Below are 121896 nucleotides of genomic sequence, written 5' to 3' on the forward strand. Positions count from 1 at the left end.
CTACCTATCTACTGTATTTCTCTCACTCTTTCTATTCTCTCTATCGCTCTCTCTCCCCCTCTACCTACCTACTTACACACACACTCCCTCTCTCCCTACCTATCTACTGTATTTCTCTCTCTCTATCCCTCTACCTACCAACCTACCAGGGGTGGGTTTCTCGCCCCGTTCCAACCGGATCAGTGGAACGAGGCCGGCGGCGTCCTCATGCACGCACGTGGCATGCGCGCGCGCGGGGCGCACGCATGCGTACTAGCGTCTGCGCGATGCTCCAGCTGCTCCTGGAGGATCGCGCAGGCGTTCTGCGCATGCATGGAAAGCGCGAATTCGAAAAAACCGGGTAAGGAGCGGGCGCGGGTGTGCGGGCGTGCGCAGGCGCGGGGGGGGGGCTTCGCCGTTCCCGGAAGTTACTTACTTCCGGGTTCGGCGACCAACCGGATCGCAGGGACCGGTGCGAACCGGTTGAAACCCAGCCCTGCAACCTACCTACCCTCTCTTTCTCCCTACCTATCTACTGTATTTCTCTCACTCTTTCTATTTCTATCGCTCTCTCTCTCCCTCTACCTACCTACTTACACACACACTCTCCCTACCTACCTATTATATTTCTCTCTCTCTATTTCTCTCTCTCTATCCCTCTACCCACCTACCTACCTATACTCTGTCTCTCCCTCCCTACCTATCTACTGTATTTCTCTCTATATATATATATTTCTCTCTCTCTATCCCTCTACCTACCTACACACACTCTCTCTCCCTACCTACCTACTGTATTTCTCTCTCTCTCTCTCTCTCTCTCCCTCTCTCTCTCCCTCTACCTACCAATCTACCTACCCTCTCTCCCTCCCTACCTATCTACTGTATTTCTCTCACTCTTTCTATTTCTCTCTCTCTATCCCTCTCCCTACCTACCTATACTGTCTCTCTCTCCCTACCTACCTACTGTATTTCTCTCTCTCTCTCTCTCTCTCTCCCTCTCTCTCTCCCTCTACCTACCAATCTACCTACCCTCTCTCCCTCCCTACCTATCTACTGTATTTCTCTCACTCTTTCTATTTCTCTCTCTCTATCCCTCTCCCTCCCTACCTATACTGTCTCTCTCTCCCTACCTACCTACTGTATTTCTCTCTCTCTCTCTCTCTCTCTCTCTCTGTCTCTCTCTCTCCCTCTACCTACCAATCTACCTACCCTCTCTCCCTCCCTATCTATCTACTGTATTTCTCTCACTCTTTCTATTTCTCTCTCTCTATCCCTCTCCCTCCCTACCTATACTGTCTCTCTCTCCCTACCTACCTACTGTATTTCTCTCTCTCTCTCCCTCTCTCTCTCCCTCTACCTACCAATCTACCTACCCTCTCTCCCTCCCTATCTATCTACTGTATTTCTCTCACTCTTTCTATTTCTCTCTCTCTATCCCTTCTCCCCTAACCTATACTGTCTCTCTCTCCCTACCTACCTACTGTATTCTCTGTCTCTGTCTCTCTCTCTGTCTCTCTCTCTCTCCCTCTACCTACCAATCTACCTACCCTCTCTCCCTCCCTATCTATCTACTGTATATTCTCTCACTCTTTCTATTTCTCTCTCTCTATCCCTCTCCCTACCTACCTATACTGTCTCTCTCTCCCTACCTACCTACTGTATTTCTCTCTCTCTCTCTCTCTCTCTCTCCCTCTCTCTCTCCCTCTACCTACCAATCTACCTACCCTCTCTCCCTCCCTACCTATCTACTGTATTTCTCTCACTCTTTCTATTTCTCTCTCTCTATCCCTCTCCCTCCCTACCTATACTGTCTCTCTCTCCCTACCTACCTACTGTATTTCTCTCTCTCTCTCTCTCTCTCCCTCTCTCTCTCCCTCTACCTACCAATCTACCTACCCTCTCTCCCTCCCTATCTATCTACTGTATTTCTTCTCACTCTTTCTATTTCTCTCTCTCTATCCCTCTCCCTCCCTACCTATACTGTCTCTCTCTCCCTACCTACCTACTGTATTTCTCTCTCTCTCTCTCTCTCTCTCCCTCTCTCTCTCCCTCTACCTACCAATCTACCTACCCTCTCTCCCTCCCTATCTATCTACTGTATTTCTCTCACTCTTTCTATTTCTCTCTCTCTATCCCTCTCCCTCCCTACCTATACTGTCTCTCTCTCCCTACCTACCTACTGTATTTCTCTGTCTCTCTCTCTCTCTCTGTCTCTCTCTCTCCCTCTACCTACCAATCTACCTACCCTCTCTCCCTCCCTATCTATCCTACTGTATTTCTCTCACTCTTTCTATTCTCTCTCTCTATCCCTCTCCCTCCCTACCTATACTGTCTCTCTCTCCCTACCTACCTACTGTATTTCTCTCTCTCTCTCTCTCTCTCTCTCTCTCTCTCTGTCTCTCTCTCTCCCTCTACCTACCATCTACCTACCCTCTCTCCCTCCCTATCTATCTACTGTATTTCTCTCACTCTTTCTATTTCTCTCTCTCTATCCCTCTCCCTCCCTACCTATACTGTCTCTCTCTCCCTACCTACCTACTGTATTTCTCTCTCTCTCTCCCTCTCTCTCTCCCTCTACCTACCAATCTACCTACCCTCTCTCCCTCCCTATCTATCTACTGTATTTCTCTCACTCTTTCTATTTCTCTCTCTCTATCCCTCTCCCTCCCTACCTATACTGTCCTCTCTCTCCCTACCTACCTACTGTATTTCTCTGTCTCTGTCTCTCTCTCTGTCTCTCTCTCTCTCCCTCTAACCTACCAATCTACCTACCCTCTCTCCCTCCCTATCTATCTACTGTATTTCTCTCACTCTTTCTATTTCTCTCTCTCTATCCCTCTCCCTCCCTACCTATACTGTCTCTCTCTCCCTACCTACCTACTGTATTTCTCTGTCTCTCTCTCTCTCTCTGTCTCTCTCTTCCCTCTACCTACCAATCTACCTACCCTCTCTCCCTCCCTACCTATCTACTGTATTTCTCTCACTCTTTCTATTTCTCTCTCTCTATCCCTCTCCCTACCTACCTATACTGTCTCTCTCTCCCTACCTACCTACTGTATTTCTCTCTCTCTCTCTCTCTCTCCCTCTCTCTCTCCCTCTACCTACCAACCTACCTACCCCCGCTCTCTCTCTCCCTACCTACTGTATTTCTCTCTCTTTCTTCCTCTCCCTCTCTATGCCTCTATCTACCTACCTACTTTTTAAAAAATTTGCCTCTTCAAATTTTATTTGATGCGTCTTATACTCTGAAAAATACATTTCTTTTTCCCCCTCAACGGATGAGAACTCAGCAACACGAAGCGGAGAGGGTATGAATAATAGATTTCTCCCCCCCCCCCCCCAGGGATTTGATCAGAAAAAGTTGAGACGATCGCACAATGGCACAGACTCACATAGCCACCACAAAAAATAAAAAGCTAACATATTTCCTAGCAACATCCCAGCAACTTCACAGGTCCATTTTTGTGGTTGCTTCTAGGCAACGACCCTGCTAAGACTTTGGACAAGGCGAAGGACTATTTAATAATACCCTTAGCAACTGCAAAAAGACTCAGTTGGGGAAATCAGATGTTTGTGCAATACCCAGCAGTCAATTTGGAGTAAAGAGATGACGGTAACCTTTGCAATGCCAACGGGGAAAAGAAGGGAATTTCGTTCTGGTTATGTTTGTCCCACCATTTTCTATGCAGATGTCACAAAGCCACACTCCCTGGCCAAATATACGGGGCAGGGAGTCCTCGGCGTACGACGGCAATTGAGGCCAAAATTTCTGCTTGCTAAGTGAGACGTTTGTTACGGGAGGCTTTTTTGCACTGCAGTTGTGAAGTTAGCCGTTGTGGCACGCCCAGCGGCCAACGAAGCTGGCAGCAGATTCAGACAGTGAGGAGGTTGGGAGGAAGATGGCCAGTCCTGGAGTCTGGGAAGGCTCTGATGAGGGCTCTGCGTCGGAGGCAGAGAGGGGCCAGGGCCGTCCGACAGTTATCAGCTGCTTTCGGAGTCAGACATCAGTGAGGCAGAAGAACAGCTGGAGCCTGTTACCAGTGTGTCCATATGCAGAGTTGCCAGAGGAAGGGAAGAGCTAAAGAACAGGGGTCAACTTGGAAGTAAGGCCACAGGTGAATGGTGAATGGCCCCTCCCAGAGGAGATAAAGAGGAGCGAAAGGGGAGTGGAGTTTGCAGGAGACAATTAGTTCACTTAATTGGTTCGTGACTCTCCGAGACTCCTTGCCAAGTTCTGCAGATATCGGCATGGCAGCTCTCCAAGCCAGAGAAGGTCTGGGAACCGTAAATCCTCCCTTGAAAGACTTTGCTGGATGTGAAGGAGCGGACTTCACAGTCCGTTAATAAAAAGGGTTTTTGTTGGGACAAGGAGTTCACTTCATGGTCTCGGGAATGCTAGGTCAGAACAACTCCAAGGTACTCTGTCGAATGTGAATCCAGTGGCAGGAAGTTCCAGAGATGTTTTCAGTCCACACACTTACAATTTCTCTTCTCTCTCTCTTTTTCACTTCTATCTGCAATCTTTCTCTCTCTCTCTCTCTCTCTCTCTCCTCTGTACATTGTCTATCATGTCTCTCTCACTTGCTCAAGAGCCATGGGGGCGGTTAGAATGCAGTATTTGCAGGCTAATTTTGCCCACTGCCAGCAGTTCGAGTCTTATTGGTTGATTCAGCCTTCTGAGGTCGATAAAATGAGGACCCAGATTGTTGGGGGGGGTCAATAGGCTGATTCTGCAAACTGCTGAGAGAGGGGCTGGAAAGCACCGTGAAACGGTATATAAGTCTAAGAGCTATTGCTATTAATTGCAATTAATCGAAAATAAATAGCAATTTTCAGAGGGGCTCCCTGGCTCTAAGATTTTAGCGATTAGAGGCCAAATCTCTTCCCCGCAGCGCACATCGTATCTGTTTCCTTCCCTCCTTCCTGTCAACAAGAGACGATTAAAGAAAGTGATGAGTTTGCGATTTGATGTCACCGGTGGAGGAAATCGTGTGAGGAGACAATGTCTCTTATCGAAAACAGGCCGTGTGAAAATGAAGAGCATCACACCGAGCTCGGTTTCTAGGAAGACAAGTGAAATGAGTCATTCTGCCTTTTGAAAGCAGCTCGTAATGCCAATTGTAGAGCCAGGCAATTTATCGGCAGCCCTCAACTTACGACCGTTCGTTTAGCGACCGCTCAAAGTTAGAACGGCACCGGAAGAAGTAAAATGATGATCGGTTCTCATGCTTTCAACATAGCAGTTGCCCTGGCAAGCATGGGTTCAAAATTCATATGCTTGGAAATTGGCATGTATTTATGATAGTGAGTTCTAGTGCCGCGTTAGGCATGAAAGCCAGCTGGGTGAGTTTGGCCCAATCACCAGGAGATTGGGTGTTCTAGTCCCGCCTTAGGCATGAAAGCTGGCTGGGTGACTTTGGCCCAATCACCAGGAGGCTGGGTGTTCTAGTCCCGCCTTAGGCATGAAGCCAGCTGGGTGACTTTGGCCCAATCACCAGGAGATTGGGTGTTCTAGTCCCACCTTACATATGAAACCTGGCTGGGTGACTTTGGCCCAATCACCAGGAGATTGGGTGTTCTAGTCCCGCCTTAGGCATGAAAGCCAGCTGGGTGACTTTGGCCCAATCACCAGGAGACTGGGCGTTCTAGTCCCGCCTTAGGCATGAAAGTTAGCTGGGTGACTTTGGCCCAATCACCAGGAGGCTGGGTGTTCTAGTCCCGCCTTTGGCATGAAAGCTCGCTGGGAGACTTTGGCCCAATCACCAGGAGTTTGGGTGTTCTAGTCCCGCCTTAGGCATGAAACCTGGCTGGGTGACTTTGGCCCAATCACCAGGAGGCTGGGTGTTCTAGTCCCGCCTTTGCATGAAAGCTCGCTGGGAGACTTTGGCCCAATCACCAGGAGTTTGGGTGTTCTAGTCCTGCCTTAGGCATGAAACCTGGCTGGGTGACTTTGGCCCAATCACCAGGAGTTTGGGGTGTTTCTAGTCCCGCCTTAGGCATGAAAGTCAGCTGGGTGACTTTGGCCCATCACCAGGAGACTGGATGTTCTAGTCCCGCCTTTGGCATGAACCTGGCTGGGTGACTTTGCCAATCACCAGGAGTTTGGATGTTCTAGGACCGCCTTAGGCATGAAAGCCAGCTGGGTGATTTTTGTCCAATCACCAGGAGACTGGATGTTCTAGGTCCTGCCTTAGGCATGAAAGCCAGCTGGGTGAGTTTGGCCCAATCACCAGGAGGCTGGGTGTTCTAGTCCCACCTTAGGCATGAAAGCCAGCTGGGTGACTTTGGCCCAATCACCAGGAGACTGGATGTTCTAGTCCCGCCTTTGGCATTGAACCTGGCTGGGTGACTTGGCCCAATCACCAGGAGTTTGGATGTTCTAGGACCGCCTTAGGCATGAAAGCTGGCTGGGTGACTTTGGCCCAATCACCAGGAGGCTGGGTGTTCTAGTCCCGCCTTACGCATGAACCTGGCTGGGTGACTTTGCCCAATAACCAGGAGATTGGGTGTTCTAGTCCCGCCTTAGGCATGAAAGCCAGCTGGGTGACTTTGGCCCAATCACCAGGAGACTGGCGTTCTAGTCCCGCCTTAGGCATGAGAAGCCAGCTGGGTGAGTTTGGCCCAATCACCAGGAGCCTGGGTGTTCTAGTCCCGCCTTTGGCATGAAACCTGGGCTGGGTGACTTTGGCCCCAATCACCAGGAGATTGGGTGTTCTAGTCCTGCCTTAGGCATTGAAACCTGGCTGGGTGACTTGGCTCAATCACCAGGAGATTGGGCGTTCTAGTCCCGCCTTAGGCATGAAAGCCAGCTGGGTGAGTTTGGCCCAATCACCAGGAGACTGGGCGTTCTAGTCCCGCCTTTGGCATGAACCTGGCTGGGTGACTTTGGCCCAATCACCAGGAGATTGGGTGTTCTAGTCCTGCCTTAGGCATGAAACCTGGCTGGGTGACTTTGGCTCAATCACCAGGAGTTTGGGTGTTCTAGTCCCGCCTTAGGCATGAAGTCAGCTGGGTGACTTGGCCCAATCACCAGGAGACTGGATGTTCTAGTCCCGCCTTTGGCATGAAAGCCAGCTGGGAGACTTTGGCCCAATCACCAGGAGATGGTGAGTTCTAGTCCCTGTTTTTGATGAAAACCAACTGGGCCAGTGATCCTCTCAGCCCAATCCACTTCGCAGGGTTGTTGTGCAGAAAGCTTAAATGGACTCCAGAGGATGAGAGAAGACAGGGAGGCCTGGAGGAATGGTTGTCCATGAGGTCGCAATAGGTTGGACACAACTTCACAACTAACAACAACAAGCCAGTGCCAGTGCCAACTGCAGAGATTCACGTAACCGATGCGACAAGCAAGGTCGTAAAATGAGGCAAAACTCACTGAACAACTTTCTCACTTAGGAACAGGAAATTCACTGGGGTCGTAAATCGAGGACTGCCTGCACTTCTGAAGATGGCCGGGGGGGGGGGGGAAAGAAAGGTCCAGATTGAATTCACAAAGGTTAAACTAAATCTTGATTATGGTGTGATGAAACCTCAACCGATGTGGTTAGTTTAGGGGGCGAGCTAATCCAGGTCTGGATTAACTTGGATCAAATCCAGGCAACTGAAGTTATTCCGGGTGTGCAAACGCTGGCCTGGCTTCCGTGGCGAGGAACCGCAAGTGACTCACAACTCTGATGCTGGCTAATCCCTTTTTTAAAAAAAACCTCATTTCCAATTTTCGTAGTCACAACCTCTATGGCAGGGGTCTCCAATATTTGGTGACTTTTAAGACTTGAGGACTTCAACTCCTAGAATTCCTCAGCCAGCTTGGCTGGCTGAGGAATTCTGGGAGTTGAAGTCCCAAGTCTTAAAGTTGCCAAGGTGGAAACCCTGCTCTACAGCACAGGTAGGCCAAGATGGCTCCTTCGTGACTTGTGGGCTACAACCCCCAGAATTCCTCAGCCAGCCATTAAGTGGCCTACCCTGTGAGAATGAGGGAAGGAAGGAAGGAAGGAAGGAAGGAAGGAAGGAAGGAAGGAAGGAAGGAAGGAAGGAAGGAAGGAAGGACGGACTTTTGAGTACCCGTGTCTTTAGATATAACCTCATTGTTTTAAGCCTGTGTATACAATGAAAACGATCAAGGAGATTTGAACCCTTCTCTTTTTAATTATTCATTAACATGGCTGCCCAACTCACATGTGGTGAACTGTATGAGAGGCACACAGAAGAAAGAGAAAGAAAGAAAGAAAGAAAGAAAGAAAGAAAGAAAGAAAGAAAGAAAGAAAGAAAGAAAGAAAGAAGCAGGGAGGAAGAAAGAAGGAAGGAAGGAGAAGAAAGAGGGAAGGAGAAAGAAAGGAAAGGAAGAAAGAAAGAAGGAATTAAGGAAGGAAAGGAAGGAGGGAGGGAAGAAGGAAGGAAAGAAGGAAGGAGAGAGAGAGAAAGAAGGAAGGAGAAAGAAAAGAAGGAGGGAGGGAGGGAAGAAAGAAGGAATTAAGGAAGGAAGGCATGAATGAAGGAAGGAAGGAAGGAAGAATGGAAGGAAGGAAGGAAGGAAGGAAGGAAGGAAGGAAGGAAGGAAGGAAAGAAAGATGCAATGTTTGACACAAGAGGGCTGGCAGATAGATAGATAGATAGATAGATAGATAGATAGATAGATAGATAGATAGATAGATAGATAGATAGATAGATAGATAGATAGATAGATAGATAGATAGATAGAGATAGATAGATAGAGACAGACAGACAGACAGACAGACAGACAGACAGACAGACAGACAGACAGACAGACAGACAGAAATGCAATCCTCCTGCCCTCTTCACAGGGAATGTAACTCCAATCAAGCCACCATTGTAAACCGAAGTCACAATCTCTTTGCTGCCTCGGAAGCAACATCCACGGGTTATGAAAGCAATCGCCCTGGCCTAGATCCTCACTGACTGAGTCAACAAGAGCAGATGTAACACCTACACAACAGCTACCTGTGGTGGACAGACTGAGGCGCGGTATATGTGGACACAGCCGATGTCTACACAAGAACACCAACTTAATCAACACTGTGACTCATTCCAACAGATAAGCCAGATCCACGTCTCACCCATGTTATGCAAACCTGTTCCTCTCATTGACCAATATACTAGATAAATCCAATATACTAGATAAATCCTCTAAACATAAAACAAATCAGCGCCTCTTTCTCAAAAGCAGAATATATTTTCATTGAAAAAAAGCAGGAGTGCGACATTTTCTGCGAACTGAGCGCTCTGGGAAATATTCCATATTTGTGATGGCTGCCAAAAAAGCCAACACAGTTCTAGGCTGCATCAACAGAGGGATAGAATCAAGATCACGTGAAGGGTTAATACCACTTTATAAGGCCTTGGTAAGGCCACACTTGGAATACGGCATCCAGTTTTGGTCGCCACGATGTAGAAAAGATGTTGAGACTCCGGAAAGAGTGCAGAGAAGAGCAATAAAGATGATTAGAGGATTGGAGGCTAAAACCTATGAAGAACGGTTGCAGGAACTGGGAATGTTTAGTTTAAGAGAAAGAAGGACTAGGGGAGACATGATAGCAGTCTTCCAATATCTCAGGGGCTGCCACAAAGAAGAGGGAGTCAAACTATTCTCCAAGGCACCTGAGGGCAGAACAAGAAGCAATGGGTGGAAACTAATCAAGGAGAGAAGCAACTTAGAACTGAGGAGGAATTTCCTGACAGTGAGGACAATTAATCAGTGGAACAGAAGTTGCCTCCAGAAGTTGTGAATGCCCCAACACTGGAAGTCTTTAAGAAGATGTTGGATAGCCATTTGTCTGAAATGGTATAGGGTTTCCTGCCTGAGCATGGGGATGGACTAAAAGACCTCCAAGGTCCCTTCCAACTGTTATTCTATTCTATTCCTATTCTATTCCTTTGTATTCCATTCCATTCCTATTCTATTCCTAATCTATTCCGTGACCCGTCAAAAGCGCGGACGGCAAAAGCGCGATCGACAAAATCGCGCCTTTGACGTCATCACAGCGCGACGAAAAAGATCGAAAAATTCAAATTAAAATTAATAAAAATTAAATTAAAGCAAGCCGATTCACATAAAGGTAAGGGTTAGGGTTAGGGTTAGGGTTAGGGTTAGGTTAAGGGTTAGGGTTAGCTTTAGAGCGTTAGCGTTAGCGTTAGGGTTAGGGTTAGCGTTACGTTTTTCGTTACTTTAACGGTTAGGTTTAGGGTTAGGTTTAGGGTTAGGTTAAGAGTTAGGGTTAGGTTTAGGGTTAGGTTTGGGGGGGTTAGGGGAAGGTTTTAGCTTTATTTTTACATTTTTTCGATCTTTTTCGTCGCGCTGTGATGACGTCACAGCGCGCTTTTGTCGAGCGCGATTTTGTCCTACGCGCTTTTGTGGTGGAACCATCTATTCTATTCTATTCCTATTGCTATTCCTATTCTATTCCATTCTATTCTATTCCTATTCTATTCCAATTCCTATTCTATTCCTATTCCTATTCCAATTCCTATTCTATTCCTATTCCTATTCCAATTCCTATTCTATTCCTATTCTATTCCAATTCCTATTCTATTCTTATTCTATTCCAATTCCTATTCTATTCCTAATCTATTCTATTCTATTCCTATTGCTATTCCTATTCTATTCCATTCTATTCTATTCCTATTCTATTCCAATTCCTATTCTATTCCTATTCCTATTCCTATTCTATTCCTATTCTATTCCTATTCTATTCCAATTCCTATTCTATTCTTATTCTATTCCAATTCCTATTCGATTCCAATTCTATTCCAATTCCTATTCTATTCCTATTCTATTCCAATTCCTATTCTATTCTATTCTTATTCTATTCCAATTCCTATTCTATTCCAATTCCTATTCTATTCTTATTCCTATTCTATTCCTATTCCTATTCCATTTCCAATTCTATTCTTTCATATTCCTGTTCCTATTCCATTTCCGTTCCTATTCTATTTCTATTCTATTCCATGCCACGTCATCGGACTTAACAAATTTCCTGAAAAGGCCCAGAGCTTAAACCCAATGCACCCAGAGGCTGGAACCCAATCAAGGCTAGATTTGCAAATCTGCCAGATGAGGTCGTGGTCAAACAGCCGGTTCCTGCTTTAACCAGCATTTCCTCAAGTGTTGCAATTGACCTCACTGGGACCTCCAAAAGAAGGAACATTCTTGCCTCCCCCGGCCGCACATGATTGGATTTATTGATTTGCAAGCAATTGGGACATTTGCAAATCTCTTCCGGGGTGGTTTTCCAGTTCGGAAAAAATCTTGGCATCTTTTCTATCTAAGCGATCCGGACGGTGAGCAAACTGTCCTTGCTTTAGTCTTTTCAGAAAAGTTACTGGAGGGAGAGTTCTACAGGTAACAGACCCTGGAGAGAGATCAGCAGAATCCAGAAAAAGTTTTAGCCAATGTCAGATTCCTTCCTTCCTTCTTTCTTTCTTTCTTTCTTTCTTTCTTTCTTTCTTTCTTTCTTTCTTTCTCTTCCTTCCCTCCCTTTCCTTTCCCCTCTGTCCCCTCCCTTCCTTCCTGCCTGTCTTCCTCCTTCCCTCCCTCCCATCCTTTCTTCCTCCCATCCTCCCCCTCTTCCTTCCTACCTGCCTCTCTCCCATCCTTTCCTTCCTTCCTCCTCCCCTCTCTCCCTTACTTTAATTTTCTTCCTCCCCTTTCTTCCTGCCTGCCTGTCTTCCTCCTTCCCTCCCTCCCTCCCATCCTTCCTTTCTTCCTCCCATCATCCTCTTCCTTCCTTCCTCCCTCTCATCCTTTCCTTCCTGCGTCCTGCGCTCCTTCCCACCCTTCCTTTCCTTCCTGCCTCCCATCCTCCCCTCTTCCTTCTTTCCTGCCTCCTTCCCTCCCTTCTATCCTTTCCTTCCTTCCTCCCATATTTCCTGCCTGCCTGCCATCCTTTCTTTCCTTCCTTCCTTCCTTCCCTTCCATTCTTTCCCTCCTTCCTTCTTTCCTGCCTCCTTCCCTCCCTCCCTCTCTTCCTCCCATCATCCCCTCTTCCTTCCTTCCTGCCTGCCTCTTGCACTCCCTCCCAGGCTTCCTTTCCTTCCTTCCTCCCCTCTACCTTCTTTCCTGCCTGCCTCCCATCCTTTTTTTCCTCCCATCCTCCCGTAATATTTCTCCCTTGCCTGCCATCTTTTCCTTCCTTCCTCCTTCCCTCCCTCCTATCCTTCCTTCCTTCCTGTCTTCCTCCTTCCTTCCCATTCTTCCTTTCCCTTCCTTCCTTCCCTTATCATCCATCCATCCATCCATCCATCTTGTTCTCCTTTTCCACCAGCTGGACAAGGCTGCTGATTCACCGCAGAGAGTCCTCAGCTTACAACCCGTTCATATAGTGACCATTCGAAGTTACAGCAGCACTGAGAAAAAAAGTGACCGGTGCGGGTCACATGATCAAAATTCAGGCGCTCGGCAACCGACTCCTATTGAGGACGGTCGCCTGTGTCCCTCTCAGTCCCACCTCGCAGGGACGTTGCGGTATTGCCCCCCCTCCCAAAAAAAAACCACACACACACACGGAAGGAGGGAACGTTATGCGTCTGCTTCTTTAGAGCTCTCTCGCACAAGGCAGGATGTAACTCAAGCAAATAAATAACTCCCACCCGGATGATTCCTCACCACATTTGACTGATTTCAGCATTTTTCCCCTGGCCCAGCCCTGACGCTGGGAAGGAGCCGGGCCAATTTTCAATCTGGGAAGGATTCAGGATGCAGTTTTGCAGACTCAGTAAAAAGATCTGCCTGTTTGCCAGTTCGCTGAAAAACCATTCCATATTTATATATATATATGTGCGAGTTTTTAAACTGAGTTTCCATCCGTTGGTTCTTCTCCTGCCTTCAGATGCTCTGAAGCAGCAGTCACAAACTGGTGGTCTGCTATTAAATTTTGGTGGTCCGCAGAATAATTATTTGCATTTTTTTTAATATTGCACTAAATCAGGGGGTCCTCAAACTTCGGCCCCTGGGACGGATACGTGCAATGAACGCTTGTGTTGCTGCAGAGAGTCTCCCCCTTCGGGGTCTTTTTGTGGGGGTCGGAGGGGGGGGCAGAAATTCTGACTTGGGGTCTGCTTCAGCCTCCTGGTGGGGGGCTTTGGGCGAAGGCTGGAGGGAAGCACCGCTGGTGGCAAAGAGCCGGAGGGCCTCGTTCCAGTGGGGCTGCATCATGGCCTGGAACTGGCTGACCATCTCAGCCCAGTGAGCCTCCAGGCGCCGGAACTTGGCCTTGCACTCCCACAGGTCTTCCCTCTGCTTGGAAAGCCCATGCTCCTAGTCCTCAGTGAGGTGCTTCTGCTGAGCCTCCTTCTCGGTCAGATCCAATTCGAACCGAGCCGTTTTGCCAACTCTTCCTCCTGGTGGCTGCTTAGCTCCAAGCAACTGCTTCCTATTGGGGCTTCTAAGGAGCCCGGGCAGGCAGGCGAGGAGTGGCTGGGAGGGGAGGGGCGAGTAGAGGCCGGCGAGGCGCCCACTGATGTGATTGACATTGAGTTGGCCACACCTACACAGTCACATGATCACATTGCCACGCCCCACCCAGCCGGTCATTAGACAGATCGTATTAGTGGTCCACGGGATTTAAAATTATGAATTTAGTGGTTCCTGAAGTCGAAAGGGCTGTTAATCCTCTGTTGATACAACCTAGGATGGGGTTGGCTTTTTTGGCTGCTGCCGTACACACCTGGCTCGTATTTAAGAGATTGCCAGGTCCCTCTCGCTGTGACTGCTGTTGTTAAGTGGATGACACAGTTGTAAGGTGAATCTGACTAAAGTGAAAGAGTGGGCCCTCTCCAACAACACACAATTCAATGCGGAGAAAAGCAAGCATTTCATTTGAACGTATGTCGATTAGTGTACATTCAAAGTGAGAAGAAAGTTATTCTAAGTTCTCAGGTTTTACACCTGGGCAGGAAAAAAACAAAAAGGCACAAGGACAGATTAGGTGAAACCTGGTTCGAAAACAGTCATTGCGAGATGGACCTTGGAGTCCCAGTGAACGATTCCTAATATGATCCTTGGTTGCCTGTAAGAGAGGCATAGAATCAAAATCACACCAAGTATTACTACTGCTTTAGAGAGCCGAGGTGGCGCAGTGGTTAGAGTGCAGCACTGCAGGCTACTTCAGCTGACTGCAGTTCTGCAGTTCGGCTGTTCAAATCTCACCGGCTCAGGGTTGACTCAGCCTTCCATCCTTCCGAGGTGGGTAAAATAAGGACCCGGATTGTTGTTGGGGGCGATATGCTGACTCTGTAAACTGCTTAGAGAGGGCTGGAAGCCCTATGAAGCGGTATATAAGTCTAACTGCTATTGCTATTGCTTTATAAAGCCTTAGTAGGGCCACACCTGGAATCCTGCATCCAGTTTTGGTCACTGCAAGATGGTTGCAACTTTGGAAAAAGTGAAAAGAGCAGCAGCTAACGATGATTAGAGGCCTGGAGAATAAAACACGGGAAGAACGGTTGCACGGGAAGAACGGCATGGCCGGTCTAGAGAAAAGAAGGATTAGGGGGGAGACATGAGAGTAGTATTCCAAGATTTGAGGGGCTACCACAAAGAGGAGGGGGAAGGGGTGTCAACCTATTCACCAAAGCACCAGGAGGCAGGACAAGAAGCAATGGAGGGACACTAATGGAGGAGAGAATCCAACCTGGAATTAAGGAGAAACTTCCTAACAGTGAGGACTATTCACCAGTGGAACTACCTGCCTCCAGAGATTGTGGGTGCTTCATTACTGGACAGCCAGTTGACTGAAATGGCATAGGGCAGGGGTGTCAAACTGAAGGACTCTGGGCCAGATCCGGCCCATGATGTGGTTGGATCTGGCCCGCATGGCTATCCTGGAAATAGTAAGGGGCCGTCCCACATCGCTTCAGTCAGGCCCGCCCAATCCCAGCGTGCATGCGTGCACCCAGGAGGTGGCCGGAATGGCGGGGGGGGGGGGGACAGGGCCTGCATGTGCCTGCGCCCGCCGACTCCTCCCCCCCCCCGCTACCGAATGACAACTAGAATGCTGATCTGGCCCGCAAAGAAATAGAATTTGACACCCCTGGTATAGGGTCTCCTGCTTTAGCAGGGGTGGGGGTGGGTGGGATTGGACTAGAAGACCTCCAAGGTCCTTTCCGGCTCTATTCTGATTGCTATTGACTTCCCCGCCGATTTGTCAGAAGGTCGCAAAAGGGATCACATGATCCGGGGACACCGCAACTGTCATAAATACACATCAATTAACAAGCATCTCAATTTTGACCGTGGGGATGCTGCAACAGTGGTAAATGTGACCAAATGGTCCCCCTTTTTTCAGGCCATTGTCACTTCGAACCGTCACTCAACAATTGGTTGTAAGTCAAGGACTACCTGCAATTCGGCGGATGAAGTCCTTGTAAGGCGATACCCTCCCCCATTCATAAATCTTATTAAGTCGATGCCGCTGGCTCAGGAATTCTGGGAGTTGAAGTCCACAAGTCATAAAATGGCCCTAGTTCCCCCATGTTGGCTCAGGAATTCTGGGAGTTATAGTCCACAAGTCATAAAGCGGCCATAGTTCCCCTCATGCTGGCTGAGGAATTCTGGGAGTTGAAGTCCACAAGTCATAAAGCGGCCATAGTTCCCCTCATGCTGGCTGAGGAATTCTGGGAGTTGAAGTCTACAAGTCATAAAACGACCATAGTTCCCCTCATGCTGGCTGAGGAATTCTGGGAGTTGAAGTCTACAAGTCATAAAACGACCATAGTTCCCCTCATACTGGCTGAGGAATTCTGGGAGTTGAAGTCTACAAGTCATAAAACGGCCATAGTTCCCCTCATGCTGGCTCAGAAATTCTGGGAGTTGAAGTCCACAAGTCATAAAATGGCCCTAGTTCCCCCATGTTGGCTCAGGAATTCTGGGAGTTGAAGTCCACAAGTCATAAGGCGGCCATAGTTCCCCTCATGCTGGCTGAGGAATTCTGGGAGTTGAAGTCCACAAGTCATAAAGCAGCCATAGTTCCATGTTGGCTCAGGAATTCTGGGAGTTGAAGTCTAAGTTGAAGTCATAAAAGGACCATGGTTCTTTTTCAAGATCTTGTCAAGATCCAGAAGGAGACAGCTGAGGAGAAAGCAATGTTTTGCTTCCAGTCTGATGGCTGAGGAACGGAGGAATCTTACAAAACCTGTCAAGGAGTTCCAACTTTATGGCGAAACACACAATTATGCACCTTTTTCTGGTTGGGACACTCAACAGGAAGACCTAACAGGCTCTGGAACACCTGAAAAGGTGATGCAGACTGAAGCTGGTTCAGCTTGTTTAAAGGGTTGGGATGCCTTTAAACACAACAGTCTTCCTACTTCAATAACAGTTTTCTCTCCTTTTTCCCAACAGGCAGTCAGGCCTTGACTTACAACAGTTCGCTTAGCGACCACTCAAGGCACTGAAAATAGTGACTTACGACAGTGTTTCGCACTTACGGCCCTTGTGGCATCCCCCCCCCACGGTCACGTGATCGGAGTTCAGCCGCTGGGCCACGGGCTCGTATTTATGACGGTGGCAGTGTCCCGGGGTCAAGTGATTTCCCCATTGGCGACCTTCTGACAAGCAGAATCGACGGAGAAGACCCGGATTCGCTTAACTACCGTGTGACTCACTTAGCGACTGCGGCGATTCGCTTAACCACCCTGGCAAGAAAGACCATAAGACGGGGCAAAGCTCCCTTCGCCACTGTCTCGCTTAGCAAGAGAAGTTTTTAGATACGAGCCGATGGAATTCGAGGGAGGTTGGATTTAATTCGCTTGCGGCTAGGTAGGGATTCTGGGGTGGATCCCTCTCTTGACTCCGACCCCAGATTCTGCCACTCCTTTTCCTCTATATATGGGCAACGTTTCGGAAATGCCACCTCCTGGCATTGCTGCAAATACAGGCAGCTCACTTGATAACCGGGTTGGTTCGCTTAACAACCACTGCAAAAAAGAAAAGGTCGCAAAATTGGGCACGGGAACGTGACGACCTGCTTTATAACGCCGTTGCTCAATGGCGGTCCGAAGTCGAGGACTTCCTGTTGACTGTTTCAGAACGGATTGCTGCCTTGCTCTGTGTGGATTGGCCAAGCCAGTTTGGGAATCCTCTGCCAAAAGTGGCCTTCACACACTGTGCTAGCCTTGGCCTGGTTTGTTTCGCACGCCGTGCTCCGAACAGGAAACGGGGCCCCATCCCAGGAAGTGCCACTTATCCTACTTGAACCTTGCTCCGTAGGCATTTTTCAGTCAAACAAAAACATTGGAGGGGACAAATGTTCATAGAGCAGTGTTTCTCAACCTTGGCCACTTGAAGATGTCTGGACTTCAACTCCCAGAATTCCCCAGCCAGCGAATGCTGGCTGGGGAATTCTGGGAGTTGAAGTCCAGACATCTTCAAGTGGCCAAGGTTGAGAAACACTGTCATAGAGATTCTTAGTCATCCAGGTCATGGCTGTCCCAAAGATGTTTTTTTCTTTTTCAAGAGGAAATTAGACTTTCTGGTTTTTCTCTGAAGACGTTTCGCTTCTCATCCAAGAAGCTTCTTCGGCTCTGACTGGATGGTGGGGAACGGAAGGATTTATATTCCTTTCAGATAGCTGGTCATTTGCATCCTTTTAGCAGAATGTTTGGGAGATACAATACAATAGCAGAGTTGGAAGGGACCTCTGAGGTCTTCTAGTCCAACCCCCTGCCTAGACTGCTATCATGTCTCCCCTGGTCCTTCTTTTCATTAAACTAGACATACCCAGTTCCTGCAACCGTTCTTCATATGTTTTAGTCTCCAGTCCCCTAATCATCTTTATTGCTCTTTCAATACAATAGCAGAGTTGGAAGGGACCTTGGAGGTCTTCTAGTCCAACCCCCTGCCTAGGCATGAAACCTTATACCGTTTCAGACAAATGGCTCTCCAACATCTTCTTAAAGACTTCCAGTGTTGGGGCATTCACAACTTCTGGAGGCAACTTCTGTTCCACTGGTTAATTGTTCTAACTGTCAGGAAATTCCTCCTCGGTTCTAAGTTGCTTCTCTCCTTGATTAGTTTCCATCCATTGCTTCTTGTTCTACCCTCAGATTTTAGATAAATCTCCAGGTGAACTTAACGACCTGCTGAAAGAAAGCAAACGACCAGCTGCCTGCAAGGAGTATCAATCCATAGAGCCGTTGAGGCCTCTTGGAGAACCCTCAACAGAGGAGGAGGGATTCAGCATCATCTACCTCCAGTTTACAACACAGTCCTTTCAGCAGTTCCAAGAAGGCTCCACACCCATTTGCATCACTCAGACGACCCTGAGGACACAGACAAACCTCCAAGCCGCCTCAACGACTCTCTCAAAGGATGTAAATGACCAGCTTTGTCTGCAAGGTGTATAAATCCTTCCGTTCCCCACCATCCAGTCAGAAGTGAAGAAGCTTCCTGGATGAGAAGCGAAACCTCTTCAAAGAAAAACAAGGAAGACCAGTTGCTTCCTGAAAAAGCACCTTTGGGACAACCAGGACCTTGGATGACTGAGAATCTCTACAGACTTTTAGCAGTGCAATTTGGGATGATCACCCTTTGAACGGTGTGGGAGAAGGAATGGATTTCCAGGGGAAATTGCAGACTATAGGAACCAGCACCACCACTCAGGTGACCCCGAGGGACACAGACAAACCTCCAAATGGCCTCAACGACTCTCTCAAAGGATGCAAATGACCAGCTTTGTCTGCAAGGTGTATAAATCCTTCCATTCTCCACCATCCAGTCAGAACTGAAGAAACTTCCTGGATGAGAAGTGAAACCTCTTCCAAGAAAAACCAAGAAAGTCCCGTTGCCTCTTGAAAAAAAGAATACCTTTGGGGGCATTTAAGAGGACAAAAAAATAATAATTTAACATAATAATTTAAAACTGGGAATTGAGGAAGGGGGTGTAGGAAGTTAGCACCCACCTCTCTTCCTAGGAAAATGAAATATTCTAGGAAACATTCAAAAAGGCAGAATATTATATTTTCACTAAAGGAGAAACATGTTTTTAAAGATAGGCTAAGCTCCCTGCACCCCCAGCAGATATTTTGGTTCCCACCGATCTACAAGACAAAGGCTGGGCCAGTTTATCTACAAGACAAAAGACAAGGCCCTTAGGACATGACAGGATTAGCCCTCACTCAAACCAGGACAAAACCATTAAGCCCTAATAGGAATTGGTCAAAGCACCTTCATTACATCATCACCTAGCAAGATTCAAGATTCAAGATTGGGGCATTCACAACTTCTGGAGGCAACTTCTGTTCCACTGAGATTCATTGTTCTCACTGTCAGGAAATTTACTCCTCAGTTCTAAGTTGCTTCTCTCCTTGATTAGTTTCCACCCATTGCTTCTTGTTCTACACTCAGGTGCCTTGGAAAATAATTTGACTCCCTCTTCTTTGTGGCAACCCCTGAGATATTGGAAGGCTGCTATCATGTCTCCCCTAGTCCTTCTTTTCATTAAACTGGACACACCCAGTTCCTGCAACCGTTCTTCATATGTTTTAGCCTCCAGTCCCCTAGTCCTCTTTGTTGCTCTTCTCTGCACTCTTTCTAGAGTCCCCACATCTTTTTTACATCGTGGCGACCAAAACTGGATGCCGTATTCCAAGTGTGGCCTTACCAAGGCCTTATAAAGTGGTATTAAGACGTCACGTGATCTTGATTCTCTCCCTCTCAGTTTGACTCCCTCTTCTTTGTGGCAGCCCCTGAGATACTTCAACTCCCACAATTCCCCAACCAGCCACGCTAGTTTTTGCAGCCTTGACAAACTGGATTTCTTTCAGGGTGGAATCTAGTTTTCCGTGGCTTCCCCAGCCTCAAACGAATCTGCTTTTCCTTTGTTTTTTTCTTTTCTTTTCTGTTTACAAAGAGATCAATCGCTCACCTTCCCTCCCTTGCCAATCTATCATTTCGGATCTAATAAAAGTCAAGAGAGCGACTGCTTGGAAAATATTTACAAGGGTTTTCTTTGGTCAGGTGCCAGGAACCATCCTTGCTGGCTGCAAGCAAGTGGAATTGGCAAGCCTGTTGTAACATCAAACTATAAACCGTATCCGATTTGTAATGGGGGTGTAACAGGTACATCAGCCCCCGGTGCTCAAGATTGCATGCACACCCTATTTCACACTGACAAGCTTGGCTTCCACAACCCTGGCTAGAAATAGCCAGGTTCACATAAAGTTAGCCCTTCACTTAAACGATAAAATAAAAGAGGAGCGAAAGGGGAGTGGAGTTTGCAGGAGAGACAAGTAGTTCCCTTAATTGGTTCCTGACTCTCCGAGACTCCTGGCCAAGTTCTGCAGATCTCGGCCTGGCAGCTCTCCAAGCCAGATAAGGTCTGTGACCGGAAATCCTCCCTTGAAAGACTTTGCTGGATGTGAAGGAGCAGAATTCACAGTCAATTAACAAAAGGGGCTTTTGTCAGGAGGAGGATTCTGCCTCATGCTCTTGGGAAGCCTGGATCAGAACATTTTCTTCTCATCCTTCCTATTACCGATCTCCTCCCACTTATGACTATAACCTTGTTGCTAGTGTCCTTACAATTTATATTGTTTTATTTAGTATCCTAGTATGATTTTGATTGCTTATTTAGTATCCTATTGTGGGAAGTTATCACCCAGCCCTCTTCCAGAAAAAATGAAATATCCTAGGAAATATTGAAAAGACAGAATATTTCTCTGGATGTGAAAAGGAAGAAACATGTTTTAAAGGACAGAATAGCTGCCTGTAGCTTCCTGCCCATCCCCACTTTGTCAATGGGCCATTAAGAAGGCCAAGCTAGTCCACTTTACATAATAAAGAGTTCTCCCCTTCAGCTCCAGGGGGATGGGATTAAGGCATGATAATATTGGCCCTTTACCCAACTCGCCACATGGCATCTGAGAAGTCAACCAAACTTGGGATTCAAAACGCAGCCTAGAGAGTTGCCCCTGCATGGGCCCATGGGAGTCTGACAACCAATCAGAACACAAGCTCAAGATCAAAGGCCAGAGAAGGCATAAAACCAGGGACTCAGCTTCCCTTCTCTTCTTCTCCACCAACATTAAAGCCTGTGATCCCCTTTTCTGTTCAGGGCTCAAGCCATGTGGTCCTGTCCACCATTAAAACCATCTTTCCAAGCAGCCTCCATGTCTCCTGTGTCTTTTCCCCCACTTGGAGCCGAATCCAGAAGGACATTTCTTCCAACACTATGACTATCACTAAGTGTTGGATCTAACAATTCATGATGATGAATGTATTTCTTTTATGTACACTGAGAGCTTATGCACAGAAGACAAATCCCTTGTGTGTCCAATCACACTTGGCCAATAAAAGAATTCATTTCCCTCTCTCTTCTTTGTGGCAACCCCTGAGATATTGGAACATTGCTATCATGTCTCCCCTAGTCTTTCTATTGTGTCTTTGTAAGGCGCCTTTAAGTCTCCATGTGCAAGCAGGCAGCGATATAAATTTTCTCAACAGATAAAAAGCAAAATAAATAAATAAACGTCCCTGAGACTGAGAAATGCTGCCCTAAATGAAAACAAACTTAGGTTAAGGATTAGGGCAGAGTCCAGATCTAGCCCACCACCGGCCCTTGAAAACTGATTTTCTCAGATTTAAGTTCTAATTGCTTCAATTCCATTACAATCCCTTGCCCTCTGCAAGAGATCTTACTTGTCTCTCTCTGTGTGTATGTTTTTTTTTAAATCAGATCTGGTTTATTTGATAAGGAAATTCCCCCCTACGCACACACACACTCTGTTTCATCAATACTTCAAACAGAGTCCAGGAAGAAAGGGGACGGAAATCTTGGCCATTGCGTAACTGATTTTCAAAAGTACACCAATGGCAAGCATGGAAAAAATAAAAATAAAAATGTGATCAGGGATCTTTACAGCAAGGGGTTTAAACATCCTGGCTGCCTTCAGAGACTGCAAAAAATAATAATAACTAATTAATTCCGGGCAGGGATGTAAACGATTACAACAAACTCCGCATTGGCAAAGCTTCCACTTTCCGTAATATCATATAGAAAGGTAAAAAAAAAATTGCAGCAAAGACACACAACGCCAAGCGGGCCGCAGTTACGCAAAGCTTGAAAAACCCGTTTCGTCTTTCTGGTATTTGTAAACAGCCGCTTGGAGATTTTCGTTCCTCCTTGCAAAACCGTTCGTTTGATTAAAATCCAGGGAGGGATCCTCGCCGTTGACCTGTTGCAGTCGTGGCTCACCTGTTTGTCGCCGCGTGCCGAAAGCGCATGGCCCCCCCGCGCACATAATGCAATGTGTGCGCGACATGCCCCCCCCGCACATGTGACACCTCCCCGCACTCCGCCGTGGATGTGCCCTGCGCCTCCCCCCCCACTTGGCCTGGAAGGCCTCCTGCACCAACCTGGAAGCTAAAACGGGCCGCGGGGATGCTGTGCGAGGCCCCAAAACGCAACGCGAGCATCCCCGCGTATGCGCCCCGCCTCCCCGCGGGTCGGCAAAGAGGGCTGTGCGTGCCACCGGAGGCACGCGTGCCATAGGTTCGGCATCATGGAGCGATTGAAAATAATTTGCTTTCTGTTCTCGCCGATTCCTTGCCTGTTAGGTTTCATTCTGGCAACGGGAATAGAGGTAAGGCAACGGCGGCAGGGGGGGGATAAAAGAGCTGCCCCCTCTTTAAAGGAGAGACGGGAAGTTGGAATTTCACAGCAAGATGGATGGCCCTAATCTTTAAAGGTAAAGGTTGCCCTCGCGCATAAGAAGAAGAGAAGAACAGAGTGGGAAGGGGCCTTGGAGGTCTTCTAGTCCAACCCCCTGCTCAAATGCTTGTTTAATCTCTTCTTAAAAACCCACACGTTGGAGGCACGTTGTTCCACTGTCTGTCAGGAAATTTCTCGTTTAGTTCTAGGTTGCTTCTCTCCTTCATTAGTTTCCACCCGTTGCTTCTTGTCCTGCCCCCAGGTGCTTTGGAGAATAGGTTGACCCCCTCCTCTCTGTGGCAACCCCTCAAATATTAGATGACTACTATCATGTCATCCCTAGTCCTTCTTTTCATTAAACTAGGTAAAGGTTCCCCTCGCACATGTGTGCAAATCGTTCCTGACTCTAGGGGGCGGTGCTCCTCTCCGTTTCAAAGCCAAAGAGCCAGCGCTGTCCGAAGACGTTCTCCGTGGTCATGTGGCCACTATGACTCAACGCCAAAGGCGCACGGAACGCTGTTCCCTTCCCACCAAAGGTGGTTCCTATTTTTCTACTTGCATTTTTTACATGCTTTTGAACTGCTAGGTCGGCAGAAGCTGGGACAAGTAACGGGAGCTCACTCCACTACGCGGCGCTAGGGATTCGAACCGCCAAACTGCCGACATTTCTGATCGACAAGCTCGGAATCTTAGTCACTGAGCCATCGCGTCCCTTTACAAACAAAAAAAAGGAGGGATACACACACACACACACACATATGTATTGTGTCACAACCCCTGGTATGCCCAAATATGGGAAGGAGCATACTGCTTCCCTTTTCTGTCTATCGGCTCACTCTGGGAGCCATCCAGGCAGAAAGCCATTTTTTTTATGTTGCCTTGTTACATTTCTGTTACATTTGTGCTGATAAACAGGTTCGATTCCCAGTAAGGGTATGGCTAGCTGATGAGAGTTAAATAGCTTGAAATAGATCTATACTAGTCTCCCTTTATCAGCACAATTGCAACACAAATGTAACAAGGCAACATTAAAAAAAATGGCTTTCTGCCTGGATGGCTCCCAGAGTGAGCCGATAGACAGAAAAGGGAAGCAGTATGCTCCCTCCCATATTTGGGCATACCAGGGGTTGTGACACAATTCATACCTATTTCCCTGGCTTAGCTGATAAAGGAGGAGAGCCTGTGGCTTAGTGGCTAATATAACTGCCTAATATGTAATACAGGCCAGGTTCGATTCCCAGTAAGGGTGTGGCTAGCTGATGAGAGTTAAATAGCTTGAAATAGATCTATAGTAGTCTCCCTTTATTTATTTATCAGCACAATTGCAACACACACACACACACACACACACACATCATACATATACACACACACACATAGCAATCTTCTCTTGCACGTGGACTTGGTACCCTGGTTTTTAACAAGGCTTTGCAAGAATCACCAGCCTAACCGACCGGTTTGTTAACTTAAAATATTGTTGCTTAACCAACCAATTTCCCAGGAATTTGGGACAGCGTGTAAAATGTTTCCTTTTCCTTATTGCCAGATTAAAATTCAGAAACGGGAGCCACCCGCCTTTCCTTCCAAAGCGCTTTCTGGTGCTGCCTAGGTCCATGGGTTACGTTCGGTAAGTAAGTCCAAAATAAAGCGCAGGTAATCCCCAAATTACGACCCTTCGCTTAGTGACCGTCCGAAGTTACAATGGCACTGAGAAAAGCGACGTAGGAGGACCTGTTTCCACACTTACAACCGCTGGAGCATCCCTGGGGGTCACAGGATCAACATTCGGACGCTTGGCATCTGGCTCGTATTTACGACGGTCGCAGTATCCCCGGGGGGGGGGGGGTAACGTGATCCCCTTTTGCGACCTTCTGACCAGCGGAGTCAACGGGGAGTCAAATTCGCTGCGTCACGTGACTGGGACGCCGCACACGGGTGTAAATGCCGCCGTGACAGAAGTGTGCGAGGGGGACCATGAGAACTTTGAAACCCAAGTCCTAAATAGCCCCAAGGTAGGTCCGTCGTAACGTTGAGTGTTCACTAAGCGCCCAGTAAAAGTCAAGGGCCGCCTGTACCAGGTGCAACCAAAGGAAGTGCCTAGGACAGGGGTGTGAAACTCGAGGCCTGTGAGCTGCATCCGGCCTGCAGGATGCTTAAGATTTGGCCCAGCGTACCGGTTGGAACAGGATCGGGAACCCACTCTGCTGGCCAAAACAGGGCTTGGGAGGGGGGCAGACACAAACGCGCATCACCCTCATGGCCCATTTTTGCCGTCAGAGTGCCGCTGGAGGCCAAAGAACGGGACGTGGGGGGGGGGGTTGCGTGCGTTCGTTCCGCCTCCCTCCCATCCTTGCCCCTCTCCTCGCCCCGCCCCCTGCTGCCCCATCGAGAACTACAATGCTGATCCGGCCCTCGGAGAAATCCCGTTTGACACCCCTGGTCTAGGTAGAACCGTGGCACGACAAAACCGCGCTCGACTAAAGCGCGCCCGATTAAACCGCGTCGCTGACGTCATCAACAGGGCAACAACAGCGAGCGCGGAGAAAGAAGGGCGCTTTAAATAGCGCTTTGAAAGGAAACCGATTCAAGTTAAGGTAAGGGTTAGGTTTAGGGTTAGGTTTAGGGTTAGGGTTAGGATTACGATTAGGTTTAGGGTTAGGTTAAAGGTTAGGTTTAGGATTAGGTTTAGGGGGGTTAGGTTTAGGTTTAGGGGTTAATTTTAGGTTTAGCGTTTACAGCGTGCTTCTGTCTCCGCGCTGTTGTCACCCTGTGATGACGTCAGCTACACGGTTTCGTCGAGCACCCTTTAGTCGAACGCGGTTTTGTGGTGGAACCGGTAAAACTAGAGCTATTGTAGGTCAACCTAAGGCCGTGATAGCGAGCCTTTTCAGCACCGTGCCAAAAAGGCTGCATGCGCATGCGCCCGCGCTCATTGGGGGACGCAACCCGGAAGAGGAGCTACTCAGGGAGCATGCGTGCACCGGGGAATGAACTTTCGGTCGTCAGCACGCAGAGTCCTGGTTTCCATTGCACGTGCGATGACCAGCTGGACGGCACATGCGCGCGCACACACTAGAAAACGACCAGCTTTTTTGGTTTCTGCCACTGCCGCACGCACGAAGGCCAACTGATCGTCGATGGGCGACACCGCGCGTGACATGGCTCTGCGTGCCACTTCAGGCAGGCGTGAATCGTAAGATACAACACTTAATGACAGTCACGGGGTACAAATAAGCAATCAGGGAACAATCCATATCGATATGGGGGGCAAGGATAGTTGATGCGCAAAATATACATTGCAACGCTTATTGCAAAGCCTCTCAACTATCAAGCGACAACCCGGCCTTCACGTGGTGCCCCCCGTTCTCACCAATCGGGCTCTGTCGACCCTTGGGACTGGCGTCCCCTTGGGTATATCCAGCCGAAACAGCTTCCATGGATCGCCGTATCCATTCCTTTTTAGGGCTAAACAATATCGGTTGCCTCAATGTGCAAACATTGCTACAAACAGGGAAGCAGGCCCTTCTCGCTAAAAGTATTTACGATAGCGACTGGCTGCACCACCTGACAACCCTAGCCCAGGACCGAAAACAGTGGCGTCAAATTTCCATGGAAGTCGCCTATACCCATGATGGGTGAAGAGGCGTCAAGTACAAGTACAAGTACCATATCGATATAAATCGTAAGGATTCAAGCAACAAAACAGCCATAATTGTATGTATGTCTCTTGCCCAAGCTTCCTCAGTTTCCAAACCGGTGATCAGACGTTCCCAGCAGATAGAAAGGACAGATGGTTTCAGTCCGCGCGCGCAGACACCCACCCCTAGCAGAGCTGAGAGTCACGCGGAGAGGAGGAGGAGGATCACGGCAAGTAAACAATTGGGAGCCATCTGCTCCAACGGCGGCCCACTCTTCAAATCCAGGCAGCAGAAGCAAAAGATGGGAAATCAGATTTGGGGAAGAGCTACGGGATGACGGATGGGGAGCATCTGTCATCCCAAGACTCAAGCCAACGGCCGTCCTCTACAAAGAGGAGGGGGTCAAGCTACTCTCCAAAGCCCCCGAAGGCAGGAAAAGAAACAGCGGATGGAAACTCGTGAAGGAGAAAAGCAACCTGGAATTAAGGAGAAACTCTCTAACAGGGAGGACGATTAACCAGTGGAACCGCTTGCCACCAGAAATTGTGGGTGCTCCATCACTGGAGTTTTTCAAGAAGAGATTGGTTGTCCAATCTTTTGGCTTGCCTGGGCCACAATGAGTGAAGCGATATTGTCTCGGGCCGCCTATAAAATATAGCGCACAGTTAATGTGTATAAAATTAACAACTTCCTTTAATTTTTAAAATATTTTCTTCTTCTCTTTAATGTCCAGAGCCTCGGGCGGCCCGTGGATTAGACACAACTGACTTAGACACTGTATTGGTTGCAACCCCACCGAGCGGCAGGATGGCCTAGAGGTGAAGACGCTTGCCTCACGCGCAAGAGGCGGAGAGTTCAATCCTAGGCAGCGACAAATGTTTCTCTCTCAGAGCGAGAAAGTATCTGCTGTGAACTCTGCCTAGGCGTCAGGAAGGGCATCTGGCTGGTAAATGCTCAGCTCCATTCAGTCTCTCCGATTCCACCCGATCGAAAGGATCGTAAAAAAAAAAAAAAATGGTTGTAGCCCACCCTGGGGTCAAGGCGTTCCCATTGGCCAAATCCTCTTCTGAACAAGTTTACGGTTCCCAAGATGGGTTAGTCGTGGGAAAGGAAGACGGTGAGGTTTAATATCGAAACCTTGTAGAGCTGAGCCGAAAGGTGGCAAGCGAAGGGTGAGGTTTTCAGTAGAAGCTTAACACTGGCTTATGCAACGACGGATGCAAAGAGAAATACGGCATTGTGCGGCTGGAGAACCAGATGTGTTCTGTGTTTGTGTCGTCAGGAAATCTCAAAAGACGGGGAGCATCAAAACAAAAAATTTCACGAAGGCCAAGCCTGGAAGCATTCAGGAAAGTAATTGCTGTGGTGCCCTTAAAGGGGTGGCTTAATAATGGTTTAAAATCTCCTGAAAATCCCGTGTTTACTCTTGTCTAAGTTGGTGGTCTTTTCTGGTTTGACATCAGCTCTTTTCGGGAGAGGTGCTAGACTTGCAATTCCTTCCCCGTTAAAATTCACTTCCACACCTTGGATAAATCCACCTGAATTCGCTCTCCCACACGTGGGGGGGAGGAAGGCGACTATCTACCCTGTGGGTTGCAGAGTCTTTGCGGTAGAATTTTAGTTGAGTTTGAGTTTAGTTTATTATATTTCTATGCCGCCCTATTCCCCGGAGGGGACTCAGGGCGGCTCCCAATCAAGTCAGGGGGGGGGGGTACAAATAAGAAATTTTTTTAGCCCTCGTTTCTTTGGGAAGTGTGTAAGTAAGAGGAGGTTTCTGTTCAGGTATATAACGAGCTCCAGAATTCTCATGCTCCCACTTTTAACACATGCAAGAATTTAGTGACCGTTCGAAGTCCTGAAAAATGGTCCTGAAAAATCGACTTACCGTATTTTTCGGAGTGTAAGACGCACTCCCCCCCCCAAAAAAAAGAGGGTGAAAATTTGGGTGCGTCTTATGCACTGAATGTAGCCCCATCCACCCACCGGCCCCCACCCTTTGGGCCGAGGTGGCGCAGTGGTTAAATGCAGCACTGCAGGCTGCTTCAGCTGACTGCAGTTCTGCAGTTCGGCTGTTCAAATCTCACCGGCTCAGGGTTGACTCAGCCTTCCATCCTTCCGAGGTGGGTGAAATGAGGACCCGGATTGTTGTTGGGGGCGATATGCTGACTCTGTAAACCGCTTAGAGAGGGCTGAAAGCCCTATGAAGCAGGATATAAGTCTAACTGCTATTGCTACTGCTATTGCTATTGCTCTGCCTCCCAGTAATTTACCTCCTTGCAGCAAATGGGGAAAAATGGGAAGGCAGCAATAGTCTGTGGCAATCCCTGCAGCCTGAAACAGCTGATGATCGGGAGGCCCCTGCTGAGACTGAAATTGAAACGGGCTGTTCGCTGCAAGGAGGCAAATTGCTGGGATTCAGAGGCAGATTTTTTTCCCCTTGTGCTGATCAGGCTAAACCGAAACAGGCTGTTTGCTGTTTGCTGCAAGGAGGTAAGTCACCAACTATAAATGCCGATAGAATGTTCAAATTAGACTTATTTTTTAAAGACTGCTTTATTATTGTTCTAGACAACTTAACAAAACGAAGAAGCTTCTTAAAATAAATGCTTGATCTGAAGAGGCCCAGTGCTATTGTATCTCCTTTTAAATAGCAAAGAATATACTATACTTCCAGAAAGCCATATCAGTTTTAACAGCATCTGTACAAGTATAGTCTGGAATGTAACGCCACAAACAGTGTATATCATCTGTGCTGTTTGCTGTTTGCTGCAAGGAGGCAAATGGCTGGGAGACGGAGGCAGATTTGGCCGGCAGGAGGCATGCGTGCATGTGCGGCAGAGCTGAGATGGGGCAACGGCTCACGTGCCCATAGACAGGGCGCTGTGTGCCACCTTTGGCACACGTGCCACAGGTTCTCCATCACAGACCTATACATACACATAAACATATACACATAACCACATATACACATGTAAACATATATATAAACACACGTATGTATGTATGTATGTATGTATGTATGTATGTATGTATGTATCAGTGGTGGGTTGCAGGTGGTACACTCCGGTACGGGCGAACCGGAGCCTGCCCGGAGCCCCGGGTACCGTTCCAGGACGGTGCTCCGGGGGGCCCACCTGCCCGCCCGAGCTCCTTACCTGTCCTTTAAAAACCTTCTGCGTGAACAGCGCCTGCGTAACGCTCCGCCGAGCAGCTGGAGCATTGCGGAGGTGTCGCTGGAAGGTATGATGCATTGTGTGTTCCGTGCGCATGTGTGTCGCGCGCGTTCACGTGGAGGACGTCGACCCCGGTTACAACAGTACCGGTTGCAACGGGATCCGGAACCCACCACTGGTGTGTAATATGTACTCGTACAGTATTTCACAGAAGTGATTCACATTTTGTAAATATTTAAGTACATCTTGCCAGCAGTTTAGACATTAATGGTTGTGGTGTTGCGTTATTTTGAGGGGACAGCACATTTACACTGTTATGCAAGCTGTATCCTCACTACTTTACATTGTAGCCGAGTGTCAATTCTTCAGTGTGGTCACATGAAAAGACGTACTTAAATATTTACAAAATGTGAGGGGGTGGACTCACTTCCGGGATATACCGTACATATACATATGCCTACCGGTATACAAACAAATACACACGTATTCATGGCAGCATCTTTTGATTCCTGTCATGGCTTCCTGGCTAATTTTTGTTATTTAGCAAAGAAGAGAAAATTAATGTCATTTCAATTCTGCCTCCCACTTTCCTCTGGATTAGCTTTTATATTATATCGTCGCTCTCAACAATTTGCCATCTGCAGTTCCTCTTTTCGGCAACTCCACATCCCCAGCTATTTTCTTTTGAGTCTGATTCATAACAAAAGCCGTCACAGCCCACCCTTTTAATTGAAGTTGTGCCCTAATTGCAGAGATATTAACCCAAGCTCAACTTCTGTTTCCAACCTTGGTTATATTATCCGGGGGCGGCGTCTTACGAGTGATTTTGGGTGTATTTTTACAGGATTGTGTGTATTTGTAATCTTGTTTTTTAAAGGATTTTAGCCGCCCGGAGTCACGTAGCTGAGCTGAGCTTCCTATTCGATCGACTAAGTAAATAAATAAGATTTTGTACGGGGGGAATCCGCAGTGTTTGAATAGGACTTGGGTTTGGCGTAGATTACAACAGCGGCGTTTGTAGGAGCCGAGGTGGCGCAGTGGTTAGAGTGCAGTACTGCAGGCCACTTCAGCTGACTGCTAGTTGCAGTTCGGCGGTTCAAATCTCACCGGCTCAAGGTTGACTCAGCCTTCCATCCTTCCGAGGTGGGTAAAATGAGGACCCGGATTGTTGGGGGCGATATGCTGACTCTGTAAACCGCTTAGAGAGGGCTGAAAGCCCTATGAAGCGGTATAGAAGTCTAACTGCTATTGCTATTGTTAACAACCAAGAAAAATTAGTGGATTGGAATAACCGAGAAAAGGTTAGTGGACTGTACTAACCGAGAAAAATATCAGGTAGTCCCCGATTTACGACCACAATGGAGCCCAAATTTTATGTTGCTAAGTGAGAGACTTGTTAAGTGAGTTTTGTCGCACTTGACAACTTTCCTTGTCGCATTCGTTAACGGAATCGCTGTGGTTGTTAAATTAGTCACACGGTTGTTAAGTGAATGTGGCTTCCCCATTGACTTTGCTTGTCGGAAGGTCGTAAAAGCGGATCACGGGGCCCCATGTGCTCAAGCAGGAGACTCTATACCAGTGTTTCTCAACCTTGGCAACTTGAAGATGTCCAGACTTCAACTCCCAGAATTCCCCAGCCAGCATTCGCTGGCTGGGGAATTCTGGGAGTTGAAGTCCAGACATCTTCAAGTTGCCAAGGTTGAGAAACACTGCCCTATACCATTTCACAACACCCCCTCCAAATCGGGGACCTCAGACCTCTCAATCAGAATAGAGCTGGAAAGGACCTTAGAGATCTTCTAGTCCTACCCCTTGCTCAAGCAGGAGACCCTGTGGGGGAGTCCACAAAATGCAATGTGCCCCCCACGCATGCGCCACGCACATGCGCTGAGCCCTTCCTGCATACACCAAATGCCCCCACGCATGGCACACACATCCCCCACACGTGTGCGGCAGAGACCCAAAGTCCAGCTTTCACACCTAAGGTGTGACTGGAACTCACCTTCCCCTGGTGCTTGGCCCAAAGTTACCCAGCCAGCTTTCAGGACTAGCTTTCTAATCCTAAGGCGGGACTAGAACTCACTGTCTCCTGGTGATCAACAAAAAGTCACCCAGCTGGCTTTCATGCGTGAAGCAGGACTAGAATGCTCTGTCTCCTGGTTTGGTCCAAAGTCACCCATCTGGCATTCCATGCCTAAGGTAGGACTAGAACTCTCTGCCTCCTGGCCCAAAGTCACCCAGCCGGCTTACATTCCTAAGTAGGACTAGAATTCCCCGTCTCGAGGTGATTAATACAAAGTCACCCAGTCTGCATTCATGCCTAAGGTAGGACTAGAACTCTCTGTCTCCTGGCGAAAAGTCACCCACCCTGCCTAAAATGAGAGTAGAACTCTCTGTCTCTTGGTGACTGGCCCAAAGTCACCCAGCCGGCTTTCATGCCTGAGGCGGGACTAGAACTCACCGTCACCTGGTGATTGGCCCAGTCACCGAGCCAGCTTACAGTCCTAAACAGGACTAGAATTTACCGTCTCTGGATAATTGACATAAAAGTCGCCCAATCGGCTTTCATGCCTAAGGCGGGACTAGAACTCACCGTCTCCTGCTGATTGGCCCAAAGTCACCCAGCCACCTTTCATGCCTAAAGTGGTACTACAACTCTCCATTCTCCTGGTTTTGGTGCCTTAATTACTAAACCCAACTGGCTCTCCGCAGCTTTAACTCTGAGCTCAGGATTAGCTGTGCAAAAAAATAAATAAACCCCCAACCAACAACCCAAAGGCACATTAGATATTGTGAAAAGAATTCAGAGACACAAACACACACACTCCGAGGAATTAAGTTAAGAAAGTGCAACGTTGCACCCAGTAAATGGGGTAAAAGTCTTTCCATAGATCGAGGCGTGTAGGGAAAATCTACTTTTTCTATGCGAAGGAAGAGAAACCAGCAAACAGGTTCGCAGACTTTATCCCTTGCCACGTGGACGAGAAGTTTTGCTCCAGCCCAAGAATGCCGTTTTAAGAGACAAAGACACACCCACCCTTTCTGCCTTAGTTCAGACGGTGAGCAAACAAGTTGGAATTGGACTGAGGACCGGCAATCGAAAAGGAAGGAGAGAGCCCCCCCACCCCTCAGCCCAGAAAGTTTTCAAAGAAGGGGAAAAAAAATAGGAGGAAAGAATTCCTTCCAAAAGAAAATACAGTAGAATTAAGGGGAAAGCGGGAGGGAGAGAAAGAGGGAGAATGATAGAGAGAAATGAGAAAAATTGAGAAAGAGAATGAGATGGGCGGGGGGGGGGAGAAAGAGACGAGAGAAAAAGAGAATGAGAGAAGGAGAAAAGAGAGAGAAGGAGAGAATAAGGAAGAGAAAGAATGAGAGACAGAGAGAATGAGTAAGAATAAAAAAGAATAAAGAGAATGTATTTGTATGTCTTATTAAAAAAATGTATAACCAATAAAGATTATTTTTAAAAAAAGAGAGAGGGAGGAAGAGAATAAGGAAGAGAAAGAATGAGAGACAGAGAGAGAATGAGTAAGAATAAAAAAGAATAAAGAGAATGTACTTGTATGTCTTATTAAAAAAATGTATAACCAATAAAGATTATTTTTTAAAAAAGAGAGAGGGAGGAAGAGAATAAGGAAGAGAAAGAATGAGAGACAGAGAGAGAATGAGTAAGAATAAAAAAGAATAAAGAGAATGTATTTGTATGTCTTATTAAAAAATGTATAACCAATAAAGATTATTTTTTTAAAAAGAGAGAGGAAGGAAGAGAATAAGGAAGAGAAAGAATGAGAGACAGAGAGAGAATGAGTAAGAATAAAAAAGAATAAAGAGAATGGGAGAGAGAGAGAGAAAAGAAGGAGAATGGAAGAAAGAGAATGAGAGAGAAAGAGTGAGAGAATGAAAGAGAATGAGAGAAAGAGAGAGAAAATAAGAAAGAGTGAGTGGGAGAATGAGGGACAGAAAGAATGAAGGAATGAGAAAGAATGAGAGAAAGAGAATGAAAGAATGAGGAAGAATGAGACAGAAAGAGAATGAAAGAATGAGACAGAATGAGAGAGAGAGACAGAGAGAATGGAAGAATGAGGGAGAGAAAAAAGAGCTGTTATTAAACAAATAACGAATGAGTGTTTAAAATAAGTTTACAATATTAAATATAACCGAACTTATAACTGCTGTGAAGACTCCTGGAAGCTCCCTCCTTACATCATTCTCCCTCTTTTTTTGGGGGGGGGGGATTTGTTCTGTTTTCTTTCTTTACTATTTCTGTTTCCCCACCCCACCCCGTTTCCAATTCAGGGAGAAACAACAACAACAACAACAACAATCGTTCTTCTTAGCGCTCTTACAACTTTGAATAAGAATTATACGTAAAATATAAAAAACACTCGCCTCGTTTTACAAAAAGCTGTAAAACACTACGGTAAAACTGTTTTTAATTCCTTAACCTTAATTCAATCATTGGTTGCTGGAGATCTCCAGTTCTCTCTCCCTCACCCCCCCTCTCACAAAAACACAAACACACACACTCTAGAGCCACAATAAAAGCTGATAATAAAAGCAGTTCAGCAGATAACTAAAATCCCTGTTCTAAACGGGGTGTTTCTTAAAAACACTTAAAAACACGTTCAAAAGCCAGCGACAGGATATAACACAGCGGGGAGCATTGCTAATCTCGAGGAATTAATCCATTAATCCACCTTGGGGAGCTCCTTCAGACAATTTCAAGGAAAAAGAGAGATTTAGGAAAGCTAGGAGCGGAAGGGGGGGGGGATCTCTAAAGCCATGTAGACTTAAATTGTGCTGGACTTTCAAAAAAAAATTGTCTTTCAACCTTTAAAATGCTGGCAGCCGATATGGACATTTAGTTCCAGTATAAAACAGGCAATCTGGTCTAACGGTTAAGGCCTTCGGCTAGAAAACAGAGAGACTGGGAGTTCTAGTACCACTGAAGGAATGAAAGCCACCTTAGCTGGGCAACTTTGGGCCAATCATCAGGAGACTGGGAGTTCTAGTTTCCCAGTCTTCTAGTCTCACTTTAAGCATGAAAGCCAGCTTTTTGCCAATCACCAGGAGACGGTAAGTTCTAGGCCCGTCTTAAGCATGAAAGCTGGCTGGGTGACTGGTTCAACCATCAGGAGACGGTGAATTCTAGTCCCATCGTAGGCATCAAAAGTCAGTTGGGTGACTTTGGGCCAACCACCGGGAGACTGGGAGTTCTAGTCTGGCCTTATGCATGAAAGCCGGCTAAGTGACTTTGGGCCAGTCACCAAGAGAGGGTGAATTCTAGTCCTGCCTTAGGCGCAAAAGCAGGTTAGGTGACTTTGAGATTAAAGTTTTTTTTATTTTGTCCATGTTCATAACATATAATCCACATGTATGCTATTACATAACCAACATCATATTGTATTATTAAATGTTTACATCAATTCATCTTACTAACAACTCCCCAAAACCAATTATTGGCTCTTCTGCTCTCCATACACCCTATTTGTATCTTATCCATCACTTCCTTCTCCCTCTCTCCTCCTCTTCCCTACCTCCTTTCTTCTCTCGGTCCTTCTCTTTACTTCCCCTCCCTCTTTCCTTCTCCTCCCTCTCCTTACCACTCATCATTTCTCTCCTCCTCTTCCCTTCCTCTTTGCCCTCCCTCCTATCCCTCTCTTCTTCCCTTACTTCTCTCCTCTACTTCCCACTCTTCATCTCATTTACTTGGTGTATTTCAGCTTCCGAGCGAGCTCCATCTTATGTTGATGGTATTTATCATTCTTTTTCAATATGCATATTTAATTTTTCTCCTCTATTTTAGTAAACAAAATGTGATATAACAGAAAAGTATACAGATATAGTCATTGTACTTTTAAACACACACCCCCCCCTAATTTTGGTCAAGCTGTAGACCTGGTTACAATTCCCAGTTATTCTCATCGTTATCTTTATATAGTTATATATCCTTACATGCCCCCAATTTGTGATTCTGTCTTTTTATCACGACGGTTCCCCGTTGTAGGCATATTTCATATTCCCTCTCTTGTTTTTCTATACCTTGGGTAACTTTGGGTGACTTTGGATCAACCACCAGGAGACTTGGGAGTTCTAGTCCCGAATATGCATGAAAGCGGTTGAGTAACTTTGGGCCAATCAAGAAGAGACTGGGAGTTGATATAAATTGTTTAAAGTTAGCCTAGCAAGGAGGAGCTAAGCTCAATGTAAAGATGTTATCAATTTTCTATTCTTTTTTCCAATATATTTTAGACTGTTTTTGTTAAAGATTTATACCGTGTATGGGTTCTGGGAAGTCGGGGGAGGGAAGGCTGGGGGGGGGGTTGGGTGGGAGGGAGGGATGCATATTAGGCTTGACGAGGGGTGTTAAATTTTAATGTATTATGATTGCACATGTATACTGTCTTCTCTTATTCTTTTTTTAAAAACTAAGATATGTTAAGTGTATTGATATGGAAGCATAAATACCATCAACATAGAATGGAGTTTGCTCAGAAGCGGAAATACACCAATGAGAGGAAGAGTGGGAAACAGAGGAGAGAAGAAAGAAAGAAAGAAAGAAAGAAAGAAAGAAAGAAGAGAGAAGAGAAGAAAGAAAGAAAGAGAAGAAAGATAGGAAGAGAGAGATAGGAGAGAGGGTTAGGGGGGAAGATGAGGAGGATAAGGAGGAGTGGAATGAAGAGAGAGGAGAAGGAGAAAGGAAGGGGAAGTAGAGTAGGAAAGGATGACGGAGGGAAGAAAGGAGGTAGGAGAGAGGTAGAAGAAAGAGGTGTATGGAGAGCAGAAGAGCTAATAATGGGTTTTTATCTTTCTGGGCATTGATGACAAGAGGAACTGATGTAATTACTACTTAATACAATAGGATACTGGCTATGTAATAGTATACATGTGATTGTATGTTATGAAAATGGAAAATAAAAAAAGCATTTTTCAAAGAAGAGACTGGGAGTTCTAGCTCCACTTGAGACAGGAAAGCCAGCTGGGTGACATTTTGCCTACCCCCCCCCAGCAGTCAGTGAGTTCTAGTCCGGCCTTAGCCAAGAAAACCTGCTGGGTGACTTTGCCCCAATCGCTCTGTATTTCTCAACTCAAACCCGCCTTATAAGAGGGTTTGTGTTAAGTGTTCCTTTTGCACCTAGAAAACTCCAATTCATGGTCAAACGTTCCTTCTGCCTCCAGAAGACCCCAATCTTTCTGTATAGATTCAATAAACCCCGGCTTTTTCAGAATGTAAGCAAACGCAAGCAAAATTTACAGAGGTTTTAAAATGAAATGGAAAGGGGGCTAACACGCTGAGCTTGTCGACCGGAAAAGTCGGCAGATCGGCGGTTCGAATCCCGGGAGAGGAAATCGTGTTGGATGTGTCCCGTTGTTTTGTTAAAAAACGACAAAGGCAAGACACAGACAACTAAATAAAAAATGAGTGTGGGAGGTGCCCCTCCTTTTTGAAACACTTCCAGAGATCGGCTTAGTTGCTGCGTTTGGTGCCAGCTGAGGTCTCCGCCGGAACGAAGGCGGATTTAGAATATGAGTTACTCCACTACTAAGGAGGTAGTAACCATGGAGGAATCAACTCGGGAGGTTTCCACTGCAAATAGAGACACAGGTCAACACTCCTCTGGCGCCTGGCAATTTTGTGTTGCCATCTCCTGTGGAAGCTATGCCCCTCCGCTGAATAATTGAAGACTCGGGAGAGCCAGCATATCGATCTGGACGTTAAACAGAGCCGCCTGCCAGAAGGAGTTTCCCCAGAGGCGCAGAAGGAAAATATATTTCAGAACAGACAAGGCAGCAACAGAAGAAAAGCTGGCCGGCTTAGTTCAGCCCAGACGCCGCTTATATCCAAGAGGTCCTCGTCTTACGACCGGAACTGGAATTTTCACCGCCAAGCCAGGCAGTTTGTTAAGCGACTCAAGCCCGGTTTTTACGACCGTTTTGCCACATGTGTTATCACTGCGGACATAAAGCGAGTCACGGCTCTCCCCCACCCACCCCAAACTGACTTTGCTTGTCGGCAACCGGCTGAGGAGGTCACAAGTAACAATCCCCACGACCCTGGGATGCCGTAACCGTCATAAGTACGTGCTGGGGTTGCCAAGGGCCCTGAATTCTGATCATGTGACCGTGGAAATGGTGGCAAAGGGGGAGAATCAGTCGCACGGGTCACTTTTTTTCCCAGTGCCGTTGATAAATTAGATCGGTCGTTAAACGGATGGTTGTAAGTTGAGGAGTACCTGTATGAGGAGGAGGGGGAGGAGGAGGATTGTGGAGTCCTTGGTGCTCTCTGGGCTTGGTGGTTTTCTTGCAGACATCTCATGACCCAACTAGGTGACATCATCAGTGCTAGAAGGGAGGGGGATTTCTGGGGAGGAGAAGGAGGAAGAGGAGGAGGAGGAGGAGGAGGAGGAGGAGGAGGAGGAGGAGGAGGAGGAAAAGGACTGTAAGGTCCTTGGTGCTCTCTGAGCTTGATGGTTTTCTTGCAGACATCTCATGACCCAACTAGGTGACATCATCAGTGCTAGAAGGGAGGGGGATTTCTGGGGAGGAGGAGAAGGAGGAGGAGGAGGAGGAGGAAGAAAAGAATGAGGAGGAGAGGAGGAGGAGGAGGAAAAGGACTGTAAGGTCCTTGGTGCTCTCTGAGCTTGATGGTTTTCTTGCAGACGTCTCATGACCCAACTAGGTGACATCATCAGTGCTAGAAGGGAGGGGGATTTCTGGGGAGGAGAAAGAGGAGGAGGAGGAGGAGGAGGAGGAAGAAAAGAATGAGGAGGAGAGGAGGAGGAGGAAAAGGACTGTAAGTTCCTTGGTGCTCTCTGAGCTTGGTGGTTTTCTTGCAGACGTTTCATGACCCAACTAGGTGACATCATCAGTGCTAGAAGGGAGGGGGATTTCTGGGGAGGAGGAGGAGGAGGAGGAGGTGGAGGAGGAGGAGGAGGAGGAGGAGGAGGAGGAGGAGGAGGAGGAGGAGGAGGAGGAGGAAAAGGACTGTAAGGTCCTTGGTGCTCTCTGAGCTTGATGGTTTTTCTTGCAGACGTTTCATGACCCAACTAGGTGACATTATCAGTGCTAGAAGGGAGGGGGATTTCTGAGGAGGAGGAGGAGGAGGAGGAGGAGGAGGAAGAAGAGAATGAGGAGGAGAGGAGGAGGAAAAGGACTGTAAGGTCCTTGGTGCTCTCTGAGCTTGATGGTTTTTCTTGCAGACGTTTCATGACCCAACTAAGGAACATCATCAGTGCTAGAAGGGAGTGGGGTTCGTGGAGAGGAAGAGGAGGAGGAGGAGGGACCCAACATCATCAGTGCTAGAAGGGAGTGGGGTTCATGGAGAGGAGGAGGAAGGAAAGGACTGTAAGGTCCTTGGTGCTCCCTGAACTTAGTTCTTTTCCTCCAGACGTTTTATGACCCAACTAGGGAACATCATCAGTGCTAGAAGGGAGTGGGGTTCGTGGAGAGCAAGAGGAGGAGGAAGAAGAGAAGGAGGAGGAATAGAAGGAGAAGAGGAGAAGGAACCCAACATCATCAGTGCTGGAAGGGGTTCGTGGAGAGGAAGAGGAGGAGGAAGAAGAGAGGGAGGAGGAATAGAAGGAGAAGAGAGGAGAAGGAACCCAACATCATCAGTGCTAGAAGGGGTTCGTGGAGAGGAGGAGGAAGAGAAGGAGAAGGAGAAGAAAGAGAAGAAGAAGAGGAGGAGGAAGAGGAGGGGACAGTTCCCTGGAACTCTTTTCAGTACTTCCTATTTGGGGATGCAAATATGGCAGATCTGCCGTTGCTGACGGCAATTGTGTAAAGAATTGAGGAAAAAAACCCACATCCATTTGGCTTTTTGGCGGTGCTATTCCTAGAATTAGGGATAGTGACTCGTGTTGTATATGCAATGCATGCATTTTGGCATGGTCCATCCAGCCTCTTGTCAGAATAAGCTTTTCCTTCTCCTCTCCGACGCTTTGGAATAATTTGAACACAGGATGGAGGCAGAAGAGGACCGGAAAAAAAATACAGCACCACGTTCTGCCTCAAGGAGCCACAGAAATAAAAAACCAAAGCTTTGGGAAAACACTTTTATCACACACACGCACCTCCCTAAGCACTCAAAATATCCCTGGATATTTTAAAGAAGAGACTAGACAGTCACTTATCTGAAATGGGAGAGGCTCTTCCGCTTGAGCAGGGGGCTGGACTAGAAGACCTCCAAAGTCCCTTCCAGCTCATTCCATTCTATTTTATGCTGCCTTCCAATGATTTGTGGTATCATTTGTGCCAGTGTCCCAATGATTCTTTTTTTTTTATGTCATAGTCAATAGTTCTCAACCTTGCCAAGTTTATGATGAGTGGACTTCAAGTCCCAGAATTCCCTAGCCACTATCTATGGACCAACTCCTAGAATTCTCCAGCCAGCATTCATGGACTTCAACTCCTTTCCAGAATCCTCCAGCATCTGTGGACTTCATTTCCCAGAAATCTCCACTCAACAGGTATGGATTTCAACTCTCAGAATTACCCAGCCAGCAGTTGTAAACTTTATTTCCCAGAATTCTCCACAGCATCTGTGGACTTCAATTCCCAGAATTCTCCACTCAGCATCTGTGGACTTCAACTCCCAGAATTCTCCACTCAGCATCTGTGGACTTCAACTCCCAGAATTCTCCACTCAGCATCTGTGGACTTCAACTCCCAGAATTCTCCACTCAGCATCTGTGGACTTCAACTCCCAGAATTCTCCACTCAGCATCTGTGGACTTCAATTCCCAGAATTCTCCACTCAGCATCTGTGGACTTCAATTCCCAGAATTCTCCACTCAGCATCTGTGGACTTCAACTCCCAGAATTCTCCACTCAGCATCTGTGGACTTCAACTCCCAGAATTCTCCACTCAGCATCTGTGGACTTCAATTCCCAGAATTCTCCACTCAGCATCTGTGGACTTCAACTCCCAGAATTCTCCACTCAGCATCTGTGGACTTCAACTCCCAGAATTCTCCACTCAGGATCTTTGGACTTCAACTCCCAGAATGCTGCTGGCTAGAGGATTCTGGGAATTGAAGACCACCCATCTTAAAGTTGTCAAAGCTGAGCAACACTTTGAGGAAGTTTAGATATTTGCAGAAATGAATTTTCAAAAACGGCTAAAACTGTTTACTTGCCAAAAAAAAAACCCCAAAGGTTTCTGAGGAGAGACTTGGGCAGTAAGAAATAGTTTTAAAGTGTGAGTGTCTGGAACAAGGACTACACACCGTCACCCTCGCTGGTTCATAAGTCCCACATCTGCAATCTCTGAAGGGACAGCTCACCTCTTGCCTAGTTTTTGTCTAGAAAGCAGAAGTTCATGGCTGAGGCAATTGTGATGTAGAATTGTCACATTTGCAAGTGGCACAGAGGCCTCTAAATCAGTGTTTCTCAACCTTGGCAACTTGAAGATGTCTGGACTTCAACTCCCAGAATTCCCCAGCCAGCGAATGCTGGCTGGGGAATTCTGGGAGTTGAAGTCCAGACATCTTCATGTTGCCAAGGTTGAAAAACACTGCTCTAAATATCCATGCACAAAACACCAACAGGAGGGGCAGGAAAATTTCTGGATTTTGATGGAAATGAAGATATATTTTACTTCAAAACAGCCCCTTCCTGTACTGTCCACCCTGAAACCGTAGGCCCCAAACCTCCATTGGGTTGGCTTCTCTCTCTCTCTCCTCCCTCCCCACTTTCTTTCCCTCTTTCCCTTCTCCCATTCTTTCCCTGTCTTTCTCTCCCTCCTTCTTTCTCTCTATCCTTTTTCTCTCCTTCTTTCTCTCTCTCCATCTCCTCCCTTTTTTACTTCTCTCCTTCTTTCTCATCTCTGCTCTCCCTCTCTTGCCATCTCTCTTTCTCTCCATTGCTCTCTCCTCTCCTTCTCCCTCTCCTTTCTCCATCTTTCTTTCCTTCTTTTTCCTTATCCCCCTTTCTCTGCATGTCCTCCCCCTCTCTCCATCTTTCATTTCCTCCCCCTCCCTGTCTTTCTCGCCATCTCCTCCTCTCCATCTTTCTTTCCCTCTCTCCTCCTCTCCACCATCCCCTTCTCCATCTCCTCCTCTCCCTCTTTCCATCTTTCTTTTCCTCTCTCTCTACCTCTTTCTCTAAATCTTCTCTTAATCTCTCCATCTTTCTTTCCCTCTCCTCTCCCTTCTCCTGTTCTTTCTCTCTCTCTTTCTCTCTCCCCTCTCCTGCCATCTTCTCCTCTCCCCCCCTCCCTCTCTCTCTCATTCTCTCTCTCTCTCTCTCCAAATTTTCAAGGTAGAAATAATTATAGCAATATTTCTGGCAGGGCTGACAAAAGGATTACTGAGGCGTCTTGCAGAGTCCCTTCAAAGGCCTTGCAGCACAAGGCACTTATGCGTTTAAAAACAAGTTTGCATTTCCACGGGGCCTTTTTAAGACAAAATGGGAGGCTTTGCATCCTTGGGAGGCCCGAAGCAGCAAATGGGGCTTCCAGCCTGCCCAGAGGAAAGGCAGGGAGGCGAAGAAAGAACCTGCTGGTTTCAGAGGGAGGGGAAGGAAACCTGTCTGCAGCCCACCTGCAATCGAGCACGTAGTGGGTGCACTCACAAAATGGTTGCCACACGACCCTTACCTACTCACCGTCGGCCAGGGCCACTCTCAAAAGTATTCATTGGCTAGCAAATGAATTACACGCCTCTCTTGGTAGTTTTTTTTCCTACCAATCTAGAAGAAACTTTGGATAGCCCAAGGTTATGGCTACGAATACAATCAAGACGGATGCCTCAACCACCTCACCCAACTTCCTTATTCATGGCCATAATCCTCCCCCAGAATAATGAAGGGTTACATTTATTTGTACCCCCCTCCCCTGATTTGAATTGTGAGCCGCCCTGAGTCCCCTTGGGGAAAAGGGCGGCATATAAATGTAATAAAATCAAATCAATCAAATGATCCAGAGGAGATCCAGTTCACTCCACTGCGAAAGGCACCAGGCGAGAAAGTGGGAGACTGTGAGTTCCAGTTCCGCTTTAGGCAGGAAAGGTCAATCACCAGGAGAGGGTGAATTCTAGTCCTGCCTTAAATATGAAAACCAGTTAGGTGACTTTGGGTCAATCACCAGGAGACTGGGAGTTCTAGTCCTGTCTTAAGCACTAAAGCTGGCAGGGTGACTTTGGGCCAATCACCAGGAGACGGTGAATTCTAGTCCTGCCTTAAATATGAAAACCAGTTAGGTGACTTTGAGTCAATCACCAGGAGACTGGGAGTTCTAGTCCTGTCTTAAGTATTAAAGCTGGCAGGGTGACTTTGGCCAATCAGCAGGAGACGGTGAGTTCTAGTCCTGCCTTAAATATGAAAACCAGCTAGGTGACTTTGGGCCAATCACCAGGAGACTGGGAGTTCTAGTCCTGTCCTAAGCACTAAAGCTGGCAGGGTGACTTTGGGCCAATCACCAGGAGACTGGGAGTTCTAGTCCTGTCCTAAGCACTAAAGCTGGCAGGGTGACTTTGGGCCAATCACCAGGAGACTGGGAGTTCTAGTGCAACTGGGAAATGAAAACCAGCTGAGCGAGTTGGAGCCAATCCCTTTCTCTCAGTCCATCCCATCCCACACCAAAGGTTTGTTGTTTTGGTGAAAACAACAGGAGGAAAATGTATTGGGACCCACTATTGAGAGCCCAAACTTAAATGAGGGACATTTGCTGTCTTGAATTATTTGTCAAAATAATAAAGTTGTTATTATTCTTATTCTTAAACAAAGTTGTGAGATAGAAACAAAGACATTCATTGCAATAGAATTTTGACATATTCCTAATACCGCCCCAATTCTTAGAAAACCTCCCTCAAAGGAGCCATTTGGAGTTCACCACACTTAGCCTTGGCACATTTCACAAAAGTAATTGTTTTTCCTTTTGCTTGTTTCAGTGCATAAAAATGTTCCTAAATTAATAATTCAGCTGCTTCCCGAAAGAAACCCTCTTTCTCTCTCTCTCTCTCTCTGTTTCTCTGTCTCTCTCTCTTTCTCTGTCTCTCTCTCTGTTTCTCTCTGTCTCTCTCTCTCTCTTTCCCTGTCTGTCTCTGTTTCTCTCTCAGTATGTATGTCTCTCCCTCTCTGTCTCTCTCTCTTTTCACCACCAGGTAACTATTTGTGTCACAAATAGCCAGCATTCTCCGGGATGAAACAGGTTACAGGTGTATTTACAAACCTGTTTGAAAGCTTCACAGAGGCAGCCCAGGAATTTGGAGGTGGGGGGGAGAGAGAATTTACAACACATTTCACACCAAGTGTACTTTTCCACCACATCCTTCCTGGGCACGACAGCAGCTACACAAAAGACCACTGCACACCCCCAAAAAACACAGCTGCCCAAATGGTTTCTCCCTATGCCCACACCCCAAACTATTATCCACTTTTTGCAAAAAAACCAACAACAAACAAACCCAACCAAGAACTTTGGATCCAGGCGGCCCATCCCGAGACTGGATTTTCTCCATATCCCGACAAACCACGGTTTGGAAAAGTAAAAATCACCATTCAATGAACAGGAGGAAGAAAATAAAAGAGTTGAGTTTTGGGATTTTAAAGGAAGGAAAAGCCGCCACATCTGGCAAATCTGAGCCACCACATCTGGCAAATCTGAGCCACCACATCTGGCAAATCTGGACGGATGTTTTTCTCACCTGGCTGGCTTTGTAGAACTGTTTCTTCAACCCTGCTACAGACATGATGATGATGATGGACGTTGGTCGAGTCCTTTGAAAAAGCTGCCACTCAGGACCCCAATTGGGGGGTTAAGGCGATGGGGAGCAGCAGCTTTGAGATCAGAGGGGGGGCGGTACAGAAAGTGGAGTAGGAGGGTCCCAGCTCTGGCATGAAGGGGTGAACAGCCAGCTGGGGACGGGGGCTGTCAGGAGATTCTGGGCCCCCCCGGAAGAGATGCTCCCACCCTTGGGGAGACTATAGGGTGGGCTCCCTCCCAAAAAAAGAGGTTGGGGTCTGGTTTAGGAGCACCCCCACCAATTAAAGCAGCCCCTTCCTCAATAAGTCAGGGACCCAGTTCTCCCTGCTCAAAGCCAATAAGGGCAAACCAGCTTCCCCCAAAACCCAATTTAAAAGCCAAAAACCAGCACCAAATTCATAGAGAAACCTCGAACGGGGCAGGAAGAGTCTGCCCGCCTGCGAGGCTGGGAAAGGCAAAAAAGAGAGAGCCCGATCTGCGGCTGCTGTTGGCGGGTTTGAAGCTGCTCAAGAGACTAGTCCTCAACGAGGCTAAAGGAGAGCAGAGCTGCCCCTTCGGCGGAAGAGCCGGCTTAACGGCTTAAAATGAGGTTCGGGGCAAGGGAGTCGGTCCCCTTTTCCTTCTTCTTTTCTCCGGGAGGAGCAGCCGAAGAGAGGGAAGGAAAAAGAGAAGCAGGAGGAGGAGAAGGAGGAGAAGGAGGGAGGGCGGAGGGACACACAAAGTAGTCCCAGAGCAGAGGGACCAACGGGCAGGGGAAAAGGGAAGGAGGGAGACGAACGACGCCCCTCGGCTCCCGCGGAGCTCCGAGCTCAGCTCCGCTCGCTCTCCGCGCCCCTCGGGACGTGACACGGGCCAATTGCCCGTTTCCGTCCCTCACTGCGCCTGCGCGAAAGGGCTCTTATTTCCTTCGGCGGAGGGATTCCATTTAAAAAAAAACGCCAGAGCGGGAGGAGGTGGGGAGGGGAGGACACAAACAAAAAGAGGATCCGGTTCCACGCTTCCCACCATAGATAAATGGACACTAGAGCGTTCGCGTGTATTATTTCCGTCCCTTCGCGCGGGGCGGAAAGAGAGCATCAAGGAAGGGGACACAGCGCCCCCTAGCCCTCTTATCCCACGATGCACACGTGGTGCCCTACTATACTTGCAGTCCGCCCAGCCACGTGTTTCAGTACAGCTTCCATGGGGAAAGCTAAGCCCGCCCATTCCTGAGCGTGGATGATGGGAGCTGTAGTTCAACCTTTGGAGGAGTGCCCAGTTGGAAACTGTCTCATAGACATATCCTCGGTTTACAACCAGTTGCTTAGTGACTGTTCAGAGTTACAACTGCACTGAAAAAAGTGACTTACATTTATTTTTCACACTTTTTTTTGAATTTTTTTTATTGTTTTAATTAAGCAAAAAGCACACAAAAAAAAGAATCATCCTTCATTACATCTTGTAGGAAGCGTGTCGATCGGTTACAAATACATTTCGTGCGTTTCTTCCACGATCATTGCATAGACTTCATTCATATTGGAATTGTACATTTTAAATCAAAAATCTTTATGTATATTTTACTATCTTTTTGTGTGTGTGTGTGTGTTTCAAAAGTTTTATTTTCTTTTAAAACAAACATTTCATCATTCCTCAATCAGTGAGACATCGGAGTACAATTTTTTGTGTGTCAAAATAATTCTAGTTTACCACCAAATTCTTGTCTAGCCTAATATATACCCCTCCCTCCCTCCACCCTCCCCCCCAACCCCCCCTCCTCCTCCCCCCCCCCCGACTTCCCAGAACCCGTACACAGTATGGATTTCTAACAAACACAGTCTAAAATCTATGAGAAAAAAGAAATTAAGAAATTAATGACATCTCTACATTGACCTTAGCTTCTTCTTGCTGAACCAACTTTAAACAATTTAAATCATTTCTGATCTTAAGCATAGGCTAACTGGAGTTTCTTGGTCCCGTATTTATTTTGTATATAGTCAATCCATTTTTTCCAGTATCGTTTATATCTCTCATTTGAGTGATCTTTAAGATATGCCGATATTTTAGCCATCTCGGCTAAGTTTGTAACTTTTCAATGTCCATTCTTGAATTGTAGGCAAGTCTTCCTTCTTCCAGGAAGTATATTTTATATTTTATGTATATTTTACTATCAATGTACCACAATTCTCATTTAACTACAATCACACTTATGACCCTGGTCGCATCCCCATGGTCATGTGATCAAAAGTTGGACTTGGTGTATTTACGACAGTGGAACCGGATCCCTTTTTACGAGCTGCTGACAAAGTCAATGGGGAAGCTAGGTTCACTTTACAAGTCTAGATACTAGTGGTGGGTTTCAAAAATTGTTCGAACCTACTCTGTGGGTGTGGCCTCCTTTGTGGGAGTGGCTTGCCGCCCATGTGACCGGATATGAAGATGCCGACACACTTGTCAGAACCACCTTAAATTACCTCTCACACAGCACTGGCATGCATAAGAATATGATGTAAACCTGTTTTTTAAAAGGCATCTTTGGTTTGCGTTAAAACAACTTCAACACATGCAATGTTCTGATTGCACCACAAACGCAGTAGTCATCCTTACCTTTCACAGAGGCCCTGAGTTTTATAAATAGGAGCATGATAGTGTAGAATAATCATATCCAAGGACCAGTGGTGGGTTTCAAAAAATGTTTGGAACCTCTTCTGTAGGTGTGGCCTGCTTTCCGGGTCCACTGGTGGAACCTCTTCTAACCGGTTTGGTAGATTTGATGAACCGGTTCTACCGAATAGGTGCGAACTGGTAGGAACTCACCGCTGCTAGATACCATCAAAAGAGTAAAATAATTGAAATGGAAAAAGGCTGGTCACATAGCAAGAAGAACGGATGGTAGGTGGACTAAGGCCCCTGAAGGCCAGACAAGGAATAATGGATGGAAACTGATCCAGGAGAGATTCAACCTGGAAATAAGGAGGAATTTTCTGACAGTGAGAACAATCAACCCATGGGAACAGAATTTGCCTTCGGAAGCTGTGGGAGCTTCATCCCTGGAGGCTTTCAAGAAGAGACTGGACTGTCACCTGTCAGAAATGGCGTAGGGAAGTGATGGGGAACCTTTTTTGGCTCGTGTGCCAAAAGCCCCCCACCCCATTTTTAGCACACCCTTTTCACCTTCCCTAGGCTCCAGAGGCTTTCCAGGAATTGAATTGAATTTTATAATTTGTATGCCGCCCTTCTCCGGGAAGGACTCAGAGCGGCGAACAATTCAATAGGGGAGAAAGGGGAACATAAAACGACATACAAACAATTAAAATAAGCAAGAGTCACACAACCACACAAGTCGAGAGGGGAGGGGAACTCATCAACCCCAGGCCTGCCGGCAAAGCCAGGTTTTAACGGCTTTTCGGAAGGCCTGGAGAGAGGTGAGGGTCCGAATCTCTGCGGGGAGCTCATTCCAGAGAGCCGGAGCTGCCACAGAGAAGGCCCTCCCCTGGGTAGTAGCCAGATGACATTGGCTAGTAGATGGAACCCGGAGGAGGCCGACCCTGTGAGATCTAATGGGTCTGTGGAGCTTGGGGAGGATGAAAACAGCCTCCACTGCCCCCCTGGAGGCCCTCCGGAGGCTTCAGGAGCTTCCCTGAAGCTTCCAGAGTGAGAAAAACCAGTCCTATGGGCAACCGGAAGTTCTTCAGGAACGGACTTCCAGTTTGCTCATAGGGTCGTTTTTCGTCCTCCGGAGCCTTCAGGGAAGCCTCCGGAAGGCCCCTGAATGCTCCGGAGGGCGAAAACCGACCTTACGAGCAAACTGGAAGTCTGTTCCTGAACTTCCGGTTTGCCCGTAGAGCCGGTTTTTCGTGCTCCAGAGGGTTCAAGGAAGCCTCCAGAGGGCGAAAAATGGCCTCAAAAGAAGGCCGAAGTCATCTGGCAGCGCGCCGGAGCTGACAGGGCAGCGCCTCGCACGCCCTAACAAATGGCAGGTGGCACGCATGCCATAGGTTCACCATCACAGGCGTAGGGTCTCCTGATTGAGCGGGTGGGGGGTGGGCTAGATGACCTATAAAGGTCCCTTCCAACTCTGTTATTCAGTTAAGGTAGCCATAGAATGGACCTCGCAATAAAAAGCGTCCATGAAAGAGACTCTTAGGTAAGCTCCCCGTTGGGAGAGCGAAGTGCGTTCAGAGAAGCGTTGTGAGAGTTGTGTTGGAGAACACGCAAACCAGCATACAGAGACACTGCAGTTTAAATAGGCTTTTACTTTCGTGGAAATAGAGGTATCAGAGTCCATCAAACAGTCCAAGTCATACACGGATAAGACAGTCAGTCATCAATGTTTTTCGGTTAAGGGATAATCCAAATAACATAGTCCAGTATCATATAATCAGTCCAGTAATCAAAGTTTGCTAGCAGTTGCAAAACTTACAATAGCTCACGGCACTTTCTAACAGCCAGCTTCCAAAACACTCAGATCAGATCAGCCCAGCATCTAACAAACAGAGAGCTAACAGGCATTCGGGCTCCCTCTTATGGCCAATTGAGGAATACAGCACCCAATCACATTTTACAGTATGCGTTAAGAAACAGGTACAACGGTGTTACATGATTTATATATTGCAAACCCAACCGTTAGATTTATATTCCTAACAGAAACCTAAAACAAGATGGAGGGATGACATCAGCATGTTGTTTTTTTTTTTGGTCTTTCATCACGCCTATAATCCTTTACAGGGTGGAGTCTGGGCAACAGAATGGAGCTGTGTGTTTACTGGCCAGATGCCCTTCCTGTCGCCAATGAGGAGTTACGTCCAGCAGATATATTCTCATTGGGCCCAGAGAGAGAAATATCTTCCTCTGCCTGGATCGAACTCCCAGCCCCCTGATTGTGAGGCGAGAGTCCCACCTCTAGCCCACCGCACCACTCAGATGACATCAGCAAGTATGGTGGGCCCAATTGGCAAAAGAACGCTCAGGACTGCATGGGTTGGAAACATGTGGAAGAGGCCCTCATGGAGAGAATGATGATGGTGATGATGATGAAAGATTATCTTGAATTGAATTGAATTGAATTTATTGCATTTATATGCCGCCCTTTTCCCTGAAGGGGACTCAGGGCGGCTCACAATCCAAGTCAGGGAAAGGGGTACAGATAAGGGATAAAAAGACGAACAGAACAATACACAATTTAAAAGCACACAACAACCATACCATTCGAGAAGGGGGGCAAAAACTCTTTAGCCCCAGGCCTGTCGGAACAGCCAGGTTTTAAGGGCTTTGCGGAAGGCCTGGAGGGTGGTGAGGGTCCGAATCTCCACGGGGAGCTCGTTCCAGAGGGTCGGAGCAGCCACAGAGAAGGCCCTCCTCCGGGTAGTCACCAGTCGGCATTGGCCGGCGGATGGAATTCGGAGGAGGCCTAATCTGTGGGATCTAATCGGTCTATTGGAGGTAATTGGCAGCAGGCGGTCTTCTCTTTATTATGGCCATGGCTAAACTGCCTACATGGCTTCTACAGAGTGACAGCCAACTTAAGAAGCTGATTTCGATTGACAGGAAAGGGCAGCGACTTTCACTGATGAGTTATCTTTTAGATTTTCATTTGACTTTCGCCAAATCAAGGCCATATAAGGCAGCCCTCAGCTCATGGAATCACCTGCCTCCTGCGTGGGTGCTCAGCCACATTAATTCAAAAATTTGCAAAGATACATTAAACAGGAGGAGGCCCTGAGACTAAGCCCCACTAGTGGGACTTAATTTCTCCCTAGAGAGCTGAAGAAGCTTTTTGGATGAGAAGCGAAACGTCTTCAAAGAAAAACCAGGAAGTCCAGTTGCCTCTTGAAAAAGCACCTTTGGATTCTCCCCGGAGTCCGCTCTCACCCTAACTCTCTACCTAGGAGCTTTTAAAACCTGGTTTATACACACCCTGGTTTAAAATGAATGGTTAGACTACTTGCTTTTTTAAATAGTGCAGTCTGAATATTTGTGGATACTTAAGCTGTCGTAAAGGTAAAGATTCCCCTCGTACATATGTACTAGTTGTTCCCGACTCTAGGGGGCAGTGCTCATCTCCGTTTCAAAGCCGAAGAGCCAGCGCTGTCCGAAGACGTCTCCGTGGTCATGTGGCCGGCATGACTCAATGCCGAAAAGTGCATGGAATGCTGTTATTTCCCACCAAAGGTGGTTCCTATTTTTCCACTTGCATTTTTTAACGTGCTTTCGAACTGCTAGGTTGGCAGAAGCTGGGACAAGTAACTGGAGCTCACTCCATTACGCGGCTCTAGGGATTCGAACTGTGTCCCCTGTCTTCATAGAACTCTCTTCATAGAAACCTTTAAAACCTGCTTTATCCACACCCTGGTTTATTTATTTATTTTTATTTATTTATTAGACTTATATACCGCTTCATAGGGCTTTCAACCCTCTCTAAGCGGTTTACAATTTTTTTAGCAAATTGAGTCAGCAACTTGCCCCCACAGTCTGGGTCCTCATTTCACCCACCTCGGAAGGATGGAAGGCTGAGTCAACCTTGAGCTGGTGAGATTTGAACCGCTGAACTGCAGATCACAGTCAGCTGAAGTGGCCTGCAGTACTGCACCCTAACCACTGCGCCACCTCGGCTCTTCGTTTAGAATGAGTGGTTAGATTACTTGTTTTTTTTTTAATAGCGTAGTCTATTCGTGGATACGTAAATTGTCATAGCAGCCTTCTCATCTCCTAAATCAGGAGTGTCCAATGCTGGCAACTTTTAAAACTTGTGGACTTCAACTCCCAGAATTCCTCAACATGGCTGGCTGAGGAATTCTGGGAGTTGAAATGCACGTCTTAAAATTGCCGCGATTGGAGACCTCTGCCCTACAATAAAACTTCATTGGTCCCCGAATAGATGCATAAAGGATCCACATGCAGACCATTCAATTAACAGGGAAATGAAAAGCAGAAATTCCACTTTCCGCCTTTACTTTAGAAACCTCGTGTTCCAGCCAATCAGGGGGGCTCATCTCTGCATTGGCCAATAGAAAGGAAGGAAATGTTTGGCCAATCACCAGTGCCGCTGTTTTGCCTTTTCAAGTTTCAGGCTGCTGGCTGAGCCATAGAGGTAAAATTAGAAAGAAAGGAAAGGAAGTTTTTGACGCTGGTGTTAAAGTGGCAGAGTCATAAAATGGGGCAAAACCCCCACTTAACGACTGTCTTTCTCAGCAATGTGAATTGAGGGCTCAGTTGTGGTTGTAAGTCGGGAACTACTTAGGATCAAAAAGGGAGAGAAAATTCTACAGCGCCTATTTTTTTCTCTTATGAGAACTATCAAAAAGGACAAAATATCAGGAGTCTCAAAAAAGCAACAGAGAAGAGCAACAAAGAGGATTAGGGGACTGGAGACTAAAACATATGAAGAACAGTTGCAGGAACTGGGTATGTCTAGTTTAATAGAAAGGACGAGGGGAGACATGATAGCAGTCTTCCAATATCTCAGGGGTTGCCACAAGAAGAGGGAGTCAAACTATTCTCCAAAGCACCAGAAGGACAAGAAGCAATGAGTGGAAACTAATCAAGGAGAGAAGCAACTTAGAACTGAGGAGAAATTTCCTGACAGTGAGAACAATTATCAACTTGCCTCCAGAAGGTGTGAATGCCGCAACACTGGAAGTCTTTAAGAAGATGTTGGATAGCCATTTGTCTGAAACGGTATAGGATTTCCTGCCTAGGCAGGGGGTTGGACTAGAAGACCTCCAAGATCCTTTCCAACTCTGCTATTCTGTTAGTCCACCACCCTACTCAAGCAGGAGACCCTATACCATTTCAGACAAGTGACTGTGCAGTCTCTTCTTAAAAACCTCCAATGATGATCTAAATTATGTAGAAAAGATGTGGAGACTCTAGAAAGAGTGCAGAGAAGAGCAACAAAGAGGATTAGGGGACTGGAGACTAAAACATATGAAGAACATTTGCAGGAACTGGGTATGTCTAGTTTAATGTAAAGAAGGACTAAGGGAGACATGATAGTAGTCTTCCAATATCTCAGACGCTGCCACAAAGAAGAGGGAGTCAGTCAAGCTATTCTCCAAAGCACCAGAAGGACAAGAAGCTACGGATGGAAACTAATCAAGGAGAGAAGCAACTTAGAACTAAGGAGAAATTTCCTGACAATGAGAACAATTAACCAGTGGAACAACTTCACTCCAGAAGTTGTGGGTGCTCCAACAGTGGAGTTTTTTAAAAAAATGAATTTGAACAACCATTAGTGTACACTCAAAGTAACAATACAGTTATTCTAAGTCTAAGCCTTGTCTGAGATGATATAGGGTCTCCTGCTTGAGCAAGGGAGATGGACTAGAAGACCTCCAAGGTCCCTTCTGTTATTCCGTTAAATGAAACCTGCCTCCAGCTTTCAGGATCTTGCTGCCCTTCCTAAGTCTTAGACTTAGAATATTTTTTCCCAGACTTAGAATAACTTTATTGTCACTTTGAATGTACAATCATCGGCGTACATTAAAGTGAAATTTCGTTGCACACAGCTCTCAAAGGGTCACCGTCTCCAATAGGCAGGTGGGAGGGATCTTTGATGGGAAACAGACAAGAGGGGAGAGATACAATACAATACAATAGTGGAGTTGGAAGGGACCTTGGAGGTCTTCTAGTCCAACCCCCTGCCTAGGCAGGAAACGCTATACCGTTTCAGACAAATGGCTATCCAACATCTTCTTAAAGACTTCCAGTGTTGGGGCATTCACAACTTCTGGAGGCAACTTCTGTTCCACTGATTAATTGTTCTCACTGTCAGGAAATTCCTCCTCAGTTTTAAGTTTCTCTCCTTGATTAGTTTCCACCCATTGCTTCTTCTCGTGCCTTCAGGTGCCTTGTAGAAGAGGAGATCTCTGAAGGTATAACCTCTGGAGGACACAACCTCTCCTTCTGGAAATTTGAGGAGACCCAGGTAACCAGCGGGCGCCCGGTTGGAGACGAGAGGCTGCTCTCTTTGCCCCCCCTTTCACTCATCCACCCACCCACCCACCCCTCTCCAGAACCGGAAGTGCGGGTTCGCGTCGCATTTTCACCACACCTCTACAGCCTTTCGGGCGAGGCGGGGCCGGGCGCGCCTCCCGTCCGGGGCTAGTGCTCGCGAGATCTTGAGCCGCCGCTTCCCGCTCCTCCCGCCCTCGCGCCCAGCCGGCAGGGTCACGTGGGCGCGGCGTCCCGCCCTATCAGGGCGCCGGAGCGCGAAGGTCGGCAGAACTCCCGCCAAATACGAGCGAGGAGCCCAGCGAGGAGGCGAGCGGGCAGACGGAAGGGGGACCGGCGGGCGGTTGGGCGCAGGGCGAGGCGGACCGGGGGCCCCGGGGATGTGAGGGGAAGCGTGGGTTTCCCGCCGCTCGGCTGCTCTTCTCCTCGGGCAGGTGAGGAACTGGAGAGAACCGCGGGGAGCCGGAGGGGCCTGTGGGGCGGCGCGGGGGGGGGGGGAGGATAAGAAGGAACCCTGAGGGGAAACTGAGGCAGGCAGGCAGGCAGGAGGGGTCTCGAAAAGAAAACTGAGGGAAGCGAGGGAAGGGGTCTCTGAGGGGGAAGCCGAGGCAGGGAGGGGAAGAAGCATAATATATGCATAATATAATATATTATAGTATAATTAATATTATATATCATATACGTTCCTGTCCTACTGTCTCCATTTATTTGTACCCGTTTCCTGTGTTCTTAGTTTATTCGTATTTCCTGTTATCTTGTACATGAGTGACAAACTAAATAAATAAGTAAATAAATAAATAAAAGCAGGGAGGGGAAGGGTCTCTGGAGGAAATTGAGGCAGGGGAGTCTGAGGAGAAACAGACAGGAGGGGAGGGGGGTCTCTAAAGGAAAACTGAGGCAAGTGCGGGGAGGGGTCTCTGAGGGGAAACTGAGGCAGGGAGGGGAGGAAGCATAATATGTGCATAATATAAAATAATATATTAAGAATATATTATATAGGGGAAGGGGTCTTAGGGAGGGGTGCATAATATAATACATGTGCATAATATAAAATAATATATTAATAATATATTATGTAGGGGAAGGGGTCTTCGGGAGGGGTGCATAATATACATGTGCATAATATATTATAATGTATTATATTAATATATTATATAGGGGAGGGGGTCTCAGGGAGGGGGGTGCATAATATACGTGCATAATATAATATATTATATTAATACTATAATATATAGGGGAGGGGGTCTCAGGGGAAACTGAGGCCGGGAGGGGAGGAAGCATAATATATGCATAATGTAATATATTATGATATAATTAATATAATATATCATATACGTTCCTGTCCTACTGTCTCCCTTTATTTGTACCCATTTCCTGTGTTCTTATGTTTATTCCTATTTCCTGTTATCTTGTACATGAGTGACAAACTAAATAAATAAATAAATAAAAGCAGGGAGGGGGAAGGGTCTCTGGGGGAAATTGAGGCAGGGGAGTCTGAGGAGAAACAGACAGGAGGGGAGGGGGGTTCTAAAGGAAAACTGAGGCAAGTGAGGGGAAGGGTCTCTGAGGGGAAACTGAGGCAGGGAGGGGAGGAAGCATAATATGTGCATAATATAAAATAATATATTAACAATATATTATATAGGGGAAGGGGTCTTAGGGAGGGGTGCATAATATAATACATGTGCATAATATATTATAATTATATTAATATATTATATAGGGGAGGGGGTCTCAGGGAGGGAGGTGCATAATATAGGTGCATAATATAATATATTATATTAATAATATAATATATAGGGGAGGGGGTCTCAGGGAGGGGAGGGGTCTCAGGGGAAACTGAGGCTGGAGGGGAGGAAAGGAGGAGCAGCTGTGGTTACTGAGGAGAAACTGAGGCAGGCAGCAGGGGTCTGGGGGGGGAAACTGAGGCCAGGGAGGGGGAGGGGTCTCAGGGGAAACTGAAGCAGGGAGGGGAGGAAGCATAATATAGGCATAAATAATATAGTATATAATATACATCACTGTCCTACTGTCCCCATTTATTTGTACCCATTTCCTGTGTTGTCATTCATGTTTTTTATTATTCCTGTTATCTTGTACATGAGTGACAAACTAACTAACTAAATAAATAAATAAATAAAGCAGGGAGAGGAAGGTTCTCTGAGGGGAAACAGGCAGGTGTGATGGGTCTGAGGAAAACAGACAGGAGGGGAGGGGATCTCTAAAGGAAAACTGAGGCAAGTGAGGGGAAGCGTCTCTGAAGGGAAACAGGTAGATCAGAGGGTCTCTGAAGGGAAACTGAGGCAGGCAGGATGGGGTCTCTAAGACAAAACTGAGGGAGGGAGGGGTCTCTGAGTGGAAACTGAGGCAGGAGGGATGGAAATGAGGGGCTGCTGAGTGGTTGCTGAGGGGAAACTGAGGCAGATAGGGGAGGGGAAACTGAGGTGGGGGGAGGGAGTAGAGGGGTCTCTTATGGGAAACAGGAAGGAGGTGGAACTGAGACGGGCAGGGCCACAAGGATGTAGAAGGGTATCACATCATAGGCTTCATCAGCTTTGGGAGGGGGGCTTCAAGGGGCTTCGAAGCATAGTATGAACCCTGAACCCTGGGATGGGCCAAATCTGTTGTGGGGAACCCCCTCTGCATTCTAAGGGAGGATTGGGGTATTGATGGGGGAATTGAGCAAAGGATTGGCAATTGACCCAGGGAAGGGGAAGATAGCCAGATCAGATGCTGGGGGTGGGGGGAGAGAGACCCTTATGGAAATGCTGCCCCTCAGAGGTTCCTGCAGTGCTTTCAATCATGACTTGAAAATTGCAGTGGTGGCTTAAACTAAATCCAAGCAAAGTACAACGCCTGATAGGGGAATTGGAAACAGAAACTAAATATTGTGCATATGTGTAGTTGAATGACAGTGAGGATTTGATATGGGTGGATAGAACTTTTGAGTGATCACAAGAAAGATTGGATGAGGGTCAATATTAATAATCAGAGGTGAACAGTATTTGTTTTGATTATCTGTGGAAATTTAATTATTATCTGCCTTTGCTAGGCAATTATGGAGTGTCGAAATAAAACAGGAGTTCCAGCCCGGAAGCTAATCCAAGGTAATTTGTTTTCTCTTCAAATATATATTCTGGCTTTTCAACTTCTTACGCTTTTCATATTACGTGGATTTATAATACTATTTGCATTCGGTTCTGTGTTTCATAACTTTATTCTTTCACAGAGTTGCCAAAATTGGAGTGCAAGGACCCTAGGGGAGAATGGTTGTTTTTCTATTCTATTGACTTCGTTCAATGGGGTGGAAGATATCTGTCCATCTTGGTTTTGTTGCATTGCAGGGTCCTGAACAGCACTGATAAGGGCAGTGACTTCAGAATAATCCCCTCTGTTAAAATCTTTAGCACATCTGTGGAGTCAAGAGCCCAGATCTCCTTCAAAACTATAGGTAATTTTCGACTTAACAACCATAATTGAGGCCAACATTGCTCTTGCTTTGCAAAACAGTTGTTGAGTGACTTTTCTCCCATTTTATGACCTTTCTTGCCACAATTGTTAAGTGAATCATTGGAGTTACTAAGTGAATCTGGCTTCCCCTTTGACTTGGCTTGTCAGAAGTTTGTAAAAGATGATCCCATGTCCCTGGGACAGTGCAACCGTCATAAATATGAGCCAGTGTCCATATTTTGATCATGGGGATGCTGCAATGGTTGTAAGTGTGAAAATTAGTCATAAGCCATTCTTTTCACTGCTATTGTAACTTCAAATGGCCACTAAACGAATGGTTGTAACTTGAGGACTACCTATACTTTCTTGAGCTGTGGGATGAGTGATGATAGCTCACTGTACCTAAGAATCTAGGGACTCATATTAACAGGTCAGGGGTTACACAACATTGTTATACTTTGTATGTGGAATATCCAGCTTGGATTCATTCCTGTCACTAAGCAGTAAATCGTGGTTTAATGATGCCTGTAGGCTGCTTCATATAACAGTCAAAAGGAAGTAACTACATTGCTTAATGTTAGCCTGAAATCAGTTATATTATTTGCCTCTGGTACCAGAGAAAATACGGTGGATGCAAAACCACCAAGCTCATAGCTAATATTGATAGCTTTATGTTTTCGAATTTGTCAAAATTCTCTTTGGGAGCTAAATTAATAGCATTCTCTGTGTCTTAATAGTAATAAATTTAATTGTCAATAAAGTTTTGATATATTTGCATGGCTATTAATAGATTTCTGGGTGGCTTACAGCAGTGGTCTCCAACCTTGGCAACTTTAAGACTTGTGGACTTCAACTCCCAGAGTTCCTCAGCCAGCTTTGCTGAGTTGAAGTCCACAGGTCTTAAAGTTGCCAAGGTTGGAGACCACTGGCTTACAGAGACAAAAGACAATATATTTTAAACATTCAACAATATCTCCTAATTGAAGGCAGAATCAAACAATTATTTCAGAATGAGAAACTATAGTAGAGTCCAGGCCTAGTTAAAATTTAAATCTTGTTCCAAAGGGCTCTGCTGATTTGAAAGATACATGCGCTCTCAAAAAAGGACTTCCTTTTGTCCCCAATTTTCTATGTTTCAAACCAAAAGCCCTTCTCATCTAGCCTCTTCCCACTGCACTCTTCAGGCTCTCCCACTCGTGTTCCCTAGCAACTCCTACCAAAAATGACCCTGATATAGATGATAATGTGTGTTTGCCATCCTTTGCAGCCTTCGACCTCTTCGTTTTCCATGAATTTGTCTAAACCCCCTTCAGAGCTATCCAAGCTGCCTTCGATAGAAGTGAATTCCATGGTTTAGTTATGCTCTTTAAAAAAAAAAAAGAATACCTGTTCAGTTTCTCTCAGTTTAGTTACTTTGGCTGACTCCAGCTTCTGGTATTTTACCAGAGAGAAAAAAATGCTCACATTTGAACCATGGACCCCTTAGCCTTACACTATAAATTTTTGTTCCTCATATCCAAATTTAGTTAGCTGTGGTCCAGAGTCCACTGATGGGCCGTGATAATACATCCATAAATATTGGTTGCCAGGCTGGCAAAGAATCCGGGGGCTATAATCTTAACAGCTACTGCAAGCTTCTCTATTGTTAGTGAAGAGATATATCTCCTTGATGGATTACTGGCAGAAAGACAATCAGAAACTTTTGTCAGACTTCACAAACCAAGACCGAGTAGTTCGCCTACAGACAGAATCTTGCCGGACTCACACAGCTATCTGCACAACTATAGGTGCATCTGTGAACTGTTAGGGAGGGTTGCCCTCTTCCTGCCTAACAGACTTTCCAAGCTTCGCTGTCTCCTTGCCCTCTGGGAAGCAGCCCTTAGCTCCTGAACTCCAGACTACACCTCACACCACTACACACACACTGCCATAATATACATGAGGCTATAATTGTTTTTAAAAGGGACGCGGTGGCTCAGTGGCTAAGATACTGAACTTGTTGATCAGAAAGTCGGCAGTTCAGTGGTTCAAATCCCCAGCAAGTGAGATCCCGTTACTTGTCCCAGCTTCTGCCAACCTAGCACTTCGAAAGCACGTAAAAAATGCAAGTAGAAAAATGGGAACCACCTTTGGTGGGAAGGTAACAGCGTTCTGTATGCCTTCGGAGTTTACTCATGCCGGCCACATGCCCACGGAGACGTCTTTGGACAGCGCTGGCTCTTCGGCTTTAAAACGGAGATGAGCACCGCCCCCTAGAGTCGGGAACAGCTAGCAAATATATGCGAGGGGAACCTTTACCTTATAATTGTTTTAAATGGAAAACCGTTCTCTTGCTAGAATTCTTGTAATCCCATCTTTTCTCAATAAATCTTGCTAACGAGAACCCTGTGCGAATTGTGCTTGGAAAAGAATCACCCTCAGTTCCCCCCGAGAGCCTGACGATTTGAGTAGCCCCGGATATGGGTGTCGAGCAACCAAAATATTACTTGTGTAAGTGGGAACCCAAACATCTCAAGGAATTTGGGAACAATGTTAATTTGTGGTCTTGAAAAATGTTTATTTAATTTGGAGTTTAGATATCAGTTGAAAAAGATTTATGTGTAATTTCTGCAGGCTTTTTCCTGTTGCTGATTTTTAGCTTGTGTGATAATCCTCTAAAGCTTTTGATGATATTGCTGATAATCCATCTAAAGGAAAAGGTTGTGAATTGGTCTTCCACCATTTGGTTGCGTTCATACGTATCTCAATAGTAGTCTTTTTTTAACAAACATTTGTACAAGGGTGCTAAATGTTGACAACTTCCACCAGCTTCCATTCATCATCCCCAGGGTGACATTTTCCTTTTTCAGAGGAGCTTGCAGCTTTTAGTGGACATTATTTTTCCACTGTAAGATTCCTTTCTTGATCAGATGTCAAGAGACTGTCCTGTGCCAGAAAGATATGTATTTTAATGTAGGAATGATTAACATTACTTTTTTATTCAGCCTTTTTATATAATTCAAGGTGGTAAACAGAGTAATAGCAATTGGACTTGCATTCCACTTCACAGTGCTTTACAGCCCCTTTATAAGTGGTTTACAGAATCACATGTTTGTCCCAACAATCTGGGTCCTCTTTTTACTGACCTTCAAGGCTGAGTCAACCTTGAATCTGTCGGGATCGAACTACTGACAGTGAGCAGAATTAGCCTGCAATGCTGCATTCTAACCACTGTCATGACAGCTCATGAACATACCTAGTACTTTTATTTTCCCGAGAACAATCCTATGAGTTGAGTTGGGCTGAGAGAGACTGGCCCGAAGGCCGTTTTCATGGCCAAGGAATCAAATACTTTAATGTATGCAAAGCAGACTATCCCATATAGGAAACAGTGTGATGCTGGTTGTTTAATTTTCCATTTTTATGGATGTTACACACAAATAATTTGAGGTAGGAAATAAAAATCAATTGTAAACTGATTGATCTGATAAAACAGTGGAGGCTGCTGCTGATCGTGATTATTATTATTTTAAAACAATCGTTGATCACTTTATATGTATGTGTATTAGTTTATTTTAAACTGGTTTTATTGGATTGTTGCTCTTATCTCTTATCTCTGCCCAGAGCTCCTTAGATGAGATGGGCAGCCGTACACTTTAAATAACAATAATATACATTTTATTGATCTTATTGTTCTAGCTCGACTGCCCTTCAAGCGCTTGAATCCCATACCAAAGGAGAAAAACGACACGAACCCCGAAGTGAAAAAAGCCAGGAGCGTGCAAAACACCCTCGATCAGAATGCATCCTATCCTGACTCGCCGCAGCCATTCTCGGACAATGTGGAAAACAGTTGCCAGGAAGAAATGGAATCCCCTGTTCCAAAACTGGTTAATGGAAAGGGTCCCCTAGATAACTTTGTGCAGAAAAGTATAAAAAACGACACAAGCCAGTCTCGGCTCTTCATAGACTTGACGGACGACCCTCCTCACAGACTGGATGAGAACACGGGTCACCCCAGGTCCAGCATCAGAGTAGCATCTCCGGGGGAAACCCCGAAGGAGGAAGAAGGCCAGGCTGCACCCCCAAATTCCTCCTGCATTGCCCAGGAGGTGGATCCTTGCTCAGGAACCGACTTCGATGTAACAGATAAGGAATTGCCAAGCGCGGCATCCACTGGGATAGAAACTAATATTTCCACGGAGGATAAATCTCAGAATGTCATATTTGAACGGAAAATGCCTGTCGTGGTTCTGGAGGATATCTTGGCCGCCGGGTCTCCTCAAGCTGCAGCTTTGGAAAGGAGCGCAAATTCTGAAAACGAAACCATGGAATCTTGTCCCGAGGACGACACGCCGTGTACAAATTCCTCCTTAAGTTCTCTCTCTCCTACCAGCTCTCCCGAGTCTCAGGCGACCAAGGAGCATCACGTTAACCCACTAGCTGCTTCAACACCGGTTTGGAAGGTTGGTATCGGCTTCGGGAAAGCCACATCATGGTCGATATTGCAGGAATCCTCGGCTTACAACCGTTAGCAGTTTAGTGACCGTTTGCAGTTGCAGAACACTGAAAAAAGTGACTTATGGCTGTTTTTCACACTTACAACCGTTGCAGCATCCCCAGGGTCATGTGAGCAGAGCGCTTGGCAACGGACTCGTATTTACGACCTGCGGTGGCGCGTGGTCATGTGATCCCCTTTTGCGACTTTTTTGATAAGCAAAGAATGGGGAAGCCATATGCAGTGATTCACTTAACAACTGTAGAAAAAGGTTGCACAATGGGGCAAAACTGAATTGTCTCACTTAGCAGTGGAAGTTTTGGGGTCAATTGTGTTCGTATGTCAAGGACTACCTGTATAATTTGTTTGGATAAGGTAGAAATAAACATTTCTTAGCAGTCTTTGGAAAGAATTGGCTGTTTTTGCTAACTCTTTTGCCTTGATCTGTTTTTAAAACAAATTGACTTAACAGCTATTCATTTAGTGACTGTTTTAAGTTACAGAGGGATTGAAAAAAAAATCACTTACAGCCAGTCTTCATACTTACGATTGCTACAGCATCCCCATGGTTACATCATCAAAATACAGGTGCTAGGCAACCAGCATGTATTTATGATAGTTATACTGTCCTGGGGTCATGTGACTGCCATTTGTAACCGTCCCAGGTGTTTCCAGCAAGCAAAGTCAATGGTTGCTTAATGACCATGTGATTCACTTAATAACTGCAGTGATTTGCTGAATAAATGTGGTAAAATTAGGTGTGACTTAACTGCCTTGCTTAGCAACGGAAATTCTGGTCTCTACTGTCATATGTTGAGAATGACCTGTGTGTTTAGATAAAAAATAGCTGGATATTGCCATTTTACAGTTTTTCTCTGGGTAATATAAATAAGGTAAAGGTTCCCCTCAAACATATGTGCTAGTCGTTCCCGGCTGTAGGGGGCGGTGCTCACCTCCGTTTCAAAGCCAAAGAGCCAGCGCTGTCCGAACGTCTCCATGATCATGTGGCCTTCATGAATAGACGCCAAAGGTGCACGGAACGCTGTTACCTTCCCACCAAAGGTGGTCCCTATTTTTCTACTTGCATTTTTACATGCTTTCAAAGTGCTAGGTTGGCAGAAGCTGGGACAAGGAACGGGAGCTCCCTCCGTTACGCGGTTCTAGGGATTTGAACTGCCAATGGTTTAACTTGATCCTTAAATTAACCTATTTTCGTAGTTTGCACAATACATTAATTCAGGATGGATTGGTTTAATCCACATTGATTATGTCTCATGATGTTGACCCTTAGGAGCCACATCTATAGATTTTTCTGCATGACCATCTTTCTGGGTGAAGTGAAACATTGTTCAAATGATGTAAAGTAGAAGCATGGAGCAAGTACTAAATATACTACGACAGTTTTATATGGAGCAAAAGCTTTCTTGACAAGTATTTGAACAGTTACAAGGCAACTTCTTACGAAATGCCTGATTATTCCTTAGTAAGTTCCTGCACATTGTTTTCTAAATTATTGGAAATAGGTTTGGAATACAAGAAGGTTCTAAAGAGAAACCAGTCAATCAGAATAGAGCTGGAAGGGACCTTGGAGGTCTTCTAGTCCAACCCTCTACTCAAGCAGGGGACCCTATACAATTTAAGACAAATGGCTGTCCAGTCTCTTCTTAAAAACCTGTTGCACGAACAGAAGCCTGCTACGATAATATGGAATATAATGATCTTTTTTTTAACTTGGAAATTGGCTTCTTCCTAAGTGTGATAAGAGAGATTGAGATTTGAGATTTGTTTTATTTATATGCTGCCCTATTCCCAACAGGACTCAGGGTGGCGAACAACTCAAGGGGGAAAGGGAACACAAAGTACAATACAAGCAATTAAAATAGCCAACAGACACACAGGTCGAGAGGGGAAGGGAACTCATCAACCCCAGGCCTGCCGACACAGCCAGGTTTTAACGGCTTTTCGGAAGGCCTGGAGAGAGGTGAGGGTCCGAATCTCTGCGGGGAGTTCGTTCCAGAGGGCCGGATAAGGTGCTGACACATCTTTTATGAAAGGGATCAACAGTTTTACAAGATTGTGCACTTTTAGGTATTCAAAACATTTGGTCCTCGACTTAATGACCACAATTGATCCCAAAATTTGTAGTGTTAAGTGACAAAATTGTTAAGTGTGTTTGGCTCCATTTTATGCCTTCTCACCATATTTGTTAAGTGAATCACTGCACTTCTTACACTGGGTGTTGAGTGAATCTGGCTTCCTCATTGACTTTGCTTGTCAGAAGATTGTAAAAGAGGATCACAGGACCCCGGGATGCTGCAACCGTCGTAAATATGAGCCTGCTGCAAAGCATCTATACATTTTGATCCTGTGAGTCATAAATGTGAGTCAGTTGTCAAGCATCCAAATGTAAATCACATGACCACGAGGATGCTGAAACTCATAAGTGTGAAAAATGATCACTTTTTCCATTGCCGTTGTAACTTTGAACAATCAGTAAATGAACTGTTATAAGTCAAGGACTACCTGTAACATGGATTGGAAATGTTTTCACAGTAGCACACAGGATTAGAAAACTGAAAACCGAGCCCATCTGTATAATAATAATTTATTAAATTTATATGCTGCCCGGCCCCAGTGATGGGATTCATTTTTTTTTTTACTTTCGGTTCTGTGGGCATGGCTTGGTGGGTGTGGCCTGACTTAGTAGGCGTGGCAGGGGAAGGATACTATAAAATGTCCATTCCCTCCCCACTCCAGGGGAAGGATACTGTAAATCCCCATTTCCTTCCAATCAGCTGGGACTCGGGAGGCAGAGAATAGATGGGGGCGGGGCCAGTCAGAGGTGATATTTGCCGGTTCTCCAAACTACTCAAAATTTCCGCTACCGGTTCGCCAGAACTGGTCAGAACCTGCTTAATACCACCTCTGTGCTCGACTCCCGGCAACTAAAACTCAATAGTTTTTGAGCTGGCCTCAAATCTATTATAGCTATTACTGGATTTGAGCTGGAGAATGAGAGTGGATTTTAGGGCAGAAGAAGGAAGGAATACGATTTGAAATGCCGCCTATGAAAATCCGCAGTGGAGGAGGTGTATTGTGTTAATGAAGTAGCTGTGTTTGCGTGTCCACTCGCCTTCCAGTCAATATTGACTCTTGGTGGCTGCCTGGATAAGTCTCTGCGGTCTTGGCAAAATTTCAGAAATGGCTTCCAATTGTCTTACTTCCTAGGGCTGAAGGTGACTGGTCCAAGGTCACTTACCAAGCCAGGGCTAGAACTCACAATCTCCTGGTATTTTCATTATTACACTAAACTGGCTCTCGATATAGCATCAGTATTCATAAAAGAAAAATTAACACAGTAAGTGGGCCCCGTTGAGAACAAAGGCTCGAAATCTTCCATTTCCCTGGAGTAAACCCCAGGGAAATTTCCACAGAACTGGCTGTTCCACAGAACAGATACCCCGTGGGCGTGATAGGGAAGGAAACAATCCAAAGTGAACAGCTTGTGGTGTGGAATTTCCTTGATTATGGCCATTAAATGCTATCTATAGATAGCTTCTAGTGGAATAATGCGACTTGGCAGGTTTTTTAAAAATTATTTCCGGAAACAATCTGGAAATTCCTTTGTAGGGATGTCTGAGCTACCAGCCAAAATTACTAGATGAAGAGTAAGGATTGTATGCTATAATACAGCTTGATATGTTTGGCTTTAAGGCCTTATTAGGCCTTGTTATAATATCCACTCTTTCTATAGAGAACTTAGTGGTGAGTCAACAGATGTATCCCCTCTACAAGTAGTCTCTGGCTTATGACCACAATTGAACCCAAAATTTCTGTTGCTAAGCAAGACAGCTGTTCAATGCCTCATTTTACAACATTTTTCATGACAGTTAAGTGAATCTCTGCAATTGTTAAGTGAAACTCTGAAGTTGTTAAGTGAATCATGCAGTCATTAAGCACATCTGGTTTCCCCCATTGCCTTTGCTGGGAAGTGATCATGTGAAAGGTTTCAACCGTCATAAGTACACGCCAGTTGCCGAGCTGCCGAATTCCAGTCTCGTGACCATGGAGATTAAATACGAAAAATGTCACTTTTTACACTGCTGTTATAACTTCGAACGGTCACTAAATGAATGGTTGCAAGTCGAGGACTATGCACTGTGGGAAGCACAAAGTCCAGTTGCTAAATGTATCCCTGTACAATGTGAAATGAAATTTATATATAGAAGCAATCTACTTCTGACTGGGACTACATCTATGGCTGTGCTCTGCAACACTAAAACCATATTTTTTTGCTTCTTAAAACCTTCCCCTTTATATCAGAAACACTCAAAGGCTTGAGAATTACATCCTTAACCTAACTCCATAAGCACATAGGCAGCTGGATCCACTATATGTGAGCCAAGGATCACTCTCTGCTGACTTAGTGTGTTGCATAAATTGGTGTATTGCGTATCAACTTCTCCAAAGTGGTCTGGTATTGCGGTGTGTTTAAAAAAAAACTTCTCTGTTTTGTTGTTATTGGGTCTTCGAACTGCCTGTGTAATATGGCATGTTACACATTGTATATATCTGTGTGATTATTTTTTTTAAAAAGGTATCTATTATGTCATTAAACTCTCCAGCCAATACTTAAAAAGCCCTGTATTGTTTTTGGGAAGTAGTTTATTCACAAGCCTTTGGGATTTGTTTGTTGCCCTTCCTTAGCTGGAAACAAAGTCCTGAATTGTTCTGTTGGCCAAAACTTAAGTTTAATTGGCAAGTCTTGTTTTCTTGATTTCAAATAAGAATGGGAAAGTCTTGGTGGTGCCAGTACAATTTGCAGTTGTGGCAATTGTAAGTTGGTCTACTGCCTATTTTCTGTTGCTGTTCAACTCATGGACTGGAATTAGCAATCTTTATGGAAAGAATTGGAGAAGATTCTTACTTTGATATAAATTCAGATCAAGTTGTGTTGTGTTAGCGCTCTGCTACTCCCAGAATATACCTCAAACATTGCAGAACATAATTCTCCATCCTTTCATCACCCTCCAAAACATTCAAATTTAAACCCTATTGCAAATAAGTATTTTTAGTTTGCCTCTTTGCCGTAATGATAAAATGAAGCTTGTATTTTTTCATATAGATTTTATTTAGATTCACTTTGCAGCCATGGTGACTCAGCTTATGATTGTTATAAAAATGGTTGTAAGCTTGAGTCCAGTCAGTTGGTACCTCGACTTAGAACCCCCAACAACTTATGATCGAAATTCCAGCCTCCATTGTGGTCATAAGTTGAAGACTCCCTGTAGCTGCTAGATAAGAATTATGGGAGATGTAGTCCCAGCCCATCTCTGGTTGAGGAGGGCTTTTCGGTTTTCTCATACATGTTGCTGGGCTGGGATTCATTGCAGACTTCATATGCCAAAGTTGCTTTTTTAATCATCTTACCTAAAAAAAAAAATTTTTTTTTTAGTTAGGATTTCTGAAGATAAGTAGAAAATCGTGATTCTAACCTCACCTGACTGTAGCCTAAGTCAGTGTTTCTCAACCTTGGCTACTTGAAGATGTCTGGACTTCAACTCCCAGAATTCCCCAGCCAGCAAATGCTGGCTGGGGAATTCTGGGAGTTGAAGTCCGGACATCTTCAAGTGGCCAAGGTTGAGAAAAACTGGCCTAAGTGTTTCTTTGTGCTTCCTCTGTTTTCTCAAAATACGGATGAGGAAGTCAAGTCACTGCATTATGCCATAATACAGCTGTCCGTCTTTAAAAACGTGAAAATGACTCTTTGGTCTGACTCACACTTCATGCCCAGAGGTCCCCATTTGGAATTGGGCCACTTGAGCGGTTGTCTGGAGTGCAACTCAACTTGCTTTGAGTGGGGGGCCGGTGGACAATCTCATGTGCGTGCACCAGCCCGCCACATGGCCCAGTTCCCCTCTTCTCCACCTTCCAGGCAGGCTGCCAAACTGCAAACTTTGGGGGCCACTGTGCTTAACCACAATTCCCTTAAACATGGTTTGTAGAATCACGACCCCAGACCCCGTTATGGTTTGTGCTCTGTATAAATCCTAGTCTCGGTTCTGATTGCTTAAAAGAAATGTTGATAGCATAACCTGCTCCATCTTTCCTATTTCAGGCTTCTCCAAAGCTCCATCGAAGTTCTGAGGAGAAGGAGAAACTCAAGCTACAGAGGGTGAGATGATTCCACTGAGTAATTGAATTTACTCGCTGAAAAGTGAAAGCGTGCGGGCTTAAGAAAGCGATGGCGAAGACAGTAACAAAATGGTTTTAATGACAACATTTCTTTGGTCATCACTGAAGCAGCCTGAGGGGCTTTTTTAAAAAAATAAAGCTTTCGTGAAACCCCATTAAAATTTGAGCTACTTTAATTACCAGTCATCATCCTGGAGAAGAATTATCTCTGGTTGCTAAGAGATGATGACACATCCCCAGTGACTTTGGCACTCTGGCTGCTCAAGCACAGAAGCCTAATAAATACTTGCAGTAATGAGTAACAGATTTTCTATTTTTTGGATGTCTGAAGTGCTGATTCCAGAGCATTTTTCATGCCTGCGCATCCCTAATAAATTGTAATTTGTGTCCACTGAAACAAGCTCAGCAGGCAGAAAAAGCCCTTGTTTCTATGCTACCATATCCAGCTAGAATCCAGAAAAGATTTTAAATTCCGGGGAAGACAATATAAAATCAGAGGGAATCTGGCCTGGCTTAAAAGGCCTCTTCCACCATCCCATATCTTCCAGGTGTTTACGGCTGAAATGCTACTTTGGAAGGACAATCAAGGAAGTTGTGTGATGCAGCTATTTCTGGCTTTGGCAATATCCAGGAACAAGTGGGACATGGCATGTTGGTCCATTTGGTGGTTGCAGTGATTGGATGGTGCAATTTCCAGACAAAGCAAGGCACCCCCTAAACTGATTACTGTATTTTTCGGAGTATAAGACACACCTTTTACTCTAAAAAAAAGAGGGTGAAAATCTGGGTGCGTCTTATACACTGAATACAGCATTTTTGGCCTCCTGAACCCCCCCCCGCCCTTCACCAAAACGGCCATGCATAGTCTTTAGGAGGCTTATAGAGTGCTCCTGGGGGCGGGGGGAGGGCAGAAATGAGCCATGCATGCTCTTTTTTGACAAAAAACGGATTTTTGCTTGTTTTTGCCCACCAGCCCCCAGGAGCACTCTACAAGCCTCCTAAAGGCTATTCATGCCCCCTTTTTTGAAAAAACCCGGCCCATTTCGTGCAAAAACTTTTTTTTTGTTTGCCTCTTCAAAATCCTGTTGCGTCTTATACTCCAGTGCATCTTATATTCTGAAAAATACGGTATTTCGTTTAAAGAAAATACCTTTGTTTCTGTTTGAACTTTAATTGAAACCATTGTTGGACCTGTCGCTAGAAATGGAAAGAAATGAAGATTTCATTTTGGGATTTGATGATTCGCACAGTTTATGATTATAGAAATACTGTGCATTGTTGGTTTTAGAGTAAGAGGTCAGTGTATTTTATATCTGCATCTGTACCGAAGAAAGATGGGAATTATTCTTTCTTTTCCTTTTTTCCTTCTTTTGCACCCCTGATTTTGCTTACTTACTTTTTAATCTCTGTTTTGCTTTTTGTATTTTATCCCTTGTTGAAAGTAAATATATATTTTTTCTAAAGCAAGACTCCTCCTTGAGGAAATTACTGGAACATTTTTTTGAGAAATAAGGGGGTGGAAGGACAGGTTGAAATGAGCTTCAGAGTCCTGTGAAAACTCCCTCCTATTAGAGTGATAAGGTTAAGTATATATTCAGTGCCAAGGAAGGCAAGGATTGACAGAATGTTACACCAGGAAACAAAATTTCTAACCCCCTTTAAGTTACTTGCTTCTTTGTTTCAATATTAACAAAGTGACAGTGTTGTTCTGAGTCTTTCCACCTTCCAGCTACAGTAGCCATGTTATTTCCAATAGCTATAAAAACAGAATTTTAAAAAAGTAGCAAACCAGGATATTTGAGGGTGGCAACTGTGCCAATACTTCTTTCAAGATCTCCCAGGGTTAATAGGATTTCATTTTAATTTTGAAGGACAGATAATTTTAAAAAGAGGACAGAGCGAATAGGTTATGCAGATAGTTGTGTGAGTTTAAACCTTTCCATTGGTTTATGGTATACGGCTTCCTTCCGTCCTGAGCAGGGGGTTGGACTAGAAGACCTCTAAGGTCCCTTCCAACTCTGTCATTCTGGTATCTGTGATGGGGAAAGTTTTTATTTATTCAATCTATGAACATGCCAGATATCTCCACTTCATAACCTTTTTGTTCAGTGGCCAAAGGTAAGTAAGGAATGTTGTGGGTCCCATCCCCTAGTCCAGGGGTGTCAAACTCAATTTCATTGAAGACTGCATCAGGGTTGTGTTTGACCTTGGGGGGGGGGCGCTGCAGGAGGGGCCTGGCCAGCATGATGTCAGTCAAGTTGGAGGTGCCTAAGTTGGCCCCGAACACTCTGCCAGTGAAAATGGGCTCCCGAGCTCCATTTTCAGCTGCGACCCTCCTGCAACTCTCTGCCAGCAAAAATGGAGCTTAGAGAGGTACATGCAGCCCTCCCGAGCTCCATTTTCGCTGGCAGAAGGCACTGCAGGCCAGTCCTTTGCTGTTTCCAGGGTGGCCCTACAGGCCAGAACTAAGCTTCCCGAATCTGGCCCCTGGGCCTTGAGTTTGACACCCCTGTCCTAGGGAGATACACCTGGTGGGACCCAGATGAAAGGCCTTCTCCGTGGTGGCTCCCACACTCTGGAACATCATTCCCCCAGAGATTAGAATGGCCCCCACTGTAATCCTCTTCCAGAAGGCGCTGAAGATCCGGTTCTGCCAGTGGGCCTGGGGAACCCAGAACGGGATGGAGCCCATTAAATGGCTCGTGTGTAAATATCGCAGGGGTTGGGGGATTATTATTTCATTAATTTATTACATGGTTCCCTCTTATTAGTTTTATTGCTTTTTTATATGAGGTTTTTATATTCTTGTAAGACGCCTTGAGTCGCCATGTGCGAAAGGTGGCAATATAAATTTTCTAATCATAACAAAAAAAAAAAGTTACAACAGCACTGAATGAAGGGAATTATGACCATTCCACTGTTCTGTCCGTTGCACACACACCCCCACAGAGTTACGCAAACAAAATTTGGGCCTAGCTGAATTTACAACTGTCTGCCCTGTGTCCCCCCCCCCCTTCCCCGCTAGCTGATGTGCATCTTCATCTGATTTCCCTCAGTTGGGCTCACCATCCTGGTCACCCACAGGGGAGGAGCCTGGGAAACATATTGTCAGCGTTACTCCATTACATAATTAGGAAAGGAAAACTAAGAGACTCCATGGATTGGAAATCAAAAATACTTTTACTAATTATAAATGGTAAGCAAGCAGTTGCGAAGCAAAGTCTACTTAATTAGGCGCGAAAGCGATTGATATATAGAATAGTCCATTCCCCACCCCTTAAGATCATAGCATCAGGCAAATCATAAGTCCTCCAAGTGTCAGGTGTGAGATAACTTCAAACAGGCATCACGAAGATGGAATGTCGAGGCCGTTAGTCTAAGCGGGAAGCTCTCACGCATGCGCCATCCGAGCAACTCGAACATCCTAGAATATTCCTCCAGCACATCCATTAACCCCTCCCAAATACCAGCCCTCCCTCCCCGTTTCATGGCAGCTGAAGCAACAGCAAGGCAGAAGCTGACACAAATACAGGTAGTCTTCGACTTACAACAACCACAATCAGAATTTCCAGCGCTAAGCAAGGCAGTTAAGTGAGCCATGCTTTGTTTTATGACTTGCTATGTCTGGGGACTGGTGATAAGTCACATTTTTCAGTGCAGTTGTAACGTCAAATGGTCGCTTAACTAATGGCTGTAATGTTACCTGTTTAACACATATTGCCCTGCTCGACTGTGGGGATACGACAGGGTCAAGAATTCCTCTTAAAAGGCCTCTTCTGGTCTCTCTCTGTTTAAAGGACCAAGAGCGTGCAGAAAAACTTCAGAAGCTGGAAGCTGAACGGGAGGAGAAGAGGCTGCTGAAAAAGGAAGCCCAGGCTGCGAAGGAGCGTGCCCGAGAGGAGGCGAAGAGGAAGAAAGAAGAAGAGAAGGAGCTGAAGGATAAAGAAAGGAGGGAGAAAAAGGAGAAAGATGAAAAAGAGAAAGCTGAGAAGCAGCGCGCAAAAGAAGAAAAACGGAAAGAGAGGCAAGAAGCTCTGGAGTAAGTACATTGTCACACGGGATTGCCAGTCAACGTAGATTTCCCTTCTTCTGGTTGGTTAGGATGTTGGGATTCTGCTAGCTGGACTTGGTTGCTTCTTTTCTCTTGATAGGATCACATTCTACTGATTGGCTGCCTTCCTATAATGGTGTTCCGGGTACCATTGACCTTCCTTCCTTCCTTCCTTCCTTCCTTCCTTCCTTCCTTCCTTCCTTCCTTCCTTCCTTCCTTCCTTCCTTCCTTCCTTCCTTCCTTCCTTCCTTCCTTCCTTCCTTCCTTCCTTCCTTCCTTCCTTCCTTCCTTCCTCAGATGCCAGTCTGCCATAGCTATGTGGAAGGGTGAAAGGGGGAGGCTACCATAGTCGTATATCCCATGAGAACTGCTGCCGTTTCCAAGGTCGAAACATGGAATGAATGCAACACCGTCCAGGCCATCAAGCCAGGGACTGTTACCAAGCCTGTTACAAAAACAATTTGTTTGAATATAATTGGACAGTTATAGGATCACATTCTACTGATTGGCTGCTTTGCTTTAATGCTGCTCAGAGTATCACTATGAGGACCTTCCTCCTTTACTTCCTTTCCTTTCCCTTCTTTCTTTCCCTTCGCTCTTTCCTTTCCTTCCCTTCTGCCTTGCCTTGCCTTTCCCCTTCCTTCCTTCCTTCCATCCATCCATCCATCCATCCATCCATCCATCCATCCATCCATCTCACGCAAGTTGTGAGGTTTAATCTGTGCTCCATTGCAATTCGCTGTCCAGTTGTGATGGATATTTCCAAGGCTGCCTCTTGAACCACTTAATCGTAAAATGGATTTGACTTAGAAATTCAAATGGAAGCTTTTCCCACCCCACCCCCACCCCAAAATGCCTTTGAACTAAGGATCTGCAAAATTCCTGGACTGGAACACCCTTACCCAACATTTTGAGGTGTGGGGGAATATTTGAACGCTCCCAATGCTTGTGTTTTCGTAAACCGAGATTATATTTTCCTAAACCTTTATTTTGAAGGGCAAAATTAGAAGAGAAAAGAAAAAAAGAAGAAGAAAAACGCTTAAAAGAAGAAGAGAAGGTAAAACCAGAAGCCCTTTTCTTTATTCTATTTCAGCAAGAATACAGAGCTCAAAAGAAGGGCTTTTGGACATCACACAGTGTTTGTCTTCTCTGTGTTAGAGAAGGCTTTGGTGTTTTTAATTTCGTGGCTTGAAACGTCTCTCTTTTTTTTTTTTTCCATATTCTGATTCTAGCGCCACAAAGCAGGAAAAGCTGAAATCACCCGGTTCTTTCAAAAACCAAAAACCCCGCCTGCTCCAAAAGTAAGTTTTCTAACCACTTCTGTATACCGTTGAGGCATTAAAACTATATGTTCTTTTTCTGGGTAATACCATAAAATACCTGAACTTTGAAGGCCATTGTGAATTTCAGGAACTATTAATGGAATTGTTGGCCAAAACAGCACAACTATTGTAGATTTAGCTAAAATAAGAGAAGCTGAAATGTAAAGAAATTTAAGAAGTTGCAGGCTTATGTCCCCAGAGTCAGAATTGTTACACAGTTGCTATCAGCATGTCTAATCAACCTGCAATTAAAAAAAAAAAAAGATAGGTAGTCTTTAACTTACAACCACAATTGAGCCCAAAATTTCCATTGCTAAACAAGGGAGTTGTTAAGTGAGCTTTGCCCCATTTTACAACCTTTCTTGCCACAGTTGTTAAGTGAATCACTGCAGTTAAATTAGCAACACGGCTGTTAAGTGAATCTGGCTTCCTCATTGACTTTGCTAGTCAGAAAGTCGTAAAAGGTGGTCAGATGACCCCAGGACACTGCAACGGTCATAAATATGAATTGCTTGCCAAGCATCTCCATCCATAACCATGGGGATGCTGCGGTGGTTGTAAATGTGAAAAATGGTCACAAGTCACGTCGTTCAGTGTGTTATAACTTCGAACGGCCACTAGACAAATGGATGGTTGTAAGTTGAGGATTACCTGTAAGAATAATTAACCTGCAGCTTAAAAACAGCCTAACGTGGCTGTGATGCGACGTTTCTTCTGTTTGCACTTTGGTTTAAACAGCAAAATGCTGACCTCAGAATGGTAGGTAACATATTTTATTTTTTAAGTGTGTGATTTTATTTTTAAGTTCCTGGGCTTCAAGGATGAAACTTGTATCCTATGTTGCATTCCAAGAAGAACAGCGTATTGCGGTCTGTGGCGGAGCTGGCAGGAGATTCGGAGAGTGAGGAGGTTGGGGAGGAACATGAGCCAGTCCCGGGGAAGGCTCTGATGAGGGCTCTGCGTCGGAGGCAGAGAGGGGGCCAGGGCCATCTGGGAGTTTTGTGCTGCCTCCTGAGTCTCCAGAGTCGGACATCAGTGAGGAACCAGGGGGAACCTGTTCCCAGTGTGCACATGCGCAGAGCTGCCAGAAGGCAAGAACAGTTAAGACAAAAGGGACGACTCTGAAGTAAGGCTTGGAGGTGATTGGCCCCTCCCATAGGACATAAAGGAGGAGCAAAGGCACGTGAGCCTTTGCAGGAAGCAACTTTGTTCATGCTGGTCGGTTTACCTTCTGAAGCTTCGTTTTGACTCTGTGCTCCGTGTGGCCTTGCAAAGCTAATTGCCAATTAGGTCTTTTGCAGCGTTTCAAGGGAGAGAAAGGTGGGTGCTTATCCCGAAGGATTGTGGCAGACTTCTGTCGGACTCCTCACAAACTATTTCCGACTCATTAGGGGCTTTGAATGAATATAATTCACAGCCTTTGAAATAAAAAGAGGGTTTTTGGGACTGCGTGTGATTTGTACGGTCTCAGGAAGCCTAGGTCAGAACACAGCGTAATAAAGTTGTCCTCTTTCTTTTCAGACTCTGGCCGGCTGGTGTGGGAAGTTTGCTCCCTTTGAGATCAAGGAGAACATGGTCCTGGCTCCACTTTGCCGGGTGCCCTTCGATCAGGAGCTCTCCGACCGAATGGATCGCTCCGTGGAAGAGCAGAGCTGCGAGCTTTCCTTCCTGGAAGAGCTGAAGAGTCGGGACGCTAGAAAATGGAAGCCCATCCTTGCCTGCAGCCCCAGCGCTGACGAGATTAACAGGTTAGTTACCGTATTTATCGGCGTATAACACGCACCGGCGTATAACACGCATTCCCCATTTTAACACAAAAATTTGAGTAAAAATTTTTTTCATTAAAAATAAATGACTTGGAAGCTCGGAACTTAATGTTGGATTAAAATTTATAACATTAGAACATGAATTATAACATTAACTCCTCTTAAAAGGCAAATATGAAATGAAAAAACACCTCTGAGCAAAAAAACTTAATCAGAATCACTGCTTTTTGGAAAACCAAAAAGTTTTCGGAGGGTCCTGAGGAGCAGCCTTTAAAACAGCAGCGCGGGCGGCTGCGGACTCACAGCTGATTGGGAGAATGCCGGCGCGTACACTTGGGACCAGAGAGCAGGCGGGCGGGAAGGTAAGCACCCGCAATGATGGAGAAAAAATACAGGCAGCGGGCGGCTCTCTGGCCGCTGCGAGCCGCTGCTGCTAGGATGGGGTTAAATCAGGCAGCGGGCGGCTCTCCAGCCGCCGCTTGTTCAATGATGGGGTTAAAGCGAACAGCAGGTGGCTGGAGAGCTGCCGCCACTGCTGCAATGTAGGGGTTATATCAGGCAGGGTAGCTGGAGAGCCGCCGACGCTGCCATGAAATGGATGCTGCACTTCTATGAGTATCATGGGCGCCGGTGAATCAGCTGGAGCAGGCAGTTTGGGACCCGGCGTATAACACGCAGTATCGGCGTATAACACGCAGGCAGGGTTTAAGCTTGCAATTTTAGTTTTAAAACTGCGTGTTATACGCCGATAAATACGGTACTCTTTTTTGGGGGGGGGGAGGCAGCCTGTCATAGGACAGATGTGGCTTTAGCAAAACACTTTGGATAACAATAAAAGTTCAGGAATAAAACTAGACAAGCTGCTGTGCCTATATGGGCATCTGGACTTTCTGGTTTTTCTTTCAAGGCGTTTCACTTCTCATCCAAAAAGCTTCTCCAGCTCTGAGTGGATGGTGGGGAAGGGAAGGATTTATAGCTGTGCCATTTGCATCCTTTTTAGAGAGCCGTTGAGGCCACTTGTAAGTTTCTCTGTGTCCTCAGGGTCACCTGAGTGGTGCAAATAGGTGAGGAGCCTTCTTGGAACTGCTGAAAGGACCGTGTTGTACACTGGGGATAGATGATAGCAACAGCACTTAGACTTACATACCTCTTCACAGTGCTTTCCAGCCCTCTCTAAGCTGTTTACAGAGTCAGCCTATTTCCCCCAACAATCTGGCTCCTCAATTTACTGACCTTGGAAGCATGGATGCTCAGCCAACCTTTTTTTATTTTTTTTATTTTTAATGAAAATGTCAAATCAATGTTTGAACAGAGTGGCACCTGGGTGCCATACATTCCAATCCAAACGAAACTAATCAGATTAAATATAATTATTACATCCAATCTATGTATTTCTAACAACAATACACATTTGTATTACGTTGCAATCTATCATCCTTCAATTATTCCACCTTTTCTCATTATTGCTTCCATTTTATAAGATAAAAATGAATACATTCATGTTCTCCTTATTTCTATCTCTTATTCTAGCTTTTAATCGTATCACCCTTTATTAGGTATACCTTTTCTTTCTTTCCTGTCTAACTTCTAATCATGTCCCCTGCCTAAAAAAAAGAGAGAGAGAGAAAGGGAAAAGCTGAGCCAATCTTGAGCCAGTCAGGATCGAACGGCCGAATTGCTGGCAGCTGGCAGTCAGCAGAAGTAGCCTGCAGTCCTGCATTCTAACCAGTGCGCCACCATGGTTGATGTCGTATCCCTCCCCGTCTGTCTTCAAAGAGAAACAAAGGAAGTCCAGTTGCCTCTTGAGAAAAAAAAAGCGCAATCACTGGAAATATGATGTTGACAACGCACTGCGCATATCGCTTGGGTGTGAGGACCCATGTCAAGATGTCCCTCTCTTCCTCAACTTTTAAGTCTCAGCTTGTCTTGGCTGCAAGCCCACGGCTGTCTCCTCACGACTTCCCTGCTGTAAGAGAGTGTGCATTGTGATCCCTTTAATCCTTAGTCATCCTGTCCAGATGTTTTCATGGCAGGGTGCCTCTGGCATTTCCATGCATCCAGGACAGAAAGCTTTAGCGTCCCCTCCCTACTTCCCCCATTCCTCTTTGATCTGGGGTGGTTTGCAGCCCACCAGTTTCCTTAACTTTCACTCACTCACTCCTAGCTGTGACACAATTCACCAGTTCAATTTTAATCGAAGGCCTCTCTAAGGACGTGGACAAAAGTCCCTTTCTTGTGAGTCAGGCGTCATTATCCCAGTACTAATTAGGAACTTCGTTTCACTGGAGATCAAGGACGACTTTCAGCTCCCCTCTCCCTCCCTCCCTCCTTTCTTTCTTTCGGTGTCTTGGTACCCCGGTGGGCGACACCAAAGATTGAGCGCCCTATTATTATTATTTTTTCAACAGCGATGTGGTCATTGTGAGTAGCAGCCAGGCAGAAGATGCTCCCGAAAGGAAGAAATTTGGCAGAATGAAGCTCCTGCAGTTCTGTGAGAATCACCGGCCTGCCTACTGGGGCACCTGGAACAAGATGACTTCTGCAATAAGGCCCAGAAACCCCTGGGCCAAAGATATGGTAAGCTGGGAACATTAATTCACCCGTCTTCTTCAAACACATTAAAAGGCCACTGGGGCCAAGCGGGTATCAATGGGAGGAGATGGCAGCTTAGTAAATCTCTGTGGAAAGAAAGCATCCTATGCTGGCTGGGGAATTCTGGGAGTTGAAGTCTTAAAAGTTGCCAAGTTTGGAGACCCACGGAATCTCGCACTAAGCAGATCAAATAACAGAATAACATAGTTGGAGGGGATCTTGAAGGACTTCTAATCTAGCCCTCTGCCCAGGCAGGAGACTCTATACCAGTAATGGCGAATCTTTTTTGGCTCGTGTGCCAAAAGCAGGGGGAGCGCGGGGTGGGGGCGTGCGTGGGTATGTCACACCCATAATGCAATGCTTGACTCCCAGCATGCATGTGCGCATGACAGGTGCTCCCCCCCCCATTTTTTGCATGCTTTTTTCGCCCTCTCCAGGCTTCAGAGGCTTAGTATCTGGGGAGGGCAAAAAAGGCCTCCCCCCCCCCTAGGCCCTCCGGAGGCTTTAGGAGTTTCCCTGAAGCCTCCAGAGCGCAAAAAACCAGCCCAAGGGCAAACTGGAAGTTTGGGAAGGGACTTCCGGTTTTCTCGTAGAGCCGTTTTTAGTCCTCCGGAGCCTTCAGAGGCCTTCCGGAGGCTTCCCTGAAGGCTCTGGAGGGCAAATAACGATCCTACGGGCAAACTTCCGGTTTGTCCGTAGGGCCATTTTTAGTCACCCGGAGCCTTCAGAGGCCTTCCGGAGGCTTCCCTGAAGCCTCCGGAGGACGAAAAAACGCCCCTGGCCAGCACGCGCATACCTCGCATGTCCTGACAAACAGGTTCACCATCCCGGCCCTGTACCATTTCAGACAAGTAGCTATCCAGTCTCTCTTCTTAAAAACCTCCAGTGAAGAAACACCCACAAATTCTGGAGGCAACTTCTGTTCCCCTGGTTAATTGTCCTCACTCTTGCAAAGATTCTCCTTAACCCAAGGTTGCTTCTCTCCTTGGTGAGTTTCCATCCATTGTTTCTTGTCCTGCCTTTTTGGTGCTTTGGAAAATAAGTTGACCCCCCCCCCCTTCTTTGTGGCAGCCCCTCAAACATTGGAATTCAGTCACTTCCAGGATCCTTCTCAGTTCTTGTTTCTATTTTGCCATTAAATACTGTTCAAAATGAGTGCCTCTCCCCACCCCCGTTGCCCAGTCCTTCTGGAAGCTGTCTTAGTTTGCATTGTTCTTGCTTCTTTCCCCTGCAGAAGCTCCTGGACTATGAAGTTGAGAGTGATGAAGAGTGGGAGGAGGAGGAGCCAGGGGAGTCCCTCTCTCACAGCGAAGGGGTAAGTCTAAGCCTTTTCCCCTGAAAGAGCAACGTGCCTCTCCTTCAATGGCAAAACCCTTGGGAAGACTACGTAGCAGTTAGACTTATATACCGCTTCATAGGGCTTTCAGCCCTCTCTAAGCGGTTTACAGAGTCAGCATATCACCCTCAACAACAATCCGGGTCCTCATTTTACCCACCTCGGAAGGATGGAAGGCTGAGTCAACCCTGAGCCGGTGAGATTTGAACAGCCGAACTGCAGAACTGCAATCAGCTGAAGTAGCCTGCAGTGCTGCATTTAACCACTGCGCCACCTCGGCCCTTATGTAGTGATTGAAAGGTTGCAGGTAACATGGAGTGGTGCGGTGGCCTAGTGGCGGAGCTCTTGCCTCACAATCAGGAGGCTGTGAGTTTGATCCTAGGTAGAGGCAGGATATTTCTCTGGGCACAATGAGAATTTATCTGTTGGACAAAACTCCACGTTGGCGACAGGAAAGGCATCTGGCCATTAAACTCTCTGCTAGATCCATTCAGTTGCCCAGACTCCATCCCGCGAGGGATTACGGGGTTGTTAAAAGACAGCGACGATGTTACAGTAACATCTGGAATCAGGCACAGAAATTGGTCATCCACGGTTGGCCATATACTCTGATTTCTTGACGCTCTGAGAGAAGATGATTGGAACAGTGTCTAACAGAAATAGCCAGAAAGGTGTTTTTTTTCCTTACATTAAATTGTGTCCAATTATCAGAGACCGCCTGAAGACAGTTTTCTTGGCAAGGTTTTTCAGAAGGGGTTTGCCATTGCCTCCTTCCTAGGGCTGACAGAACCTGACTGGGTTGTCCAGTCGGTTTTGTGTCTGAAGCATGACTAGAACTCACAGTCTCTTGCTTTCTAGCCAGAGGTTTTAATCCCTACACCTAACTAGCTCCTCCAGCATGATTAATTTTGAGCTGGCATCAAGATCCGTATGTCTGGGGGGTGAAAAACACCCTATAGATGAGTGACTGCAAGGGCGTTCCTCCTTGTGAATCAAGCCAGTTCTGATTTGTGAATTTTTCCAACTGCAGCTGCCCCATAATTGGAATCTGTCCTTTGAATGCTGATATGCCCAAAGACCGTCACAGACCTTTTGAAAGGGGAGGGTGGGGAGGAGAGAAGGGGGGAAATTCATTCCTAAATGTGAGAGATGCATTTCTTTCAGAAATGGCAAATACTCGGAAACCTCTTTTTTTTCCCCCTAGTGTCATGTTTACAGTTTTTATTATAAAATACAAAAGCAAAGGAGTAGGAAAAATGAGGGAGGGAAAGGGGAAAAGAAAAGTGTAGAGACAAAAGAAAAAAAAAGGTGTTGACTTTTGACTCCCTTCAGTGCGGTAGAATAAAAATAACAACATCCAACCTCGGCTTTTTACTTTTCCATATTAGTATAAACTAGCCATTTCTACAACAAGAAACCTAACTCATCGGTAAAACCAACAATCAAAGTTTCATTTTGACTCCCACCTCAAGCACAAAGTCCAGTCGTGGTTTCCAACAAGAAACAAAAGTAGTTGTGGTTTTTTTCTTTTTCTTTGATCAAAACAGTCAATTTTGCCACCTCTGCTCACTCCATCAACTTTTGCAGCCATTTGTCCATTGTGGGGATCGAAATGTCCTTCCATTTTTGTGCATAATGTACCGCATTTTTCGGAGTGTTAAGACGCACCTTTTTCCCTCAAAAAAGAGGCTGAAAATCTGGGTGCATCTTATACATTGAATACAGCATTTTTTGCCCCCTGAAATCCCACCACCTTCACCAAAATGGGCGTGTATAGCTTTTAGGAGACTTTCAGAGCTCCTGCGGGCTGGGGAGGGCAGAAATGAGCAAAAAAACAGCCCGTTTTTTGCTCAATTTTGCCCAGCCCCCAGGAGCACTCTATAAGCCTCCTAAGGGCTATGCCTGCAATTTTTTTGATGTAAAACAGGGTGTTTTTTGCTCATTGGGGGGGGGGGGCGAGCACTCTCCAAGCCTCCTAAAGGCTATTCATGCCTTTTTGGGGGGGGGGAACGGGCCCGTTTTTGCGAGGTCTACAGAGTGCAAAATTTGCCTCTTCAAAACCTTGGTGCGTCTTATATTCCAGTGCGTCTTATACTACAAAGCATACTTGTATAGATTACTGTATGTATGTATTATTGTATGTAATCTTGTATAGAACATACAAAAATACCCACAAACGTCTTGACACAACCGAGAATGCCCTTTCCTTCCCAACCAGCCTTTTTCAGAAGATCTGCTGCTGATCTAATCTCTTATTAGAAAAAGATGCTTTTCCAAGGCCACTTTGTAATCTCTCCCTGTTTCCCTGTCATTCAGGATGAGGAAGAAGATGGTGGAGAGGAGGAAGATGATGACGATGGCTTCTTCGTTCCCCATGGATACCTTTCGGAGGATGAATGCGTGACTGAAGTAAGCCCCAAAGGGAAGGGGATTTTTCCAAGGCTAAGAGGCTGGGAAAATGAGCAAGGCGGTACTGTTGATCTACCTCAGCTGGTAGTCCTTGATTTATGACCATAGTTGAGACTGGAAATTGCTAAGTGAGAAACTTGTTAGGTGAGATTTGCCCCGTTTTACAACCTTTTTTGCCACATTTGTTAAGTGAATCACTGCAGTGGTTAAGTTAGCCTTGCGGTTGTTAAGTGAATCCGGCTTCTCCATTGACTTTGCTGGTCAGAAAGTCGTAAAAGGGGATCGCGTGACCCTGGGACACTGCAACCGTCATAAATATGAACCCGTTCCCAAGCATCTGGATGTTGATCACATAACCACAGGGGATCGTGTAAGTGTGAAAAACAGTCCTAAGTCACTTTTTTCACTGCTGTTGTAACTTTGAACGGTAACTAAACAAACTGTCATAAGTCGAGGACTACCTGTAGCCCCCAGGACTGATAGCCAGAGACAATCTCTGCCAAAAGGCTGCATCTCAAAGCTAAAACCCACTTATTTGGGAAGATGTATTTAGCTTCCACATTTGATTCTGCAGGACTAAAATTAAGATTGGGGGGAAAAAACACAATCGTAAGCTTCAATGGATCACATGTATTAAATACATGACAGGGGTTTTGCCCAGGGTGTGTGTGTTATATATACACAACCATTATTGTGGGGGTGGGGGAGTGGGCTGATATTACAGGTAGCCCTCGACTTACAACAGTTCATTTAATGACTCTTTTCATCAAAACGGGGAGCATTTTTCCCTCCCCCCCAGCCCTGCTGAATCCTGCAGAATGTTTCTGGGGGGTGGGGGAAGACAAAAACACCCCCGTTTTTCACAAAAATGGGATGCGGGGGCGGGGCTGATGTTTTTTTAATTAAATTAACTGTGGTTTTAAATCTATAAAAATACAATTGTCATGGTCAGCCATTCAGTCATATCCGACCCCCTCGGCCACTCTGGATCAGCATTCTCCATGCCGCAATATAACATAAATGCCGAAACAGACTTTCCTTGGTGTTCGTAAACTAGATATTCCAGCCTCTTATTTCACAACAGTACTTTGGAATTTGTAATATAGTACGTTTGTGTAGCTGACCGTGGCTCATTTCAAAAATGCTAATAAGAAAGATTGACCGGATTGGTACTTGGATGAGAGACAATAATTTAACATTAGGTCTGTCAATGCCTCCCAGGAAAAGGCCATGCTCCATGCTCTGCTCCTGTGACAAAAAAAGGATTGCCTTGCCTATTATTAACAAGAAAACGTGGTTTATGTATTCTGCAAATTCAGAAAAGAATTAGGAGTTTGGCCTCTAAGCTCAGAGGTGCTTTTTCAAAGGAATTGGATTTGGTTTTTCCTTGAAGATGTTTTGCTTCTCATCCAAGAAGCTTTTTCAGTACTGACTGAATGGGGGAGGATGGAAGGATTTATATTCCTCGCAGTCAACTCCGCCACTCAGTCAGAACCGAAGAAGCTTCTCAGATGAGAAGAAAAAATGTCTTCAAGGAAAAAGTCCAGTTGCTTTTTGAGAAAAAAGCACCTTTGGGACAACCATGACCTGGGTGACTGAGAATCTCCATAGACATCAGAGGAGGTATTCAGCAGGTTCTAACCAGTTCTGGAGAAACGGTAGCAGAAATTTCGAGTAGTTCGGAGAACCGGTAAATACCACCTCTGACTGGCCCTGCCTCCATCAATTCTCTGCCTCCCCAGTCCCAGGTGATTGGGAGGAAATGGGGATTTTGCAGTAATCTTCCCCCAGGAGTGGGGTGGAAATGGAGATTTTACAGTATCCTGGCCCTGCCACGCCCACAGAACCGGTTGTGAAAGTTTTGAATCCCACCACTGATAGATATCCCTCTAAGTTATCTGCTTAGATGAAGCTGGCTGAATCTTTGGAACGTGCAAAGTTGTCGATTTAATCTTTTGTTTCATGAGTCTGGTGTAATGCTGAGCCTTTTAATCTCCCATCGGAGAGTAAACCATGCTGGTGCAGTGGTTAGAGCGGAGTACTGCAGGCTACTTCTGCTGCCTGCCGGCTGCCTGCAATTTGGCAGTTCGAATCTCACCAGGCTCAGCGTTGACTCAGACTTCCATCCTCCTGAGGTGGGTAAAATGAGGACCCAGACTGTTGGGGGCAAGAGGCTGATTCTGTAAACTGCTTAGAAAGGGCTGGAAATCACTGTGAAGTGGTATATGTCTTAAGTGCTATTGCTAAACCCCTCCCTTCCTCCTAACCCAGGAATGCGATCCCGAAAACACCAAAGCCCGCCAGAAGCTGAAAGCCAAGGAGTGGGACGAGCTGATCACCAAGGGGAAGAGATTCCGCATCTTGCAGCCGGTGAAGATCGGTTGCATTTGGGAAGGCGAGCAGAGCGGTGCCGTCATAACGGCAGAAATGGGAATCCTCCAGCAATTTACAGCTTCTGTCCTGGATTCTGGTATCGCCGAGGAAGATTTGATAGAGAAAAGCAACAAAAAGAAAACGAAAGACCAACAAAGTAAGTGGCGGGTGGATGGAGCAAAGAACCAGGGTCTCCTGCCCAGAACAAGGGTCTTTTTTTCTGGAATATTCATTTTGGCTTCTTACGTTGGTGGTTTTCTTTTTGACATCTAAGAGAAGGTCTAAAGTAGCAGTCAGTTTCACAATTCAACCACTGTCGAGCTCAAAAGATTCTGTCGCTGAACAAGATCATTGTTAGGTGAATTCTGCCCTATTTTACATCCTTTGTGGCCACAGTTGTTAAGTGGATCACTGCAGTTGTTAAGGACAGGGTTATTAAGTGACTCTAACTTCCCCTTTGTTTGCTTGCCCCTTGTCTGAAATGATATAGGATCTCCTGCTTGAGCAGGGGGATGGACTAGAAGACCTCAAAGGTCCCTTCTGTGACTTCTATTGCTCCAGCAGCCAGGGATATCCTCGGCATAACTAAGATTCTGCTTTTCGCCCCTTTGCAGTTCTGGCCCAGCTGCTTCCGCTACTTCATGGCAACGTGAACGGAAGCAAAGTCATCATTCAGGAGTTCCAAGAATGTTGCCGCTTGGCGTTGCTGTCGGATCCCAGCAGCCCGGTCTCCCCCCTGGGCAGTGGAGAGGCCAGCCCCAAGGTCTCTCAAGGCCAATCTCCGGCCTGCGAGAACGTCGTCCCTTCCAAGGCCAGGCTGAAGAGGATCATCTCCGAGAACTCCGTCTACGAGAAGAGGCCCGAGTACCGGATGTGTTGGTACGTGCAATCCGAGGTCCTGAAGAACTTTGGCCAGGAGCACCTGCCCGTGCCTTGCCAGTGGAACTACATTACCCAGCTTCCATCCGTGGCCAAGGAAGAAGCGGGCAGCTTGCAAGGCGGGGCGGCAACCCAGACGCCCCCAGTCTCCGCAAAACGGAAGTCAACGCAAAGCATGTCAATAACCAAGTTCATGAGGAGACCTCCGGGGACCGAGCAGGTAAGGACGAGCTTCTGTACCCAAGTTAGTAATTTCCTCCTTGCTGGCCGTTAGCAAACTGCCACCCTGGTTCTTTGCTTCACATTTTGTTTACCGACTGTGGCGCTGACGCTCAGATCCAAGAAGCTGTATCTTAATTCACGTAGGATCAGGGGTGGGTTCCTGTACCGGTTGGTACCAGTTTGTTGGGTGCCCACCGCGCATTGCTCCGCGCATGCACAATTGACTGTAAATTGTTCTGTGTATGAGCAGAAACATGCCGGCAAGGGCAGACGAGACCGGAGAACCGGTTCGGGGGCATGGCCAGCCTGGGTTGCTGCCGGTTCTGCGAACTGGGTCAAATCACCACTACCGGTTTAGCCGAACTGGAAGCAACCCCTCTGCATAGGATATAGGTAGTCCTGGACTTACGACCATAATTGAGCCTGTGGTAATTAAGGTTGCAAAGCTAGTCATTGTGTGGACTGAGCCAGCTTTGCCATCCTTATTTATTGCAATGATCATTAAGAGGAGCCACGCCTCTTACAAGAAAACCCCACGCAGGGGCCTTCCGCACGAGTCTTCCCTCTTGGCTCACTATTTTATTTGTACGACCAATGGGGATTGCAAAGTAGTTACCGAGCGTTCTCAAAGTTATGACCATAATTATGGCTGTAAAGACATCGTAAATTGTAAAGACACAATTTAATTTGGGTGCGAAAAATTCAGATCCGGCTTTGCTTCATTGTAACCACTTGGCTTTAGTAGAGTGTATTTTCCCTAACAATGGATCCAAGAGTCTTTCTTTCCCAAGTTGGGAGGGAGGGCTGACACCAGAGGTGGGTTCCTCCCGGTTCGCACCTATTCGGTAGAACCGGTTCATCAAATCTACCGAACCAGTTAGAAGAGGTTCCACCAGTGGACCAGGAAAGCAGGCCACACCTACAGAAGAGGTTCCAAATTTTTTTGAAACCCACCACTGGCTGACACCCAACATTTGACACGCCTCTCTCTTTTGTTCAAGGCGGAAATGACAGAGATGGATGGATTTCAGGCAGACACCGAGGAGGAAGATGACGACGAATGCATCATCATAGACGTTCAGCCAAGCCAAGCCAAGCTGGCTAATTCCGGTAAATCCTTGCTTGTTCAAAGTCCCACAGCCAGAGGGAGGGAAACGAAGCTGATTTAAACACCAGTGTTGCATGTAGGGAATTTCATCAGACCCAACTAAGTTGAGAAAGACCTCTAACCCAAACTAGTTGAGACCCTGTGCCGGTCCCAGAACAGTAACTTGTATTAAACCAGCAATGTCAGTTTCGTGTGGTGGTCGAAAGCACAGAGGATGAAGCCAATCAGCTGTCCTTGGCCAGTCCCTCTCTCTCAGCCCCATAAAGCAGGCAAGGGCAAAACGACTTGCTCAAATCTGGCAAGAAGTCTGGATACTGGTTAGTCCAGTCGGTCACCAGGAATCCAGAGTCACTCAAGGCAGTACAGAAAATTGGAAATAAAAGTTTAGTTTCAGTTACGTTCAAAAGATGGAACTTTTTCACCTCGGTTGCAACTGTCCTTCACCTTTTCAGAAACTGCTTTCAATATTCTGTCTTACAGAAATGGGGAGCCGTTTTTTTTTTAAAAGTGAAACTGTTGTGTCTTTGCAGCATCCGAACAGAGGACCGCAGAAGCAGCTGCCGCTGCCGCCAGCAACTTCCCTAACGCCTTTTGATATACACATCCCTATTCTTCCCCCCACCCACCTCTTTTGTACGTATGTAGAATTCTCTTAGCTTATTGTAAAACCCCCTTGTGTATCTTTTTTTGTACGAGATACTTGAACATACTGTGTTCCTTGTAAAGAGAAGACAGCACTTTGTTCGGCTCCAAACTCTGGTGGAAGCTCAAGACATTATTTTTTAGAGGGGGAAGTGGGGTGGGTGGGTGTAGGTGAACAAAACACAGGGCATATAATCTCTTCTAATAAAAGCATTATTGAATTTTTGAGGGGCTCTGTAAGGTGGTGCTGCGATTTATTTTTCCACCTGGATTTGAAAGCGTTTAATTAGGTTTTATTATCGCTGCTCACACAAAATCTAAGAGAGAGGTGTCTCTGTGCTTGCTGCTGGCTGTTTTCTTGATGTTTCCTGACCCAACTAGGTAACATCATCAGTCCTTCAAGGGTGTGTGGGGTTTGCTCACTGTTTATAAACAGGTTGCTGGTCCTGTCAGTGTTGGTGGGAGCGTTCTTGGTGGTTCCTTCATTACGCTGCAGTGTGTATTGTTAAGTTTGTTGGTCTGAGTTGGTCATGCCAGCGGCTGTATATAAACAGAGAGCAAACCCTTCTAGCACTGATGACGTTACCCAGTTAGGTAATGAAATGTTTGCAAGAAATCAACCAAGCTCAGTGAGCACCAAGGACCCAGCCCTCCTCCTCCTTCCCTTTTCCTCCACCCCCCTAGCACTGAGGATATTGCCTAGTTGGATCACGAAATGTCGGCAGGAGAGCACCAAGGACCTCACAGTTCAACTCCGAGCTACAAATATTCCCTTCTGTTGACAAGAGATCTCTGCATTTCACTTTTTTTTCTGAGTTCTCGCTCGCCTTTCCAAGCGAACCTTATAGGTTTGTTTTCTCCTTCACGGTTGCTGTGTGTTCTGCAAACGTCCCACTGCCCCCCCCCCATGTTCTTTATGTCCCCTCTAAAAGCCCCAATCCTGTTCCTTCTGGGCTTCTCCACAAGCACCTTCCACTGCATCCCTCCCTCCCATCAAGGGAGCAAAGTGGTGTAATTCACTGACAAGGTTTCCTTAAGTTTTGTTCAGGAAGCTCTATATCAGGGGTGTCAAACTCAATTTCATTGAGGGCTGCATCAGGGCTGTGGTTGACCTCAGGGGAGGACAGCTGGGCGTGGCTGGCTGAGTAGGTATGGACAGCCTGATGCCCCTCACTGGGCATGGCCCACTGGGAGGCCATGGCCAGCTTGATGCCACTCCCCAAACAGCTGGCATGTTTCCTCTTTGCATTGGGTAGACCGGGTCGAAGTGATGCAAGGCGGCCCCTTAAATTTTCCGGGATAGCCCTGCAGGCTGGATCCAACCACATCATGGGCCGGGATCAGCCCGCAGGCCTTGTGATTGACACCCCTGCTCTTACATGTTTTGCAGCCTTAATTCATCCAGCTTTTTGAACTTGGCCCCTTGAAGAATTGTGAACTTCAGATCCCAGAATTCCCCACCCAGCAATGTACTAGATTGAGATTTCAAGACAAGAGAACTTTAGCCAATGTTTCCCAATTTTGACAACTTTGCAGACCTGTGGACTTCAACTCCCAGAATTCCCCAGCCAGCCCTGCTGATCCAGCTTATGATTTAGGCCGCTCCAGGAATTCAGATCAAGAACTACCTTGTAAAGATGCTGCTAGATTAGATTTAGATTAGATTTATTAAATTTCTATGCTGCCCTTTTCCCCGAAGGGGACTCAGAAAGGGCCAATCATTAAGACTTCCGGCACACCAGACGTACCAGCCCTATGCTATTAAAAGAAGTCTCTATTCCAGGAGTGTGTGTGTGTGTGTTTCTGCAACTTTTTTGGCCCATGCAGTATCTGATCCACCTCCTAGGGGCTAGTCCCTACGGCCATTAGATAATTAATCACCCCTCCCCAAACACAGAACCAAGCAAACATTTTAAACAGCTGCCTTTCTTTTAAACATAATCAAAACAGGATTCATGGTACAGTTTTTATACCTCACACTTTGGTTATGAATCTGCTTTTGGGGGGGGGGAATACATCACTTAAATCCAGAGCCTTCCTGGAAGAAAAATAAAAATACGGAATTTTGTTTTAGGAGGGGTGGGGAGGTGGAAAGAAAAGTGACATTTCAGTGGGTTTTCAAACTCCTGCTTCCAATTTAAAGAGATTCCACAAAACATGGGATGATAAGAGGGGGGGGAATACCTTTTGAAGCGTATCTTTTGTACATTGTTAACAGTGGCATTTTAGCTCCCCGCTGTCGCCTCCGTTGAGAGCGGAGACACCTCCAAAACCAAAAACGGTTAACCCCCGACTGCAAAAATGGGGTGGGGGCTCTGTGGCTCCACGTTTTTATCTTGCTTGCCCTGCCCTCCCCAGCAACATCAAGCAAAAAAATGTAAAGCAGCATTTCTCGTTCCTCCCGAAAAACGAACAGAGGAGGCAGGCAGAAACTTAGCAAGTCCACGAAAGCGGGACAGAGAGATTCAAAACAGATACACTGCCCCGAGGAGGAGGAGGGATCGTCTCACACCCCCTGAGGCATCCCATCCCCCCAAATATGGCATTTTTATAAAGGTGCATTTCTTGCAACAATTCCTTCCCCAAAATAAAATAAAATAAACATGGGATCGGATTCTTCAGAAGTCTTTCCCATAACCTACAACTTAACAGCAGCAGCCACACGGCCAGCGGCTACAGTAGTGTATATGCGTACGCTCCTTCATCTCCCCATAAAGCTTAACTTATCTATGACCTAAAATAATAATAATAATAAACAATTCGACGTGATTCGGGACCTCCTGCAGGCCGTGTATCCCCCGGGGAACAAAGTGTTCGTTGAAGCAACAGTGGCCGGAAGGAACCGGGGAAATCTGTTTTTGGCAGACCTCTTCCCGCGGCGTTGATCTTTTCCCACCCCAAAGGTGCTTCAAAGCGAGAAAAAGATCAGTAAAAACAGGGACTGATGAAACTTAAAACAAAAAAAATAGAAGAAGCAACGCTTGGAAAAATATCCTCCCATGATTGACAGCTCCACGTGCCAAGCTCAAGGGGTGGGGGCTGGGGGAAGCTGAATTGAGATGCTCTGCTGGCAGCTTGCCCCTCTTGCCAGCTGGAAAAAAGTCACGTCTGTGGCTCTAGTGGGCAGGAAGCAGGGAAAAGTCAAGAGGCTGGCTTCGGAAGAGTCGGGGACCACACAGGACGGAACCGGATCCAACCCCATCGCGCCTTTATTTTCAGAGCATCTGCACCGTGAGCAGCAGGTCGGGCTTCAGCACGCTTCCCATGTGCTCGCTCCGGGAGGCTCGGATGTCCTCCATGACCTCGGCGTCCCAAATGAAGGTCAGAAGCGCCGAGGGCACCTGGGAGGAGGAAGAGGAAGAAGAAAAGAAGAGGGGGAGGAGGAGGAGAAAAGACAGAAAGAAAAAGAAAAAAAAGGAAGGAAGGAAAATGAAGAAAAAATAGGAAGAGAGCGAGCGAAGGAAGGAGGGAGGGAGGAAAGAAGGAAGGAGAAAGAAAAAAAATGAATAAAAGTGGGGAGGAAGAAGGAAGAAAGCAAGGGTTAGGAAGGAGGAAGGAAAGGAAGGAGAAAGAAAGGGAGAGGGGAAAAAAGAAAATTTAGCAAGGGTTTTCAAGACACCAGCACTGAACCGATGAAGATATAAGTAATCCTTGACTTACGACTGTGGCAAGAAAGGTCATAAAATGGAGCAAACCTCAATGTTTTGCTTAGCCATGGACATTTTGGGCTTCCTTGTGGTCGTAGGATTACCTACACACCTACCAACGCCTGCGTTCAACAGTGAAGGGACATAGTTAGCACCAGCATAGAACCAATGCAGATGCAGGTAAATCCTCAACTTACGACTGTGGCAAGAAAGGTCACAAAATGCTGGTCGGTTTAAATTCTGAAGCTTCGTTTTGACTCTGTGCTCCATGTGGCCTTGCAAGCTAATTGCCAATTAGATCTTTGGCAGTGTTTCAAGGGAGATAAAGGTGGGTGCTTATCAGCCTTACCCTGAAAAACTTCGGCAGACTTCTGTCGGACTCTTTACAAACTATTTGTGACTCATTACAGGCTGTGAATGAACATAATTCACAGCCGTTGAAATAAAGAGAGGGTTTTTGGGACTAAGCGTGTGCTTTTTACTGTCTCAGGAAGCCTAGGTCAGGATACCTATACACCTATTTACACCTGTGTTCAACAGTGAAGGAACATGGGGCAGAAATCATCCTGAGAAAACACAGCTCCAACTTCTCAATGAAAGAACAAGGGAGAGCTTTGGGTCACTAAAAGGAACAGTTGTAAGTTGAGGACTGCCTGCAAGGTAAACAGCCCCAACTTGAGAGGGAGATGGCAGCCGCCGTGTTCAATAAATTCTCAGAACTTCAAGCAAAACTGAAGTGTTACTACTACTCTCCTCTCTAAAGCAGAGGTCGGCAACCTTAACACTCAATGAGCCACAAAGGTCCTAACCGGAAGCCCCAGTTTCAATTCTGGAGCCAACCGGAAGTCTGGACCCCCCACCACCACCATAGAGTCTCCTCCTAGCATGGTGTCTTTTTTCCTCTGCTGACCAGAAGTCCAGTTCCCCTACCACAGAGTCTTCTCCTAGCACGGCGTCTTTTTTATTCTGCTGACCAGAAGTCCAGTTCCCCCATCATAGAGTCTCCTCCTAGCACAGCGTCTTTTTTCCTCTGCTGACCAGAAGTCCGGTTCCCCTACCACAGAGTCTTCTCCTAGCATGGCGTCTTTTTTATTCTGCTGACCAGAACTCCAGTTCCCCCATCATAGAGTCTCCTCCTAGCACGGCGTCTTTTTTCCTTTGCTGACCAGAAGTCCGGTTCCCCCACCACAGTCTTCTCCTAGCACGGCGTCTTTTTTTACTCTGCTGACTGGAAGTCCAGTTCCCCCACCATAGAATCTCCTCCTAGCATGGCGCCCTTTTTCCTCTACCTGTCCTAACCAAAAGCCCTATCAAATTGTGGAGCTCACCGGCAACAGGGAGCCGCAGCAGAGGGATGAAAGAGCCACATGCGGCTCCAGAGCTGCAGATTGCTGACCCCTGCTCTAAAGGAATCGGATCCTTACCAGCCCGCTTTCGTTGAGCGCCAAGTTCTCATCAATCAGTTTGTGCCCCCCGGGGGCCAGCAGCTCGAACGGCAGCCAGTCATTCTGCAGAGTCTCCCGCACAAAGTGGAACAGGGCTGAAACGGGCTCCCGGGCGTAGAAGGTCCCTGCGGGAACAGGAGGAAAGGGGGAAAAATATGAATTTTCAGCTGCCTCTTGTAGCGCAGAGAGGAGCCATGATGGCGGTGTTCACTGAACGGCCGCAGCATCCGTTAATGATGCCCTGGGAATGGGGGGGGGGGAAGGGGGAAGAAACCCTCAGAAAATTAGGCACAGTCCCGTGACAAGTTGCTTAATAATTGCCATGACTTTAACAACAGTCATATATCCAAATTTACAACCTAAATGCTGGAGATGTGATTGTGTTGATGTTACATATTACCATATATGGTGGACTTGTAAAAAGGTTAAAGCATTCTGGATAAAAATATGGTGGATTATGCAAAATATTTTTAAAAAGAGGATAAAGTTTACTCCTCCGTTATTCTTGTTAGGTATAACTACTGATTGTACTGTTATAGAGACTAACTTGATTTTGTACTTAATAACGGCAGCAAGACTGCTGGTGGCACAATACTGGAAGAAGGAAGATTTGCCTACTATTCAAGAATGGACATTAAAAGTAACAAACTTAGCAGAGATGGCTAAAATAGCAGCACATCTTAAGGACCACTCCGATGAGAGATATAAACTGGAGTGGAGAAGATGGATTGACTATACTCAAAATAAATATGGGACTAAGAAATTCCAGATAGTTTATGACTGAAGAAATAAGGAATGATATAATCTGTTTAGAGTTAGCCTAACAAAAGAGGAGTTAAAGCTCAAATGAAAGATGATACTAACTTTCTTTAAAGTTTATTTTAGAATATGCTTGTTAAAGATTTATACCCTGTATTTGTTCTGGAAATCGGGGTGGGTGGGTGGGTTCGGGTGGGGAGGGGAGGTAAATATTTGTAAAAGCTTTTTTTTAAAATTTTCAATTAAAAAAAAACAGTCATTCTGACTTAAATTACAGTGGTAAGTCGAGGATCACTTGTAAATAGAGACTAGACCAGTGATGGGGAAACGTTTCGGCACCATGGCGAAGACCAGCTGGCCGGCACGTGTATACCTGTTTTGGGGCAATTTTGGCTGTTTTGGGGGCTGTTCCCGAAAAATGGCCTGTTTTTCGGCTGTTTTCCAAGCCGTTTTTCGAGTGTTTGAGGGCCAAAAATGGCCTGAAAACCAACCAAAAAAAAAACAGGCATGCCCATTCCGGCCAGCTGGTCTTTGGGTTTTCCGGTGCGTGTGGAGACCAGCTGGACGGTGTGCATGTGCGTACTGGAAACCAGAGGAGCAGCTGGCAACGGCGTAGATGCCCAGAGAGACCGCTCTGTATGCCACCTCTGGCGCTCGTGCCATAGGTTCACCATCATGGGACGAGGCTGTTAGAGACCAGCGGTGGCTCTTCAGGATTGGCGCCTCCAAACCTGGCAGCTTTAAAGACTTGTGGACTTCAACTCCCAGAATTCCTTAGGTGCTCCCAGGCTGGGTGGATCGAACATCTGACTGCGGGCGTTAAGCCTTCGCTCACTGCAGGCAATACTTGACTTACAACTATTCATTTGATGACCATTGGAAGTTATAACAGCAATGGGGGGGAAAAAGAGAGGCTTACAACTGTATTTCACACTTACGACTATTGCTACATCCCCGGATCAACAAGGCTTGGCAACTGACACCCATTTGTGACAGTCGCACTGTCCCCGGGGTCATATTTTGCGACCCGAGTCGACATAGAAGCTGGATTCATTTCACAACCGTGTTACTCACTTAACAACGGCAGCGAGTCACTTAACAACCGTGGCAAGGAAGGTCGTAAAATGGGGCACTTAACAACTGTCTCATTTAGCAACAGACGTTTTGGACTCAATTGCGGTTGTAAGTTGAGGACTACATTTATATTTTATTTTATTGGTAGTCCTCTTACAACCATTCATTTAGTGACCGTTCAAAGATACAACAGCACTGGAAAAAAATCACTTAGGATCTGTGTCAACTTGTAAAGTGTTGCCATGACTACCATCAAGTGGCCTAGAGAAGGGAGAATTCCATGCATACCTTTGCCTAGAGTCAGGTCTCATATTTTTGTAACTGGCATGTCTGTAACCTGCCGTAGCATCTTGTTGGTGAATGTGAGTTATGACCAAGGCAAATGGGAGGGGACACAGGGGTAAAGTTCAGACGCCATTAAGTGTAAATCAGTTTTGGCTCCGCAGGAGTACAGGCCAGAATGTTGATCCTAATTAATGAATGGATTTCTTTTGAACTTTGTCTCGAGGCTCATAAATTAATTAGGTCATCTTCTGGGAACTTCAACAATCTATTTTCCATACATATACGTTCCATATATCACGTGATCAAAACCCTTGGCCCCTGATTCACATTTATGATGGTCACGTGATCCCATTTTGTGCCTTTTGGATAAGCCAAGTCAATGGGGGAAAAGCTGGACTCACTTAACCATATTACCAACTTAACAACTGCAGCGATTCACTTAACAACTATGACAAGGAAGGTTGTAAAATGGCAAAATTCACTGGCTCAATTGTGCTCCTAAGTCAAGGACTACCTTGCTGCACGGCCAACCGCCAGGCCCACCCACCCCCTTTACCTTGCAGGATGTAACCATCAGGGAAGCGAATGCGTAGGAGGGTGTAGTTGTATCGTTTCAGCTCCCGCTGCTCCTCCTTCTCCCGCATGGCTTTCGTCCTCAGCATGGAAGCCTTCTCAACTGCGTCTGTCCTTCAGAGAGAAGAGAAGAGGGTTAAAAGCAGAAAGGAGAGTCCTCAACTTATGACTGGTCCCTTAAGTCAGGGGTCTCCAAACTTGGCAACTTTAAGACTTGTGGACTTCAACTCCTAGAATAGATAGATAGATAGATAGATAGATAGATAGATAGATAGATAGATAGATAGATAGATAGATACTGTATTTTTCGGAGTATAAGATGCACCAGAGTACACCTGATCAATGTAATTCTCATCAATCAGTTAAAGAGCTTTCCAAAAGGAAAAAAAAGTTTTTGCACTCTGCACATCTCCCCAAAATGGTCCATTTTTCATGAAAATGGGCCCGTTTTTTTTAAAGGCATGAATAGCCTTTGGGAGGCTTGCAGAGTGCTCTTGAAGGGGCAAAAACGAGCAAAAAACGGCCCATTTTTCGTGAAAACAGGCATACATAGGCTTATGGAGGCTTATAGAGTGCTGCGGGGGGGTGGGCAAAAAACGGGCCGTTTTATGCTCATTTCTGCCCTCCCCAGCCCCCAGGAGCACTCTGAAAGCCTTCATAAGGGTATGCACGGCCATTTTGGTGAAGGGACGGGGCTTTGGGAGGCAAAAAATGCTGTATTCGGTGTATAAGACTTTCAGCCTTTTTTTGAGGAAAAAAGGTGCGTCTTATACTTTGAAAAATACAGTAGGTAGAAAATAGGTAGATACTGTAGATGATAGATAGATAGGTAGGTAGAAGATCAGATAGATGGAAGATAGATGAAAGATAGGTAGAAAGATAGAAAGAAGATGGATGGATGGATGGATGGATGGATGGATGGATGGATGGATAGATAGATAGATAGATAGATAGATAGATAGATAGATAGATAGATAGATAGATAGATAGATAGATAAATGGATAGATAGATGATAATGATAGATAGCTAGATGATAGATAGCTAGATGATAGATAGCTAGATGATAGATAGCTAGATGATAGATAGCTAGATGATAGCTAGCTAGATAAATGGATAGATAGATGATAGATAGCTAGATGATAGATAGCTAGATGATAGATAGCTAGATGATAGATAGCTAGCTAGATAAATGGATAGATAGATGATAGATGATAGATAGATAGCTAGATGATAGATAGCTAGATGATAGATAGCTAGATGATAGATAGCTAGCTAGCTAGCTAGATAAATGGATAGATAGATGATAGATGATAGATAGCTAGATGATAGATAGCTAGATGATAGATAGCTAGATGATAGATAGATAGCTAGATAAATGGATAAATAGATGATAGATGATAGATAGATAGCTAGATGATAGATAGCTAGATGATAGATAGATAGATAGATAGATAGATAGATAGATAGATAGATAGATAGATATAGCTAGATAGCTAGATGATAGATAGCTAGATGATAGATAGCTAGATGATAGCTAGATAGATAGATAGCTAGATAGATAGATGATAGCTAGATGATAGATAGATGGATGGATGGATGGATGGATGGATGGATAGATAGATGATAGCAATAGCACTTAGACATAATATACCTCTCCAGAGTGTTTTACAGCCCTAAGCAGTTTGCAAAGTCAGAGAAAGCCTTTGGCTCCCGACAGTCTGATGAAGCAACCATAACTTCTGATGGCAAGCTGTTCCACTCGTTAATTGTCCTCGTTAATCACTTCTTTTATTAAGAAATACTTTTAACTAATAGATAAATAATAAATCACTTTCTCCACTCCCGTTGTAACTTTGAATGAATGGTCGCTAAATGAACTGTCGTCAAGCCGAGGACCCCCTGCAAAGAAATCACTTTCTCCAGCCCCGTTGTAAACTTTGAACGGTTGCTAAACGGGCTGTCGTAAGTCAAAGATATCTATTAAAAAGAAGGGGGGGAAAAAAGCTCAGGCCAAGCCAGATAAATGGCGTGTCGGAAAGCCTGGGTTTACATCCCGCCGGGGTCCCCTCACTCACCGCAGCCTCTGCTCCCGCCTCAGCTCCTCCGCGGTGAGGTTGAAGAAGTCGCTCGGCAGCTCGAAGTGAGACGCTTCGGGGGAAGGCTTGAAAATTTGGAGCTGGCGATCCAGCTTCGCCCTCACTGGCTCCCCGTTCAGCAGCTTCTCCTTGTGCTCCTTCAGGTCTTCCAGCTTCTCCAAGGCTTCGTCCTTCAAGACGTAGAAATCCTCCGTGGCCTCTTCTGGAAGAAGAAAAAAATGCTCTGACCCAGCTCCTCAAACAACAACGAACCCTCTGAAGGGAACTCAAAAGATGCCTTTCTTTGGAGTGCCGGCAGCCCCGGCAAAAAGCTTTCTCTCTCACTGCCGGCTAACAAGTCCGTCCGGTTGGGAGATGAATAGCTGTGTGCCCCATCTATTCAGCTCCGCCCCCTGCCTTTTATCTCCAGAGCTAGGGTGGGGCTTCCCTAGCAGCAGTGAATTTTCCATCCCAAGGACCGGCCCATAGATTTCCACTGCTCTCCTCTCCTCTGCTCCATCTATTCATCTCCGCCCCCTGCCTTTTATCCCCAGAACTAGGGTGGGGCTTCCCTAGCAGCAATGGGTTTTCCATCCCAAGGACCAGCCCATAGATTTCCACTGCTCTCCTTTCCTCTGCCCCATCTATTCATCTCTGCCCCCTGCCTTTTATCCCCAGAACTAGGGTGGGGCTTCCCTAGCAGCAATGGGTTTTCCATCCCAAGGACCAGCCCATAGATTTCCACTGCTCTCCTCTCCTCTGCTCCATCTATTCATCTCTGCCCCCTGCCTTTTATCCCCAGAACTAGGGTGGGGCTTCCCTAGCAGTGGTGGATTTTCCATCCCAAGGACCAGCCCATAGATTTCCACTGCTCTCCTTTCCTCTGCCCCATCTATTCATCTCTGCCCCCTGCCTTTTATCCCCAGAACTAGGGTGGGGCTTCCCTAGCAGCAATGGATTTTCCATCCCAAGGACCAGCCCATAGATTTCCACTGCTCTCCTTTCCTCTGCCCCATCTATTCATCTCTGCCCCCTGCCTTTTATCCCCAGAACTAGGGTGGGGCTTCCCTAGCAGTGGTGGATTTTCCATCCCAAGGACCAGCCCATAGATTTCCACTGCTCTCCTTTCCTCCGCCCCATCTATTCATCTCTGCCCCCTGCCTTTTATCCCCAGAACTAGGGTGGGGCTTCCCTAGCAGCAATGGATTTTCCATCCCAAGGACCAGCCCATAGATTTCCACTGCTCTCCTTTCCTCTGCCCCATCTATTCATCTCTGCCCCCTGCCTTTTATCCCCAGAACTAGGGTGGGGCTTCCCTAGCAGTGGTGGATTTTCCATCCCAAGGACCAGCCCATAGATTTCCACTGCTCTCCTTTCCTCTGCCCCATCTATTCATCTCTGCCCCCTGCCTTTTATCCCCAGAACTAGGGTGGGGCTTCCCTAGCAGCAATGGGTTTTCCATCCCAAGGACCAGCCCATAGATTTCCACTGCTCTCCTTTCCTCTGCCCCATCTATTCATCTCTGCCCCCTGCCTTTTATCCCCAGAACTAGGGTGGGGCTTCCCTAGCAGTGGTGGATTTTCCATCCCAAGGACCAGCCCATAGATTTCCACTGCTCTCCTTTCCTCTGCCCCATCTATTCATCTCTGCCCCCTGCCTTTTATCCCCAGAACTAGGGTGGGGCTTCCCTAGCAGCAATGGGTTTTCCATCCCAAGGACCAGCCCATAGATTTCCACTGCTCTCCTTTCCTCTGCCCCATCTATTCATCTCTGCCCCCTGCCTTTTATCCCCAGAACTAGGGTGGGGCTTCCCTAGCAGTGGTGGATTTTCCATCCCAAGGACCAGCCCATAGATTTCCACTGCTCTCCTTTCCTCTGCCCCATCTATTCATCTCCGCCCCCTGCCTTTTATCCCCAGAACTAGGGTGGGGCTTCCCTAGCAGTGGTGGATTTTCCATCCCAAGGACCAGCCCATAGATTTCCACTGCTCTCCTCTCCTCTGCTCCATCTATTCATCTCCGCCCCCTGCCTTTTATCCCCAGAACTAGGGTGGGGCTTCCCTAGCAGCAATGGGTTTCCCATCCCAAGGACCAGCCCATAGATTTCCACTGCTCTCCTTTCCTCTGCCCCATCTATTCATCTCTGCCCCCTGCCTTTTATCCCCAGAACTAGGGTGGGGCTTCCCTAGCAGCAATGGATTTTCCATCCCAAGGACCAGCCCATAGATTTCCACTGCTCTCCTTTCCTCTGCCCCATCTATTCATCTCTGCCCCCTGCCTTTTATCCCCAGAACTAGGGTGGGGCTTCCCTAGCAGTGGTGGATTTTCCATCCCAAGGACCAGCCCATAGATTTCCACTGCTCTCCTTTCCTCTGCCCCATCTATTCATCTCTGCCCCCTGCCTTTTATCCCCAGAACTAGGGTGGGGCTTCCCTAGCAGCAATGGATTTTCCATCCCAAGGACCAGCCCATAGATTTCCACTGCTCTCCTTTCCTCTGCCCCATCTATTCATCTCCGCCCCCTGCCTTTTATCCCCAGAGCTAGGGTGGGGCTTCGCTAGTAGCGGTGGATTTTCCATCCCAAGGACCAGCCCATAGATTTCCACTGCTCTCCTCTCCTCTGCCCCATCTATTCAGCTCCGCCCCTGCCTTTTATCCCCAGAGCTAGGGTGGGGCTTCACTAACAGCGGTGGCTCTTCCGTCCCAAGGACCGGCCCATAGATTTCCACTGCTCTCCTCTCCTCTGCCCCATCTATTCATCTCCGCCCCCTGCCTTTTATCCCCAGAGCTAGGGTGGGGCTTCACTAACAGCGGTGGCTCTTCCGTCCCAAGGACCGGCCCATAGATTTCCACTGCTCTCCTCTCCTCTGCCTTTTGAGCATATGCACGTCAGGCACTGGACCCAGCCGTTCCTCTTCTTCCTCATCAGCCACCTCCAGACCCAGAGGCTGTGGACTCTCCATCTGATGGCTGACGGACGGCCCAGGCTCCGCCTCTGTTTCTCTCTCCCTCTGCCAGCTCCACTCCCTCTTCCCCTTCGGAGTTCTCAGGTTGCCTCGATGCTGACCCTGACTCCCAAGCCTCCTTCTCCTCCTCCTCTGATTCGGCTGCTGGAGGGGGCCAGCCGTCAACAGGCCCCAAGGGGGTTGTTTTTTTTGGCTTGCCATGTAGAGGTTTTTCTTGATGTATGCCCTGGCAAAGGAGCCCCAAATTTCCATGGCTGAGACAGCCGTTAGGTGAGTTTTGCACCCACAGCCCTTTGACGACACTGTCTTGCCGCTGTTGTTAAAGGAATTGCCGCCGTCGTTAAATTTGCAACACCGTTGTTAAGCGAATCTTGGTTTTCTCGTCGAGTTTTGTTAGGTCGCCAAAGGAGATCACACGACACCCCCTCCCCAATGAATAGGAACCGATTGTTAAGCCTCTGAATTTCATCACATGACCACAATGAGTGCCACAACGGTCGTGTTAGTTGTGACGGTTATGGCATCCCAAGGTCACGTGAATTTCCCCAAACCAGCTTGCCACATGCAAAGTCAATGGGTGGGTGGGTGGGAGCCAAATCCGCTTAATAACAACATGATTGGCTTAACAACCGTGATCATTCGCTTAACCGTGGCAGAAAGTCGCAAAAATCAGACATAATTAGATGGATTTAGAATTAAGACTTAGACTTATTCTAACTTTATTGTCACTTTGAATGTACACTAATCAGCATGCCTTAAAATCAAATTTTGTCGCATTCAGCTCTCAAGGGGTCCCCACCTCCAATACACACTACATAAAAATGACAAAATAAATAAACAAATACAAAATTATGTACATACCAGGGGTGGGTTCCTGCCAGTTCTAAGCTCTTCTATAGAAGAGGCTCCACAAATCTACAGTGCCGTTTAGAACCGGTTCCAGCTCCCTCCCCCCCGCCCGTCCGCACATCATCAAGATGAAGAGCGAGAGGAGGAATTCTGGGAGTTAAAGTCCACAAGTCTTAAAGCTGTCAAGTTTGAACGCCCCTGGAGGTTTTTTTTCCAAAAGGGTTAGGGGTGCGAGGGTCTTGTAACATGACAGCTTTAAGACTTGCGTGCTTCAAATGCCAGAGTTCCTGAGCCAACATGACTGGAGGAGGAATTCTGGGAGTTGAAGTCCACAAGTCTTAAAGCTGTCAAGTTTGAACACCCCTGGGTTTTTTTTTCTAAGGGGTTAGGGGTGCGAGGGTCTTGTAACTTGACAGCTTTAAGACTCGCACACTTCAATGCCAGTTTCTGAGCCAACATTTAGGTTGCGAAGCAAGAGCGTTGTTAAGTGAATTTCACCACATTTTACAAGTTGGCCACTCCCACCCAGTCACATGGCTGGCAGGCCACTCCCATCCAGTCACCTGGCCGGCAAGCCATTCCCACAAAGCAGGCCACACCTACAAAGAGGTTCTAAAATTTTTTGAAACCGAGCACTGGCACATACCCACATATATTATATGATATGGAGAAACAACACAGTCTAGTTCGGATGTACACATGTACATGGTGAGAAAAACAAATCTTGCGAGTTTACCAGATGGACGGCATAAAGCTGTTACCGAATCAGGTAGTCCTGCTAGAAATACTTCGAAACCTCCTCCCAGAGGGCAGCAACAGAAACAGACCATGAAGTGGGTGTGCAGGGTCTCCAACAATGTTTGCAGCTCTACGCGCATAATGCTTATAGGCAGTATCCTGAATGACAGGAAGCAAACTTCCTATAATCTTCTCCACTGTCCTCACCACTCTCTGTAGGGACTTTCTATCACAACCACTGCGGCCACCACACCAAACAGGGATGCAATTTGTTAAAACATTCTCAGTCGTGTCTCTGTAAAACATGGCCAGGACAGAAGGAGAAAGATGTGCTCCCCTCATCTGAAGCAGGAAATGCAGATGCTGGTTTGCACTCTTCACTAAGGATGATGTGTGGAGAGACCAATTAAAAGCCACTTTGCGTAGCAACGGAAATTTTGTGGTGGTTAAGTCAAGGTTACCTGTACTCCATTGCTTATTGATGAAAAGATACCACGAAAGCAGAGAGAGGGAACAAAATGTGTCCCCAAGGGAGAGGATGATGGAACAGGAACAACAGCGGAAGTGGCAACACTAGTCCACATGAAGGCTTACCTTGTCCGGCGACATCCAGGGCAACCTTTTCGAACCCGACCGCCTGGAAAAATTGGTCTGCTCCTTCCAGGCAGTGAATCCTTTCCTGAGGGGGTGAGAGAAAATTCGGAGAACATTCATGAAGGCTAATTCTTCTTTTGGCCGAGCTTTAACCCAACTTCTACCAGGAGACCAAGAGCTCCACCTGCCCTCTTGAGGGGCCGGGATTTTCTTATTTGTTGCTGCTTGTTCTTGTCCACTGGTGGCCAGTGGAGCTAGCAGCAGATTCAGACAGTGGAGGAGGTTGGGGAGGAAGATGGGCCAGTCCTGGAGTCTGGGGAAGGCTCTGATGAGGGCTCTGTGTCGGAGGCAGAGAGGGGACCAGGGACATCTTGGGAGTTATGTGCTGCCTCTGGAGCCTCCGGAGTCTGACATTAGAAAGACAGGGGAACAGGGGGAGCCTGTTCCAAGTGCGTGCATGTGCCGAACTGCCAAAAATCAAGAGTTAAGATAAAAGGAGCAACTTGGGAGTAAGGCTTGGAGATGATTGGCCCCTCCCATAGCAAGCAATAGCAATAGCAATAGTTAGACTTATATACCGCTTCATAGGGCTTTCAGCCCTCTCTAAGCGGTTTACAGAGTCAGCATATTGCCCCCAACAACAATCCGGGTCCTCATTTTACCCACCTTGGAAGGATGGAAGGCTGAGTCAACCTTGAGCCTGGTGGGATTTGAACAGCCAAACTGCTGAACTGCAGTCAGCTGAAGTAGCCTGCAGTGCTGCATTTAACCACTGCGCCACCTCGGCTCTTAAAGGACATAAAGGAGGGGCAAAGGCACATGAGCTTTTGTAGGAAGCAACTTTGTTCCTTCTGGTCAGTTTAAATTCTGAAGCTCCGTTTTGACTCTGTGCTCTGTGTGGCCTTGCAAATTGCCAAATAGGTCTTTGGCAGTGTTTCAAGGGAGATAGAGGTGGGTGCTTATCAGCCTTACCCTGAAAGACTTTGGCAGACTACTGGCGGACTCTTTACAAACTATTTGTGACTCATTACGGGCTGTGAATGAACATAATTCACAGCTGTTGAAATAAAAACACGTGAGGGACTGAGCGTGGGGTTTTTACTGTCTCGGGAAGCCTAGGTCAGAACATTTACAGAGGGAACTGGTGCACGGATCCCCGTTGCCGAAGGTTCAGCTCACCTGGAAAATTTTGTTCTGCATCTTAATTTTCCGGTATTTCTCCTCTTCTGGATGGAGATGGATATTATCAAGATACCTGGGAAGGACAAGTAATAAAGGTGTGTGTACACTGATATCACCACGTTCCCTGCCTGAGGAGGGGGTTTGGACTAGAAGACCTACAAGGTCCCTTCCCACTCTTGTTATTTCTCCGTCCCCCATTTCTGACCAGGCCTGATTACACGAGATATAATGGAATCTTTTTGTTCCGTCCGTTTACCAAAAACGTGAACTGTTTCAGTTCAGGTTTACCAGAAATGCAGAAAAGCCAGATTTGGGGTATCTTAGTCCTCAACTTACAACCACAATAGGGAGCCCAGAATTTCTGTTACTAAGTGAAACATTTGTTACATGGGTTTTGCCCCATTTGATGACCTTTCTTGCCAGAGTTGTTCAACAAATGCCTGCAGTTGTTAAGCTAGTCACCAGGTTGTTAAGTGAATTCGGCTTCCCCGTTGACTTGGCTTGTCGGAAGGTCACACAAAGGGGATCCCATGACCCTGGGACACTGCGACCGTCATAAATACGAGTCAGTTGCAAGCGTCTGAATTTTGATCGCGAGATCCCGGGGGTGCTGCAACAGTCGTAATGTGAAAAACGGTCCACTTTTTTCCACTGTCGTCGTAACTTTCAATGGTCACTAAATGAGTGAATATAAATCTGAGCCGCTCAGCTCTTTATTCCAAGCAGTTCTCAACGTATGGACTGGTCGCTTAGTGACTATTCATAGTTATGACCTACCTGTAAAAGGGAACTTATGACCCGGGTCTGATATTACGATGGGTGCATTGAATTATTTACAACATGGCTACATACGGTATATATACAGCAACCTGCAAGTTTCCCGTGTCACATGACCGTGTTTTACAACGATTTTGTCAAAAAAAAGCAGAAGTCGGTGCTGGTTTGTGGGAAAAGCAGGCCTAATCATTCCCAATTTCTGGCGGTTCTAACCCAGCGGACTGGGGGGAAACCAGCACGCATAACCGCAGCCAAACAATTACAAGTAATCCTTAGCAATTCATAATTAATTCAGAAAAAATTACGGAAAGAAATTAAACTGAAAATAAATACACTAATTCAAATAAGTTTTGCTTACAAAAATTATGTACGTCTTTCCAAGGCTGGACTGAGTTTTAAAAACTGGACTCTTAACAGCCGGAGGGAGCGTGGCCAAGACTTTTCTAACTCAGCCTCAAGGACATCGGACAAAAGTTAAACCCCCGCTTGGATTCTCCAAGCGGCGCACAGGAGAACAATGGGTTCACTTAACAACCACGTTGGTGCAACGACGGTGCCATTCGCTTAATGAAAATCGCATTTGCAGCACTTGTTCATTTAACAACAACCCCCCCCCCCCAAAAAAAAATCACCCTATAAAATCGACCGATCTCCTTTATGATCATAATGGGTTGCCTCCGTTACGGCGTTGAGAACTGCCAGGTGACTGGGATAATATACAAATACAGATAATCCTCAACTTATGTCAGTGGAGCCCAAAATGTCTCTTGCTAAAGCAAGACAGTTGTTAAGTTAGTTTTGCTTCGTTTTACGACCTGATAGCTGTTCAGTGAATCCCTGTTCAGCGGTTCTGTTAGTAACGTGGTTGTTACCGGCTTCTTCCCCCCATGGACTTTGCTTGTCAAAAGGGCGCAAAAGGGGATCACATGACCTGGGGACGCTGCAACCATCAGTTGCCGAGCGTCTGAATTTGGGTCCCGTGACTACAGGGATACTGCAGCGGTCATAAGTCTGAAAAGCGGTCGTAAGTCACTTTTTTTCAATGCCGTTGAAAACTTTGAATGGCCACTAAATGAAAGGTGGACTGTTGTGGCCCAGCAGGAGCCGTTGGAGCTGCCGACGGACTCGGATAGCGAGGGAAACTATGAGTTGGCTCTGGAAGATGTGGAGGACCCTGGGCAGGGCTCAGACTCCGAGCAGGGACCAGAGAGGCTGGTTGGCCACCAGGAGGCGCTTGAGGCATGGAGCAGCGGTGAAAGCCAAAGGGAGTTGGTCCCTGATGCCCGGCAGAGAAAGGCAGATAAGCACCGACAGCAACTATGGAGATATAGAAGATAATTGGGGCCAGGTGGTCGTAATTAGGCTCCTCCCAAGAGAGTATATAAGAAGAGACTTTGGGAGGAGGCTTTTTGCAGGACTCAACTATTATACTAAAGCTGGAGAAGCTCTGGTGTGTATTTCTTATCTGTGGAAGTCTGGGTTGCTGCCAAAGTCTTGTCGGTGTGTTAATTTACTGTGAATAAATCGTCTAGCAGTAATCTTGTGTCAGCGTGACTCACCGTATGGAGTGGGGTCAGAACAGTGGACTATCCGTGTTTCCTGCAACTGACCATTGCAGTAAAACCTTAAGTATCAATGGCCTATTTTCCCCCGTTGAGATCTTGACACACCCACCCATAGAGTGGTGCAGTGGCCTAGAGGTGGAGCTCTCGCCTCACAATCAGGAGGCTATGAGTTCAATCCTAGGTAGAGGCAGATATTTCTCTCTCTGGGCACCATGAGAATATATCTGCTGAATATAACTCCGCAATGGCTTCGGGAAGGGCATCTGGCCAGTAAACCCTCAGCTCCATTCAGTTGGCCAGAATCCACCGTAAAAGGGATTATGGGGTCGTTAAAAGAGGATGATGATCTTGACACCCCATAGATACAGATGACACCCCATAGATGCCCCATAGATGCCCTTTTCTACCTTTCAGCAAACCCTGGAATTAAACCACAATTAAGAGCCGAAACGCACAACCATGGAAGGAAGGGAGGGAGGAAGGGAGGGAAGGAAGGAGGGAGGGAGGGAAGGAAGGAGGGAGGGAGGGAAGGAGGGAGGAAGGAAGGAGGGAGGGAGGGAAGGAAGGAGGGAGGGAGGGAAGGGAGGGAGGGAAGGAAGGAAGGAGGGAGGGAGGGAGGGAGGGAGGAAGGGAAGGAAGGAAGGAAGGAGGGAGGGAAGGAAGGAGGGAGGGAGGGAGGGAAGGAGGGAGGAAGGGAAGGAGGGAGGGAGGGAAGGAGGGAGGGAGGGAAGGAAGGAGGGAGGGAGGGAGAGAAGGAGGGAGGGAGGGAGAGAAGGAGGGAGGGAGGGAAGGAAGGAGGGAGGGAGGGAAGGAAGGAGGGAGGGAGAGAAGGAGGGAGGGAAGGAAGGAGGGAGGGAGAGAAGGAGGGAGGGAAGGAAGGAGGGAGAGAAGGAGGGAGGAGGAAGGAGGGAGGGAGGGAGGGAAGTAAGTAAGTAAGTAAGGAAGGAAGGAAGGGATTTCTGAAGCCGACAGACCACACCACCTACTTAGCGATGGTCTCCACCCGAGTTTGACCTTCTCCCGGTCCCTGTTGAACGTGTGGATCTGCATGACGGAGGCGGCCACGGGATCTTTGGAAGCATGCTGGAGGAGGAAGAGGAAGAGCCAGTGAGACAAGGGACTGGCAGAGGTTCTCCCACAATCCTCAGAAGGACAAATAATTGTAAGCATCGACCTTGTTAAACTGGTAAGATTATTATATGTTAAATGGACTAATGATGATGTAATGAAAAATTTATATATATATATGTATGTATGTATGTATGTATGTATGTATGTATGTATGTATGTATGTATATATATATATATATGATTTCTTTTACAATATATATGAATTGAAATGTTCAATAACTACTTGGATTAACAATGGGAAACTATTTCTGGAGTCGAATATGCTACACTATAAGTATTGTATACTCTATGGATGATTAATATTAGAGGTAACCTGAACACATAATGCTCAATGATAAGGATGTATTTAGTTATGTTTGATGGATAACCAGTGATCTTATTTTTAATTGTAAGAACTGTGGCACAAAAGTTTGTAACCAAACGACATGCTTGACGAAATTGAGGCACGTTTTTTATATGTGTTGGTTTGTTTTTGTTGGTTTTAAAAATTATGTATGTATATAAGCTGATAAGGAGGAGACCTGTGGCTTAATGGCTAAGATGTTTGCCTAAGATGCAGTACAGCACAGGTTCGAATCCCAGTAAGGGTATGGCTAGCTGATGAGAGCTAAATAGCTTGAAATAGATCTATACTAGTCTCCCTTTATTTATTTATCAGCACAAATAAAACACACACACACACACACACACACACACACACACACACATATATATACATACACACATACATACATACACACACACACATACACACACACATACACACACACATACATACATATAAAAGTTTTACCTCAAGGATGGCGGCTTTGACCTGAGCCTCCCTTTTGTCTTTTCGGACGGTGACGCCTGTTAACGGGCAAGTGAAGTAGACACCCGAGACAGACAGAGTGGAAGGGTCTTCTTCGACATCAAGCAAGGAATTCTAAACAACAACAACAACAAAAAAGGAATTAAATTAGAGCCAGGGTTTCTTGAACTGGGGAAACTTCGAGACGGATGGACTTCCAACTCCCAGAATTCCCCAGCCAGCTCTGCAAAAAAGAGTGAAGGATTCCTAGCTGAGAGAATTAGAACCCAAGACCACGGAGAGGAACGCTTGACTCTTTCCTCCAACGTGAGACTCTTTTCTCCCCTGGGGACGTTGCAATGGTCGTTAAGTGTGAAAAGCAGTCATAAGTCACTTTTATCAGTGCCGTGGTAACTTCACTCACTAAACCAGGGGTCTGCAACTCATAGCTCTGGAGCCACATGCGGCTCTTTTATCCCTCTGCTGCGGCTCCATCGCTCAAAATATCTGTCACAACTACCAATGTATTGCACAACGTGATTTATTGAGGTTTTCGATCCCATCTTTTTTTTTTTTCCGGAGTTCAAAATGTTTTTGCTGCACGAGAAATAAAAAATTGTCTTTTCTCTGTTGCAGTTCATTGATTTCATAAATCCAGCACACTATAGTGTTTTTTTGATACATAGCATAAAGGTTAAAAATATATATGTATACGCAGTGCTCTCTTCATTTTAGATGTCAAAAAGATTTTGTGGCTCCTGGTGTTTTCTTTTTTTGTGGGAGACAGGTCTTAATGGCTCTTTGAGTGTTTTATGTTTTAAGGTTGCCGACCCCTGCACTAAACGAATGCATGTAATACGTGAAGGGTCAGTACCACTTTATAAGGCCTTGGTAAGGCCACACTTGGAATCCTGCATCCAGTTTTGGCCACCGTGATGTAAAAAAGATGTTGAGATTCTAGAAAGGGTGCCGAGAAGAGCAACAAAGAGGATTGTAATTATAATGTTTAAGTTTAAGTTAAGTTTAAGTTTATTTCATTTATATGCCACCCTTTTCCCTCGAAGGGGACTCAGGGCGGCTCACAACTCAACCAGGGGAGGGGAATACAGACAAAAGAAATTTTAAAAAACAAAGCATCACAATGCATAATTTAAAAACATACAACAGTCATACCATTCGAGACGGGGGCAACAGCTCTTTAGCCCCAGGCTTGTCGGAACAGCCAGGTTTTAAGGGCCTTGCGGAAGGCCTGGAGGGTGGTGTACACCGAAGGTGGCATTTAATTTCGTTATACGAGGTGCAATGACAATAAAGCACTGTATTTTTTGGAGTATAAGATGCACCGAAGTATAAGACGCACCAAGATTTTGAAGAGGTAATTTTTTTTTTTAAAAAAAGAGTTTTTGCACTCTGCAGGCCTCCCAAACCCACTGCACGGCTCAATTTTTGTGAGTTTGAGAGGCCTGCAAAGTGCTCCTGGGGCTTGGGGGGGAAGGGGAGGGCAAACACGAGCCGCCCTGAGTCTCTTGAGAGTGAGCGGCATACAAACCCCATAAACAAACAAACAAACAAATAAATAAATAAATGAATGAATAAATAAGAACGGACCGTTTTTGCTTGCTTTTGCCCTCCCCAGCCCCCAGGAGCACTCTACAAATCTCCCAAACCCTCTGCATGTCCATTTTTGTGAAGGGAGGCGGGTTTTAGGAAGACCAAAAATTCTGTGTTCGGTGTATAAGACGCACACAGATTTTCAACCTCTTTTGGGGAGGGGGGGGGAAAGGTGCGTCTTATACTCTGGAAAATACGGTACACTAAACTAAAAGACGTGAATGCCTCCTACTCAACCAAGTATGCCATTCAGAGGTGGTATTCAGCCGGTTCGGAGCAGTTCACCCGCAGCAGTCGTGGAAATTGCGGGTGCGAAATGTCGTCCACCCGCCCCAGCTCTATGCCATCCTATTTAGGCACGTTTTCAGGCCAAAGTTTGAAATGCACGAATGCACACACGCTCACATTTGTGAACTGGTGGGGATAGTAAATGAATATAACCCCTAATGCCCTTCTACAGCAGGGCCCATTAAAACAAGGGATCTCTCCAACAATCATCTGAAATGGAGCCCCTTCTCTCTCTTTCCACTCCTTTTTTAAAAAATATATATATATTTTTCTTTAACATATGTAAGTATTTAATAAATAGCATATTGTCCGGGTCATTTTACATATACATAATAATAGTAATAATGGTAATAACAATAGTCATAACAACAACAACAATAATAATAATAATAGTTGCCAAATGCAGACTTTGCAAAGAAGCTGATGAAACTGTTGATCACATACTCAGCTGCTGTAAAAAAAATCGCACAGACTGATTATAAATTGCGGCACAATTCAGTAGCACAAATGATCCACTGGAATTTGTGCAAAAATTATAATATTAAAACAACAACGAACTGGTGGGAACATCAGCCTGAAAAAGTCACCGAAAATCAGATGGTCAAGATCTTATGGGATTTCCGTATACAAACGGACAAAATACTGGCGCATAATACACCAGACATCACACTGGTTGAGAAAAATAAGGTCACAATCATAGACATCGCAATACCAGGTGATAGCAGAATCGACGAGAAGGAACGTGAAAAAATCGCAAAATACCAGGACTTAAAAATCGAAATTCAACGACTACGGCACAAACCAGCAGTGGTAATTCCAGTGGTAATTGGCACACTGGGTGCTATTCCAAAAGCACTGGAATTACATTTAAAACAGTTAAAAATTGACAAAATCACCATCAGTCAAATGCAAAAAGCCGCACTGCTTGGATCTGCACGCATATTACGAAAATACGACGTCCTAGGCCCCTGGGTGGGGCCCGACTAGTAACCAATGCCAAATCCGGAGAAACAACTGGCCGCTGTGATACAATTGTATAATAATAATATTCTTTACTTGCATATAATAATATCCTTCCAGCTTCTAATTTCTACCTTTATTATCCAACCATTGATAAAAGAAAATCCAAGTTAAAAAAATATGCTGCGTCTTCTTTATCCTTTATCTTTAGCTTTAACCTATCCATTTCCACACAATCTAAATATTTTTTGGACTATAAGACGCTCCAGACTATAAGACAATCCTAGCTTTTGGGGAGGAAAACAAAGGGGGGGGGGAATCTGCCTCTGCTTCCCAGCATCCATCCAGTATTCATCTACCCTGTTTGCTGCAGCCCGTTCGCTGCCACAGCCCGTTTGCCACAACCCCTTCGTAGCCACCGTCGTCAGTTCGGTGCGGCCTGTTTGCCGCCATTCGTTCGCCCCGCCGGTTCACTGCAGCACGTTCACCCCTTCCGCAGCCCATTTGCCACCGCCACGGCCCGTTCTAAAACAGCAGATCAGCACCGGACCAACTCACCTCCCCTCCGCCGCACTATTCGGAGCATAAGACGCACAGACATTTCCACCCAATTTTGGGCGAGGGGAAAAGTGCGTCTTATACTTCAAAAAATAGGTTATATTTCCATCTGAAGGGGTTACCTCATTTTTTCAGTGTTGTGCAAATACAATTCTTGCTGTAGAATTAAATAAACATTGCCCTTTTTCGTACCTTCTGATCCACAGGTAGCCCCTTATCGCTCGCAGCTGCTTCAGCCATAAGCTCCTTTTTCACTGAAACATAAAAAAAAAAAGGAAATAAGCCAATGAATAACAAGATTTAAAACGGGGGAAGAGAAGGACAGGAAGTCCTCGAGTTACGACCACAACGGGGGGGGGGAGAATTTCCATGGCTAAGTGAGGCAATCGTTGGGCAAGCCATGGCCTGATTTTGCCACCTTTGGGGGGGGGAGGGGAAATGCAGTTGTTAAATGAACCACTGCCGAGGTGGCGCAGTGGGTAGAGTGCTGTACTGCAGGCCACTTCAGCTGACTGCTAGTTCAGCAGTTCAGCGGTTCTAATCTCACCGGCTCAAGGTTGACTCAGCCTTCCATCCTTCTGAGGTGGGTGAAATGAGGACCCAGACTGTGGGGGCGATGTGCTGACTCTGTAAACCGCTTAGAGAGGGCTGAAAGCCCTATGAAGCGGTATATAAGTCTAACTGCTATTGCTAAGTGAATCACATGGTTGTTAGGCAAATCCGGCTTCCCCTGTTGATTTGGCATGTCAGAAGCCAGCTGGGAAGGCAATCATGGGCATGCTGCGACGGTCGCAATTGTGAGGACTGATCCCCTTTTTCAGTACCACTGTAAGTTTGAACGGTCACTAAGGGAACGGTTTTAAGTCCAAGACTATCTATACAGGTAGTTCTCGACTTACGACAATGGAGTTCAAAATTTTTGTTGCTAAGTGAAACAGTTGTTAAGTGAGTTTTGCTCCATTTTACGACCTCTCTTGCCTCAGTGTTGTTAAGTTAGTAACACGGTTGTTAAGTGAATCTGGCTTCCCCATTGACCTTGCTCGTCAGAAGTTTGTGAAACGGGATCACATGACCCCGGGACACTGCAAACGTCATAAATAGGAGTCAGTGGACAAGCATCCAAATCTTGATTGCCTCATCAATGGTCCTTAAGTGTGAAAACTGGTCATAAAAGTTACTTTTCCGGTGCTGTGGTGGCGCAGTGGTTAGAATACAGCATTGAAGGCTAATTCTGCCCATTGCCAGCAGTTCGATTCTGACCAGCTCAAAGTTAACTCATCCTTCCAAGATCGGTAAATGAGGACCCAGATTGTTGGGGCAAGAGGCTGACTCTGTAAACCGCTTAGAGAGGGCTGTAAAAGCACTATGAAGTGGTATACAAGTCTAAGTGCTATTGGTATCATCTCTCTCTCTCTCTCTTTCTCACTCTCACATCGCTCTATCTTCTGTTTATCTACAATCTCTCTCTCCCTCTATCTATATCTATGCATCCATATCTATTTATCTATCTGTCTATCTATCTGTCTATCTGTCATCTATCTATCTATCTATCTATCTATCTACCTATCTATCTACCTACCTACCTACCTACCTACCTTCCCACCTACCTACCTACCTATCTACTACTATCTATCTATCTATCACTTTTTCTCTATATCTATCTATCTATCTATCTATCTATCTATCTATCTATCTATCATCTATCTTTTTTCTGTATATCTATCTATCTATCTATCTATCATCTATCCATCTATCACTTTTTCTATCTATCTATCATCTATCTATCTATCACTTTTTCTCTATATCTATCTATCTATCTATCTATCTATCTATCTATCTATCTATCTATCTATCTATCTATATCTATCTATATCTATCTATCTATCTATCTATCTATCTATCATCTATCTATCTTTCTATCTATCTATCTATCATCTACCTACCTATCACTTTTTTCTATCTATCTATCTATCTATCTATCTATCTATCTATCTATCTATCTATCTATTTTTCTCTATATCTATCTATCATCTATCTATCTATCTATCTATCTATCTATCTATCTATCACCTACCTACCTACCTACTACTATCTATCTATCACTTTTTCTCTATATCTATCTATCTATCTATCTATCTATCTATCTATCTATCTATCTATTTTTCTCTATATCTATCTATCTATCTATCTATCTATCTATCTATCTATCATCTATCTATCTATCACTTTTTCTATCTATCTATCTATCACTTTTTCTCTATATCTATCTATCTAATCTATCTCTTTTCTGTATATCTATCTATCTATCTATCTATCATCTATCTATCTATCTATCTATCTATCACTTTTTCTATCTATCGATCTATCTATCTATCTATCACTTTTTCTCTATATCTATCTATATCTATCTATCTATCATCTATCTATCTATCTATCTATCTATCATCTACCTACCTATCACTTTTTTCTATCTATCTATCTATCTATCTATCTATCTATCTATCTCTATCTATCTATCTATCTATCTATCTATCTATCTATCTATCTATTTTTCTCTATATCTATCTATCTATCATCTATCTATCTATCTATCTATCTATCTATCTATCTATCTATCTATCTATCTATCTATCTATCATCTACCTACCTACCTACCTACCTACCTACCTACCTACTTACTTACTTACGGCTGGTTAATCAAGGACCAATTTTATTTCCTAATACAACTCCCCATCCCTGCAGAAAAATAACTGCCGACTGATTCCATCAACCTGGGTGAGAAACAGGCCAAGGTTTTGCCAACCGCTTCAGGACCAGGTTCTGGAAAGATCTCAGCCTCTGTCCTCCTGCCCAGCGGCTGCAATCCTTCCGTGGCGTTCCAAACACCACTGGCCCCTTCTTATAAAGCTCCTCTGAACACTTTTACCCTGATTCCGGATGGCGTCTTGCGATGAGGGCGGGCGAGGCTTGGGCTTCTGCTCCAGCCGGGCCAAGGCGGCGGCTGCAGCCATCTGAGCTTCGTTGGTGGGCCCTTGGCGACATTTGGCAGTGTCTGGTTTGGGTTTCTCCTTGGTGGATTTTTCCCTGTTGGAAAACAAGGGGATGGGGATGGCAAAAGTCAGAAGCTTAGATCACAGCTAGTCCTCGGCTTACGTCCACAGCTGAGCCCCAAAATTCCTGTTACTGAGAAATTTGATGTGGATTTTGCTCCGTTTTATAACCCTTCTGTGCCATGGTTCTTAAGTGAAACACTGCAGCGGTTAAATTAGCGACACGTTGGTTGTGAATCTGGTGTCAGGCCTGCAGCCATCTTTTCTTTTGGGTCTTTGGCCTGCCACACTTTCTCTTATTCTACTATGCATTTTCTATTGCGGGAAAATGGGAAGGTGGGTTGTATGGAGTTAGATGAGATGTAGCCATAACAACATTCTTTCTAGAAAGCCAAGGTCATCCTTTGTCTCTCCACTTCTGCACCTGGCCGGAACTGGATGGGTGGAATCTGTCTTCATGGCAGTGGGAGATTGGACCATGGGATGGACTTGTGGGTGGGGTGGGGGGCAAGATCTTGAACTTTCAACTGGGTGGGGGAAACCGGGAAGCTTTCAGATTCAGGTTTTCCCAGATGCGCCAACATGCCTCTCTTTAATAAATTGAGCCAAGGTGGCACAGTGGTTAAATGCAGCACTGCAGGCTACTGCTAGATCAGCAGGTCAGCGGTTCAAATCTCACCGGCTCAGGGTTGACTCAGCCTTCCATCCTTCCGAGGTGGGTAAAATGAGGACCCAGATTGTTGGGGGCAATATGCTGACTCTCTGTAAACCGCTTAGAGAGGCCTGAAAGGCCTATGAAGCGGTATATAAGTCTACTGCTATTGCTATTGCTATAAATTGTCACTTTGAGCAAGACTTTGCCTCGGGCTCTGATTTACTTTTGGATGCTATTTGGAACCCGGACATCTGGCTTCCCTGTTAACTTGGCTTGTCAGAAGATGGCAGAAGAGGAATCAGGGGACTCAACTGGCATAAGTATGAATCAGTTGCTAAGCGTCTGAATTTTGATCGTGAGGAATGGTGGTGAGTGTGAAAAAAAATGGGCGTAAGCCTCAGGGTTCCAAGTAACATCCCGAACGACAGAAGACTCCGAGCCTTGAGTTTCCTCAAAGTTCCACTTTATTAGAGATGTCATGTTGGCACATCTGCAAAAACCCGAATCTGAAAGCTCTCAGGTTTTCCTCACCTAAAGGAAAGTCCAAGCCCCTGCCCAGCACCCACCTATCCGTCACATGGTCCAATCAGGCAGCGTCCACATCTGGAGATGCCTCCCAGCCACCTCATCGCAGCTCCAGGACCAGATGACCTTGACTTTCTGACAAAGAATGTTATTATGGCTACACATCACCCGCACTCTGTATAATCCTCCTCTCCCGTTTTCCCACAGTAGAAAATGTGGCAGGCCTGAAGGCCCAATTTAAAAGATGGCTTCCAGGTGTGACAATAAGTCCCTTTTTTGGGGGTCGTTGTAACTTTGGACGGTCGCTAAATGAATTGTTGTAAATCTGGGACTACCTGTATACCAATTTTCATTCTTCTCCCCTCCCCCCGTTTCTACAGCACTGAGAAAAGATCCTCGCTCTACATCCACCAAGGGAATAATTAAAAGTAAAGAAAAAGTATGTCCCATTGTAGCTCAGCTAATGCAGAACAATGTCTCCTCTTCCTTCAGCAAAGAAGAGTGGATGTTCAGCAGTGTTGTGGCCCATCAGCAGCCAGTGGATCTGGCAGCAGATTCGGAGAGTGAGGAGGTTGGGGAGGAAGATGGGCCGGTCCTGGAGTCTGGGGAAGGCTCTGATGAGGGCTCTGTGTCGGAGGCTGAGAGGGGGCCAGGGCCCTCTGACAGTTATCAGCTGCCTTCAGAGTCAGACATCAGCTGGAGCCTGTTCCCAGTGTGTGCATGCGCAGAGCTGCCAGACGAAGGGAACAACTAAGGGACAAGGGCTGACTTGGGAGTAAAATCACAGGTGGATGGTGAATGGCCCCTCCCAGAGGAAATAAAAGAGGAGCAAAAGGGGAGTGGAGTTTGCAGGAGGCAATTAGTTCAATTCATTTGGGTAAAGATCTGTTCCTGACCTCTTGCCAAGTATTGTCTGCTACGGAGTGGCGCTTGGAAGATATCGGCCTGGCAGCTCTCCAAGCCTGATAAAGGTCTGTAGTTGTGAAATCTCTTGTTGGCTGGGACTTTCCTGGAGAGGAATTCCCTTTAAACTAAATTAAAGGGGTTTTATCGGGACGAGGAGTCGGCTTCATGATCTTGGGAGACCCTATAAGAACAAGCATATCCATCCTTAACAGGGCTCAGAACCCCAACAGGCTTCAAAGCCCTTCACAAATCCAGAGGCCAACAACTCAGCTGGCCAATGTTGTTGCTTACTGGCCTCCCACTCATGAATTATTTATTTTGCCCAAAATTCAACACAAACCAGAGCTTAAAAACTATCTTGACCTAGACCATCCTTCTCTCTGTAAACCCCACCCCTTTCTAGCACTGATGATGTTCCCTAGTTGGGTCATGAAACCTCTTCAAGGAAACAACCAAGCTCAGAGAGAACCAAGGATCCTGAGTTCAAACTCTGAGCTACAAAACCCCCCACTTGGGATACTGCATCCAGTTCTGGTCACCACCATATACATATTGAGACGCTGGAAAGAGTGCAGAGAAGAGCAACAGAGAGGATTAGGGGACTGGAGGCTAAAACATACAAAGAAACAGGAATTGGATATTTCCAGTTCAATGAAAAGGAGGACCAGGGGAGACATGATATCGGCCTTCCCATATCTGAGGGGAGCCTACAAAGAGGAGGGGGGGGGGGTCAAACTATTCTCCAAAGCACCACGAGGACAAGAAGCAATGGATGGAAACTCATTGAAGAGAGAAGCAACCTGGAATTGAGGCGAAACTTCCTAACAGTGAAAACAATTAACCACTGGAACAGTTTGCCTCCAGAAGTTGGAGGTCTTTAAAAAGAGATTGGACAACCATTTATCTGAGATCACCTGAAGTGTTAATACCACTTTATAAGGCCTTGGTAAGGCCACACTTGGAATCCTACATTCAGTTCCGGTCACCATGATGTAGAAAAGATGTGGAGACTCTAGAAAGATTGCAGAGAAGAGCAACAAAGAGGATTAGGGGACTGGAGGCTAAAACAAATGAAGAACGGTTGCAGGAACTGGGTATGTCTAGTTTAATGAAGAGAAGGACTAGGGGAGACATGACAGCAGTCTTCCAATATCTCAGGGGTTGCCACAAAGAAGAGGGAGTCAATCTATTCTCCAAGGCACCTGAGGGCAGAACAAGAAGCAATGGGTGGAAACTAAAGGAGGAGAGAAGCAACTTAGAATTAAGGAGAAATTTCCTGACAGTGAGAACAATTAACCAATGGAACCACTTGCCTCCAGAAGTTGTGAATGCTCCAACACTGGAAGTTTTTTAAAGAAGAGCTTGGACAACCATTTGGCTGGAATGGTGTAGGATCTCCTGCTCGAGCAGCGGGTTGGACTAGAAGACCTCCAAGCTCCCTTCGAGATCAGCCTATTATTCTATCCCAAAGATACAAACCTATTCATATAGAGGGGGTAGTCGCAGGCAAATCACAGGACGCTTTCCAGCAGCAAATACAAAGAAATGAACTGAAACACACATTGGGGCCTGTGGCTCATTCTGACATACCTCCAGGCTCAGCTAGCAAGCCAATGCAATGTGTCTCCTCCCCAGTGTCACACCTCTCCCAGCAGCATCATAAAGGGCCAGAGGCTCACCCTGTGCAGTCTAGTTTTAAATTCCTAGCAACCCAGCACGCCAGCTGGATTAAAGCTCTACAAAGCTCCGACGTCTCTTTTCCTTCATAAGGAGATGTCGCTTTATCAGCATATTTGGGGGCCCTGCATCCCAAAGAGGAAGAGAAGATAGTGTCAGGGTTCCAAATAGCATCCAAAATTGAATCAGAGTCCAAGGCAAAGTATTGCTCAAAGGTCCAATTGATTAAGAGAGCCATGTTGGCACATCTGGGAAAACCCAAATCTGAAAGCTTCCTAGTTTTCCCCACCCAGTTGAAACTTCCAAGATCTTTCCCCCACACCCACAAGTCCATCACACGGTCCAATCTCCCACTGCCATGCTGGCAGCTTCCACCCATCCAGTTCCGGTCAGGTGCAGAAGTCCAGAGACAAAGGATGACCTTGGTTTTCTAGAAAGTTATTTTGTTTTGGCTACATAGCATCTAACTCCATACAACCCCCCCTCCCATTTTCCCACCATAGAAAATGCATAGTAGAATAATAGGAAGTGTGGCAGGCCAAAGATCCACTAGAAAAAATGGCTGCAGGCCTGACAGATAGTCATTTTTTTCTCTTCCTTTTTTTAAACGATTGGTTTAAAGTGTAGAAAGGTAAAAAATCAATGCTAACTAAGGAGAAACCTAAAAAGAAAAAAAGAAGGGCAAGGAGAACATACATAACACTCTTCCTCCCCCCCCCAAAAAAAAATAATAACAATTGTGGGAAGTGAGACAGAGTAACAGACCGAGAGTAATTCAACTGGCTTTGGTGCCTAAGACAAGAACTAGAACTCACGGCTCCTGGTGATCGGCCCAAAGCCACCCAGGTGGCTTTCATTCCTTACAGCGTTACTAGAATTCCCAGTCTCCTGGTGACTGACCCATTCACCCAGCTAATTTTCATGCCTAAACTGAGACTAGAACTCATCACCTCTTGATGATTGGCCCAAAGTCACCCATTTGATAAAGTAGACCATAACCTACTACTAGATAAATTAGAAAAATGTGGATTAGACAGCATCACCACCAGATGGATCCATAATTGGCTGACCAACCGCACTCAACGTGTAGTCCTCAATGGAACTGCATCTTCATGGAGGGAAGTATGCAGTGGGGTACCCCAAGGCTCTGTTTTAGGCCCTTCAACATCTTCATCAATGATTTGGATGAGGGAATAAATGGGGAACTCATCAAATTTGCAGATGACAACAAGCTGGCAGGAATAGCCAACACTCCAAAAGACAGGCTTAAGATACAGAAGGATCTTGACAAACTTGAACATTGGGCACTATCTAACAAAATGAAATTCAAGGGTGAAAAGAGTAAGGTTCTACATTTAGGCAAGAAAAACTAAATGCACAGGTACAGTATAGGTGGTACCTGGCTCAACAGTAGTAACTGTGAAAGGGATCTTGGAGTCCTAGTGGACAACCATTTAAATAGGAGCCAGCCGTATGCAGCAGCTGCCAAAAATGCCAACACAGTTCTAGGCTGCATCAACAGAGGGAGAGAATCAAGATCACGTGAAGGGTTAATACCACTTTATAAGGCCTTGGTGAGGCCACACTTGGAATTCTGCATTCAGTTCTGGTCGCCACGATGTAGAAAAGATGTGGAGACTCTAGAAAGAGTGCAGAGAAGAGCAAGGAAGATGATTAGGGGACTGGAGGCTAAAAGATATGAAGAACGGTTGCTGGAACTGGGTATGTCTACTTTTATGAAAAGAAGGACTAGGGGAGACATGATAGCAGTCTTCCAATATCTCAGGGGCTGCCCCAAAGAAGAGGGAGTCAAAGAGGGAGAAATTTCCTGACAGTGAGAACAATTACAGTGGAACGAATTGCCTCCAGAAGTTGTGAATGCGCTAACACTGGAAGTTTTAGGTCCCTTCCAACATACACATACACACAAATACAAAAAGACCAGTATGTATGTATGTATGTATGTATGTATGTATGTATGTATGTATGTATGATGTGTATATATATATATAGGTCTCTAGTTATTTGGGTTTTCTCCCGCGTAAAATTGGAGATGTGTGATATATATATATATATATATATATATATATATATATATATATATATATATATATATATATATATATATATATATATATATATATATATATATATATATGTTTTTATTTGTGCTGATAAATAAATAGAGGGAGACTTAGCAGCACAAATAAAACACAAATATAACAAAGGCAACAGTAAATTGGGGCTTACCAGGGGTTGTGACACTATATATGTGTATATATATATATATATATATATATATATATATATATATATATATATATATATATATATATATATATATATATATATATATATATATATATATATATATATATATATAATATATATACTTAAAGTCACATATATATATAACACACACATATGAATCAATCTTACACCCGTGAAAAACATATATATACACACATACATACATACATACACTTATATATATATGTATATATAGTACTGTGCAAAAGTTTTAGGCAAAAATGCTGTAAACAAAGAATACTTTCAGAAATATAAATGATTGTTTATTTCTGTCAATTTTCAAAATGCAAAGTGAGTGAACAAAAGAAAAATCTAAATCAAATCAATATTTGGTGTGATCACCCTTTGCCTTCAAAACAGCAGCCATTCTTCTAGGTACACTCGTACACAGTTTTTGAAGGAACTCGGCTGGTAGGTTGTTCCAAACATCTTGTGAGAACTAACCACAGACCTTCTGTGGATGTAGGCTTTCTCACATCCTTCTGTCTCTTCATGTAATCCCAGACACACTCGAGATGATGTTGAGATCAGGGCTCTGTAGGGGCCATGCCATCACTTCCAGTACTTCTTGTTCTTCTTTACGCTGAAGATAGTTCTTAGTGACTTTGGCCGTATGCTTAGGGTCGCTGTCCTGCTGCAGAATAAATTTGGGGCCAATCATACGCCTCCCTGATGGTATTGCATGATGGATAAGTATCTGCCTGTGTTTCTCAGCATTGAGAACACCATTAATCCTGACCAAATCTCCAACTCCATTTGCAGAAATGCAGCCCCAAACATTCAAGGAACCTCCACCACGTTTCACTGTTGCCTGCAGACACTCATTACTGTACCACTCACCAGCCTTTCGATGAACACACTGCCTTCTGCTACAGCCAAATATTTCACATTTTGACTCATCAGTCCAGAGCACCTGCTGCCATTTTTCCGCACCCCAGTTCCTATGTTTTCATGCTAGTCGCTTAGCCTTGTTCCCATGTCAGAGGTATGGCTTTTGGGCTGCAACTCTTCCATTGAGACCACTTCTGCCAGACTTCTCCGGACAGTAAATGGGTGTACTTGGGTCCCACTGGTTTCTGCCAGTTCTGAGCTGATGGCACTGCTGGACATCTTCTGATTTCGAAGGGTAATAAGCTTGATTTGTCTTTCATCTGCTGCACTAAGTTTCCTTGGCTGACCACTGCGTCTACGATCCTCAACGTTGGCCATTTCTTTGTGCTTCTTCAAAAGAGCTTGAACAGCACGTCTTGAAACCCCAGTCTGCTTTGAAATCTTTGTCTGGGAGAGACCGTGTTGATGCCTTGTGTCTTGTTGCTGTGCTCAATCTTGCCATGACATGAAACTGTTTTTTCACAACCTCACCTTGGCAGCAGAGTTTGGCTGTTCCTCACCCAGTTTTAAGCCTCCTACACAGCCTGTTTGTCTCAGTTCATGACTGGGTTTCAACCTACGCTGTGACATGGATGATCATTAACACCTGTTTGGTATAATTGGTTTATCATACACCTGACTATAATCCTATAAAATCCCTGACTTTGTGCAAGTGTGAGCCAAGGTGGCGCAGTGGTTAAATGCAGCACTGCAGGCTACTGCTAGATCAGCAGGTCAGCGGTTCAAATCTCACCGGCTCAGGGTTGACTCAGCCTTCCATCCTTCCGAGGTGGGTAAAATGAGGACCCAGATTGTTGGGGGCAATATGCTGACTTTCTGTAAACCGCTTAGAGAGGCCTGAAAGGCCTATGAAGCGGTATATAAGTCTATTGCTATTGCTATATTGCTATTGCTATAAGTGTACCTATGACAGTGTTTTTCAACCTTGGTAACTTGAAGATGTCCGGACTTCAACTCCCAGAATTCCCCAGCCAGCATTCGCGAATGCTGGCTGGGGAATTCTGGGAGTTGAAGTCCAGACATCTTCAAGTTGCCAAGGTTGAGAAACACTGACCTATGAGAATGGCTGCTGTTTTGAAGGCAAAGGGTGGGTCACACCAAATATTGATTTGATTTAGGTTTTTCTTTTATTCGCTGACTTTGCATTTTGATAATTGACAGAAATAAACAATCATTATTTCTATTTCTGAAAGCATTTTGTTTACAGCATTTCTCATACCTGCCTAAAACTTTTGCACAGTACTGTATATATATAATATTAACTGTATATATTATTTTATATTATACTATATTGTACTATATATTAAGGGGTCCTCCACTCTTTCCTATAACAATCCTTCCCCTCCCCAAATCTCCTTTATTCCGTCCCCACAACCTGTGTGGTTGGAAGGACTGCTACTCCCAGGGCTGGGAAAAGAGATGGGGAGTCGCAGAAGCCCCCAATTCATTCGCGGGCGCCAGGTTGAGGGACCTTCCCACTGTTTAGAATGGGGAGGGGGCGGTTACCTAGGCGACTCGTTGAGTTTCTGGCCCGGCCCGGCCGCCTTGAACTTCAATTCGCCTTTGATTTCCTGGAAGAACTTCTTCATGGCCGCCTCCCCGCCCCCGAAGCCCACCCGAAACAAGCGCCGCCGGCCTCGAAACGATAACCGGAGGCGGCTGGGCGGATAAATAACAAGCAGCAGAGGGGGAAAAAAACAGGAAACGGAAGCCAACCCAGCTTCCGGTCACCTGCCGACGCCGCTTCTGACGCCATCTTGACTCCGAGAAGGGAAGGGACGGAAGGGGTGCGTCGCGGAGCGTGGGCGGAAGTCACCTCTGCCCTGAAGCCCCGAGGAGGGAGGGGGGGTTTTGACGATGGACCGGAAGCTGCGCTGATTGGGTGGCCCAAGGGGCAATTTCGCGGCCGATTGCACAACGGTCAACCAATCAACGCTCTAGGCAGTAGGAGGTCCTTCTCTATGGGTTCCCCCCAAAAAAGGTTATTAAAGAACGTATTTTTAGGGGGCATTTTTTTTCTCCACTTCTTTCTTTTCTCGTTTTACTTTTATTTGGTAAAATGTAGTCCAAGATGGTCAATATACATAATATTCCTCCTTCCTCCTATTTT

General features: G+C 45.9%; 3 protein-coding genes across 4 annotated transcripts in view; 1 reads left to right on the forward strand and 2 right to left on the reverse strand.

The window, feature by feature from the left end:
- Positions 1–45021, reverse strand: part of SH3GL1 (SH3 domain containing GRB2 like 1, endophilin A2) — a 76452-nt gene extending 31431 nt beyond the window's left edge. Inside the window, exon 1 of one of the 2 annotated variants that reach the window (XM_087703350.1) lies at positions 44097–45021. In XM_087703350.1, the coding sequence (XP_087559476.1) occupies positions 44097–44141 (45 nt within the window). In that variant the 5' untranslated portion in view covers positions 44142–45021. The remainder of the gene's footprint in view (positions 1–44096) is intronic. The other variant, XM_087703349.1, reaches the window with a different exon arrangement.
- Positions 45022–53326: 8305 nt separating this feature from the next.
- On the forward strand, positions 53327–86138 carry CHAF1A (chromatin assembly factor 1 subunit A). The gene is made up of 15 exons (XM_087703352.1): positions 53327–53517; positions 56136–56190; positions 60212–60978; positions 67129–67185; positions 71003–71244; positions 72253–72313; positions 72489–72557; positions 74100–74326; positions 76753–76921; positions 78171–78251; positions 80589–80681; positions 82953–83211; positions 83669–84153; positions 85157–85265; positions 85794–86138. Exons 2-15 carry the CDS (start codon positions 56142–56144, stop codon positions 85856–85858), a joined length of 2733 nt encoding a protein of 910 aa, XP_087559478.1. The 5' UTR covers positions 53327–53517; positions 56136–56141; the 3' UTR covers positions 85859–86138.
- A 1677-nt stretch (positions 86139–87815) lies between these two features.
- On the reverse strand, positions 87816–121516 carry UBXN6 (UBX domain protein 6). Its single transcript, XM_087703353.1, has 11 exons — positions 121293–121516; positions 112699–112856; positions 109965–110026; positions 106359–106490; positions 105438–105517; positions 102090–102198; positions 100911–100995; positions 95765–95984; positions 93672–93802; positions 90977–91122; positions 87816–89246 (listed from the first exon to the last, which is right to left on the reverse strand). Exons 1-11 carry the CDS (start codon positions 121373–121375, stop codon positions 89121–89123), a joined length of 1332 nt encoding a protein of 443 aa, XP_087559479.1. The 5' UTR covers positions 121376–121516; the 3' UTR covers positions 87816–89120.
- Positions 121517–121896: the final 380 nt, after the last annotated feature.

This window comes from Thamnophis sirtalis, unplaced genomic scaffold (genome assembly GCF_051295495.1).
Source record: "Thamnophis sirtalis isolate CommonGarterSnake01/CBP01778 unplaced genomic scaffold, rThaSir2_p1.2 scaffold_1, whole genome shotgun sequence".
NCBI lineage: Eukaryota > Metazoa > Chordata > Lepidosauria > Squamata > Natricidae > Thamnophis > Thamnophis sirtalis.

Bases quoted from the DNA above. Each gene is read 5' to 3' on its own strand.
- CHAF1A (XM_087703352.1), top strand. From the start codon at position 56,142: ATGGAGTGTCGAAATAAAACAGGAGTTCCAGCCCGGAAGCTAATCCAA. The intron at 56,191-60,211 runs GTAATTTGTTTT...TTATTGTTCTAG, and splicing joins AGCCCGGAAGCTAATCCAAG to CTCGACTGCCCTTCAAGCGC. The intron at 78,252-80,588 runs GTAAGTCTAAGC...CCTGTCATTCAG, and splicing joins CCCTCTCTCACAGCGAAGGG to GATGAGGAAGAAGATGGTGG.
- UBXN6 (XM_087703353.1), bottom strand. From the start codon at position 121,375: ATGAAGAAGTTCTTCCAGGAAATCAAAGGCGAATTGAAGTTCAAGGCG. The intron at 112,857-121,292 runs GTAACCGCCCCC...GTTTTCCAACAG, and splicing joins AAACTCAACGAGTCGCCTAG to GGAAAAATCCACCAAGGAGA. The intron at 93,803-95,764 runs GTGAGTGAGGGG...TTCTCTCTGAAG, and splicing joins AGGCGGGAGCAGAGGCTGCG to GACAGACGCAGTTGAGAAGG.